The 144179-nt window shown below is 40.5% G+C and overlaps 1 protein-coding gene and 1 long non-coding RNA gene across 4 annotated transcripts; one reads left to right on the top strand and one right to left on the bottom strand.

Moving 5' to 3' along the window:
- Positions 1-50958: 50958 nt before the first annotated feature.
- Positions 50959-138033, bottom strand: LOC149317091 (uncharacterized). Of its 3 annotated transcripts, none has more exons than XR_016280734.1 (3): positions 137948-138033; positions 111859-111953; positions 50959-51263 (listed from the first exon to the last, which is right to left on the bottom strand). It is a non-coding gene; the product is annotated as an uncharacterized LOC149317091 (long non-coding RNA). The 3 variants fall into 3 exon arrangements; XR_016280733.1 differs by lacking the exons at positions 111859-111953; positions 137948-138033 and adding exons at positions 62022-62188; positions 67662-67836; XR_016280732.1 differs by lacking the exons at positions 111859-111953; positions 137948-138033 and adding exons at positions 62022-62188; positions 67312-67365.
- On the top strand, positions 60922-72245 carry PRL (prolactin). Its single transcript, XM_089518819.1, has 5 exons — positions 60922-60961; positions 62030-62211; positions 63592-63699; positions 67720-67899; positions 72054-72245. The coding sequence occupies exons 1-5, from the start codon at positions 60922-60924 to the stop codon at positions 72243-72245; spliced, it is 702 nt and encodes a 233-aa protein (XP_089374945.1).
- Positions 138034-144179: the final 6146 nt, after the last annotated feature.

Here is a 144179-nt window from a genome sequence, read left to right as displayed (position 1 = left end):
TACTTTGTTTGAAACCCAAGATCCTCTAATCAGAGCTGTAAATTATTTGAGTTTGGGGCAATCGAGTCAACAGCCTACTGCATCCCTAAAGGCATACACTATGGTCAAGATCCTGCCTCAGTAGATGAGCCATGTAGAATGTAGCTGCATATCTTTGCTACATCTCCCAATACTACCAAAAAACCCCCACCAAAAACCACCTCATGTTGTAAACAATGCAGCCCCTGCCACCAGCAAAGCCATTTCCATGTTGTCAGAGAGTGGGGCAGGGGATGAACAGGGATGCATACAACTATTTTCCTGTAGCTGTGGACAGGCTGCCACAGGCCTCTACAGAGACTCAGGGGGTTCTGACAAGTTCTCTCCAAAAGAAATCATCGAAATGCATCAAACTACAACAAAATAGCTGAACTTATCCCTGCTCATCTCTGTCTCTCAGACAATAGAGAAATGGCCATGTTTCTTGTATAGCATTAATAAAGTCTGTTTGATCAATATTATGTGATTTCCTGCCATTTTATTTTCTCTATGAACAAGTACAACGTCTTTAGATTCTGAAGCCATCTTGGGCTCCATGTGGGGAAAAGGTCAGGAAATAAACTGAATGAATGAATGAATGAATGAATGAATGAATGAAAGAATAAATCAGACTTCAATTTTTCCATATTCCTTCATGTTTTCTGAGCCATAGTCCTATGTACTTCTAACTAGGACATGAGTATTCTGTTTTCCAGAAGACCATTAAATCTCTTTACAAATCAAGCAATAATTAATTCATTGAAGTACAGATAAAATTCTCCTATAATACTATATAGGTTTGTTGATTCCTCTTCTGAATATTTTTAATTGCAACTTTCATCCCAGTTGTAGAAACCTCAGGTTCTAATTTTTACTTATAGCCTACAGTAAGATGAGATAGGTTTATGTTGTCTGAATGGCTACTTATATTGTTTTTAATCTACAGTAAGATGAGATAGGTCTACATTGTCTAAATGGCTACTTATATTGTTTTCTGAAAGAATTATGGATTTATACAAGTTCTCATAAAATGTATTAAGTTCCTTGTTCATTTTTCATTGTGTTGTTGTTGATGTTGTTGTAGTATGCCTTCAAGTCATTTATGACTTATGGGGAGCCTAAGGTGAACCTATCACAGGTTTTTTTAAGGCTGAGAGCGTGTGACTTGCCCAAGGTCACCCAGTCAGTTTCCATGACTAAGCAGTGAATCAAACCCTGATACCCTGAGTCATAATCCAGTGCTGAAAACACTACACCACGCTTATGTCTGCCCATTTTACTATGCTACTTTTTTAGTTTTTCAAAAGAAAGAAAACTATTTCTTGATTTTTTGCCAAACCCTGACTTCTTTTGTTTTGAATATATGAAGGGTTCAGTAACTGTGCGCATCTTTTAATCTTAAGTATTCTCTTGATCCTTCTCCATCTTACGTTTAATATTTTCTGCCATGGTTATGTTATGTTATATAGCAACTGTTAAGTTGTCTTTCAAGTTCAGTTGTTTATTTGAATATCATTTCACAATTCTTGTCACTTTCTTTGTTGCAGCATATTTCTACTACAGCGAGTACATCAACTAATCTTTAATTGTATCCAAGATATTTTTTAAAAGTAGATCATTTATCACAGTATCATACCACAAAAATTATAGAATGAAAGAGTTGGAATGGACCACAAAGACCCCATAGTCCAACACCTTGCCATGCAGGAATACACAGCTAAAGTATTTACAAAAGATGTGAAGTCACTCCTGCATTCCCAGGCTCACACAGTATATATAGACCCACTTTTCCAGGCAAACATTCTCTGAAGATGCCAGCCACAGATGCTGGTGAAACGTCAGGAAGAAAATCTTCTAGAACATGGCCACATAGCCCGAAAAACCCACAAAAAAACCTTTTTACAAAAGAATTCCTTATTTTCTCATCTTATCCTCTCCACTGAAGCTCTATCTTGTTTGGCAAAAGTATATCTAATTTCCACCTGAAATCATTTTGACTGAAGCATGCTCAACACAGAGCTTTGGCCCTGTTTGGTTTATTATTGTATTTGCTGTGTAAATTATATGAAAATATAATTTATTCTATAATAGGATTTATGTCTGTGATGACAAAATGTGTAATCTTTTTTTTTAAAAAAAAAAAATCATGGATTCTGAAGTGTCCATGCATCTACTAGTGACATAGTTTGGATTAAATCCAATATGCTCCTGGTAGAAGTTTTGGCATTTTTTTACCTGTCCTGTTCCACTTGCAACCTTCCATGCCTCCCACAAAAAGCAAACAAACAAAAAACCTTACTCTAGAGTGTTTCTTGGCCCTTCAGGGAAACTTTGGGGGAAACAGAGGAGAGCATATCACCCGCTCGTAGTTTCTCTGAATTCTGTTGTTTCATTAGCAAATATTCACCAATGGATCCTGCCCTCTAAACAATTTTGAAATATTCTCAGTATGTGTTGCTGGAATTTCTATATCTTGACTGAATATAACATTTAAATAATGATATTTTGAAATTAAGATTCCATAAAATTCTGTCTACCAGAGTTAGGACTGATGACATTTTTTGTGTGGCCCAAATAGTGGACACCTGGATGTATGGGAGACATCTGCAGTACTTGGTAGCCAACAGAGGCAGGGGCCAGATGAATAATCTTGAGAAGCCACAGCAAATTTTCAGTTTCCTACCCACACGCATGGGTTTCACCACTCTTAATCACCAAATCCCAGCCTTAACATATAAACTAAAATTGTAGATGAAACTAAATATTTGTGGGATTCTGCCTACATGGAAATTATTTTTTAATGGGATCAAAAAAATGGAACCCTGCCCAGAAGTCAAAATTAGTCAATAACATTTCAATGGGACATCTAATTAAAATGTATATTCTAAGCAAGGAAATGGTATTTTACAATCCATCTTTCAGAAAACTGATCATTCCCACAGTTATTTTTTTTTTACAGGAAATCAACCACAGCCTCAGGGATAACAGCCTTTTTGAAACAAAATTGTTCCTTGTAGGTGCTTCAGTGCCCATGAGAATTAATTAAATTGATTTAAGAAGGCCTTGCTTTATAATTTCCTGATTTTTATTAGTCTATATTCTAAAATTTAGCATTAAATCTATTTTTAGCATTGCAACATAAATTAATACACATACACCGTAAGACCTATTTTTAATGCATTTGCAACATGCATACATTCCTCACACCATAAGGTATTTCCATTTCACATTCATCAGTGCAGTATAATGCATCTGACAGGGAAAAAGTCATTCTTGACAAGTTAAGATTTTCTTAGACAAGATCCCCCTTTCCTAGAAACATGTTCTAGCTGATTTATGTCTCAGCATGTTTTGAAAAATGTACATCTCTGGGAAGCTTCTTAAATATGTTGCTGCAATACAGAATGTTATTCCAGATGGCTATACCGTTATACAAAGCTAGATTGAAGAGTGGCCCTATAGCCTTATACAAAGTTAGATTGGCCCTAAAGCTTGAAGTTTTCTACATACAGGACTCCAATCCGGAGATCCCATAGTCCTGTTCTATAGGCCATTGTACCAAATAAAGAGGTCACTTGGGCAATGGATTTCTTCATTTAGCTCATTCTTTTTCGTGAAATCTTCCTGAATACACACAATACATAATAACTTGTTTCTTTTGTTAGCTATGATACAATAGTTCCAATTTTCCCTGTAAATCAGAAGCAAGCAACTTCTGCAGATCCTGAAGCCAATTTTCCATTCCAGGACTCTCTACATGTCCTCCAACTGTCCCAATTTGGCAATGACAGTCCTGATTAATCCTCTGTTGTTCCACCTTTTAATCTGTTTTAAAATGTCCCAGTTTTTTCTCTTCTCCTCCCACTTTCCCCTTACTTCAATCCCTGCAAACCGGGTTCAAAGTGTGAAAGTTGTTTGCACTCAATTAACAATGGCAAGAAGGGAAAAGAGGGATTGAGTCTCTGTAACCTCAGGCAAAAGCAAACTGCTGCAGCTTCTCCTACCTTGTCTGCTCTTCCTCATTAATATTTGCCATCTTCACCACACTTTCATGTTATCTGGCCATATGTGGCCCAGTTGTCATCTGCGAAATATTGTAGGGTTTGTCTCCAGAGACTTCATAGCCTACCAAAAAAATGAAGAAACAAAACCAGCAGTGCCTCAAAGTCCACCTTTGGTACTGAAAAACAGATATTTTTTATTTCAAATAGGGAAAGGGAGTGCAGCCTATTTGAGGTGAATTGAGGTGAATTCCTGGAAGCTATCAGGAAAGGCCATTTTTTTCTTATTTTTAGCAGAAAAAGGACCTGCCAAAAAGTTAACAGAAATCATGGCTACAAATACAGCCCTGGGGTACAATTCCAGGACTACATCTTGCCATGACTCCTTGAGACCCAAAGGTGATGACCACATCATTGTATTGGGCAGTGTTCTGTTGGGTTATTATGATAGAGCAGACATGTGATTTCCAGATCCCATCTGAACTTGGAAACTAAGCAGGGTCAGTTTAGTTGGATAGGAGATGACCAATGAATACCAGGTGCTGTAGGCTATATTCCAGAGGAAGGAATTGGCAAAATCACCTCTGAGTATTCCTTGCCTATGAAATTCATGGGATTATCCTAAATCAACAGGTGACTTGAAGGTACAAACAGAGAGAGGGGTATTATTTATCATCTGGGAAGAATTGTTGCATAGCAACACACTATTTTGCTGAGACAACAGCAAACTCGTCGTCGTCGTCACCACCATCATCATCATCCATTTAAGGCATTTCTGTACTTAAGTAGGAACTATTTTTTCTTACAAAAACTCTGGGATGCTTAGGGTAAAAACTAAGAGTGATTTAATCAAATAATAAAACAATCCTCATCCCAGATTGTCTTCTAAGTCTAATGGTCTCACTGACCTTGAGAAGCAATCACTGCTGGCTGAAATCACTGTTTAAAATCTACATGTTGTAAAACTGCTGAAACTCAATACAGCTGGCATGAAGCATGTTGTCATAAATAAGCACTCTGCTGAAAATATCAGTAAAACACATGCCTTGTGTGGTACAACCTGCTCATTAAACAATCACAGTAGGGAGACCACTTTGGCATAGTGTATTAGCCAGTAATCAATATACAGTGGACCCTTGTTATACTTTGGAGTTTGGTTCCAAGATCCCCCGTGGATAACAAAATCTGTGTATGCTCAAGTCCCATTAAATATAATGACATAGCAAAATGGTGTCCCTTATAAAAAATGGAAACTCAAGGTAAATTTATACTTTTTTGGAACATTTTCAAACCGTGGATGCTTGAATCCGTGTATAAAAAATCTGTGTATAAGAAGGGCCAACTGTAATCCCGCCTTCCTGTAACTTAATCTGGCCAATTTATGTGTTTTTTTAACCCAACTTGTTGCTACTCTTCCTGACCCAATATTTTAAAATTTGTGCAACTTCTATATTGTTTAAAATTTCACATCGTCCATATCATATTTTTACTTTGCTATAAATATTCATTCTGACACATATATGGGGTATGAAATTAAAATACAATAAACATACAGCTGCTTAATGGTTATCCTCAAAAATATATGGACCCAAAAAGAGTATTTGCCACAGATAGTGTATCATTCCTGTCTAGGTAATGCAAATTGTACATATAACCACCACCACCACACACTGACAGGGTCATGTACTACATTGTGTAAGAAACATGTGTGTAATTGGAAAAGCCTAACAGAGATGGCTGACACAGATACTGGCAGCAGATATTCAGTCAGTTTCCAGCAAAAGGTTTACACCAGCAAACAGAGCTTCCAGGAGGGAATTTTGTCTCAGTGTTAACTCACCTGGTAGAGCTTCTATCTCAAGACAACAAAGCTTCTTGTTCTCAGATTGGCCCTGGTGCTGGCTTGTGAATCAATCTGTAAAAATAGAATATCATTAACTAGTCCTTGGAAAAATTACCTTTTTCCTACAACTCCCAAAATACTCCAACCAACAGAAGTTCTTCTCATGCTTGCATGGAGATTCTGGGATCTGTAGTCCCCAAAAAGAAAGCTTTCAGAATTCTGTTTTTTAGCAAGCACAACAAAAATCCAATGTTGCTATTAAAGAGAACAAATCTAGACTCTTGACCATTTATCTTTAGTGCCAATTTCCAGTCATAGCTATTCATGAGCTTCTAATCTATTTGTCATAGTTGGCCAATGAATTTGACCTTGATGCATCATTTTTAGATCAGCCATGGCACTACAGCCATGGTACAGATCTAAAAACTGCTTGATCCTCTGCATAAGAGTATTTCCAGTGCATTTGATCAGAGTAAATATACGTACTTACAACCAGAACATATTATTCTAGTGGTTTGAAGAACCTATGGAGGACATTGAAAATGCCCTTGGCTAATCAATAGTCATCCTCATAGCAATTCATTGTTCTAGGTCTATCCTGTGTTTCTCTCAAATAGGAACCTAAGGCAGCTCACAATATACACTGAAATGAAATACAGCATTGTGTAATAAGCCAGTGTGGTATAGTGGTTTAAGCATTGAACTACAACACTGGAGATCAGGCTTTGATTTCCCATTCGGTCATGGAAACCCATTGGTTGACCTTGGATGAGTCACATACTCTCAGCCCCAGAAAACTCCATGGTAGGTTCACTTTGGATTGCCATAAGTCAGAAATGGCTTGAAGGCACACAACAACAACAACAACAACAACAACAACAACAGCTAAAAGCCAATCATAATAACAAAAAAGGATTAAAAACCATTAAATAAACAATGCTGTTAAAAATAATGAAGTAGCATGATATCATAGAATTATAGAATTGGAAGAGGCCACAAGGGCCTGAGGGCCACACATCGCCTATGGGCTGCATTGTGTCCACCTCTGCTCAGCCTCATCCACTAGATCCCACATTCAATCACTTACTCCACAAGTGTTGTTTTTTACTCTCTCTTTTCAGTTGCCATGTGCTTGTTCTTTGGCCTTTCAGCATCCAGTGTACTCCAACATTCTATCAGAAATGCTCATTTATTCCCCCTTCCCTGCATTCACACATTACCTTATTTTCTCTAAAATGCCAACTTATAATACACTTTAACATAATCAAACCATAATACGAACCTGTAAAAGCACATAGAACAGTCAACCAGCAGGTAGAACTAAAGTTGGATACAGTATGGGTTTACTTGTGTTTGGTAAGATATTGGCTTTATCTTCATGGGCCAAAAGGCCCATTTTCTCTCTGTTCTGGAAGCATCTTATTTGGATAACACACAGCCCAAATCCTGGTTTTGATGTGAACAGTCCAGACAACATCTGGCACATTCAGTACCAGAACTGGAGTATAACAACCTTAACACTAAGTTTAAAAACTTTCCTCTTACGCCAGATCTTAAATAAATAAAATAAATAAAATCTTTATTTCTAGCCCGCCTTTCCAAAGATCAAGGCGGGTTACAATATACAAGATTGCAATTCAAACATACATAAAAACAGCAATAAAAATACATTAAAAGCTACAAATAACAATTTCCAAGCTAGCTCAAGGTGAAACTGCAGTGAAGGGGGAGTAGAAATTATGTCGGGGACATTAGGGGAATGCCTGCTGAAAAAGGTATGTTTTTAACCCCTTCTTAAATAGGTCGAGGGAGGTGGCCGAGCGGAGCTCGCCGGGAAGCAAGTTCCAGAGCTGTGGGGCCGAGGTGGAAAAGGCCTTCTGTGCTGTGGTGGAATATTTTGCATCTGGAACTCTCAGCAGATGCTTCCCGGCTGACCTGAGTGTGTGGGGCGGATTATATGGAGAGAGGCGGTCCTCCAAGTACCCTGGGCCCAAGCCATTTAGGGCTTTATAGGTGATAACCAACACCTTGTATTGTGTCCAGAGGCGAATGGGCAGCCAATGTAGATCTTTAAGCACAGGTGTTATGTGACTGGCCATGGAAGATCCAGTGACCAGTCTTGCTGCCATGTTCTGAACCAGTTGTAGTTTCCGAGTTTGGTACAAGGGTTGCCCCATGTAGAGCGCATTACAGAAATCCAACCGAGAGGTCACCAGAGCATGTACCACCGTTTCAAGGTCCCCCCAGCCCAGGTAGGGTTGCAGCTGGCGTATCAGCCGAAGCTGATAACAGATGCTCCTGACCGTCGCATCCACCTGAGATGTAAGGTGGAGCGACGAGTCCAGGAGCACCCCCAAGCTGAGAACAGAGTCCTTCAAGGGGAGCGTGACGCCGTTCAGGACAGGTGGACAAATATCCATCCCCGGGCCCGGGGAACCTATCACGAGCACTTCCGTTTTCTCTGGATTCAAACTGAGTCTGTTTTCCATCATCCAGCCCATTACTGACTCCAGACAGGCGTCTAGAGGAGAGATGCCATCCCTGGTCACTGCATCAGTCGGAGACACAGAGAAACATATTTGGGTGTCATCAGCGTACTGATAACACCGCGCCCCGTGTCTCTGGATGATCTCTCCCAGCGGTTTCATGTAAATGTTAAATAGCATGGGGGACAGAATGGCTCCTTGAGGGACACCAGATGTAAGTGCCCTCTTATCGGAGCACACGTCCCCCAGCTGCACCATCTGGAATCTACCCGAGAGGTAGGAACGGAACCACTGGAGCGCAGTGCCCCCGATTCCCAACTCCCTCAGGCGTTCCAGAAGGATACCATGGTCAATGGTATCGAAAGCTGCTGAGATGTCTAAGAGCACTAACAGAGACATGCTACCCCTGTCCATGCCCAGACGGAGATCATCTACCAGGGCGACCATGGCAGTCTCAACTCCATAGCCCGCCCAGAACCTGGTTTTTTCTTCTAGAAAAGTGCAGTACCCACAGAAAACCCAATTCCTTCCAACCCAAATAAGAATGTGATTGAGGATTTCCCCATTTGTCCAATTAATATAAATTATCCAGCCCTAGAAGAACTCTGATTTTAGATACAATGAATAGGTGTACACAATAAAACTTGTTTATTACTTTTGTTTTTTTAATAATTATACATTGCTTTATTAAAAACATGACATGGATTTCAAACAAGGGACTGCACTCTCATCTGAAAAACCATAGCTGCTTAGCCCAAATAAAAAATAATTTGAATAAGAGCTGACTGGAAGGATTTACATTTTACAGCTACCCAATGGCTTATATAAAGCTTGTATTAAACATTATGCATTTGAACATTTGACCTATTGCATGCCATCTATAAATAGAAATGAAAAAGATTTAAAGGTTTAATCCAATTAACCCTGTATTATCACCAAGAAGAAAAAATAGATATAACATGCAAGATAGCAAAGAAGATACTATTATTTCATGGTCAGTGGTGTACAACCTGAGTTATATTAATCCATTCTATGAGCAACAGGAAAATACATGTTGCCTATCTGATATATTTCTTTTTGATTAAAGCAAGTTCGGGTAACTTAACTATCTATTGCCCCCTAACAAATTGTTCTCATTCCAGTAGACAATGGTAACTTCACTGCCCTGGAAGGGATTAATGCTTACTTTTTTGAATCCCAGAAGTCAATAAGCTGTTCCTGCTATTTTCAGCTGAACAGCATAATAATATCTCATTTGTTTTTCTACATGTTTTATGTTCAATTGTCACTTCATTGATTGACTATTAATGCCTGGAAATGTTAACATGGAATAATGGCATTTTCCAACTTGATCAATAATGTGCATTTTAAAAGATTAACTTGAGTGTATTTTCCCCTTGTTGATCATTAATTGATCCAGGGACCCTGAGAGCTTAATGTCTAGGGTGCAGTTTCACCAATCTGCATTAACTCCCAATTGGCTCCATAAAACACAGACATTTCATTCCTCATGTTGAACACAAATGTGAAAAAAGATTGCTAAATACCAACTGTGGAAACTACCAAGCTGTCCCCCACGTGGTACCATCCATATACAATCAACCCCCATAGCCACAGATTCTTTATCCACAGATTCAACCATCTACAGTGTGAAAATATTTTTACAATATATAAATTCCAGAAAGCAACCCTTGATTTTGCCATTTTGCATAAGGGACACCATTTTGTTAGACCATCATATTTAATGAGACTTGAGTATCCACTGATTTTGGTATTCATGGTGGATCCTGGAACCAAACCCCACCAGATACCAACAGCCCAGTGTATGCTGGACTACAACATCAATCATTTCCAGCTGATTTTAATTAGGATTTTATTAATTTTCTTTCTTTACTTAATTGAAATCCTCCCTTTATCCCAACATGGGACCCAAAAGGACTTCAAACAAGATTAAAAGAAGATAAAGATAAAGCCCCAATGATTAAAAAAAAGTTAAAATACATGCTATCATATTAAAACAGCATTAATTTAAAACATGCTACTGTTTTAAATTAGCTACTGAAGGAGGTGGAAACATTAGTCTGCTGCAATCTTATAGACAAAATAACAGACTTGTATTGTTTGCAGTGGCTGCTGCCGAGTCAGACAGAATAGGGGTGGGAGTTGGGTCCATCTTGTTTGATCAGGTAGCAGCTGCTGTAAATGACACAGGACTGTTCTTTTGTCGATAAGGATGCAGCAGACTGATGTTTCCGCCCCCTCTCTCCAGTGATCTCTTGTTTGACAATCAAAAGCAGGATCCTTATTGCAATTCCTGTTCTCACCGCAGCTTGCTAGCAGGAAGCGGATAGATGCATCAGTAGGCTGTGCCCAGATCAACAGGAGAACAGACCTCTATTGCTTGCAACAGCTACTACCAAATAAAGCACTATTGGGAGGCATCTATTATCATGGCAATAGTACCACAACTGTGAATACACATGAACTATGAATAACAACAACATAACAAATTAGTTATGGATTTGTAACTCTTGCTGTTGTGTGCCTTCAGGTTGTTTATGACTTATGGTGACTCTACGGCAAGCCTATCAAAGGGGCCCAAAACAGACAGGCCCAAAGCGACAACTTCATGCTTCCAGGGGCATGGCATTCAGATGACACATGCTGCTGGATAGGGCCTAAGCTGTGCTATGACCGCCTAAGGCAGCCTAAACCCGGCTGCAAAATGAGTACAAAAAAGCACTCCTTGCCAGTGGTCCATTGCAGCAGCTGACCTCAGGTCCGCAGTGTGTAAATGCCATGGTCCTGTGCTGCTGAGGGCACACTCACAGCTGGAGCAACCAGAGGCCACTCCAAACCATCCGTATGCTTGAGACCAGGGTTTTCTTGGCAAGATCTGATCAGAGGGGGTTTTGCCAGTGCCTCCTTCTGAGGCTAAGAAAGTGTGCCTTATGTAAGGTCATAAAATCATAGAATCATAAAGTTGGAAGAGACCACAAGGGCCATCGAGTCCAACCCCCTGCCATGCAGGAACACACAATCAAAACACCTCCAACAGATGGCCATCCAGCCTCCGTTGAAAAACCTCTAAAGAAGGAGACTCCATCACACTCTAAGGGAGCATGTTCCACTGCCAAACAGCTCTTACTGTCTCTTTTACTGTAGTTTGAATCCATGGCTCTGGGTCCTATTTTCTGGAGCAGCAGAAAACAAGATCATCCAGTGAGTTTTTATGCTCAGGCAGGGATTCATGCTCTATTCTCCAGAGTCATAGTCCAATACTCAAACTACTGTACCACACTGGCTCTAATAATTCTAGTAAAGAAAGTCTAGTTACTCATCTGAAACTGTGATACAAAATCATTTGATTGCATTATAGCAAAGATTTTAAGAAACAAGATGGGAAGATCTTTGTAGGAAGCTCTTTGACGGCAAATGATGGCTACCTTAAGTACCGTATTATGCAGATGAGGAGCAGCCACAATATCATTGAAGCAAGGAAAAAGAGTTATTAAAAGCGGCAGCTAAGGAAGGCTAGATAAGCTGCCTAAGAGTTAATTAGCCAAAGATTTGAGTACACAGCAGGACTTCAAAGAAAACTGGATTTCTAAAAGGTTTCAATCAATTCGCATTGTCTAAAGCAAATAGTCTCTCACATAATGTGACAGAGGTCTGCTTCTAGATTACAAGACAAGACGTTTTTAAAGACATTGTTATGGGGTGTCCTTTTTATTTTCCATTCAGCTGATTGGTAGCTTCTCTGTGACACAGTCCTAGCAAAATGATTCAAAAACAGAGTAAACAAAGAATTTTTTACTGTCTTATTACATGATCTCAAGAAGAAAGAGTACTTGCCTGATGTTTTCTGCTGAACTGGTCTCTGTGCTATATACATTGACTTTTGTTGGCCAAGGTTTTACTGGCAAAACTCCTCTCTTCTCTACGCCAATGCAAATCATAAAATTCTGGCAGAGAGGCTTTTGCTCTTCAGATAAAAGAGAAGTTGGCCCTTTCTGTTACCTGCAGAAAGCAGGAAAAAATAAATACAGAAATATTAGCACACCAGCCAGATCTGAAACACATTTATTTTATTTCCTCCAACAGTGTGGTTCAAGAACCATTTAAAGGCTACAGCCTTGTCACGACAGATTAAACAAAGATAGGACAAGGTCATTTGGTATATGGGATTGTTCGATCTGTCCAGACCTATTTTTGTAATAATGAACAATATAGGTTTGTTAATAAAATCTTCAACTTGGGTGCACAATCCTATCTGAACAACAAAAAACAGCTGTTGCAATATCCTTTCCTAGGCAGACCAGATGTCCAAGACAGTCTGGGAATTGGGATATATTGCCCCATCTGCTCCATTATCTTAGAGTGCCCTGCATCTACAAAAGTATGTCCTGCATCTCACTCTCACTCTCACTCTTTCTTATACCTAGATGTTAAAAGCAGGAGGAAGACAGAATATACATACATACATACATACTGTACATACCTCACTCTTTCTCAAGCAGATGATTGGTGATAGCAAAATGGTTGTCAGGACTCCAGAGATGTGTGAATATACAGTGGACCCTTATAACATGCTGGGGTTTGGGTCCAAGATTCCCCCGTGTATAACAAAATCTGTGTATGCTCAAGTCCCATTAAATATGACATTGCAAAATGGTGTCCCTTATTTAAAAAATGGAAAATCAAGGTTTGAGATTTGAAATTTATACTCTTTTTGAACATTTTCAAACCGTGGATGCTTGAATCCTGATATCATGCTTACCTTTCCTCTTGAGATGCTTTAAAATTATATTTAATTCAAAAGTGGTTTGTTTTTGGGTGGGTTTTACTTGAAGCTTCAACAAACTTATCCGAGAAAGCTTCTTGGTGAAACTAATGCCTAGCCGAAGCTATGCTCTTTTCAATTATTCTTTCAAAATACCTTTCCAGAAATGTGAGATTTGATCAGAGATTTTGCCCATCTCAGCAAAGTCTCTCCCTACAAATCCAGATCTTGCATAAAGGCCTTAGCTTGTCCTCCTTTTATTTATTTATTTATTTATTTGCATTTTTCCAGCCAGGAGTATCAGCTCTCACTATCTTGATCAATCTTTCAGGAAGTACTCTCCCTGCACATTGCAATCCCCCAAAACGGTCCCCATTTCTCTGGTGTGCCCATATGAATTAGGGCAGTGGTACTCAATCTTTTTACCTTGGGGATCCCTCCCCTTTTACATCTACATGTAGACATCATGCCCTCCCACTCAACATAGTATATGGGGAAAAAATACTTTGTTTATTTAGTGTGCATATTTTTATTCACACATTCATGTATATTCACATTTTAACATTTATATGGAAATAATATCATTCAAATTAGAACAATTTAATTTAAGTAAATTCAGTATTTTACTCAACACATGTGTAATTTTTACACATTTAAAAGTTTGTGAGGAGAAGGAGGAGGAGGAATCAAAACCTCCAAGTCTCATAACCTCTCTGGGGGTCCCCTCCCACCATTTGAGAACCATTGGATTAGGGAAAATATTATATTCTTATCTATTTCTTTCTCTCATGCCTCTCTCCTCTTAGTAACATCTAAAGTTGCATATTGTTTAACTCCAAACACTCAGATTCTTTTGTACTAAAGCAATTTTACTCTGTTTATTTGTATTTTGCATGTACTGTCTTCCATTTCTGAAGCTTTGCCATAGTATTTGCTATTCCCCCATGCAATTATTGTGTATATTTTGATTTTGTGTGTGTTAGATAAATTCCCCTTTTAGAAGGATCTGTGTGAATGTAGTTATTGATTCCAATTTGCCTAAGACAGGCTATTGCCAAGATTATAAGATCACTTGCAGATATGAGTACCCAGAACAGTCCCTTGTAGCAGGAGGAAGGCAGAACATACATACATACATACATACTGTACATAAATAATCTGCTCTGAAACTATAACTGATAAGAAAACTTCAGGCTTCTGGACAGCAAGTTGAGTGTCCCTGTTCAACTTCATGTTCTCTGTCAAGTTCTCAAGAAGCTGGGCTTCACAAAAGGGAAGAGTTTTGTAGTTTTTGTCCACTTGTTACCATGTAACCATGCATGGGGTAAACAAGCTTTTATAGTGGGAATTTATTGTGAACTTTTGTTCACAACAAAAGTTGTGTGTGGGGGGGGGGACACCATGGCCCTCTGCAGCCATCTGAGACACCCTTCGCATTCCTGGAAGTCTTCCACAGCTATAGTTTTGCTGCTCTTTCTAGATCAAAATGTATTCTTGAGCTAAGGTGTCAGGGTGAGGCCAAAGTACAAAGTATGACTATGAAGATTATCACACAGAGGACGAAAGCATCCTTCTCTCATCATTAAACCTCCATTAAATCATGTTAATAGTGCGATCGGGGGGAAGATTATCACACCTCATGTGCTTATCCCATTCTTGTCTGTAAACAGTAAGGGCGGCATCATTTAGTATTAACGGGAGTTTCTGTCAATACCAAATGACACCTCCATTACTGTTTACAGATGGGACAAGAACGGGATAAGCTCGGGAGTGAGTGATCATCTTCCCCCGCATCGCACTATTAACATGATTTAATGGCAATTTAATGACGGAAGGAGGATGCTTGCCTCCCATGTGATAAAGTCCTATATGTGTGTCAGCTGTTGACTTATGGCGCCCCCATGAATTTCACAGGGGTTTCTAAGGCAAAGAATTTTCAGAGATGATTTTTCCAATTCCTTCCACTGAAATATAACCACAGTACAGACCGGCCCTTTGGGGCAGCCTGCACCCACCCCTTTTTGCTCCGCTTCATGCTCCCAGACACCCAGATAGCCAGAGCCATGGGAGAAAGGGGCTGGCCCCTTTCTCCTTGACATTGTTCCCATGGCCGTTTGGTTGCCATGGGAATGCTGCGCACGGTGAACAGCAGCTCAGTTTTGATGCTCCTTTTCGCACCGCTGATAAGGCACTGTAGGCGCCTCCAGAGGCACAATGATGTCTCTTCTGTGCCCTGGCATTTGGTTAGAGTGCACAAGTGATGTCATGGATGCATGCCCCATGTAGATGGGGCTGCGCGTTCATACTGCTTCCACCATGAACTAGGATTGCATGGCGTGCGGCTCCTCCACCACCACGCAACCCTAGTATGGCCCTAGGCCACCGCAAACCAGTGGTGTGTACCGGATCACAGCCTACAGCTATATTTCATCCAAGTATGAACCAGGGCTGACCTTACTTAGCTTCCAAAATCAGATGGGATCTGGTGCATTTAGGGTATTTATGCCCTATAAATTATATACTGTCCTAGGTCTCAAATGAAAGTCTTCTTTTGCAATAGTAAGTCATTCCTTTCCATTGCATTTTTATGGAGGGCTACAGAGAAGGTGATCCTTTGAACACATGAATTAATACTTTGTGCACATGCCAATGAAAGCAGAACTAATATTGTAGATTCTCCCAAGTATATTAACTTCTTGTAGTTAATTTTCCCTTTCCCCACCCACCTCCGAAAACCAAGGCATTCAAATAATCTGTTTACAGACATGAGGCTACCACCAAATTCCAACTGTTTCAAATGAGGATTAAAAGAGATTCTAGTGTTATTTAATAATTGCCAATGTTGATACTGTATGATCAATGGATGGCTACTGGACATATTTAAGTACTATATTAAGTCTTTTGGCATTAGGCTAGATCCCTAGGACTTGAGATGAAATATGTAAATACATGTATATATCAGGGTTTCTAGTGAGAGAAAGATCTATCCACTGAGGTCTGTTGTTGGCTAACAAGTCCTCTATTTTCACTAAAATCTGGTTTTTCACTGGGGGAAGGGGAAATAAAGTTGGACCAATATAATTAAGAACAAGAAAAAAAGTGAATTATAGCCCTCTTTAGTCATCAACATATTCAAGGTTTTCCAGCTGATCTGGGCTGTTACAACTGATCGGAGTAGACATTTTCCAAATTAAGTTGAAAGAGTCAGAGAGTGTTTTTCCATATGCCCCTGGATATTTGTCTATTGTTTCTGCATGGAAAAGAAAGGTCAGTAGGTGTAAATGAGATGGAAAACAGGGTTGGCTGTTATGAAGTACAACTCTTTGTATGATGTTATAACTAGCAACTGCACATTTTAATGGTATGCAGGAGTTTTATATTCTTAATATGCAGCCACTTCTATAATAAAAATTGTCTGTTTCTGTGTTGCTTGCTAGGTCATGACAGCAATTCCTACAGAACACTACAAGCACACTAAGGTTCATCCAGTATTGCAAACTGTTTCTTAAACAAATGGGCAGAAGGTCACCACCACTTACATGTTGGAGATTACCGCATATCGTTCTCAGAACGTTCTGCACGTAACGTGATGAGAACGTTCCTGGAACGGATATTACCGCATTGAGTAAACTGGAACGTGATCAAAATGTGATTGGAATGCATTTTACCGCACAGCGCTTCCTTTTTCTTGAAACTGTTCTCAGAACGGTTTGCTGTATTACGTTTTGTGGGCTGTGTTCTGATGACGTCGCCACTCAGTGGTTGGACGGCTCGGGAGAGGCGCTGCTCCCAGGAAAGAGGAAAAAGGGAGGCTTGGGCCATGGAGCTCGCCTCTCCTGAGTCCCTTGGCTTACTGAAATCCCTCACCTCCCTTCCCCATAGGAATCAATCCAAAAACAGAGTTTAAAAGGAGCAGCAAGCCCTATGGGTCTTCATCTGGGGAGGCAGAGGTTGCTTGGCTATGGGGATGTCCTGCCATCTCTCTCTCTCCCCTCTTTCCCCATAGAAATCAATCCAAAAACGGAGTTTTAAAGGAGCAGAGAGCCCTATGGGTCTTCATCTGGGGAGGCAGAGGTTGCTTGGCTATGGGGATGTCCTGCCATCTCTCTCTCTCCCCTCTTTCCCCATAGAAATCAATCCAAAAATGGAGTTTTAAAGGAGCAGAGAGCCCTATGGGTCTGCATTTGGGGAGGCAGAGGTTGCTTGGCTATGGGGATGTCCTGCCATCTCTCTCTCTCCCCTCTTTCCCCATAGAAATCAATCCAAAAACGGAGTTTAAAATCTCTCCCAGATGCAGACCCAAAGGGGAAGGGAGGTGGGGGATTTCAGTAAGCCTAGGGACTCTGGCCGCCCCCCCCCCCCAGCTTGTCTTCCCTCCGAAGGGAGTCCAAGGATTCTCTTGGGAGGGAAGGAAGGAAGGCAAGGGCCCCCCCAGCTTGTCTTCCCTCCGAAGGGAGTCCGAGGATTCTCTTGGGAGGGAAGGAAGGCAAGCCCCTATAAAACGTTGGGGCTTCATATGCTGGCATATGTTTGAAGAAAATAGGATAAAACCTATGTAACTTGATGGGCCAAGGGCAGAGTCCCCTCCTTGGCAGCCTGGGTTTTAAGGGAGCTCCACGGAGGTCCCTTCAAGCAGAGGGAAAGGGAGGGTACTGGACCAAGGGCAGAGCCCCGGCAGCCATTGCAGCTCTTTAAACCGGTTAGAAAAGAAGAGTCCTCTGCTGTCATCCCATTTCCCCTTTTTGGCAGCTTGACACCCTTTTGCTCCTGTGTGTGTGCATGTAATGTGTGCCTTCAGGTTGTGAGCTTCCCTCCCCGCTTTAACTCTTGTCTGGCTCTTTGCTATGGAATTCTGGGAGTTGTTTGCTTGCTTTTGTGTGGTGCTCCAAACAGAGGAGCTTTTGTGGGTTCCCTCCTGGAAGGAAGGAGGAGAAGGTCCTGGGCATCCCTGCCTCCTGCATTGTGACAGCACAGGAGCCCCACTGGACATGACACTAGAGGCCCCCCGCAGAAGCAGCCAGACCCTCTCCCTCTTGCTCTCTGCTCTGGTCTCTTCTTTCCCTCTCTCTTTCTCTCTCTTTCCCTGCTTTCCTCTTCTCTTCCTTGTCCCACCTTTCCTCCCTTTTTCCTTCCTCCCCTCCCTCCTTCTCCCCCCCTCTCTCTCTCGCGCTCTCTCTCTCTCTCTCTCACACACACACACACACACCTTCCCTCACTGCAGTCGCTAGCCTGCCTGCCTCCCTGTCTCCCTGCCTCCCTGCCTGTCATTCTTTCAGCCAATCAGGAGACGGAGGAATGAGAGAATGGATTTGAGAACGGATAAGAATACCGCACACACTTCTGTTGGAACGTTCTCATCACGTTTCAGCTCGCTGGGAACACATTCAATCTGTACCCTCCTGGAACACATTTGGAACACATTTAAACGTTCTGAGAACCCGATTGGAACACATACATGCGGTATACTCAAATGCGTTCCGTTCTCATCACGTGATGAGAACGTTCTCAGAACCCAGTGCGATAATCTTTGTTGTTGTTGCTTATTAATAGCATGAGCTTGGAAAAGTTATGTTTTTGAATGACAGCTCTTCCACTTACCATGCCAACTAAAGGATTTGGGGACTTAACTTTCCCAAACTCTGTCTCATTGTACATGACACTTTACAGAAAACAGTTGGAAAGGATTCCTGTCCTAAGGTGCTGATTATCTAAATCATAAAGCAAAACTGTAGAACAAAGAGAGGGGAGATAGGGATGAATGTGAACAAATTTGGCTACCTGAACCTAGTTTTAGTTTAGATTTGGAAGGAGGATTAAGATTATATTAGGAACTGTTCTATCAAAGTAACACTGAGTGGCCAGTAGTTTCACATGTGGAATTATAGCTGGTCATTCTCTCCACCCCAGAGTTACCATAGAGTCATTGCAGCCCCCCCCCCCCCCCCCGGTAGTCTCACAGACATTCTTTGCCAGTCAGAAAGCAAGGGGACATCAGAAAAGCATTTGGTTACATCCCGATAGCATGACAGGAAATTCACTAGCATTCACTCATCTCCTCTGGAGGTCTCAGCAAATTATGTAATCCTTTCGTATCTGGTTACACGGTCATAGCCACATGCTTCTGCAATTCTCCCCACTCTCCACCAGGCATGAAATGGCCATGGGGCGACTGTCGTGGCTTTGTGGTAAGTCTGGAGGAGGCTTTTGTTAGTACAGAGAGAGGAAGGGAATACCAGCCTCTGAAGCAATCAAAAAGAAACATATACAGACACTTACACCTATGCCACTCACAAGATGCCAGTCACAGTGTACCACATAACACTCACAATCATCTTTTCAGCTTTCCACATATTGCCATAGTTATGTGATAACACCATCCCACAACCATGTTGACTTAAATTAAAATGAGGTATGTGGGAACACATGTTCACCAGATGTCAATTAATCCATCTGTCACTTAATGAGGGTAGGCTTTCTGCTTTTCTGCATGTCCAGGTGGTCATCAACAATTTTGAGAGGTGTGTGAACCAGCCCTAACTATGCGCCCTGTGGGCCTGTACTTTTTGCTCTCAGCCATGCTCAAGTTTCTCCAGATTATTTCATTATACATAAATCCAGCAGAGTGCTAGAAAAGGTGTGGAAGTATTCATGCCTCTAGAGAAGTATGTTGCCTACTAATGAACATCTTTTGCTAAAGTAGTAAGAAGTGCTTGTATTAAACACATCGACCCTTTAATGTTATTTCAGATTCAAAGTCTCACAGCTTCCTTGCAGAAAGGAGGTGTTAGACACCAGCTGCCTTTACAGCTTTATATCAAGATTCATGTGCTCTGTGGAAGCTAAGACATGACCAGCTGCCTTCAAGACTTCATAAATGAGCCTGCTGTCTTAGAAGAGAGAGACAACCAATATATTTTAAGAGATCAAGCTCTTGCTCAGAAATACTATCATTTTTTAAAAAAAGACCATGGGGTTTTCTATTATCATGATTTCACCTTCGTGACCATAAATGCCATTGGACTTTTCTGAAATATGCTTGCCACTGCTGTTGCACAACACAAGAGGTCTCTATAAATAAACCTATGGCACCTCTAGCAACTAGATTATGTATTGGTTTATTAAGATTAATCAGGTTGTGTAATATGATTCAGTCATTCATTCATGTGATGCCATAGTCTGTTCCAGGCCCAAAGGATAAGCAATATACTTTACACTTAAAGGAAATCCCAAACATTTATATTTAGTCCTCAGAAAAGTGAGAATTGGATTACAGCATCATAAGTGATGCAGGAATTTTTGGCTAACATTGATGCCATCTTGTGTATAATTTTCAATTTACTTAAATAAAGCTACAGGTAAAGACATCCTTGTAAACATCAAATGGTCACATGCTAGAGCTGCCTTCCCCCAAACTGCCCCCTTCAGCTCTGTAGGACTACAACTTCCATCACTGATCAGAGTTTCAGTCATATACATCTGGAGGTTGCCAAGCAAGGAAAAGCTTTCCTTGAGAGCATCTGATGTACAACGGGTTGCTGTCACAAAACAGCTCAAGTTTGAGATTTAAAGAGCTGATTTCTTTGGATGGGCTTGGACAAGACTCACTATCTCAAGTCTCAGTTCCCCATTTTCTTAAATGAGAACAGTAATTGCTTATCTCATAGACTTCTCATGAATGTTAACATAAATAAGATATATAGTGTAAAGTGCTGAAGGAATGATATTCAATTGCCTGATACTTTCTCAGATAAATCTGACATTTTGCCAGTAAGACGAGCACAATTATGTAGTTGATCATTGCATCAGATTACAATCAGAAGGGAAAATAAGCATCTTTCCTGCCAGGATCATATTTGAATTGTTCTTCTGCAGTGCCAGGTAAGCAACTGTACTTGAACACATGCTCATGATTATTATACGTTTTTCACATCTCACATTTTCACATTTTAGGGATGAGGGATGAGAGAAGAACTACTTAGGTTCCATAATTGAGGCATACACTATGATGTGTGCATATAGTAAGACCAGTTACTAAACAAGAAAAAAAACATCTTATCTCACATAGCCAGCATACTGGGAAAATGATATGCACATAGAATTAGTTCAGTTATAATCAACAGCTCAAAACTTCAAAATAATTGCAAATCAACTCACCTTTTCTTTTTCTTTTAAACTCTTCTGGAGAAAGAGTTTAAAACATCACTAGTTGCTTGCTGGCATGTTTTCAACTTCATTGGACAGATCCAAAAATCTTTCTACCTAGAAAACCCTTATTTTTATGCCAACAATATAGCTTTACTTTACAGAATCTTACTTATTAAAATTTTGTTCTATAAATACAACATATTCTTTGGTTGGTCTAGACCAATAAAGACAGCATTCTTTTTGGAAATCACCAAAGACTCTTCTAATCTTAATACAGTAGTGTATCTGAGCAGTGGCTTTTTTGAGCACACCCATATACAATAAAATACTACTGTATAGCAGCAGAAGCAGGCCACATGACGTTTTAAGAACCTCTTCCCAGAGTTCTGTATTTACAATTACTGGCAGAAATGATAAAATCAACACAACATACAAGGGGGTGCTGAAATGTTCTCAGCCTGATCAACTTTCCAAAATCTGAGTGTAATTTTGTCTCTATAGCTTGAAAGAGTGTTCTTTTGAATTGTAGATCATCAGTTTGAGTTAAAAAAGAGACTGAGGCCCAGTACAGACCACTAGTTTGCGGCGGCCTGGGCCCAATTCTAGGGTTCTGGAGTGTGCAGCATCTGCACGCTCTGGAACCCTAGCACATATGGACGGTGCCATCTTTATGCAGCACCATACATACACCATGATGCAAGCGCAGTGTTACTTCTGCATCTCGGGCGCCGCACTTCCATCGTGGATGCATCACACTGCACCAATAGTGCGCTGATGACAGCATCCGCACACACCAAGAAGAACCCATTTTTTTCGGGTTCATTTTGGTCTGGAGGGATGCTGCATGGTTTAGTTGCTGCAGCGTCCCTCTGGAAGAAAACTGGGTGCCTCCAGCTCACCTTTTCAGGGCGGTATGTACCATGCCTGAGAAAGTTGATGTAGGTTTAGGGAGGAAGGAAGTCAGGTCTATATAAATTTGGATTGGTGAAAGGGTTGTTGTTTTGGGGTAGGAAGGAGGTGGGACCACAGGGTCGAATTGTTGTTTATTTGTTTTATTGTGTGCTTCTTAATGAGGAATAAAAAGAATTTTAAAAAAGAATTGTAGATCTTCAGTTTGCAAGATTATAGCTGAAATTTCTCGATTTTTGGAAATTATTGATAGAAACATGTCTACAAAAAATGTGGAATTTTCAAGTCAGGTCATCATGAAGTTCCTGTTCCTGAAGAAGAAGACTCCAAAGGAAATCCATGAATGTATGATTGAAAGATTGAGTGACAAGGTCCATCATATGCAACTGTGAAGAAGTGGTGTGCCAACTTTCAACATAAACATTTTGAGACTGAAGATGCAACAAGGTCTGGGAGACCTTCAGCAGTGTCAACTCCTGAAACTGTTGACCTGATTATGACCTGATTTTGGAAGATCTATTAGTTTTATAATTCATGAACAGTTGACTATGCAGAAACTGTCAGCCAAGTGAGTGCCAAAATTTTTGAATGCTAATTTATTTTTGCACTGAAAACTGCTGTGTTTTACTGGGTTTTTTAAAATCCTTTAATTATTAAAAAAAATACAAAGTTAACCACTTTTAAACCTTTTTGATGTTCTAACCAAATGTCCTAACCAAAAATATCTGAGCAAACAAATAATCCAACTATCCATAGGGAAGCTTTTGCATAGGCTACTGTAGATAACATTGTAAGAGTGCAGTGTACTATATGGGTCAAAAACTTGGGAAAATTCCTTTTTCAAATCCAACTCCAAGAATTGTTTAGAATTCTGCCACTGTTGGGAATTGCAGTCTATATGTAAATTATCTGAATTTTCATGATGTCAGTGGTGTAGTGATTTGAGTGTTGGACTATAACTCTAGAAATCAGGGTTAGAATCCCTACTCAGCCATGGAAATCCTTTGGATGATCCTGGGCAAGTCATCTTCAAAGGAAGGCAAAGGGAAATCAACCTGAACAAATCTCACCAAGAAAACCCTGTGACAGGCTCTCCTTAGGGTTGCTATTAGCCAGAAATGTCTTGAAGGCATGTAACAGCAACAATAATGGCTGGAATCCTACTAGTTAGTCCCAACTAGAGCAAACCCATTGCATCAATATTTTAATGGTGAGTCAAAATGTAGTTAAATCCTATTAATTCAATAGTTCTACTCTAGTCAGCACTGACAACAGTGTTTAGGCCAATATGTTTTCTTGTTTATTATACTGCCATGGCTATATTCTATGGGGTCCTGTAGTCTGGGAAGGCACTAGAGCTCTCTGGCTGAGAAATCTAAAGACCCCTCCTCCCCCCCCCCCAAAAAAAAAAAAACCCCAGCACATCCAGGATTTAATAGAATGAAACCAAAGTCCAAAAAGAGAAGTCATAATGCTATAATTGTATAGTGTGAAAGGGTCCCTGGATGAATGATCATGGCCAACCCTCCTACATGAATCTTGTTAGCATACCCATCCTTCCTTTTGGATTATCTTTTCAAGTGACAGTAAAACTTGGGACACTGTAATTGGGACCTTTTACAAAGGGAAAGAATGCCGAGGTTCAAACAGATTAAACAATGGTGATAAAGAATAGATTGCTTCACCATTTCCCCCACACTCTTTTCCTTTCCATGTTCTTGCAGTTAACAACGAAATGCCTGGAAATGAGTGAATGAGGAACACATGAGCTTCCTTTGTCCTGCCTTCAGCAGCAGCCCTGGTCTGATGGCTGTCTAATCATAACAGGAACTGCATTTGATGTGCATGTGCGTAAGATTAAAAATATTTCTCCTCTCCTGCCTCAGACTCTTGTGCCTAAAGGCCAGCTACCTTGGTGCATTCCATCTCCTTTAAGGGTAGCTCCCTCCTCCACCTTTTAACATGGTCACAGAATCTAAGCCCTACCAATGCTTAAAAATAGGCAAAGCAATAACAACCTCCTGAGACACTGTTTAATTAGTAGATAGTATGTTTTCCTTTGCATGGATAAGCCTGTGTGGGATGTCCCAATTTCTTTGAAGAATTTTAGGGAGGGAAAGGTAGATCAAAGAGCTATGAGTTCCCTTGGGAAGTTGAGAAAGGGTTGTCCTTTCCACTCGAGAAAAACATCCAAGTCTCCGCAGCAGCTACTAGTCAATTACCCAGAATGGGAACCTGGCCTGATAGGGCATAATGCTATGTCTCTAATCTATTAAATTTGTATTAACTTCATCTGAACTTAATTTCCTGGGTTACTGTAATCTATTAAGAGGCTGCACTTTGATGTTTCTCCCACAAACTCTCCCAGTTATGACCACACCTTCTTCCTCTCCAGTCCTCGCCCCAGGATCTCTCTCCACAGAGCAATGTCAGGCTGCCTGCCTTCCCAGTCACATTAAGTTGCCGGAGAGTATGAATCCAAAAGAAACAGCCAATAAAACCAGAAACAGCTGTAACAATTTTACACGGCATGGTTCTGATTTCCTTGATTTCTGGGTCTTCCCTTACACATGAGATAGACAAACCCCTCTCTCCCCTTTCCCTGCCATGTCCCCCATTCTGTCTTTAGAGAGCACAAATATTGTGGGTGGGGAGGAAATGAGTTGATTTCCACCTTGCCAGTTACCTTCTGATTTTAGAAACTGGCCCTAGCTTATCAGAGGTGGAGGCTGCGTGCCAAACAAAGAAGGAAAGGGAGACAAAAAGAAAAAGGAAACAAGAGAGGCAGTAAAAATAAAGGAAGGAAAAAGGTGATATTGGAGGGTGGGGAAAAGTTAGTTTAACTCATGTTCAGGTGCAGGATTTTATGTTTGACTAATAAGGGGCTCTGTTTTCCCAATGAGTTCAGGATTTTTTTTTCTTTTACTCTCAAATCATGTAAAGGATAGCTGGATTTTCATCTGTAAAAATAATGCAGTTTGAAACCACTTTAACTGCCATGGCTCCATCCTACAGAAACCTGGAATTTGTAGTTTTGTAATTTGCTTTGGTAGAGAAGGCTAAAGACCTTGTAAAACTACAAACACCAGTATCCCATAGGATAGAGCTGAAGCACTTAAAATGTTATCAAACTGAACTATTTCTACAGCACAGATGCAGCCTATGTTTGGTCACCACCAAAATTACCTGTTCCTAACAGATATGTGAGTGCCTTGCAGTTGGGAGCACCATTCTTGAAGTTCATCAGCCAAGATGGTCCTGTAATTGTATATTATTCAACGTCAGGCTGGCTAAGGGGGAACAGCATCAGTCAGTTACAGGAAAGAACAATAATGACTGCAAAATAAAGAACAGCTGTAGATTGCATAATCAACTCAGTTCAGTCAATTTTGACTAGGTTCACAGGTACAAAGCTGGTACTTTCTTTTTCAATGTCTAGTTAACAAATTGTATTTATAGGGAACAATCCCTATTAAATAGAGTGTACCCCAAGTAGACATACACTAACTTGTGCTGCATGTGATTTGCTCCTGAAAATGTGAGCTGACTCCACTGAAAAGCATTGTTTCAAAGATGATAGCTCTCCCTGCGGTGATGTTTGACCTCTTATAACACCCATGCAAGTAATTTTTGAGAGACGTTTTTCACTTTTGTAATATGAGAGGCCCTTTCCCAGACCATAGATGTGCAAGTCCCATCAAGCCATTCAATATGGTCTTGGAAAGATAACCTTGTACTCCAATTCATCTAGAGGGCACCAGGTTGGGGAAGCATGTTAAAGGGAAAGCAAATAACTGTTCCTATATCAGCTAGTGATCTAGTAATGGTCTGTGCTACAGGATCAAACAGGGATATTAGATTTAGTCAATGGCTGTTTTCTACTCTGTCACAACTTTGCCAGACCCCACATTTGATGTAAGACTTTGCACATGAACACAGTTTTTTCTTGAATGAGGAAGTCTAAGATGGCCAGCCAAAGCACTACCAAAAGCCCAATTACCATTAATATATTTCCCCATGCAAATAAAATCTTAGATGCAAAGTTTTCATTCAATAAAATTATTCTTGACAAGCATATAAATAAGGTTTACAGCAGTGGCTATAATTGTACGTGGACAAATTAAAGCAGATAATAATAATAATAATAATAATAATAATAATAATAATAAAGATTTATTTCTAGCCCGCCCGACCATGAAGATTCAGGGCGGCTTACAACAGTAAAATACATCAAATTACAATAGAGTTAAAAAAAATTCAAACCCTAGACCCCCCCCCGTTCCCAGTACTAAAACAGAATTAAACAGTAATAGTATAAAAACATTAAATACATTAAACAAAAAATAGGCAGAAAAATAGGCGGGGAAGAAATATCTCTTAACTAAGTTGGAAAGGCCTGCCGGAAGAGATCCATCTTAAGTGCTTTCTTAAAAGCTGTCAGAGTGGAAATATGACGGATCTCCTCCGGAAGGTCGTTCCATAGTTTTGGAGCAGTAATAGAAAAGGCCCTCTGGGAAACTGATGTTAGCCTAGATTTTTTTGGCTGTAGTAGATTTCTTCCAGAGGACCTTAGTGTGCGGGATGGACAATAGGGAAGAAGGTGTTCCCTCAAGTACTCTGGACCCAAGCCATGTAGGGCTTTAAAGGTAATCACCATCTCCATTGCAGCAGAACTATTTATTTTATGGGAGTGGATACATGTGCTACCTCAAATATTTCTTTGCACCCTTATCACAATTTCCTTCCCAATTACAAATTTTGGCCAATCCACAATCCTATTTTTTCTGTTTGATTTGGTTACACTGACAGTAATATGGCCACTGCTGACATAACACTGAAATAGGTAAGGAAGTATACTGAGATGTTCCTTAAATCTATCTTATATATTTTTAAAAATTCCTACTCAGAACATAAAAATCACCAGGGCCACTACTGGGTTAAAACAAATAGTACACTTAAACAAGTTGGCAAGCTCCAGTTGTGCATAAATATCTGATACCACATTCCATTCTGGAACAACTGCCCATAAATATAGCAAATTTCCTTTGTAGCTAAGAATCCATTATATAAACACTACATGTTCCTCTCCCCATAGTGTCCAAAGATAACTTTGTTCAGACCTTTAGCTCAGTAGAGCATGCTATATTTTTTTTAAGGTAGATTCTGGAACTTGGTGTTTAATAGTGAAATCTACTAAAGTCAAAGAGACCAGATGTTTACATGTAAAACAAGAATACTGTACAGATTATGAACAGCTAGGCCAGCCATATGACATGTAGGATCTGTATGTTCCAATTTCCTGTCAAGTATAAGATAAGATGTCCTAAATCCTGTTGTTAGTCCTGACTAGAGTAGACCTGTTGAATCAGTTGGATTTACCTATGCGTTTGTTATCATTCAACAATTCATTAAGTGGATCTACATTAACCGGGATTATCCAACACAATTCCAACCATAAATAAATAAAAAATAAAGTTAGAGTGAGGGAGGAATAGCATCCTATTCCTAGTAATCCTACCTACCTTTGTTCTATAACAGTAGCTACACCTTCTGGAGTTGTTGACATAAAAGTTGCATTTCAGACTGGGAAACAGAAACTGTGTAAAACTAATCTGGGACTCAGGGTGGGTCAAAATAAGATTAATTAATAATAGTTATTTTTCACAGGCCATGCAGCTTCTACCAAAAAATGCCCAAATAACCTCTTATCCCCCTCCTTCATTGAACTTCTTCCTTCCTCCCTTGTTAATATTCATGTCTTGGTGTCACAAAGTCCCACGTCTCCCTGTCCTAACCCAACAGCTTGTGGCAGCTGTTCAGCTGTCTGACACGTGTTTATTTATCTGTTTAAATTATCGCTCTTCTTTCTCCCAATATGGGATCTAAAAAATATGTTAAAACAAAATATAGCTAAAGAGATTATATATATATCACATTTTTAAACAAACAAGCAAACAGACAATCCAATAAAAACATTTAAAAGAATGAAAAACACATACAAGAATAGTAAAAATAAAAAAATACAGCATGCCACATTATAGGAATCTTCTGCCATCACCAGTGAAAAGCTGAAGGTCTGTTAACATTAAAAATGTTTTGCTAGTGAACAGAGAGCATAGGGAAAGCTAACCGAGGTTTTTTCTACACTGCAGAATGAATGCAGTTTGCTATAGAATTCTGGGATTTGCAGTTCTGTGACATATTTATCCTTCTCTGTTAGAGATCTTCGGTGCCATAACAAACTACAAATCCCAGAATTCCATAGTATGGCGCCATGACAGTTAAAGTGGTGTCAACATGCATTAATTCTGCAGTTTGGCAGCAACCCAAGACTCCTGTGGGAGAGAATACTACAGCACATAAAAGCTTCTGGACAGTGGAAGTGTGTTATTCCTCATTTTAGGAAGAAGAGATGAATGGTAAGGTTAGAAAAGACTTCTGAGTTCAACAAGAATAATTGGCTCTGGTATGATATCTCAACAGAGATTATTTTTATATATGAACAGTCATTTCTCATATAGCGGGTCTGTGGGAAACAAAAATGTGGGTATAATGCAAAAACCATCTCTAAAGTTGTAACAAACTGATGGATCTAGAGGCTTTACTATATTTCTGGCTTTTGATGCACAGCACAACGTTTTAAGAATCTATAGAACTGAGAAAAAGAGGAAAAATTGTTACACTACAGGTTTTATTTGGTTTTGTTTTTTATTTTTTTAACCAAAATTTGTCCAGGTCAGCTCTGAATTTGTATTCAGACACAATTTGTGATAGGACAGCTATAAATGGAAAAGCTTGCAATCCAGTTGATGCACCAAAAAGAAATCCTTAGCAGTTTGCCAAATGCACAAGTGTGGAAAATATGCATGGGGAAATTGTGTATGTTTCAAAAATTCTCACAAAAATGGTTTGGCCAACAGGAGCAAAATGTATTTAAAAATGCACACCCAGAGTGTGTTCATTTAGGGACGAAATGTGAAAATATGTAAAAGTTTCTCTGAAAAACCCTTCCACAGTCCAATATACAAGTGGGAGTTATGAGGTTCGTGGTAAAAACCAGAAAAGCCAAATGTCTTTCTCATTCACCTATTCTCCAGTTTATTCTGATGACAAGAAAAATAGAACTGAATGTCATGAACTTACAGATGCCATTCAACGTCCCATCTCCCCAAAAAACTTGAGTGTAGTCCTACATACATGACTCTACAGAGTTAAGCCTCACTGAGTTCAGTGGGGATGCAGCCTCAGGAAAATATACCTAGACTGTCACATTAAAGAATACTGTATGGAAATTATTCTCCAAACTGCTAAGGAAACAAAACAGCTTGAGATGGCCCAAGAGGCCCAGGAGGAAGTGGTTCATCCTCTCTGAACAGGGCTGTGGAATCTAAACATAGCTCCCTTGTCTATGCTATATAGACCCTGACAATGCCAAGTATGTGTGTCACCCACAGCAGTCTCTACAGCTATGACAGTGATGTCAGATTCCAACCACATCCTGAAAAACATCAGCTGCCTTATCCAAAGTTCCACTCATTTTCTGTGCCAGATTCCATAGGTGTTTTTTTTAATCAGCTGGGATTTTACTGTTTTCCATCCAGCACAAAATTCTCTAAACTATCCTCTCGCAAATTCTGCAGGATTTCCTTGCTCCACAATACAAAGCATTTCAAGATATATCGCTTACAAAGATATATGACTCTCTCCTTACTAGATCTGGTCAAGCGTGAGAGCACTGCAGTTGCACTAAGTTTTTCTGCAACCTTTGGCTTTGTACAAATAAATGCCTGGAGCTAAACTGAAACATTACAGAATAAACAGATCCAATCTCAGTCTCAGGTTTTATCTTTTCTATTCTTTGATGGCTAACAATAATAATCCAAATGGCTAACAGGAGAGAGGTTGCCAATCAACATTGCTTTCCACTGGTTTACTCTGGTTTATCTTCAGATCTTATAAACCTTTCCCTTTTTGCTTTTCAGAACTGTAATGTATCTTTCCTCCACCTTTTTCTTGTTTGTTAAATAATATATATTACTGCCAGGATATTTAACACAAACAGGCTAAAAAATATGTGTGTACACAACTTGCCTTGGTTGCTGACATGCTGCAGAATATACTTTGATACTGCTTTAACTGTCATCTTATGGAATAGAGCTATGGGATCTGTAGTTTGTTATGGCATCAGAGCTCTCTGACAGAGTAGATGTCTCTCATAAAATGACAACTCCCTTAGCATTGAGCCACGACAGTTTAAAGTGGTGCCAAAGTGCATTAATTGTGCAGTATGCATGCATAAAAGACTTTCCCTTTGCAATGGTGTAGCATGGATACCAGCATATGTACCAGTGATTTTTGAGCATTAGAGATGTTGATTTGAAAATAATGTACTTTCATGGACTGGCATACAGTATAAACCTGGTGGTGTCCCTGTGGAATGCTGCAGTGGATAAGCTATTTGGTAGCCTACATATGGTTTAGAGAAGTCATATATGGGGATCCTTCACCCGTAGCAGACTGCAGCCTCATTCCCACTACAAAATAAATCAGTTTTGGAGTCGAATTGCTGACACTATTTAGTGCTGAATAGATGCTTACATTATTTGAGCCGGTTGATTTACCTACCCGTTTCATTTTAATCCACTTCACTTTCACATTCATTGATGGACTGATTCAACATAGAGGTGACTGTACCATAGAGAACCGATTCCAATCCGTATCGCATTCACACTAGCACTGAATTGATTTAGCAAAAAAGTCACAGGGAATTGAGCAGATCTTCAAGAACCAGTTTAAATGGGTTGAGTGCTGGGGCCCCCTCAACAAACTTCACCGAGGATTCAACGCAAGTGCGAACAAGGGCCATTTAAACCAGTTCAAACCAGTTTGCAAACCAGTTTATTTTGTAGTGGGAATGAGGCCTGTTACTTATTATTTGAAAGAAAGTTCTCTCTGAAAACAGGACAAAAACACATCAAACCATTTAGCAATTAATCTACCTTAAGAGAGTTTAAAATCATATGTGTATGCCTTTTGGCCTCTGATGTAGGATCATGGCTTTGTGCTTGTAAAGATAAATCCAAATGTATTGCTGATGCGATACATTTAGTTTGATCTCTCAGATCAAACTGTGCCAGTGGCTAATCCTAATGTTTTGGTTCACTTTATCTATAGAAGAGGACTAGCACCTGCCAAGTATATTTTGCTGCCTGAGGCAGAAAATTAAATGCTATTCCTCTCCCCACCTGCCTCATAAAGTCAGTGTTCAGAGTCCAAAAAGCTAAGTTCAATATGTCCCTGAGTAGGGATGTGGAAATCTGACAGCTTTGATTTTGTTGCAGGTTTCCAAACTGCACCTGCATTAAATTCCCACCTTTGCTTTACATCAGGTTGTGAGACTGATTTTACTCTCTGCACAGACATCTGTGCATATTTTGATAATCACTTTGATATTGTTGTTCTTGCATGTCTTCAAGTCATTCCTGACTTTTGACAACCCTAAGGAAACCCTATCATGGATTTTTGTGTGGCTGAGAGAGTGTGATTCACTCAAGGTCACCCAGTGGGTTTCCATGGCTGAGTGGGGAATCGAACCCTGATTCCTTATCCAAGGCTCAAACCACTTCATTATGCTGGCTCTATGACATATAATTCAGAAAATAAAATCCAGAAATAAAAAACAAAGAATCTGACCTTAGCCATTTCTTCCTGGTAATGGGAAAGTAAGGTATGGCTACAATTAAACAGATCATGAATTGGATGCATCCATACAAAATCTGTTTTAAAATTTATGTTTAAATGTTTTTAGGGGAGTTTTTACTATAAATGCAAGAAGAGTAGAGAAGTGTTGATAAAAAGAAAATTGGAGTGCAAAGAGAAATAAAGAGAATATGATAATGGAATAGCTATTTATATATATTTTTATAAAATAAGCAAGTAAGCTCCCAATGGCCCTGTACACACGGGCCCTTTAGCACGTCATGGCGACGTGTTAGGGTTGCCTCGGGGCACCATTTCCAGATGCCCCACAACCGCAGGACATCACCAGGACGTCACAGCTGTGCAGCGCCGTATACACAGTGCGCACAGCTGTGACGTCACTGCCGCGTGCCTTCCAGAAGGGGGCATGCGCGGTAGCAATGTGCTTGCACTGCCGCAGGCAGTTTGTGGCAGCGCTAAAAGGAGCCACTTTTTAGTGGTCCTTTTGTTTCCACGTAGCAGTGCCACACAATTTGGTTGCTGCTGCGCAGTTATGTGGAAAAGAGAGGCAGCCGCTTTCTGGTGGTCTGTACCCCACCTAAGTAACTTTCTGGTGGTCTGTACCCCGCCTAAGTAACCCACCCAGGCCCAGCCTAACAGAAATGTCATTCACTCATGATCCAGTCAGTGACAAAATGGATCTCTTTCTTTCCATGCATCTGATGCCCAGTAAAGTAGGTTGGAGTGGGGATAGGACTGTGACTACTGTGTCAAAATTGTGACTAAGTAGCAATTGTGAATATAAAACCTAGGTTCAAAACACACAGCATAAATAATCTACTTTGAGAGCATTTTAACTGTCCTGCCTCAGTGCTAGGGAATTCTGGGAACTGTAGTTTTGTGAGACATTTAGCCTTCTGTGTTCGAGAGCTCTGGTGCCACAATAAACTGCAATTCCCAGGATTGCCTAGCACTGAGCCAGGGCAGTTAAAGCGGTCTCAAACTGGATTATTTCTGCAGTGTGTTTTGGACCCTAGATTTACTCATTCATAACTGTTTTATTACTTAGTCACAATTTTGATAATTTTAATTTAATTTAATAATAATTTGTTTTATTTATATACCGCTCTTCCAAAGATCATAGCGGTGAACAGCAAGTAAGCTAATTAGCAAGTAAGCTAATTTGCCCCCAACAGTCTGGGTACTCATTTTAGCGACCTCGGAAGGATACAAGCCTGAGTCGAGCTTGGGCCCTTTTGCTGGTCTTGAACTCAGAACCTTGTGGTTTCGAGTGAATGGCTGCAGTACAGGCATTTAACCACTGCGCCACCAGGGCTCCTGCTGTTGCCACAATGGTTATTCTCCCTCCAGCCTACTTTACCAGGCATCGGCTACATGGGGAGTAGGAGGTCCATTCTGCTACTAAGGTTACTTACTTCATCCATTTTTTGTGAGATATGTAGCCTTCTCTGTCACAGAGCTCTGGTGCCACAAAACTACAAATTCCAGAATTTCATAGTATTGTGCCATGGCAGTTAAAGCTATGTAAAACTGGATTATTTCTGCAGTGCAGATGCACCTTAGGATCCTATCGCATGGGGTTAAAACCCTGGATTACCTTTCCTAAATTCAGTCCTAATTCGGGAAGAAGCTGGGTGTTAACACAAAGAAATTGCCACTGAATCACCACCCAGGGCCATCCCTGGTGCAGTCCGGGTCCTGTAAACTGCTTCCATGGCCATTTTTAGAAGTCGGGAGGTTCCACCATCTAAAAATGGCTGCCAAAGCAGCTTGCAGGACCCAGGCTGCGTCCGGGATGGACTCAGGTGGAGATTTGGTGGTGATTTCTGTGTGATAGGATCCAGCTGCTTCCTGAATTAGCACTGAATTCGGGAAAGGTAAGTCGGGGTTTTAACCCCATGCAATAGGGCCCTTAGTTGAGTATACAGCCAAAAATCCATTGCCTAAGTATCTGCCTCACTCTGCCTAATTGTAGGAAGAGCCCTACAGAAAATATATTTTGGTGTCACAGCTTATCATTTCTTGTACCACCATGACCACTGAAAAAGCTATTACAAGCTTCAGCATCTGGTCAGTAATTTATCAGAAGTTGGAAGGGTTTGTCTTAAATTCTGAGCATTTCACTATCACCACCTGCGCACTACTGACTTTTGCAATTTGTCCACACAGTGAATTTTTACAAATTGCTTTTTTGTAGTTTATGCAAGGAAATGGGGGTGTCTGGCAAACATGTGAAAAGGTTTAAGATAGTAGCTATTCTTTTTCTCCTTCCTTTACCCACTGTGTTGTTTATACCACCATGAAGAAAATGGCTCATGTTTACAGAGCTCACTTCACAAAATCCAGTGAAATCAATGCCAAATCTCTTCAGTACATCTTGACTTCCACATATGCCTTGACTGTGTGCCCCTGCATACTAAATCACCAAGCAAAGACATTTACTTTATTCGATGCCAATTTTCACTGTTGGGGATTTAAAACAGAATCTAGAAATAACAGCACACCTATAATTTAGTACTTCAGCAAGTATGATGGTGGGTAATAATTCAAAAGCAACAAAATGATGGGCTACACCATTGCTTTTTCTACATAACAAGCAAGGTTCACATATTGTGTTAACACATCTCTAGGGGGGGGGGCAAAATGTTTTGTGGTTGTTTTGTCAAATTTTGAACATTTTTTTTACTATATCAGATTATTATTATTATTTTAAAAAAAGGAACAAATATGCAATGAAAAGCAGTGAGCAATGTGGCATGGATCTCAATCTTCCTTTAAAATGTAATGATAACAAGTTACATCTAAAATTTTATAACCGGTAATGGCAACAAGTTAGTGTTTAATAAATGCTATGAATAACATCGAGTCATTTTTAAAAGTAACCTTCCAATGTCATCATTATCTGCAATGACATTTTCCCATGTAATAATTCTTTTCGTATGAGCTATTCTGGAATTATTCCTGTGGTGTGACACATTCTGAAAATGCACACTGGACTCTGCTGTCCAAAGCCTTCTTAGTGGTGGCATCAGAATTGTGGAATACTTCTCCCATAGAGATCCAACAGTCCTTCTCTCTTCTGACATCAGTTCAGATTGTCCCACCTCTAGAATCTTGCTGCAGCCAAGAAAAGAAAAGGGGGAAGAACAGACAATGGAGGTGCCAGTAAAAAAAAGATTGAGGGGGAGTATTGCAGAATGTCAGACAGTGATTGAGAAGGGGGTGATGCAGCCTACTTTTGCATTTGGCCCTAGCCATTTCAGCCCTGGCCACCACCAATGGACACTTCTTTAACTGCCTGATTGCTATGTTTTATACAATGAGCCTTTAAATCATGGCCTTCTTCTTTTTATGTCATATAGTGTGCTTATTTATTAATATTAAAGGTACTTGTTTCTCACCTCTCAGGAGTCATCCAGATGTGATTCATCTCACTCATGCATTCCAGGTTTGTTATTCACATTATAGAACTTCATTGATGCAAGTTCGGTTGCTCACATGTGTAAGCATTCGAATAAAGATGGGGCCAACAATGTGAATGCATTCAGAATACGTTCAAGGCATGGAGTGTTTTTTTACTGGGTCTATTTGCATCGGTTATTGACACTACCCACAATACAGATTTTTATATATATATATATATATATATATTTCAAGTTTAAAATTTAGAGTCTTTAAAACGGATTAAGAGGGTGGTTTTTGTTTTGTTTTGTTTTGTTTTTGCAGACTCCCACCAAAATTATTCAGGTGCATTTGGGATGCATGTGAACAATGGAGATTCAACCCAGATTCATCCTGGATTATTTTTACAGTGTGAATAATTTCCCCAGTGTGCCAACACCCACAGGTTGTTCACAGCAGAAAAAATGAAAACAAATTTTAGAGGGGGAGTTAAAACATATATATACACAATTAACACATCCAAAAGCCAATGGTTGCTTTTAGAACCAAAGGTCAAGTGGAGTAATGCAGTCCTCGCTACCCACTGGACGTTCAGTAGGGATGGAGCCTGGGGACTTTTATTGTGATTGTGGCCTTGGTTGTGTCCTTTTATTTTATTTTATTTCCCTTGAGTATTTAACAGTGGTTGCAGGCTGTATTACTTATTTTTTATTTAAGTAAACAGCATATAAACAGCAAGTCAGCATAGTTTGAGTGTTGAACTATGTCCCTGGAGATTAGTGTTCAATTCCCAGCTTGAGCATAAAAACCTACTGGGCAAGTCATATTCTCTCAGCTTTGCAAGAGGCTGGGTAACCTTTTGGATCATTGGCACCTGTGTGCACCAGCAACGACTGAGAAGAACTCCAGGTCTAGGTGAATTAAGAGGGTTTTATTTAGAAAAATGCAGAGTGTCAACCCCCACCCCCACCCCACACACACACACCAACAATTCACAGAGACACACCATTCAGAGCTAACGAAATGGAAATAATAAAACCGAATAGCAGAGTTTGAGGGAGTTTTAAGGAGGGCAATATTTACCTTTCTGAAGAGTAGACCAAAGAAAGTGGGAGTGGCTCAGACTGAGGTCTGAGACTGATACATAACATACACAGAGGGCAGCCAGGGGAAACTTTATACATACTGTGTATTTGTGGAGACTAGGTCCTTGGAACCAATGTTTATACCTGAAAACTTGCCTCTGGAGATGTGCAATTTTGGAAGGTAACAAAACTTGATGTTTTTTCCCCAAGAATCAACACACCTTGCATACCCCGTGCTGATGGCTAGCTGATGGCTTTAACTTTAGAGTGACAAAAACAGTCATTGGATCAGGACAACCCAAGAGTGAATTGACAAGGAAGTTGGCTGGAAGCATGGCAGAGGGTAAGCAAAGAGTACTGGCTTACTACTTCAGTGCAATGAGATCTCCTTGGTCTCTTGGTGCAAGAGGAAATGCAGAGGACTTCAAGAAGGAAGGAGCCTTGATTTCATTGTTGTCCACATGCCTTGGATCTTTTTTCCTTTTTCCTGGGAACCTGACCTAGTGTTCCTAAAGGTCATTGTAAACTCTCAGGAACATGCTGGCTCCAGATATGAACTATGAAAATATGGGGACCTCAAATACAGTATGGAGTATGCAGGATGTGCTAACAAACAACCACACATACACACCCCTACTTTGCGGACCTGTATTTACATCAACATGGCCTAGAAATGTGCTTTGAAACAAAGAATAAAAGCTGAGATCCTCAGTACGTTGATTTCTGAGCCCAGTTTCAAATCCTTGGTTTGAGGAGAAATGCCCATTAAGAGGCCTAAGAGCACCCAATACTTGATTATGTTGAAAGGCAAAGTAAAATAAACCAGATCCATGCCAGGCTGAAACAGGAGGAGACCAAGGCTTTCAATGAACAGAAGAAACCTATAGTAGCCACCCTGAAATTTCTGAAGGAATATCGACAGGCAAGAAAGGAAAAGGGAATGGGTAGTGCACACAGCCAGGCCCATAACTTGCCCTCCCACCTCCGAGGAGATGATGTAGTTCGGGATGATTTTGCAAGAAGCCATCAGCTCTGCAGATAAAAGGTCAGCTCAATGGAGAAGATATTCATACCATCACATTTTGCACAGGTAGCTCTTCAAAGAAATTGCCCATGGTGGTTGAAATATCCTAGGCAACCAAATCCCCCTTCCCCCAGCCCCTTTTCAGAACACAGAAAACCAGATGGGGAAACTTAAGTGCAGTAAATAAGTTAAATGAACATAACAGCAAAGTGCTGAGTCCACTCATTTTCCCCAAGTGAACAAGAACAGCTCTGTGGCTTTATTGGTGCTTGTAATTAACACCTGGCTCAAACATGTTTATTGGCAAAACAGAAGAAAGATGGGGGGAACGGAGGGGAAATCAGCCTTGAAATTAATTGCCTGCCATTTCTATGGGCTTCTTTAACAATGGGCATTATTAAAATACAATCCCTCACAATAAAAAGAAGCTTGCAGCACTAGATCTCCGTGTTTCTATAGCAAACCACAATTTTGTTTTTATGTTAAAATAATGGTCTCAAGTATTATTCTAGTTTAAATGCTGTTCTGCTGTGGAATTATTAGTCAGGAAGGTTCTTTAAACATAACTTCTTGTGGTTCAAAGCTTTATTAAAGCATTTTTTTACATTATGTGCACCTTGATATTTTTTTTTTTTTTTTTGGTAAAATAATTGCATTTTTAAAATTTCTATCGATTTTAAGTCAACTTTAAATATCAAATGAAAGAGTGTTTTAATGCTCTCAATAGACTGAAGTTTCTCTCCTTCCTTTCCTATCCTAATGCTAACCGGGCTTCCTTTTATCCTGGCTTTGTTTATAGATTGATAACAGCTATTTCTAAACTGCAGAAATTAGTTTCATGTGTGTATATTTTTAAAGAGAAAGTGTTTTTTTTTAATTGCTATATTATTAAGATACTGACTCAAGAACAGAGCTATTGTGAGAGAATATTCTGAGAGAGAAAAAACAAAAAGAAAGAGAAAAGAGAGAAAAGAAAAGAATTGGCTTTTTTCTCTTTTTTAAAAATAAGGACTCTTATACAAACATTAACTCTTTGGTGTTGTTGTTTTTTTACTTCCACCATCTTGGACTGCATCTAAATAAGATGAGAAAAAAAATAATGTATTTCTAATTAGATCCTGAATGAGAACTGTATGGGGAGCATGAAATAGATTTCAATCCTTGACTATTTAGACCACTTGATGAACAATGGGTCTTCAAATGTGGTTGGATGTCCCATCAGCCCCAGCCAGTATAGCCAATGGTGAGAAAGGGGAACTGCAATCCATCAAGAGACAAAAGGCCATAAGTTGCCTAACCTTGCTTTCCTAGTTTATTAGTTCACTGCTACCATTACACATAGTAAAAATAATGTGCTATGGCAATAATAGTGCCTAAATCTCATACTTGTAAATAGAAGGAAAACTAAAAGAAGAAATCTTATGTGGGGGGGAGCACTCAAGCAGCACCTGTGGCCTGCCTTTCACCGTGTCAACAGTTTGTCCAGATTATCCCGGCCGTTCTAAGGGCATCCTGTTTGTTCCACACAGAGCATTGTTTTGTGGAATTTTAAGCACCTGCTCCATATCTGAATCCCCTTTGTCTGGCTGCCTTTTATTTTTATTTATAATCAGACATGTTCTCATCTTCTCTCCTTGGGCTGATTAAGTACGTGGAAGTGATGATGACCAAAATATTTCCAAGGAAAATAAACCCAAGAAAAAGAAACACATATAACTAGTCTCCTCCGCCAGCTTCCAGGCTGATAGTCTCTTCATCAAAATGACATCTTCCTTCGTTCTAAATTCTAAAAGTCCCACAGAAAGCAAAGGATGCTGTTTGAGCTACATTCTTAAGCGAATTAATCCCATGCATTTTATGTATTTATATTGTATATTTATATTTTATACATACAGTCAGCCCTCCTTATCCATGGCTTTTTTATCCACGGATTCAAGCACCCACGCCTTGAAAATATTTTAAAAATACAGAAATTCCAAAAAGCAAACCTTGATTTTACCACTTTATATAAGGGGTGCCATTTTACTCTGCCATTGTATTTAATGGGACTTGAGCATCCATGGATTTTGTTATCCACGGGGGGTCCTGGGACCAAACCCAAGCGGGGTTATATTTATATGTTATTTATTTATAGACATTCTCCTGAAATGGACTCAAGACAGCATACAGCGTAGCTAAAAACAAAGGACAACTAAAAACCTGATGATAAAAAATGTATTTTAAAAAAATCAGTTATGTTATTAGAAATTCACTAATTTAATCAGTATAAAACATCGGAAAAAAAAGTATAGCTTACATAGCCTATGAAAATCACCTGTATAACCAATTACTAGCCAAATGCATGTTCAAATAAAAAGGTCTTTACCAACCAGCGGAAGGAAAGCGTAGTAGAGGGCCAAACTGGGAGCAAACACAGAGAAGGCCCCCTCATGTATCCTTACCAGATGGGCCTGTGACAATTGTGGAATACAGCAAAACTCCTCCCTCAAAGGTCTTAAGACTCAGGCAAGCTGATAGACATTTGCATTCCCTAGACCAGTATGCTAACTGGAGTACAGTTATCTTGCACACTTCTCCAAATTTTGCAAACCACACAAACCATCATGCTATAACTAATCCATAAGGAAATGGTTGCAATTATAATTTCATTTGATTTTTTTAATTAAGGGATGTGGAATTGCAACTGGAGAGGAGGAAAAACATCAAAAATAATAATAATTAATATAATTAGATAGTGACATCTATGAATCAAACAGAACAGAAGAGGATAGTTCTTTGTCCCAAGGACCCAGGTTGACCAAGTGTCCTCCTTTTCCCAGACATGTCCTACATTTCAACCTCCTGTCCAGGAGGAATTCCCAAGTGTCTTCCATTTTGAACATGACAAAAAAGCAGGAATTTGCAGTTCTGCGCATGTTCTTAGCTTTTCTGTGGTAACAGACTACTTTTTTTCTTGAATGTACTCCATGTTGTGGTATCTTGTCCTTCTTTGTGGTGAGGATCATCTGCAAGGAGCTCACAGTCTAAAATTCAACAGAGCAGAGTTTAGAAGTAATGTGTTATAAGTGATGACACTGCCCTTTGGATAGTCCATTTGGAGGGAAGGGTTTAAAAACATTCCTTTTGCAAATTATGTAACAATTGGTTGGGGTCTTTCTGTTTTCTGTGTAATGAGAAGTGGTTACTCATTCCTTTTTCTTGTTACTAGGTGCTAATAATGCATTGGGCATTTTGAAACTATTCACCAAAAAGACTTCGGGCTATTTACATAAGTATTTATAGTTTTTTGTAGGTATTTCGGGCTATGTGGCCATGTTCTAGAAGAGCCACATAGCCCGAAAAACCCATAAAAAACTATGGATGCTGGCCATGAAAGCCTTCGACTTCACATTACATAAGTATTTGTTTTCACTTTTTAAAATAAGGAACTAAACGTAACAAACAATAGAACAAATTTTAAAAATCCACTGGCTATGATAACAAAGTAGGGTTTCTGAAGCATTTTTGTAATAACTTACAATTTTAAAATGTAAATTCTTGTCTTCTGGTGGGGTAAGCAGGGAAGAAAATCCAACTGTTTCACTAGCAACATTTTAGGCCTAGTAACAGGCTGTGTGGTGAGAGAGTGTGTGTGTGGTTCAATGGTTTGAGCATTGGGCTGACACTCTGGGAGACCAGGGTTTAAATCCCTGGTCAGCCATAGAGACTTACTGGCTGGCTTTTGACAGTCACACACTCTCAGCCTTAGAGAAATGCAATGACAAACCAGCTCTGAATAAACCTTGCCAAGAAAAGCCCTAGGATAGTATTTAAAAAATAGGGGATTGTGCTATGTCTAACTTGCTCAATAGAATACAACTTCCTTGACATAATTCAACTGAAAGAAAATAGTTTCATTACTGGGTACTATCAAGGTGCAACAAATATACCTGCATTCTTTGCACAATAACTAATTGATTGCCCCATGAGGTTTGTTGGGTGATAGCCTACTTTATCATATGCACGAAATGGACTATCTAAACCTTGAACACGCATCCATATCTGAGCAAGAATGGTTTGGGCAAGAATGACTGATTCTACAGTAGACATGGAACTGAAAGCATGTTCATTATATGAGTGACATTCACAAAACAAGTGAAAAGCCATTATTATATCTGCTGGATACAGAAAAAAACAGCAGGATATTTTTGATCCTTCTGTCCTCAGCAAAGAAACCAAGCATATGAATAATTTCCATCACCATCTTAATTTGGTTTCTGTATGCATCTTTACCAATAACTTTAAATTGATAACATATTTACAAATGGGGGAGGTACAGACAGAAGTAAGGGGAAGGGAATTGTGTTCCAAAGGTTTCAATTACTCAATGTAATGTGGCAGCATCTGCTGCTGCAATTTCAGCCAGGACAATAACTGAGGCTACATCTGAACTGCAGAAATAATGCAGTTTGACACTGCTTTAATGGCCACAACTCAGTGCTATGGAATCCTGGGATTTTTAATTTGTTGTGACATCAGAGCTCTGACAGAGAAGGCTAAATAATTCACAAAACTGAAGATCTCAGACTTCCATACCACTGAGTTATAGGAGTTAAAGCAGTGTTGACTGCATTAATTCTGCAGTGCAGTTGCAGCCTGAGGAAGCTATTTCCTGAACCGGGCTGAACCTTTATTTCAGTTTGCTTAGTATTGTTCTGAGGCATTTTGTTCATTGCCAGAAATCATATGTAGTGTGTCAATCAATTCCCTCTTTCTATTCCTTTAAACCCAATTAAAACAAACTGAGAAACACAAGAGAGGTATCTTGCTCTGCAGCTGCACATCTTCCTCTCATGTATATTCCACTCTAACTCTTCTGAAGACAATAGTGAGACTAGAGAGAAAAATCAAAATAAAGAATGTCTAGAAAGTTCTTCTCTGTGTTAATGAAAGCTATTTGTATCATGTAAATCAGCCAGAACAAAAGCAAGAGGGTTTTTAATGCACATCTGAGTGAGCTAGACCTAAACCACAAGGGCCAGCATTTCAATTGCTATTAGTTGTTAGCATGATTAAGGTTCGAAATAAGGGCAGCTTCAAAAATCTTGAAAAAAATGTGCAGCAAGTTAATATTTTGCACACCAAGCAAATTAAATGTCCAATTTTTACTGAGAAAAGCAAGACAATCTCCACCACCCCTGCCACTTTTATTTATGATGATGAAATATGGAAAAGCCAAGAGCTGTAGCTTATACCTGGTCTCTTAACTAATGTTTTAAATACTACTACAAAAAATCTATGAATTACCTGCATGTCCCTATGCAAATAGATTTAGCAGCACCTTTGAAACCAAATGAGCAAAAGACATTGTAGCACAAGTTTTTGTAGATCAGGTCTACTTTCTCAGATGCATGGAGTGTACTGGAGTGAATTAGGAAGGACTGATATACCAAGACTGTATGAAGAGCCATAGAAATGCAAAACCTGTGGGTATGGTGATGAGGTGACAAGTTCAGTTTTAACTATGGCCATTGAGGGACAGAGACAGGAGGAAAGATGTTGGCTAAGGCCAGGTTGGTGGATGATCAGATGACTGGTGGAAGGAGTTATGCAAGATGGTGTATGCATGCTGGGAAGCAGAAAAGAAATACAGTGGGTCTTTGGTATCTGCTGGGGTTTGGTTCCAAGACCTCCTGTGGATAATAAAATCTGTGGATGCTCAAGTCCCATTAAACACAATGATTTAGTAAAATGGTGCTCCTTATATAAAATGGCAAAATGAATGTTTGCTTTTTGGAATTTATACATTTTAAAAATATTTTCAAATTGTGGATACTTGAATCCATGGATAAAAATATCTGTGGATATGGAGGGTTGACCATATGATAAAACTGGCCAAGAGCATCCTCATGAGGACAGGGTGTTAACCAATGTTATAACATGTGTAGTTTGCCAGGAATTTCACAATCTGGGAGTGAACACCAAGGAGGCTATTGGTGGCCATATTCCATGTCCTCACCAAACAAGCCTATGTCAGGGATGGAACTGATCCTTGAGGATCTTAAAACTCAGACAAGGCATACATGGAGGCAGTCTTTCAGACAGTCTGGACCCAAGCTGTCCAGATGATGTCCTTGTGGCACATCCAACTACATCCTATCCACTATCCAACAATAGAGAAATGGCTGTGTTGGAGAGTTGCAATCTTTACAAGGTAAGTTTTGGAGGGGCTTTTAGTTGTGTGGTCAAAACAGAATTCTGATCTCTACAATGACCGGGGGGGGGGGGGAATAATAACTGCGTCTAAATCTGATTTAAGCTATCATATTTCATGAATAAGATGCCAGCCACATTGTACGAATGCACAGACTATTAAATCACATCTGTTCATCACACAAATACGATAAAGAACTTGAGCACACAGCTGCCACTTTTAGGTGTAAGAAAATTTGGGGTGACAGGAAATGATCGGGACACCATTGTTGCATGGTATGTTGTACATAATATGATCCTTAGCTATGTTTCATAACCTCGCTTTAGCTCTGGGTCCTCCTTATGTGACCAACCATTTCAGGAATAAAATAAATCAGCAAATAAGCCTTGGGTTTTATTTCACTGTAGTCTTCAAAATGACCCACATGGGACTGGTTTCCTTTGCAAAGCTCAGCTTGAAAGCCAAGGAGGCCTTCTCTGCCTGCAAGTGATCACTTGATAACTCCAGCAGCTGGGCCAGAACTGCTTCAGTGGCCAGCTTCCATTAGCCTTGCCACCTGGAGGAGATTGAATTGGAAAAGAGTTTCCTTGATACATATGGCGCAAAAAGGAGATGGATGAATATTCTGTTATTTTTAGTTCCTTTCACCCATCAGCAGAACTGACAGCAAATTACATATGGGGTTGTGTATGTATTTCCCCCCTCAAACCTCTGATCCCAGTCTCCTGTGCGAATTAAATAGGGTTATTACTTTTTAAAAACCTTGTACCCTGTACATTTCTGCATTTCTTCCTACAACTTTGAGGATTTTGATCTGTTAAGGATATTTTGATCTGAGATATTTTGCTGTATGCCGTAAAGGTCAAGGCACTCTCTCATGACCCATTATAGGCCCTGTAAAAACAGGCTATTAAGCATGTACTCAGTACGTGCTAGGGTTTCCTGGGAGTAGGGCTGCCATAATTGTCCACTTTTACCAGGGACAAAATGTAGGACAAATTCAAGACCAAACTGTAGGGCAACTGCAGGACAAAACTCAGCTCAAAATGTAGGACATTTAAGGTCCACCATTTTTCTTCAATGTCCTACATTTTGGGCTGAGTTTTGTCCTGCAGTTGTCCTACAGTTTGGTCTTGAATTTGTTCCACATTTTGTCCCTGGTAAAAGTGGACAATTATGGCAACCCTACCTGGGAGCATCCTTTTCAGACGCTCCTTAACCCTAGGACATACTTAGTACGTCAAAATGGTGGCGCCCTTTCAGCGGCACCGAAAGGAGCTCCTTAACGCAGCCGTGCCAGCAATACTGAAGGCCCCTTTCTCTGTCTCCCTGCCGCTGTCGGGGTGTCCCCCCTTTCTAGGCTGAAGGGAAGCGGCGTTTTGCCTCTTCCCCAAGGCCTGAAAAAGCGGCGGATCAGGGCCTCTGGGGCTGCCACTGTGGCAGATCAGGCCCCGATCCGTCGGGGAAAGGAGCAGGTGCAGGCCGCCCCAAAGTGGCATTCTGTATTCCGCCATAGATACTGACTGGACCTACAGTTGAAACCTTTAACACTTTTAAAGTGATAGCACCATCCCCTACACCTGAGGCAACAATCCAATTTACAGTTCTCAGAACCTGCCATCTGTGCAGGTCACATCTCTCTATATATAGTAAAACTATCCCTGGTCTCTGTTCCTCAGTGAGATTGTGCTCTCTTCCTGAAGCTTTTCAAGATCTCATTTCAATCTTTGAATAGACTAAGGTGGGGTACAGACCGCCCAAAAAGGGCAGCCTGCTGACACCTGGGTTTCCGCTGGAGAGAAGCCTCAGCCACTAAACCGTGAAGCTTCCTGCCGGTGGAAAAAGAAAATGGGTTCTTTTTGCATCGCGCTTGTGACGCCCAAGTGCGCTAATGGCACACTCATGATGTCACAAGCGCGGCGTGATGCGTGGATGCTATGCGTCCATCACGTTATAATGGCAGCACCCATGTAGACAGGGTGCCACCATTTTGCTGCCGCCAGTACGTACTAGGGTTAGGGAGCGTGCATGGTGTGCACTCCCTAACCCTACTGACGACGACGCCACACCACATTGTGCCCGTCTGTACCAGGCCCACGATCAATATAGATTTTAAGGTGGGTGTGTGTGTGACATGCAGTAGGTGGTCTACACTTTGGTGTAGCCACACTGCACTATTATAGCACTTTGATCCCACTTTAACTGCCATGGTTCCACCCTGTGAAATTCTGGAATTTCAAGTTTCCTGAGGTACTTTTAATTCTCTTCTGAATAGATCTAGTGGTTTAGTACAAGGGAGTGCACTAGATAATTCTAAGTATCTCATGAAACTGCAAATTCCCAGAATCCATGAAATAGAACCATCACAACTAAAGTGGAATCATACAACTTTAATTGTGCAATATGTGTACAATATGTGATTTAGTACAGTCCCACTTTCTAAAGTTATTAATGCATGGTGCTTCTACTCCTCCTGAGTCTACCAGGGGGTGACCCCTTCATGCATTGGCTCCCATCTTGTGGAAAACACATGCAGTTGGGCATGTGCCTAAATGTCTTTGGTTTTGATTTCTGAAGAAATCCCAGTCACTATTTTGAGTAACATGAGTAACTGTACCTTTTTGTATTGGTTTGCTCTAACTTGCTATACACTGTTCTGAAATTTGCAAAATTCAAGGAATACATTCAAATTCAGTCAATACATGACAAAAGAAATAACATAACAAAAATAATAAGTACACATGGTAGAAGGCCCTGCCTCTATTAATGCTTTTTTAAGGAAGCGAGACAGATCTTATTGTAAGACTTCAAGACAAACAAGAAGCAAATTAAATAGAAGCAAAACAACTCCAGTTACTTTTCCAGGCTGCCTGCCCTTGATGTGCTTGTTCTTTGCCTCCTTCTCTCATTAGAGAAGTGGCCCATTTGCATTCGAAAGGCAGGAAAGTGGGAAGCTGTTTGCACCTCCTACAACTTTGCCTTGTCTTTGGCAGAGTCAAATGGGCCAGCAATGAACAAACCTGTCCTCAAGACACGGCACAGCAGGCTCTCCTTCACTAGTGATAGAACATTCTAGAATTGAGCTGGGTTACAAATAGAATTAAGGAAGGAGAAACCATGCACCTCTTCCCTATCCCCCCCCCCCTTTTGCAGACCTCATTTTCTTTTGAAATTGAGCACATACATTGAAGTCACTTTGAAGTCAAAGTCACAGAGACTGCTTAAATGAGATATTATTGATTTCCATACAGCCCCCCTTTTCCCCCACTGCAATGCGGATGTACATTTTTCAAACATGTTTAAGAGAGGTCTTTGATCTGTCTTGTTCACCAGAGCAATATATAGATTTAAAGCAATCACTATGTCTGGGCTAGGACTGGTAGAAAAGGAGGGTTGGTTTGTTTCAAAAGGACCATGAACCAAGATACTTCTGAAAGCTCTTTTCAGCCTCTGTCAGCCTAAATGATTTTCTGGAACAAAGAAGTCAAAGGTCACCCAAGTGTCAAAACGTAACAAAAAATTAAACAGTTTGCAATGAATTAACAAAAATGATGGTCTTAAAAAGAAATTCTCTCAGAGGTGGAACCCCTGAACTGTCTAGCAAATACTAAAAGGCTAGGTATTTCTCTCCTCTCCATCATTTTAAAAAAAATCCTTACAAGATTCAGAATAACACAGAAAGATCAATGCATTTGCAAAATTCAAGATTAAAAAACTCCTCCAGATCCCTAACTCTCAAAAACCAAGCTGTACAAATGCCAGTTTTCCAGATAGTTTCATAAATCTAGAAATCCATACACCATCCTTTCATGGTTTACATTTTTAAGGAGAGATTTATTTATTTATTCCTTCTTTCATTTGTTTCATCTTTGGGTAGATGCCTTTCAAACCCTTAACTATCTCCTTTTTTTAGCTTGCAATATGTGTGCTTCTGCACACACTTCTGGAAACAACCCATCTAGTCACCAGCAAGCTCCAAGCATGACTTCATCCTTCAGAACAAATTGCTGTGAAAAGCGCTGCACAGGAAGGAGGACTGTAGGTCTATTTTTAAACACAGTGCCTGTCTCACAGCTCAAAACAGTGGTAAGAAAAGTTCAATCTTTCAAGGCCTCTCTGTGCATCCTCTCTCCCTTTTGGCTAGGCCTCCAGAATTCCTGTTAAAAGAAAGAAAAAGAAGCAGAAATAACAGGGAGGAGACAGACTCCATTTGTACTCACTGGCTATAATCCAACAGACTAAAGCAAGCCCAAATCCATTGATTTGGTTTGCATCTAATTCTGTCTTGGATTAGGCAGTGCAAACATGTAGGTGCTTACATCATACTGTTTACTCTCTAGGCCTTAGTCTTGGACAGGGGTGACTTCTCTGAATGTACCTTCATAGTCAGAGAGAAGTGAAAACCTTTGTTACATACAAAGTTTTTATCCTACATATAACCATAGAAATCTTTTCCAGCAAAGGATTACTCAGCTTTCATTTTTACAAAAGTCATTTAAAAAAACAGGCATAGTTTGCAAACGTCACATTTTCAGCATTTGCTTGGGGAAAGGTAACAGTCTGCCTGAAAGGATGATTTCAGCTGACGTCTGTGCAGGTGTTATGCTTTGGATCAAGAAACAATTCTTAAAATAAATGGCATAGTTTAAGGGTAAGGTTGTTTAGCAAAACCTGGTATCTGCTTAAGAATGGCTCAATTGTGGGAGTGTCCTGGTATACAAATCATACACTTATACATCTCCACCATGGCACACGTTCCCGGGTATGTGGAATTGTATCTTAATATTCCATTCTCCAAATCCTACAAGGCATTTGGATTATTTTGTAAAATTGTAACTCTGTTGTTGAGATAATCAGCTAATTAAAACAATGGTAGGCAAAGTGCAACCTTGGGACAGAATACACTCCTGTTGAGGCTGTTTCTGCTGCCCTTAAACCCCTCCATAATTCCTGGACCTTTTTTTCCCCACTAAAAAATAGAGGGAAGAGGTAGATGAAGTGACTATCCTGGAAACTTTCAAAGGCAGCAAACCCCTTGCACTGTTCAATATTTTTGAAAATCCCATTTTTTCAAAACTAGAATTGGGGTTCACAGTATCTTGTGATTGCTATGCTGTATTGTATTGCTATGCTGTATTGCTATGCTGTATTGGCACGTGTATGTAACCTGCCTTGATCACAGGAAAGGCGGGCTAGAAATAAATATATTATTATTATTATTATTATTGTTATTATTGTTATTATTGTTATTATTATTATTATCTTAAGAAGCATACCTATTTTTCTGTTACACAGGAGGAATGTTTCTTCTAGCATAATGCCTCCTACAAATGCAGAAGCACCAGATGAAAATAAAGGCTGCTTTCCCCACTTCTCTTATAATCAGCAGGATACAACAATGGCTTCTGCTGCCAGAAAGGCAGAATCCAGCTCAATCAAGATGGGGTAATCCTCCTCTCCAAAGCATCTCTACATGTAATTCTGTCATGGAAAGAATGGAAAAACCTCCAGAAGTAGCTTTCAAGTGATCCAGAGGGCTATGGTGGGTAGGTGCAACTGAGGAGAAGGTTCTCTTGTGACCACCACTGCATCATTGGAAATTGGCCATTCATTTCACAAGCAAATGAAACAATCCATTTATCAAACACATGAAAGTGGTAACAATTCATTGACCAAGGGAGAAACCCCATGCTTCATGGAAGCCTTGCTGAGGAATGCTCATTGGATGTGTTGGAACAGATCTGCCCACAGATGTCCTCTTTGGATGGACAACAACAGAAAAGTTCACTGGTGTGGCTGCCCCAACATCAGTGGGACAAAAAAGGCTATGGTGATGATGTGGTGGTGTGAGAATGACCAAGGATCTGTAGACCCAACCCCCATAACATATGCCAGTTTGAGAGCTGGCATAATAAATGCCCTTGCATTGGAAAAACCGAAGTCTCTTCCCCACTCCTGGGTCACAGAGATCTAGTAGGGCTCTGAATGTAGCAGATGTTCCACCATGGATCTCTCTCACCCTCACAGGCATAGGATTGTTTCTGTTTGGTCAGGACAATGTTTGTATAGAGACAGCCCTATTTATTAGCAGAAATGTTACTTTTTCCCATACAAAAACGTGGCCCTGCTGATTGAGCATGATGCTCTAAGAAGATAACTTTGTTTATTAAGAATAAGATCCAATGACTTGTGTTATTTCTGTGAGAATAACAAGTTCAGGGCTGAACTTTTGTTGTAGATGAAATTGTACATGGATTCACCATCACACAAAACTCAAAAATTGCAGTGTCCCAAAGGGCTGTTTAGACACAGGTGAGGAAGCTTGTTTTTACACACATTCAACGTTGTGTGAGCTTTGTGGAAGAAAAGACATTTCATACATGTATGATGGTACATCTGCTAACAGTGGGACAGAGATAAGGAAGGGGGATTAAACAGGGTTTTAAAAGTATAACACACTTAGTGGACTAAGACCCATTTGTGAGGGTCTGAAATGGTAAAGGATGATCCTTGGGGATATTGGAGGCTTGGAAAAAAATCAATTCCAGACAACCTCCTGATTCTTAAAGGAGATACCAAATGCAGACACTTAATGGTTGTTCTGCACCGATCCATCTTCTCCCACTCTTACCAGTAAGCCTAGTCCACAATTATGATAACGTTTATACTTTTTATTAGTAATAACACTGGCATTGTATTGCCTCTACAATACCATGTTGTTAACATTACAAACCTGTCCTTAACCAGTTCTCAGCAAAGGACATTCAGCCAATATTAAGAATATTGCAAAAGTAACAATCCCTGGTTTGATGAGATGCAAATACATTCATTAGTGCAGTGGCTGCAGAAGATGACATCCACTATTTAATGAATTTTTAAATTCAAAACTGTTAAGGAACAATCCCTTTAATGTAGTTGACCTTTAACAGAGCAGATAGCTATGGGATATGCTTTTGCTAAAAGGACATTGTTGATTCTATCATTTCTACCTTTTCTTAGGTGTGAATGTGGAAATGTTGCCATAGACAAGGGTCTGTGTCAGCCTCTCCCAAACCAGTACTACCTTTATGTGTGAAAAAAACAAGCCTCATTACCCATAGCTAGAATGAAAGACTCCATATAATGGAGGCTGTATTTGTATGGAGAGCATAGGTGCAGAGAATCATCCAGTTTTGAAGGCTTACCCTGTGGAACAGTGAAGTAGTTATTATTTGTTTTTAAAATCACATATTGATTTATTTAAAACAATTTCCTCTAGAGAGTTTAAGGTAAAGAAAAGACAAGGAAGAAATAATAAAACAGCAATTTAAAACTATATATATATATATATATATATATATATATATATATATAAAATCTCAAAACAAGTGCAATGAATGGGTAGCAGAAAACAGCATACTACATCTGTTAAACATACAGAAATCAGAGAAACATTAAATAAATTAATAGATAAATAAAAATGGGAAAACAGCAACATGCAGTCCAAATGGCTTCTTATAAAGAAAGGCTCTTGCCATATTTCCAAAAGCTATTTCAGAGGCTTCATTCAGAAAGGAGTTTCGAGATGTTGGTGCAGCTAGCCATGGAATCAGCAAAAGGAAAATAATATGGCTATTTCACTGGATGAGTACAACATTTTTATATCTGTCAGCTCCTGTGGGAGAAAGAGAGGGGGAAATTATTGTGGTATGAACTAGTTCCTACTTTCCACTGGACAATTAGACAAATGCAAAGTCAGGACTTCGCTTTCTAGAACCAATGAGGAAAAAAGAATATAGATACTAACATCTATAGTATAGTATAGTTATATAGATACTAACATCTTAGAGTACCATGCCCAAGGATTGCCATGTTCCAGCCTCTCACATCCTGTCATTTAATTTGCATTCAGCACATGAATAGCTGCCTTTTATTCTACCATTATGTTTCAATGTTGGTCCTAGTTTTTTATTAGTAACTGCTCTTCTGAGAAAACCGGTATACTGTACTGAGTCGGAAGAAATGGATTTGGAACAGAGAGGCCCACATTCAAATCTCTGCTTGGCCATGGAATTTACCATGCAATCTTGATCCATCACTGCCTTTCGGCAAATCTATCTTGTTATTAGAAGAAGGAATGGGAGGAGAAGAGGCATTTTGTCATGCACAGGAATTTATAATACTATTCTTATTCTTATAATGATATTTTTGCCATCATTTTTAATTGGTGTCAAAAAGATACAGATCCATAAAAATATCCCAGAAAGCCACTGAGAAGAACTGCCATCTGATTCACAGGAAAAAACACACTGGAAAGACAAGACAAGCTTACAGTTTACACCTCTTTTTTTGCAGTTTGTCTCACCTTGCACCTATTTGTCTTGCTTCTGATGCATGTCGTTTCCCTCCTTTCCTCTCTACTGTCTCCATCCCTTACTGCTGTACCTTCTACCCTCGATCACTTCCCCCTAGCCTCTTGCACCTTGCTCTTGTACTATGCTTCTCTGACTTGCAGCTGCACCCCATCACTTTCTTCTTTTTCCACTTGCTTCATTTCATGTTGCTGCTTCCGTATTTGCCTTTTGGGGGTTGTTCCCACTTAAGATTTGAAACGATTTAAAATACGTTTTTAATAAAATCGATTCAAAATAACACTGTTCTTATCCCGCTATCCGAATCGCTTTGTTCATTGTTCCCATCTGGTTATTTAAATCGAAGTTTTTACCTGCAAGCTTTCCTACTTGGCATGAAATCGGTGTTTAAATAAAGCGATTCTTCTCCTCCATACCTTATTTGGAGCTGTCAATCAATAGTACGTCAGAATGACGTAACGTTAATCCGGAATATTTGGAAGCGATTTATCTTTTGGCATCGTTTCCATTTCATTGACTGTTTGTGAATTTAGCGAATTTAGGAAAGCGAATTTAGGAAAACCAAGCTCTTTCCAGAGGAACTATGGGATAGGTTTTGCATGACAGCATCCCCTCTTCATGTCTCCCAAGACAGCCAGGGAGAATCCCTTCAGAGAGCCCAGAGATCAATGGGGGAGGCTTCTGGCAAAGCGAATTTAAGAAACCCAAGCTCTTTCCAGAGGAACTATGGGATAGGTTTTGGAGGGCAGCATCCTGTCTCCCAAGACAGCCAGGGAGAATCCCTTCAGAGAGCCCAGAGATCAATGGGGGAGGCTTCTGGCAAAGCGAATTTAAGAAACCCAAGCTCTTTCCAGAGGAACTATGGGATAGGTTTTGGAGGGCAGCATCCTGTCTCCCAAGACAGCCAGGGAGAATCCCTTCAGAGAGCCCAGAGATCAATGGGGGAGGCTTCTGGCAAAGCGAATTTAAGAAACCCAAGCTCTTTCCAGAGGAACTATGGGATAGGTTTTGGAGGGCAGCATCCTGTCTCCCAAGACAGCCAGGGAGAATCCCTTCAGAGAGCCCAGAGATCAATGAAGGAGGCTGCTGGAAAAGCAGGGAGGGAGCACTCTTCCCAAAGATTCTCTTTCCAGGGTTGGAGGAGAAGGCAGATTCCATTTGAGAAATGGAGGGAGAAAGGCTCTATCCCCCCCCCCCCCCAATTGATCAGAGCCCTTCCCTGCCTGGGCGAGATCAGATGCCTCCTCACGAGGAGCTTTCCCTTCCCTGCCTGGGTGAGATCAGTGCCCAAGCGGGCAGGGAATGCCTCTTTGAGAGGAGCCTTCCCTTCCTGCCTCTCCTCCGTTAGAAATGGGCTCTCCCCACCAGAGGGGAGGTTGCAATCCACCGGCAGATGCAGGCGCTTGAGCAGCCGGGACTTCAGGTGCTTAAAGCGCTGAAGAGATTAAGCGCCTGTAAACCATTAAAATAAAAAATAAAAATAATCCTTATCTCTTATTGAAAGACCACAGCGGACAAAGGGGTGAGGGAAGCAAAAATGGCGACAGCCAGACGGATGGGGGCAGAAAGGGCAACTCCCCCAAGGACAGCCCCATCGCACTCCGCTCCTCCCATTCATCTAACGCAATTTCAAATGCTGTCGTTCCTATTTAAATGCTCCGGTTCCTAAATCGAATCAATGGAAAAACGTAGGTCAGACCCTAGTGTTTTTTTAACACGCGTTAAATGAGGAAAACTCGAATCAAAATTTTATTCCGCTCTACAATTCGATTTGTAATGGAGACGATTGCGGGTTGCTCTAGAACCATTCTAGGTTTAAATCGGATCCTAATAGGAACGCCACTCCTTGGATTCGATTCAGAACGCGGGGTTTCACCTAGTGAGAACAACCCCATAGACAAGCAGTGCTCCAAGGCAAGAAACTGGGAAAGAAAGGGAGCTAAATCAAGATAGAGATAGGAGCAGTGGTGGCAGTGGGGAGAGGCAAGATGGGGCTGAGAAGTGGTGGCAACAATAGGGATACATGTTTTTGTCGCACATCAGGAAGTGGGAGAATCCTAATTGCCCCTCATACAATGGAACCTTTTTTTTTTGGGGGGGGGGGGACATCTAATAAAAACCCGTAATGGCAAGTCAAATAAGTTGTGAAAAATAACAGACTGGATGAAACCTAACTGTTATATTGCAAGAGAAGAGCATCTTGGAGAATAAGGAAGTTCCTTCTTTGTGGCTGCACATCCCTGAAGTAATGTTCAGATCACAAGCTGATCTGGGTCTCCAATCCATCAGGGTTCATAGCAAATACAGCAATAACAGTAAAATACTTCACTACCATAACATGAGTTTCCGCTTCTCATTTAGGAATGTGGAACTGCTCTTGGCTTGTACCAAATGCAAAGCTCTTGCATGCTGTAGAATTCCATGTATGTAAAACAGTTTCAAGGACAATTGTAAGGGAATGCTGGATCCTTGTGCCTGTCTCCAGTTTCCAAATTGTGTTCCAAAAGGACCAACAGACAAGAGAATTACTTTCAATGTTAATGTTATTTCTTGATTTTACTTTTCAACCTGCTGGTCTGTATTGTACCATGTGGCACACAGTTACATTTTCAATCTCACAATAATTTTCAATCAGAAAGAAAGAAAGAAAGAAAGAAAGAGAATACTACTCCACCCTCCTGTGCTTTTATCTGAGTTGTAACATTGGCCTGTGTGTAGAGCAACTAAGTATTTATTTATTCTCTATCTGTCCACTCTGTGACAATCATTTTGAAAAGACTTTTAAAATGTCAAGATCTTTTATAAAGAGAAGAGGAGAAAGAGCCACTTGCATTATTTACCAATAGACATACATGAAATCAAGCTATGGTTTTCTCCATTCATTTTTTATGAAAGTCCCAAATCTCAGAGATTATAGCGAGCAATTAGAATGAAAGAAGTAGACATGACACAGCTGGAGCTGCTTTAGATAAAAGCAGAACAAAACTCTATTATCTATTATATACCAGTTCAAATTCTACTTATATTTTTATAGTTTACATGCGGAATTTTTAAGACCAGATCCTGTTGTTCATTCAGTTCAAAATATTTTGTTTTTAAAACCAGGGGGAAGTTAGCTTTTTTGACACAGTAAGAATATCAAATAAAGAATTAATGTGATTAACAATCTCTTCTCCCATTATATATTTCTGGAATAATATGATCCTCCAAAAACATAAATGGTAAACGTTCAGAGCAAAGTTATAGTAACCAAGTTTTCAAGTGAAACACTGTCACACACACTCATAGCACCTGCTCTTAACCACTGTGCTATACCAACTCCCAAACATACAAGCATATTTCTACAAATCTCTGTCCTATCCCTACTAAAGCCTTCACTCAATATCTTTTTCATTTCTGAAGATTCCCTTCTCTCCTCCTGCCAGAACTGTCCACTACTACTTCTCTGAGGACTGAGTTAGATGTCACATAGATGTCTACTTATGAAATGTGGGTAGAACTTCCCTGGGCTCCTGTGAGCTACATGTATAGCAACTACACACTCTGGTTTAAATCTCTGAACTAAGCAGTAAACCACAGGATTATTATTATTATTATTATTATTATTCTGTAGATTTGAACAGCGCTGTACATAAAACAATAAATATGTAAGAGTAAACCTGCCTATGACATACAATCTAAGAAGTAATAGGATAATACATATAAAATACATAGGAATACAGGAAATGGTATGATAAAACAGGCAACAAAAGAACATCAAATAGCAAATGATAATCACGCAATGCCTGGGAACGCTTCTCTCCTTAAACAAGGAGAGAAAGTATGTATTTGTCTGGCCAGTAGTGGAAAAATGATCCCACACAAATAGGAGCTTTGGCCTGAGTAGCGGTGTCACTCGGGAGAGGTGTGAGGGGTGCAGATGGCACCAAGTGACACCCCTGCTCCCAAAACATCTGCCTTTTGGTAGAAACAGGTTGTGATGTTCACCTGAGTTCCTTTAAAACACTGAACAGATGGTGTAAGTGGGGTGAGGCTCAGTGGGTGGAAAAAGGAGAGGACTTAGTTTCTTTATTTTAAAGAAATGTGCTGGCCAAATGGCCGTAATAAAGTTATAATAATAATTTTAAAGAAATGTTTTTTTAATTCATTTTAAAAATTATTTTTAAATTTTCTTTAAAAATATCATAGCTTAGCAAATTTTCAGTTTAGCCACATGAAACTATGTGCATGTAAATACATTTAGGCTGTTTGCATGCTATTGTACTTTAAAGGTATAATTTTAATTTTGCTAGTTGTTTATATCACAATTATTACCATTACATTCATTGATATATAGGAATTAAGATTTCTGAGTAACATTAGTACAGAAAACAATACTAAGGATTCTGTATGGTGAGGTATGGGAAGAGGTCGATGGGAGAGTGACACCATGAGTTACTGTACTGCGTGATGCCAACTCTAGTGACACCACTGGGTCTGATGCAATTGGATTACATCTTGTTCCTTTAATTACCATTTTGTTTACTGAAGATTATTATCACTATTAATTTTATTATTAGTAACAGTAATAAGTAATATTCCAAAATCATTTCATTTATATAGAAATTAATAAATTGCTCTATTTGTTGTCCATATGCTTTTTAAATTTTTTAAAATTTTTATGCTTTTTGTTAAAACTCAATAAAAAATTTCCAGTTTAAAAAAACTTTAGTTCTTGTCTTTCATCTTTTACTCTGATGCAGTGAATTTAGACATGCCCTCCAAATAATATGTATACAGTGGGAACTGAGGAAGTTCCCCATTTTGCAGTATAACACATTCTCACCACTAATATATCCATCAGGGTGGGCAACACATGGCCCTTCTCTAACTGTTTTTGCATAACCGCCAGGGCCTCCTATCTTGACAAATGAATTTGCCATGGTGTTGATGTTATCACATTTTAGTACCTCTTCTCATGTAAGCCAGGCATTGTGTGGAAGGGTTATTCAGCCTGTTTGTAGTGGATCACATTCTCTAAAGCCTCCATGAATTGTGATCCTCCTTAAAAACAAGGCATATGCTTCAGTGTACCTTATTTGTTTTAAAAAAATGGATTTTTTTTGGCCACCAGTGCAAATTTGCTAGTGTCAGCAAAATCACTTTTAAAGCACCCATCTCTTATTGTTAAGATAGATTCTACTTCTTGGGGTTCTCTGGGTGAGTGATCCACCCCTGCTGGAAACTGTCCATCATGATTTGTATAGTAAGTCATTTCATTGTACAGCCAGCCCTCCAGATCCCCAGATTCCTTATCCATGGATTCAACCATCCACAGCTTGAAAATATTTTAAAAATATATACATTCAAAAACAAATCCATGATTTTTCCATTTTATATAAGACACACCATTTTGCTACGCCATTGTATTTAACAGGACCTGAACATCCACAGAGTTTGGCATCCACTAACCTGCAGTAGAAGGGCCCACTGTAGAAAAACAAAAGAGTTAAGGGGTCTATTTTGACTTTAATATTTTATTAGTTCATTACAGTTCTTATTTTTAGCCAACATACCCTTCTTTGTTCACAGTTCCATCTCAGATGAGGCTTCCATAATTTTCTTTTTCTAGCTTTTGCCCCATATATTCACTTTTTTGGCCTGTTCACCTTCAGTGCTTCAGTTGCACAAATAGTTATAGAATAATTAGCACAGGGTTCTATGCATATGTAAGTTCCAGTAGCAATATTCATTAGATTATCTGAAAAACCATTCATTAAAATGATTCCTTATTCATTTAATTTTCAAAGCTGTTCTGTAAGTACTAATGTCACATATTACGTATGCAGCAGGACTACTGCCCACCCCCCACAAAAGAATCTAAATACAAAAATTCTCAAATATTCAAAGAACAGGGAGTTTATTTCCTCTAGCCTACTGTAATATTCAGGACAATTCACTATTTGATGGCATATTTCAGGACAGTGTTTTAAGGACTTGCCAATGAAGCCATTCAAAAATGGTCAAATCTACCCTTATCTCTTTAACAATGGCTTGAAGTTTGTGTATTTTCTTGGGGGGGGGGGGAGATTTCACAACAAGGGAGTTATTACCTGAATAGCCCTTGCTGGCAAATGTGGCATAACACTGGCCTGATATTTCACGAGACTTTGTTTTCTAAAGTTAAATATTACTTTCATCAGGCAAATGCCAAGTCCAGAGGAAGTCCAGCCTGGTGCCTTCCAACTGTGTTTGAATTATCGTTCTTATTTGGCCACAGAATTGGGAATCACAGACTCTGGAGGTTGTGAAAAAAGGAACTTTCACAAGCTCTGGAGAATCCAGACACATCTGTAAGACACCAGGTTGTGGGAGGCTGGTCTTGAGTATTGCTTCCATCAATGGCAGATTTCAGTTTCTGAATCATGAGAGAAGATTAAAGTTTGAGCTATATTAGAAATAAATATATGCCTAAACTGCAGGGCTTGTGGTTATTGACAATATTTGCCTGTTCACTTCTTTGTGATCCCTAATATACAGACTTCTAGTTCTTTCCTGGTATGCAAGCTATCCTTTCCTTTCTTTTCTCACATTTCTCCCTTCACTTTTCTCCCAAAATTGGGAATGTGGCATAACAAGAATATGTCTTGTTATGACAAGATCAAAACAAACAGATACAAATGCAGATGAAAAAACAGATACAAAGTATATTAATCAAACTATAATATCTTTAAAATATATGGGGATCTCTCATTGGCATGTGTGTATCATAGCTCTCTGCTCCCAGTCTGCAAAATATCACTGGATAAAGAGTGTTCAATCCATCAAAAAAAGGCCAAAGCAAGTAACAATGAGGTAAGAGAGTCACAAGTTACTGATGCAACAGCTATTTTGGGCTGTATATTCTGTGGGGAAGGGAATAATAATATATGGGTGAGAGGAGATCTCAAAGTCATTATAAAAACAATGTTTCAGTGTTTCAAGGAAAGCATCATTGTATGTTTTTTCTTCTGGTATGAAAATATCTGAGGCAAATATTTCAATGCAAAAGTGTAGTCTGAGTTAATATAAATTAACTTTCCCCATCCCAATGGATTTCTATATCTTACAATATTCTTGCGAATTACTAAAGTCATTTCACAAATTAGTGAAATTCAACCCATTTTTGTAAGAGTTTTAGGATACGCTGAATTATTCAACAAAGCGAGTTCAGTTTGTGCAAATCCACTAGAGAACTCAAACAATATTGACTTCAGCCTGACAAAAAGGAAAAAAAGGTAGGAATCCATTCTAATTTCTACTGACATACATGATGGTATTTACACAGTGGTAATTCTGCAGAAGATTTATTTAGACTGCAAAGACATATGAAAGCCCAGACCATGGAAGACTTGTGTCCTGAATTCCTGATAACTTTGCCTTGTCCTATCAAGCGGTAGATTGACCTGCTGTGCACAGCTGCAGTTTTGCAATGGATGTCCATCATGACCTACTGGAGTTTGGTTATAGTAAAAGAGGTTAAAATTGAAAGGTACTGCATGTTGGTTTCAAGGAAAGATGAAAGACCCAACATAGGCATGATGGGAAATGTTCCACCCTTTCCTTAACCAGAACATCCTTAGGGATTACATACACATCCATCTCAAGATCATGAACTTCAGAGAACATAGAATGTAGAGACCCAAGACCAATGAAAGTTAACTCCATGCAGTCTTTCATTAAGAAGTCCTGAAAGACTTTTTAAAAACCAAATTTTCCATAGTGGGACCTTGGTATCCACTGGGATTTGGTTCCAGGAAACCCCTCCCCCCATGGATCCCAAAATCCGTGGCTGCTCAAATCTCATGAAATACAATGGTATAATGAAAAGATTTGCTTTTGGGATTTCTGTTATTTTTGAATATTTTCAAGCTGTGGATGGTTGAATTTGTGTGTGTGTGTGTGGAATCAATGGATACAAAGGGTGAACTATATTGAACTTTTTAAAAAAAACTTCATTTTGGATTCATCTTGACTTAGCTGACCCAGCTATGGCCAGAATCTTCATATGAAGGCAGATGGAGGTGGAAAGGTGCAAGAAACCCATAGCCTAACCTAGGTGCAGATGGACAACAAAATGACCCCTCCCTGGTTTTTCAGGTATCACAGCCAAATAATTACAGCCAGCCCTCTGAATTCATGGATTCCTTATCCATGGAGTCAACAATCCACAGCTTCAAAAATATTCAAAAATATGTACATTCCAAAAGGCAAACCGTGATTTTGCCATTTTATATAAAGGACACCATTTTACTGTGTCATTGTATTTAACTGGACTTGAGCATCCACGAATTTTACTATCCATAGGAAGGGGGAGGCTGGAACCAAACCCCAGCAGATTCCAAGGACCCACTGTACATTATTTTCTCTTAAATTTATTTTAAAAACACAGGTGAGATTCTTATGATGTGCAATAGTTAACCAACAAAGATCTAAAAATATCAAATTGATGTTCTTTTTTTATTTCCAGTTCTTTATTACAGCAGTAAGCCTTTAATAAACCATTTAAGTGCAAAATCTACTATTTCTTAAAGATGACAAATAAAATAACATAATTTGCTTATCTCCATCACCTTTGATAGACATTTCCATATTCATAATATCTAATTTTCTTCTCTAATCTTCTCTTCTAGTCACATTAAAAATAACAATGAGAAACAGTCAGATTGGCTATAATTTATATGATTTTTAAAGCTGAACTTTTGTAACCAACTTAATTAATCAGGATTATTCTTGGAGCCCACCAGCTCTTGCTGAATATGAATAAGGACCATTTGATGTTTGCAATTATGAACGTTAATAGGTGATGTGCAAAGTGACCAAAGCCTGTCCAAACCTGCTTCATTTATGCAAAATGGGCACCTAAGTGTATATAAAGATGGAGTCTAAAGGTGCTACGAATGAGAACTTCCATCTTCTGCTTGATAAAGCAAGTCAGCAGAGATGGTTTTCGCCATGACTGACAAAAAGACTTCATTGAAAGGTATGTGTCTTGCCACTCTCTCTACTTATTTAGATTAAGAGAATATAAAATTGAATAATCACTATATAGGTACCTAACAAGGAGTTTTTCTACATTTCAAGAAAAATACATTCTTGAAAAGAAAAACATAAGGAAAAAATCTTCTCCAAAGTTCAGACCATTAGAAGTGGTGATAACACAGATCAGAATGTTTCTCCCTTAAGTCAGTATTATCTGCTCAGATAGGTTATGGCTGTCCAGAAAGATCACAACGAAGAAAGTTACTCACCACCTTTCTTTGATCTTTCTAACTGGAGATGTCTGGGATTGAACCTGGAACCTGCTATATGCCAGGCATGTGCTTTATCCCTGGAACAAAGCTTCTCCCAATAATAAATCATCACTATTATTAAATTTAATTGAATCTATTCTTTATAAAAAGGCTTCCTTGAGCACAGTTCAAGCAAATATAGAATAAATACATCCAGCTGATAACTAATATATTTGACTAGTTTCTGTATTTTTCAAATATGACCAATTTACAGCCCATGTACAGAATTATCAAGTTCTAATCTTTAAAGATTATGTAATATAAATTATAAAGCTTGAGAGGATTTTGCAGCAGTGCACACTCAACACATTCAGAAGCCCCAATGAAGGAATCACAGCACACTTCTTCTTCTTCTTCTTCTTTTTAATGTAAGTACTTAAGACGTACATATGCAGAAGAGTTTAAAAAGCACAGCTGCGGAAAACCTGCAGACAGAATCCCAAGACAATCAAAATCTTGAGAGTGACCTAGCCACCCTCCCACAAATTTAATTTAAATGCCATATGTTTGTAGAGAAGCAAGCCACTCCTGGGAGAAGCCAGAGACGGAAAGGACTCAACCTATTTTTCCACACTCTTAACGTTTATGCAAATCTGATTATATATCTATATTTACTTAGTGCACAAATTGGTTTTCTCACATATGGTTGTTTAATGTAACCAAGCATTAAAGTAAGAATCAAAAAAGCACATAATACTGTTTCTCTTCTCTTAAATTGTTTGTTTTCTGTATACCTGCTACGTTTTTTACCTGAACAGGTGTGCTGTTGGCTATCCTGCTGATGACTAACACGTTCTTGTCAAGAAAGTGTGTAACTTCTTCACCTATTTGTCCCAATGGTTCTGACAGTTGCCAGGTGTCCCTGGGGGATCTTTTTGACCGTGCTGTCAAACTCTCACACTATATCCATTCTCTTTCTGCAGAAATATTCAATGAATTTGTAAGTATGCAAGCCTTTCACAGAATGTAACTTTTAACAGAATGTATTCCAAAGTAAAGCAAACAGGAAGACATGCCAGGCTGTATGGCATGAATAGGCAACCTGTAGCCATCTACATGGTGCTAGACTGCAATTCTCATTAGCTTCACCACCAATTCTCATTAGCATCATTAGCCACGTTGGCAAGGTCTGATGAGAACTGTAGTACAACAACATTTGGATGTTCACATATTGCTCGCTCCACACTATAGCAAATTTGGGCAACATTGGTAGCTATGGCAAAGAGGTAGCTAGTTTATCCTTTCTGCTTCAATTTCATTATAGGAAATATCACAAATAAAGTGCTAAGTTATTGATTTATTGTTTTTCTTGGGCTTTCGTATCACCCTTATTATTATAACGACATCAAAAGTTCAACTGCATAACATACCCTTGAATATATCTTTCTGTTCTACCAACACACACAGGTCAGCTTACTGAATATGATCTAAAAGATCTTACTCTATTTATGTACTCATTATCAAATACACTTTTTGTACTAAAACATAATAAACTTTAATTAACAATCTTTAATTTTTTCTAAAGCCATATTTAATATCATGAAGACAGTTACACTCTCTTCTAAGCAGATTACTAGAATGAATGTTCAACAAGATATTCTATTTTAGTTTGGGGATGAAAAGAAATGACCTTCAGAATACCAGATGAACTGAGCACACTTCTCAGCAGTGTTGAAAAAAAATCACACTTCATATCATAGTATAGAGACATTAAGTACATGATTCTTAAGACACAAGTTTAGGAAAGGAGAGAAGAGCAGATTGTTAGGTCTCATTAACAGTCCAAGAGTACTGAAGGGTTTGTCTCACAGAAGTCTCCCCTTAGGAGTCACAACAGAAACAGATGGAGTGGTGTGAAAGAAAACACAGAAGGAATATATAGAAGCCTTTTAAAGTAACAAGTAAAAAGGAGCAGAACCAAAAAGCAAAGAGCAATCTTAGCAGAATGCTTTGTAGGAAGAAAAATAGCTTAAAAAAAAAATCCATGCTGTTTTGTCACTTTGAAGTTTGGCAGAAGAAATTTTCTGTACCACACTATTTACTGGGGTCACAGACTGTGAAGCACTTCACAAAATAAGTCAGATCGTATTTATAAGGGGATTATGGAGAAATCTGATAGTCAAAAGTGATTTTCCCCCAGTACAGTTAAAGCAAATTACTGTTGACTCAGTCATAGGGGTGCATGTAATAAAGCTCTGATACAAAATTAATGGATAAATTTTGTTCAGGTAACAAATGAAAAGAAAAGGTGAAATACAGTGTTTCTTTTCTTTTATGAGAGTTACCTAGTGCATTAAAAGTAATCTTTGCCTATCTTCAGGATGAACGCTACACTCAGGGCCGGGGGTTTATTGCAAAGGCTGTTAACAGCTGTCATACTTCTTCCCTCATTACTCCTGAAGACAAAGAGCAAGCTCAACAGATTCATGTAAGTGTGCCCATTTTATTTATCCATATATATATCACATTCTATATAATTAAGAGCAAGCCAAGAGCAGGTTGCAGATAAAAACATCTACAGATTTCATTCTAAAAATGAAAAAGAAGAATGAGGGACACCTATAATGGTCGCAGGAAACCTAGGAAAACCTATAAAATTGAACGGGTGTAGAGTTACAGCATATAAAAGGTTCATAGCAAAGAGTTCTGCTGATAGTGCCCCACTTCTAATGGTGGAAAAAAGAAAAAATCAATGCAGTAGAAGGTAAAATGGAATTGGGAGAAGCCAATTCTGGCTTATATGAATAAGCTTCTAAGGAAATAATGAAAAGAAATTCATTTGCTAATTTAGAAACCTCAGAATCCAGCCATAGTGGCATAGTAAGGGTGTGCTTTAGAGTAACTAAAATACACAAGCCAAATAAAGCAGCTTCTGGCCACTTTGGGGGTCTGGCGTTTACATTATGAATGCCCCCGAAGTGGATGGAAGCCATGCTGAGGCCGTACTAAGCTGAGAAAAGCCAGCCTTTTTAGGAGGGTCATAGAATCATAGAGTTGGTAGAAACTACAAGGGCCATCCAGTCCAATCCCCTGCCATGCAGGAACTCCCAATCAAAGCATACCCATCAGATGGCCATCCAAACTCTGTTTAAAGAAAGAAGGTGTTTCCACCACACTCTGAGGGAATGTGTTCCACTGTCGAACAGCCCTTACTGTCGAAAGGCTATGTTTTGGGCTGAGAGCCTTAGGATGAAACTGAAGAAAATAGTTTAAGACCTATGCTTGTGTGAAAGGGTCGGTTTGGGACTGTGGCCACTCCTTCCAGACTGTGTGTTTCAGGCCTATGATTCTGAAACATATCAGACTTATTCAGAAAGATTTAGATATCCAAATCAAAACAAGACTCCTCAAAAACAGAATCAATCTGAACATAATTTTTAAGTCTTTAGGATTCAGGGGGAGGCACAGACTCCCCTGGAAACTGTTCCATTTCTCCCCAAGTTGGCTGTATAATCAAAATAAGATGGTAAAAAAGGTTGAAAGAAAAGAGAGGTATAGTTTTGTGACTGACAACTGCAATTTCTGATTACAGTAAATGGCTTTATTAGGCCTCTCTACTATAAAGGCTGGGGAAAGGATGTTGAGATAATGTACTGCAAGGCTGTTTCGTCTTTAGTGCTCTTTGCTATTTCTCTCTCCAAGGAGTGGTAACATTAGGAGAGCTTTTGTCCAGATTGTTAGACTGGGTTGTGTGTGTAGCACTGTGTATTTACATGGGAAATGAAATTTCAAATTCATCTACATCTGTTTCATATGTTCCACATCCATCACTAGTCCCCATCTTTTTACACAAGCAAAGGTCTTAAACGATTTCCCTCAGTTTCATCATAAGGCTCTCAGGCCGAAAACATAGCCTTTTGAAATTTTGCAGTTTTCTTATCTAGGCAAGTCTCTATGATATTCGTAGAGATCCATGTTCATACAAATTGCCAAAACAACAATAACAACGACAACACCCCATCTTCTATCCCCTCACAACAGAGGATAAAAGGAAGCAAATCATCCTGTACCCAAATTTGAAGGCTATTGTTCCATGATAACCACTCCGTGTGTCCTTCTGAAAGTTTTCAGAAGCTGATTTTTTTAAACTAGGGCCACCTCTGTGCTGTACTGTATACCATTTTCAAAATGACTGGATGAAATCCTACATCACTCGCGTTGGAGTGTAACCCAAGGGTTGGAGTGCCTGTGTGGGAGTTCCTAGCTAATGATTCCTGGGCACACAAGCCTACTTTAAAATCAACAGTGCACTCCTTTGGCCATTTAATGCAGAAGGAGAGTGTGGGTTACTTGGACAGCATCAGGTTGCACTTCTGTATCCAGGCACAAGCAGCATGTTTCTCTCCTGTATTTCCCATGATCTCTCTAGGAGACAAATGACTATTCTTGGATGCTGCCTGGGCTCCCCATGCTCTTCCCCAGCCATTAAATGTCCAGAAAAATGCTCACCTCCCTTTTGCAGCAGGCCTGTGGGGGAGGAGGCGGCAATGAATGTAAAAGGATGTGTTGTGTATACGTGTTTGCACCTTCAAGTCACCTGTTGACTTATGGTGACCCCATGAATTTTTCATAGGGTTTTCTTAGGCAAGGAATACTCAGAGGTGGGCTGCTAGTTTCTTCCTCTGAAACATATGTAACCAACAGGATTCCAGAGATTGTCTATAAAAATCATGAAAGAAATCTTTCTGAATCATTCCAAGCTGTACAGCAGGATTTGGAAATATGTATATATGGTTTGATGTCCATTGAGTGTAGGCAATTGGCTAACACATTATAAACCACTTAGAGAGTACCTAGCGGTACAGAAATGTAAGTGCTATGGCTATTGATATGATATATCCAGTGAATGTAGCCAACAGTCAGGCATGGTGTGACTTGGTTGTTCAACAAAATTGGAAGGAGAAAACCTACATAAGGTTATCTCCAATTAGCCATCTGAAATTTGTCAGGCTTAGTCTTATGAGGGACAGATATTTCTACAACTTGCAACCAATTTCTTCAATAAATGTTTCAAAATTTAACAGACTTTTTAGAACAAAAAATGATAAAATAAATAAATAAATAAATAAATAAATAAATAAATAAATAAATAAATAAACAAACAAACCATACTCATAAATTCAAGTACTCATAAATAAAATGAAACAGAAAGGTCTCCTTGGCTCATGCAATAGTAATTCATGTGCATATTAAAATAATATTTTCTTCCACAAAAATCAGGAAATGCTCATGCAGGACTTGTGAAATCATCACTATCTATCCTAGCGATAGAAGTGGAGGTAATATCTTTTTGGTAACAATCATGCTTCAGTTGGGGCTGAAGGAGATGGCACATCTGGCAAGGATGGGGAAGATGGTACTGTCTAAAGTGTATGTTGTGTCATATAACCCAATGTGCCAGCTTCTGACATGCTAAAAACATTATTGATATTTACCTTATACTACTGGCGTTGGGGGTGGGGGGTGGGGATGTCTAATTAATAGGTTTCTAGTCCCTATATTTGTAGAGGAAATTGGCACTGTTGGGAAACATTCTGAAAGTATTTAAAATATTCAAGAGCCATTTGACACCAAATTCTTATTGACTTCCAGGCAAAATAGATTTCATTTTGAGTGCTACTGCTCCATTGAATAAGCAGACTTTTCAGAAATCAAAACATGGGATGCAGACCTCTCTCTGTTTGTTTTGGCTAAAAGAGTGGTGTTTGAGCATTTGGACTCAGTAGCACTGAAGTTCTTCCAGTACAAGAAGCAGGGAAAGGTTGTGCCGCAGGGTAGGTGAATTTTGCCACAGTAAGCGAAGTGTAAAAGTGTTAGTGTCAACATTTGAGAGGTCTCAAGGGCAGAGAAATGGCTAGGAGGATCCCAGGAAAGCAAAAGGTCCTTTGATCTTCCCATTCACCCCAAGCAGTGGCAAAGTTTCAAAAGAAAAGAAATCTAGCCAGAAGCAAAACACTTCAAAGGCAAATCAGACCCATGCCTGGGCATGTTTGCTGTGCTATATGTAGACATTCAAAATGCTCTGGATGAAGTGGCCTACCACAGATTGCATCTTCCATTATGTGTTCAAATATTTTCCAGATCCCATATTTCTAAAATAAATAAATAAGTTTGATTAATGCTGAGGCTAATCATCAGATTAAGTTGCATTCTGTTCATCAGGGCAGGACAGAGTAGCTTCTTTCTTCGAATAAAACACCATCTACCATCTAATAATGCTGGAAAAATGAACTGATAATATGTATTTAGGTATGCTGTTATTTTAAAAGAATACTTGTCAAATCCTGGTTGATTAATTTCCTATCAGCCTCTTGCTCTATCTGGTAAATGGACACACTCAAGGCTCTAATATGATATTTACAACATTGCACTTCAGAATATGTTATGTACCTCTTGCACAAAGTTTGTGTGGCAGTATTTAACAACATTATTTTGTGTGAATGAGCAGCACGAAGACCTGCTAAATCTAGTGCTGAGTGTACTCCGCTCCTGGAATGACCCTCTACTCCATCTGGCCTCTGAGGTACAAAGAATCAGGGAAGCTCCTGATACCATTCTCTGGAAGGCCGTGGAGATTGAGGCACAGAACAAACGGCTTCTGGAGGGAATGGAGAGAATAGTTGGACGGGTGAGTAAAAAAGGTTCTGAAATTCTTTCTTCTTCCTAATCCATACAGTAAAACAAAGGGCTGAAACAGATGGCCCTGAAGGGGCAGCTTGAAGCCACCCCTTCCAAAGATGGATTGGGGCCACAACGAACACACACCATGGCCCCAATCTGCCTTGCAGCCAGCCAAAAAAGGAGTGGCAAAGAGCCACTCCTTTTGGGATGGAAAAATATTCAGCTTTTTCCAGCTGCCACATCAATGGGCAGCTTCAAGCCGCTTCACTGGTGTGCAGCATGTAAACACCATGCCATCGGAGCACCTGGAAGTTGGCCTCCATCTGAATGCTGCTGCGACTTCTGGGTGTCTTGGGGACATGTGGCTTCTGTATGCCATGGTCCCAAATTTGCTGGAAGCTGGCTTTCATGCCAGTCTGTCCCCCCCCCCCCCCCCAAAGTATACATTCAGTTAAAAGGAAAAAGTTTCAGAGAAATATTTCAGAAAGTTAAAGGCAAAGACAAAGAAACAGTAAATGCTGTCTAAGAAACCTCAGCAACACGTTTAGCATACAATTGCCCTGCAACATTCATAGAGTTTTATATGGAGTCTAGATGCTGCAGTCTTCCATTTATAACATGTCTATGTTTCTGACTCTTTGCTCTAGCTTACGTATCTCTTAGCACAGAAAATCCATTAAGGAGGGAAAGACCCAACAGGAATAGAATATCATTTGACTGAGAGTGCATCTACACTGCTGAAATAATGCACTTTGATACCACTGCCATGGCTCCATCCTACAGAATCCTGTGACTGGTAATTCAGCACTCTTTGTCAGAGAAGCCTGAAAACCTTGTACAACTTTGTAAAACTGCAAATACCAGAATTCCATAGGAAGGACCTACAGCACTTAAAGTGGTGTACATGTACTTTACTTCTACAGTGTAGATGCACCCTGATAGTGCTGGGCGGTCACACAATAAACATTTAATATTTTTCATGTTGCTTATGAAGGAAACCTTTTTATTCATATATAACCAGAGCTAATATACATCACAGACTTGCAGATCTGGAAAGTTTTTGGATTCCCAGTACATGTCATAGGCTACATCTGCACCATATAAATGATGCAGTTTGATACCAGTTTCACTGCCATGGCTCAATCCTATGGAATTCTGGAATTTGTAGTTTTGTGAGATATTTAGCCTTCTCTGTAAGTGAGCCCTGGTGCCACAAGAAACTACAAATTCCAGTATTTTATAGGATGGACCATAACAGTTAAAGAGGTGTCAAGCTGCAATATTTCTGCTGTGCACTTGCAGCCACAGAATCAGAAGACTTCTGCTAGTGCAAGAAGAAATGAAGCATGTTATAGATCTAGCGCACCTCTTATAAGAGAATTTATGCAACATTTTGCACTATTATTATCTTATGTTATTATCTGGACCCATTTCAAACTGGCTTCCGGGCGGGCTATGGGGTTGAGACTGCCATGGTCGCCTTAGTCAATGATCTCCGTCTGGGCATGGACAGGGGTAGCGTGTCCCTGTTAATGCTCTTGGACATCTCTGCGGCCTTCGATACCATTGACCATGGTATCCTTCTGGATCGCCTGGGGGAGTTGGGCATCGGGGGCACTGCTTTGCAGTGGTTCCGTTCCTACCTCTCGGGTAGATTCCAGATGGTGGAGCTGGGGGACTGTCGCTCCGACAAGAGGGCCCTCACATCTGGGGTCCCTCAGGGAGCGATTCTGTCCCCTATGCTATTTAACATGTACATGAAGCCGCTGGGAGAGATCAACCGGAGACACGGGGCGCGGTGTTATCAGTATGCTGATGACACCCAAATAGTCTTCTCTCCGGTCAGGTGGGAAACAGCTTTTGAAAGTCCCTGACACGAGATATGTGATGTCTGCACATAGGGCTTTTTCTGCTTCGGCCCCGCAGGCTTGGAACTCTCTCCCTGACAAGCTCCGCTCAGCCCCCTCCCTGGAGTCTTTTAGGAAAAACCTAAAGACTCACTTTTTCCGCCTTGCTTTTACCCATGTCCCTTAATTCCACTCTTCTCCTTTTATGCTTTTGTAATGTAATGGATGTCCTTGGTGTTATTGGTGTTATTGGTTTTAATGGTTTTAAAAGGTGATTGAATGATGGATATTTTTATCGCTTGTATTTTATCGTTTAATGTGGGGGGATTTCTTTTATTGGATTTTGCTGTTTTCGTATTTTAACTGATTGTAAACTGCTGTGATCATTGGAATAGCGGTATATAAATAAAGATTCATTCATTCATTCATATTCTTTAAAAGAATAGGGCATGATGACATCTGAAAATGAAGGAATGTAGATAGGACTAGCAGTCTGATTGTCATATGACTGTTAATTCAGAATTATATCCCACTAACACAATAGGGCTTATTCTGAGAGAAAGTACATAGAGGATTGAATCCTCTTTCTCTGACTTTCAATGCAGGATGCATTCCATAATAATTCATATTTACACTTCCTCTCTTTGATCATCTCTTGTTCTTTCTTTCTTTCTTTCTTTCTTTCTTACTTTTTGTATTTTATTAAGTTAAAATGTATATGTCACATTGCCTGTGGATACTTCTCTGATTAGCAATGATTAACTATTTCTACTCAGTATTAGAAGCACTCCATAACATGTACATTACAAGTAAAATAAATATGCATGTTAATATATTCTTCAAAATATGCATTTTGCAGACCTGAACCTGCTCTGTTCCCATTCCATTAATCTAATAATTTAGATTAGAGGTCTGACTAGAGCACTGTTATCTCAAAAGCCCTGCATGTGAATATCTCATAAATTGGCAATGCATCACCAGTTTACAGTCCAGTCTCTGGATCACTAATGTCCAAAATTTAGGCCTTCAATGTAGCCTGACCAGTTTTATCATTCACTCTGTTGGTGAAGCAGACAACAAAAAGCCAAACAACTTTCCTTCTCTACCCATGCCCTGAACAAATGGCAAAAACATCAGGTGGAGCTCTTTAGCAATAATCCTCTTTCCTTAGAATATGGCTGCTTCCCCTGCAGCCCAGCAAATCTAGAATGAATGCAGTTTTTCTAAATCTCTGTTTTGATGGTTTCTAAATAATCTGCCAGTGACTTCCAGTTTGGCTGACTTTGGAAACTGATAATAGGTTGAGGGTAGAATCTTAATCAGTTTTCCAGAAGCTGGTGCCTTCTAGAAGTATTAGACTGAAACACTCATCAAACCATCTATTGCTGTTCTTATATGATCCCACAGATAGAAGAAGGTTCTCAGCTCTTTCCCTATAGCAGATATTGACTACAACCCAACAAAGCTAAGTATGCTGGAGTCAACTGATTTTAGGTAATCTATACAGCATGGTGGAAGCCAGCATGATATAATGGTTTGAGGCCTGGAGTCTGATGCTGGAAATCAGGGTTCAAATCTCTGCTAAGCCTGGAAACCCACTGGGAAATCTTTGGCAACTCACACTCTCTCAGCCTCAGAGGAAAGTAAAGGCAAACTCCCTCTGAATATATCTTGCCAAGGGTCACTTTAGTGTCACTATAAGTTGGAAACGACTTGAAGGCACACAACAACAACAGCAGCAACAACAACCAACAACAACACACCTTGGTGTCAATAGAAGCTGCTAGCTATCGGGAGGGGGGAAAGCAATTGTAAAACAAACCAGTTATGTTTTGGAGAAGAGAGGATGAAAAAGTTTAAGTGCTGTACACATTTTGTATCAAAAATATCCACTCTGATATGTGAGCAGTCCCATCTCACCCAAGGGAGTTCTGTTTCATAATGTAATCTAATAGTAAGACATTCTCTTTCTATATATAAAAATAATTTGAAAGCACTTCGCTCATTAGAGATGCAATGTAATTGAGTAATAATCAGGGTGAAAATTAATTCAAGCTCTTGAAGTACAAGACTGTTCAACCTACTTTCTCTATCTGAATGCTTTTATTAAGAAGTGCAAATATGATGTTCTTCTCTTCAATTTGCATGTTCTTCTCAATTTGCGTGTTTTTTCTCAATTACTTTTTGGTGTTTTAAAAAAATACCCTCTAAGACAGGATTTTCTAATATTTCAAAATGAATCTTCAGTGCTAATAATAGAGATATCACAAGGATTGCTAAAGCTGCTAAAAAAATTTTTCCTGTTCTTCCACAGGTTCATCCAAGTGATTTGGGCAATGAAGTCTATTCTCAGTGGTCGGGACTCCCATCCCTCCAACTGGCTGATGAAGATTCTCGTCTATTCGCTTTCTACAACCTACTGCATTGTTTGCGTAGGGACTCCAACAAAATTGACAACTACCTGAAACTCTTGAAATGCCGTCTCATTCATGATAGCAACTGCTGAGTAGCTTTGGCCTCACTTTATTTAAATGACAGCATTTATACCAAATGATCTCCTTTTAGCTTTGTCGCTTGTCACTGTACAGGATACACTAAATGAAAAAGCTCATCCTGTGGTTCATGATTTATAGTCATATCATACTGTTTTTCCTTTGCTTTTGGATGCCAACAATCACTATAGTATCTATCATGTTTCTCTCTTACTTTACTGTCTTTGTTACTAGTGTCACAACAATATTCAAATTAAGCAATAAAAACTAAGAAAAATGTATTAATGTATTTGTGCAAAATTCAGATGAGTTTAGAATCTTCAGAATGCTTATTCTTTTGGTTACCAACCTCACAGGGCAAGTAACCAGAGCTTGGGGGAACCAATGCTCCCATATGGCACGTCCTTGGCTGTATGGACCATTAGTTGTATCCAGGAACCAGATAGTGATGCATTCAGGTCTTCACTCCACGTCTCACATCAAGTCTAAATCTCAAGTCATTGCAAGATACTTTCAAGTCAAGTCTTGAGTTGAGTCTCTAGTTTGAGAGCCAACTTCAGCAGAAGGATCCAATGTCCAGCAGGGACAGGCTACTGGGTAGACCTCAACTCCCACCTCAAGCCCATTACCTTTTGTTTGCTGTTCCCCTCTAAGAAATATGGCCCAAGCAAATTCCTATGTCCCTGTGAATATTAGAAAACCATTGGTTCCTACAGTGCTATATAAATAAAGCAGCATAATGATACTACTACTACTACTACTAATAATAATAATAATAATAATTGGCTGACAAGCACCGTCTTTAGAAGTCATTACACATATTCAAAATAGATTGGGCATCTGGTCTTACTGGGAAGGAAACTAATTCATTTTACATTACAGATCAGGTACAGACAGGGCAAATAACATTTTCCTGCTTTCATTCTCCATTTCTGCATGTCCATAGTAGGGGATTAACATCATTTTTCACCTTTCAAAAAAAGTGCAAAAAGTAGAAGCATGTCACTGTGACTGATTTTCATATTCAAGAAACTACAGGGTACTTGGGTGCATTTACTGGTTGATGGCTGGAACATTTTGCTCCACAAAGAATCTCTGCAGATCTGGCCAATACTAGTGCTACATCCAGTCTTTTAAAGACTTCAGTAAAGGAAGAAGGGCTGAACAGAAGATACGCTGTGTGTAATATAGGCTTCTAATTCTACCAATAAGGCAGTGGCATCTCGGGGCATGTGTAGGGTGTGTGGACCAAACTAGGTGACACCCCAGTGGGGCCCTCCATCACTGGCGTATGGGTGAACACACCCCTCATGGCTTTGTCACCAGCCTGGCTCCATCCCCAGGGAGGAAGTCAAGGCTGTGGTGAGGGTGGCAGCAGAAGGAGAGGATGAAGCAGGCTACCACCGCCTCACTCTCTTGGCAGCCCCTAGGACCAGGTGTCACCAAGTCTGGTGATGCCAATGCAATAAGGCTTCCTTGTATTTGGCCAACTATGCTGGTCTGCAACTGAAGGGAGGTGTGTACCATTTTATTGCAGAAATACATGCAAAGCAGCCTCAGTCATGTGCCAGAAACTTCTTATAAGCTGTTCAAATGGCTAAATTAAGGTCCTGCACTAAAGCAGCTTAAAGTATGCAAGCTCTCTAAATTATTCTTAAGGAGATCATTGAAAAGGCCTTTTGTCTGCACATAAATTACTGAGCTCTGATAAAGTTGAAACCTAGCCTAAATATTTGCCCAAAAGTTAATCTACATCCTCTCCTAAATTCCAGTTTGGCAGGCTTTCCATTTGTGCAAACTCTGCATATCCTCCTGGTCTCAAAAGTGCAAAGAGAACAATATAGACTAGGAGTGTGTGGTGCTTCTGCTATGGCCAAAAGCTGGATGTCCTGATATAGAGAGTGTCTCTGTTCTTGGGAAATCACTGGTCTATTTGTGCAGACAAAAGAACTTAAGGTAACTAGACCAAAAGTCTAGGTGCTTAATCATCCCACTTCCATTCTTTGAATGGTTTTGAAATGCATGCATCATTTCAAAGTGGCATATGCCATTATGCACCATGAAGGTTGCTTAATTAATTTGCCTGCCTATAGTACTTGTAGCAGAAACAGTGGGAGACAAGAGATTCTCATCCCCTGTGCCATGCCCATTGGCAACAGAGCATTGCAGTCTTTTTGAAAAGCAAATTCAGTAGCTTTTACATTTGGTGTGGCTGGTGACTTTGTTCTCTGCTGAATCAAAAGGATGAAACAGAATTTTATATAAGTGAAATTTAATTCTTTGTAATATTGAAATGGAGAATTTTATCCCTTCACCCCTCAAAAATATTTTTTTAAAAACTAACAAATGTGGATATATAGAATGTAAAGAGCATATAGAGTTTGCTGAGAAATTATTACTTTTTTAATGGATGGAATTAGAGAAAGCATATAGCAAATGTTTCACACTATTTATGTAGGTCTGAATTTCCTTTTCTTTTCATCCTAGTATTCTCCAAAGTCAAAGTATGCAGAAAAAAAGATGCAGGAAAAAAGTTCAAATACATTTTTAGTTGGTACTAGGTAACAATATGACACTCATTTCATTTCTAAGAAAGATAGAACTTGCCTTGACCTGGGTGTTTCACATATTTTGAAACTGCTTACTTAAAATCAGTCATGGTTTGTGGCACAACAAACAATGAAAGGGTCCCATGAAATTCAAAGCAATAAATTCAAAACATAACATGAAACTTCTTATTTCCTACAGATGAGGAACTCACCCAATTTGATGGATTATAAATTGGATTTGCACCCATACTGATTCCTGACACACAAACCGTCTCCCATGGTTAAGGTGATATTTCAGGTACTCCATTACACATGTTCTTTGGCTAACATGATCAAACTATAAGATGTATGCAAAGGAGAGAAGCGGCACACACAGTGGAGAATTGTTGGTGTACAAGACTTTGCACTGGACAGTACAGTGTGCCCTTGCTTTACGCGGGGATCCATTTCAACCCCCCTCCACATAGAGCAAATAGGGCGTATGCTCGAACCCCATTGAAAATAATAGGGCTCATGCATGTGGCGCAGTGCACCCACTACGGGTGTGTGTGCCATTCTATTTCTGTTGCGTGGCTTTTAGTATAAGCTGAAAGCTGCGTAAAAGGCGTACACATATGACGCGGGTGCACTGAGTTTCCCAAACGTAGTTTCTTGGCAGTAAAATCTTGTGAGCATGTAAAGTCTCCACACAGGGATGATGCAAGGATGTAGAGGCCTGAATAGCTGTACCCCAACTATATCTTCCAGTGATGGCCCAGATATGAAGGTTAGTCCACTCCATTTAATCTGTTTTTCAAGAGCTAGCTAATACCATGCATACTTCACTAAAGACATGCCAAAACACCACTACTAATGTTGGGTGTAACTTCAAAAAACCTAGCAGTAACTTGTGAAATCAAAAGCTTTCATGGCCGGCATTCATAGTTTTTTGCCCAAGTAATCCTGTTAATTAGCAAACTGTGCTGAGGAAATGCACTTCCTTATTTTAGCGGACTATGCTCCATGCAATAAAGCTTCAGGATTGAAATGTCCCAAATACCACCTTGCTGAAATTGTAACCATTAATTCCTTTTAGGGGGAAATGAAGTGCAATTAATTCTTCAATGCTCACTCATTTTATAAATATTATCACTTTCATGCATATTTGCACTGATTTTGCCACAAAATGGAGGCTTCTAGGTAAGACACCCAAGAACAAAACTTCTGTTTGAAAGATAGCTGCCTCTAGGATTTCTCCAGTATGACCAAGGTCCTCTCATCTATCCATCCATTTTATTCAAATATCGATCTCCCTTCCCTTATCCATCAAATCTCAGGGGGGCATATAAAGTAAATAATTCAAAACACTTTCCCATAAAAATTATAAATAATTAAAATGAATTAAAACATTTTAATGCAACATATTAGAAGTTAGAACAATTTAAAACCATATAGATGTACATTTCAAAGTAAATTAGTTGCCAAAGTCTTTAGTCCCCAAAGTCATATTTTGGCTTGGCCCTGGAAAGAAACCAAAGTTGGCCCTAGTTGGATCTCCAAGGAGGAGGGCATTTCTCAATGGGGTGCCACAACTGAGAAGGTCCTCTCCCATGTCCTCCCAGTTGGTGTTGCTCCCAATGGTAGAAAACCAGGCCTTCACACCATCTACCACAATCAATCCTGTCCAATACACCTTTCTTTTGCCGTGAAAACAAAATTCCATAAATGACTACTGTAAACTCTAGAAACCATGTGTAGCATAATTAATTGGTCCCCCAAAGAAATTGACTTTTTACCACTTATTCAGTATACAGAGTTACTTTGTGTTCTTGGCTCTCAGCATGGAAAAGATCTACTACCCTACAGCCTTATTCCCCTCTTCATGCATACAGTTTACATGTGAGGAGATCATTTGAATAAAGCTGCAGTCATTTTCTTTACTTCTTCCTTCCTCAATGGCACCATTTTGATTAGGAAAGTAAATACTGAGCTGAGGCAGGAATCCTCACTTATTTTTAATGTCTGCTTGGCAAGTTGCTTAACAAGATGCAGCACCATAACACAAGCTTGCTTCATCAAATATTCTTAACTCTATATTTATTAATACAACTGTTCCCCATAGCTCAAAGCAGAATGGTACAGTACAAGAGATCTGAAATGAATGTGCACATCCCTGATTCAGAATGAGCATGCAAAAATTGTATTTACTTCATTTGTTGTATATCTCACCTATCTCACAGCACAGAATCCAGAGTGGCAACATTAAGTTATACTTAAGGGTGTCACTTAGCAAGGTATAGGTTAAAGGAAACCAGGAAAGGTGAATGACTCAGTGGTAACATCACTACTGAATATTGTGTTTTATGTTCTTTTACTATATGTAACATGCTAAATGGCTTAAAGTAAACTTGTGCTCCCATCACACTCTTTCAAATCAATTCAACGTTTTATTTAGACAGTCTAAAAACATATCTAAATAAAAGGGTCTTTGCCAGCCTGTGGAAAGAGAGCAGAGAGGGTACTAGCCTAGTTTATGAGAGGGAGTTCTACAGTCTGGGAGCAGCCACAAACAAGTCCCTCTTTACAGTTCTTCTAATCTACACTACCTTCTGCTGGCAAGATCCACAAGGGAAGAAATATCTGAGCACAAGAATACTGGTGCACTCAGCTACTGAAAACCAAGGTATTTTGACAGTTGCTAAAGCACAGACAAAGATGGAAATTCTTGCACAAACTGATATTATAACACTTAAAGTGCTACTTGCTTGTACATGAACCTGCCAATGCCCTGCATAGTGCACTTGGTTTCAGTTCAAATACCTGTAGCACTAGAATGCACTCCCTAGGGAGATCTATCAGCTTTTGTCTTTTTCTAGATTCAGGAAAGCACTGAAACCCCACTTTTAGAAAGGCTTTCAGTAATTCATGATCTGTTGTTTAAAGGAATATTTTTAATGTTCCTGCTTTATATTTTTTTTGGTATCAAAAATGTGCACTTTGTTATGTTTCCATTAGTTATTGACATCTGCTGTCTTTATTTTTGTAAAGCTGTTTGATGTCTTACAACATTCAACAGTCAAACTTGGGGTATTCTGTAGTCAAAACTAGTTCCTGAATCCACAAATATAGAATAAAAGGCAAATCAAAGTGAATCTATTGACAAGACTTCATTTACTTCTATTATGTCTTCCTTGCACATTGTAAACAAATAAAATGTTACAAAAACAACCGAAGTCTCACTTCTTTTTCCAAAGGAAACTAAAACTGCAATCCTATATGCATTTATCTGGAAATAAACCTTTTCAATTTAATGGAAATTGCTTTTGAGTACACATATAAAGAATTATACAGTAAATCCTGTAGTGATTGGTGCATACAGAGAGAGAGGTGCAGTGCTAAAGTGACAACCATGCTATGAAAAAGTAATCTTTAATCTTTAATCCAAATGTTTTTTGTACTGCAGGTATAAAAGCTCTGATATATTTTTCTGTTGATTCTAACTGCACATATGAGCAAAATTCACAGCACTTTTGTCTTTAAATGGAAGTGTTATGATGACAATGGCCTGTTACAGACTGCCAAAATAAAGCTGCTTCGGGTCTCTTTGGAGGTATGCTATTTAAATGATCATGGGTCCTAAGTGTTCGGAGGTTGCACCAAAGCCACACTCCATTCCTAAGCACTGGAGTGCAGCTTTGGTGCAGCTTCCAGATTCTTAGGATGCATGCAAAGTGAGGCCTCCAGAGAAACACTTTTTGGGGTGGCCTGTTCATACTTATGGTTTTAGGATTAAGACTAATCTCGTAAATGCTGTCCAGAAATCAACTGTCGTATCATTATGGTTGTTTGAACTGTCACATTATGCAAATAATACATCCTTATTAGGATTCTCGGACGGAAAATTAGTGAGGGTTCACATAACTTTAGTGGCTGTGTAGAAGAGGGAATTTCAAAGGTGTTGTTTGTCATGCAGTATACAACACCTGCAGAAATTCCCTCTGGCAACATTAAATCTTACATCAACTGATGTGCTCTTTTCTTTTTACTGTAGGATATTATGAAAGACACAGCATTGTTGCTGTCTCTCCCACTGCCTTGGCATTCCAGTAAGATGGAAGAGAGGTCAATATTATGTTTTCTTGTCATTTACATGTAAAGTGTAAGTGTGTGTATCTGTGGATGTGTGCTTGATGTTCAGCCCTTTGCCCCATATGCATTTAGATTTTTCAGAAATGGTACCCCACATTTTAGGACCCTTGTGTGAATGGCTTCAACCTTCCTTAAATACCAAGTTCTCTTGTCTTTCATGGTGGGGTCATTGTAGGAGAAGAAACCAGCGGTATTAAGTACTCCCAACAAAACCCCCAATAGCTCACAGCAATTACAGTGTTGGATTTTTAGTTAATAGCATCTTTAAAATGGAGCCCATTAAGAGCAGAATCTTAGCCATTACAATTCTGCTAGGGATATTTTGTGCTGGCAAGTCCCAAAATCTACAAATCATCTTCCAATTAGACTGATTCTACTCCACACCTACTTTCACAGTAAATCATGTCTTGGTCATACGTGAAAGATATCCTCTGCAAATAAATAAATACATAAATCAACCCCACTCCCTTTTTTAAAAAGTGGTGTTTGGTATAATTAACTGAAAGACTTAAATGTTTATGTTAAAACCCAATCCTAAATGGCTTCTTGGAGAATGTTAAAAAAAAAGTAATAGACAACTTTGCTGTATTTATTACTCTGAGAGCCCAAGAGTTGTGTGTCAGTAGCAACCACTGTTCTTCAGAGGGAAATATTTTTATGCAACTGTCAGAATATGCCATGATAAGGGTAAGAAGATGCACTTATATACCTTCCTGAGTTCCTCGTTCTTCAAACATTTAACAACTGCCCTAATATTAGATGCTTTAGGGACACATTCTGAGCAGACTTTCCTACAAGTTACTTGGTAAAGATGGAAATACAGCATTTAAAAGTCTGGTTAAAGATTAACACAAAGAGCTATAAGGAGATTCTTAGGAAAGAATCAGGACAGCTGCAGCTGTATCTCTGCTACCTGCTGAGGGTTGCTAGGCAACTCAGGCCTACTACTGCCCCAAGGGCCTTTTATTTTACAATTAGGATATTTGAGGGTTTTTAAAGGGATTTTTACTCAGACTATTGAGATTTGAATATATATTTCTTTTTTTAAAAAATCTAGAAGGATAAAGTGGGACCATCTAGGATTTGCTAATGCCAAACCTTTGCTGTGTATGGGACTTTCTTACCAACCTGACACAATCAGGGAACAATGTACACTTTTAAATTGTGACATTTTGACTCTGTGGGAGGAATTATTTGCTATTTGTTTTGAACACAACCTTAGTTCATGTCAGAGACGAACCTCAAGACAATCATTAGTTTAAACTGGCTGCTATGTGTTCAAAATTTTCAGTCAATTTAAAACTGATCTGAATTGCAAATGTAATGGTAATAAGCCATTAGGGAGCAAGCAATGCATCTCTTTTCTCACACTTGCAACTATCTTCTTTAAGGGGTCTGTGGTGCATTGAAATACAAAAGTGCCAGCTCAACCAAGCATATTGGCAACAAACATGGAAATGTGTGTGCAGGGGCGGGGGATCCTTGGCAAATGGATCAACTACTCCACTTGGATGAAAGCAAACTGGAGATGCCATATGAGAAAAATACTGTGTGCCTCCATTCCCCAAATAATCAGACATGCTTATAATAAAAATCAACAGCCGTATCTAGAATCTTCTTGTACTCTTCTCACCTTATTGTAGTTTTTTTAAAAAAGCTGCACTACAACACAGTTGTAGAGGTTTGAACCCACTTTAGCTGCCATGGCAACATCTTGCAGAATCCAGATGTTTATTGTTTGGTGTGGTACTTGGAATTCTCTACTGTGGTTCAGTGGAGGGCATTAGAAATCTCTGGCAGAAAGTGACCTTACACACCCCAGGATTTGATAGAATAGAGCCATTACAATTCAAGTGATGTCAGCCTTCTGTATCTATATGGTGTAGATGCACTCTTGAGAGAGAGAAAGTATTTTCTGAGAACCACATATCTGAATATCTTTCTGTTGAAATTAAGTATTCTATCTCAGAGTTTTCAGTCAGTTTTTTATTTTTAAAAATTGTAAAAGCAAGATGGCTTCTTTTTATTTTGTTTAACATAGGAAAATCACATGAAGAGAACAAGTTGTCCTTTGAGTTAATTCACAACAGGGCTACCATACTGAGAAGACCCTGTTTTGTGTCCTATGTCCTCCTAAAGTGTATTAACTTCATTGGGGAGGCACACACACTGCTGCAGGTATATATATATAGGGAGAGATGTTGTCCTTTGGAGGACACACTAACATAAAGAGAGCAATACACTTTAACTTTTAGTAATTCTAGGATGTATCGGGAGTGATCTTCTCTGAGAGGATTCAAAGGGGCTCTCCAGACCGCCTGCAAGAGATGGGCTGGAAGTGCCCAGTTTCCCTCCGGAGGGAAGCAGGAGCAGCCAAACTATGTGGCGTCCCTCCAGACCAAAAAGAACCCAGAAAAAACGAGTTCTTTTTGGTATGTGGGGACGACGTCATTGGGGTGCCATTGGCGCACTATGATGTGTCCATGATGTAAGTGCAGCACCCAGAGGTGCAGACACAGCATCATGCATACACCCCCCGTATGGACAGCGCCATATAAAGATGGTGCCGTCAATATGTGTTAGGGTTCTGGAGTGTGTGGATGCTGTGCTCCAGAACCCTAAAATTGGCCCCAGGCCGCCGCACACCAGAGGTCTGTACTGGGCCAAAGTCTCCACAGCAAGATGGCACAGAGGAACAGAGAACCTCTGATGTGGAACCCTCCAGGAGACAGTCAGAGAATCCCCTTCTGAAAGAAGCAGGGAGGCCTCCTATGCCAAATGCAAAGTCTCACTGAAGCCTAAGATAACAAGAGATGGTGGAACGATGAGCAAGCCTGGAGACAACCCAACACAGCATCAATCCTCTGCATTATCTGAAGATGCCAGCCACAGAATCTGGCAAAACATCAGGAATAAACTAGTCTAGAACATGGCCACTAGCCCAAAAAACCCACAAAAAACTATAGAGCATCCATCCATTTGCAAGGAAGTCCTTTTCAAAGGTAGGAGGTTCCAACAGGACCTTTCTCTCCTTCAAAAGGGATGGGAACTGTACAGGCTTCCAGAGGCTCATGAACTGCCACTGCCAGAATGGCTTACATTTGACTATGCTGGCTAGAGCTACTGGGAATTGTAGCAATACTCCTAATGACATATCTGTAGCCAGGACATGTATTGGGCCAGGACCACCTAAAGCTATAGAAGCAACAGTTTCCAGGCTACAGAAGCTGCTGGAAATAAAGTCTGTATCCAGCTCGCATATACTTACCCTTGACTCCTTCTACAATTTCATCTAAAATTTTGACTAAATTGGTCTTGCTCTTAGACAAGCCCTGCATCCCTGGCATGACACTTATGGTTTGAAAATTATGGCTTTTGGATTTGCTTTTGGACTAGTTTAAAAGTAATTTAAGGCTTTTGGCCTTGCTTTTTTTTAATTTGCCTTTGTTTGAATACCTGTTGCCTATTCAAATACCAACTAGACCCTTGACTGTCTTGACTTTGCACTCAGAGGCAATTCAGGCTGAAACTCTTTTTTCAACAAGATTCTACAGTCTATAGGAATCCTGCCTTTTTAAAAAACCTGTTTATCCTGAATATGATGTGAAAGATTATGTCATTAATACAAAGGTGGGCAACTGTTGGAGATCCTAGAGGCTCACTTCCATTATTGCACTACTCTGCAAAAATATTTTTTTTAAAAAAAATTGTTCCCAAAATTGTTTCCAAAGAGAAATTTTGCCCAGCTATTTTATACCCAGAAATCAACACCAAGGTCACATTCTGTTAGAAAACAGCTTTTCCTGGGCCTAAAATGGTCCAGGGTAACAAAAACATGGCAAAATCCTTCTCTCTCTCTCTCTCTCTCTCTCTTTCTCTGTCAGGCATTTGGGGACAAAAAGAAAGAAAGAAAGAGAAAGAAAGAAAGAAAAAAAGAAAGGCCCTTGGGGAGTCACTGCACTCTCTCTACTAGTGGGTACTTTGAAATTAAAACTGTTAGGAGAGATGCACCTTAAAAGACTGGAAAGCCATTCCAGGAAAAGATATCAAGAACCTAGGAATGCAATGACTGACACAATGATTAAATTTACTACCTGAAGATACATGATAACTCAAAGAGAAATAACCAGAATGTTACCATCTCAAGGATTAACTTCATAATTATTATTTTTTTGGCACATACACATGTGGTTATGCTATTCAGCCAGCTGATGTAGCATGTTCATGATAATACCTAAATACACAAGCTGCCTTATTATTCATACTGTGGCTTCCATTATTACAATTAGACTTTTCATCAATAAGACCAGCTATGCTTTATTGAAGCTCATGATCATACATATTTACCCTTTTATCAGATTTCTATTAAAGATTAGCTTTGCACATCACAAAAGAGCAGAATAATGAGAAATGTAGCAAATCTGTTCTTCTAGCCTTATTCTTTCCTTAAGGGGAAAAAAGAATACTGTGAGATTAACTCAAATGACAACTTGCTCCCTTCATGTGTTTTTTCCACGTTTTAAAAAAAAAAACCATCCTGCTTTTACAAGGTTTTAAAATACTGACTGAAAAATCTGAGGTGGAATAGATTATTAGCTGACTTGATTATGCAAATCCCATTTTAGATGTACAAGTTATATTTTACTAAAGAGGCAAGTTCTGATAGGAATTTCAAATGTATTCTTAAATTTCCTTAAATCTTGTCAAAATTATAATTGCACTTAGACACCAAGATTAGCTGGTAATAAAGTAATAAATATAAAAGTGCTTACCCTATGAAAACAGACACCATGTATTCAAATTAAGGAAATACAAGACCCCAAAGAGAAGAGTTTATGATTTTTACCCAGCGTATGATTTCATTTAATACTACAAATGACGAGAAGAAAAGGGATACTGTCTGTATTTATACAGAAAGGAACCCCAAGTTGAGTTGAACTGATTCTTCCTCACCTTGTGTGCCATGATCCAGGACTTCCAGTCCTTGTTTAACACCAGCTCACACATTTTCCTCAAGGGTGAAAGAGCCAAACTATGGCTTACCTGCAAACCAGGATATAAAAACAGGCATTGAATGCAGTTGGGAAAAACTGTGCTCCTGGATTGCAATATGGTATGTGTGGATGCAACAACTTTAAAGGCCAAATCCTATTATCACATGAGTATGACTGCCATCAAAAAACATTCCTTGTAAACTCACTCTGAATTCCAACCCAACCCAAAAGTGCATGTCAAAATAGTCATATAATTGCACAAAAGCATAGTGGCATATGGAATTTCTAAGATAGAAAGCTACAAAGGTAGGCATTTTGATTTGCATCATGGAAGACAATGTGCATGAAGCTTAACAATGGTAATCAGTGGTCAGATAAAAGTCACATGCTTGCCATGGTCTGTATATATGTATGTATGTGAAGCTCCCTATGACTGTTTGCAGCCAAGGGCTCTCACAATGGTCCCATCACTATAGTGCCAGTGAAATACAATAATGCTGGCATAAGAGGAAAGGAGAGCATTTCAGAGTTTTAATAGCAAGAAAGTCAGAACTTCATGGCTCTGTTTCACTCATCTTGAGATGGGATGGTTAACTTCTAGAGCCTAAAGGTAGCTGTTAAAGTAAGATGAGACTGTACAACATTCTTTGGTATTTATCATTAATATCACCATGTTGGAATGTATGTTTATCATGATTTGGATTACTGAATTAATTACTAAATTGTTAGATGCCAGGTCTTCATTATTTGGAGAATTCTTAACATATGAATATGTTCATGTGTATTTTTGGAATAATTTTCTTTATCACAATGAAAAGTTTGCTATGTTCCAGGGAAATATGCCAATGTAATTTATCAGCATTTGACAGTGATTTCATTCTGAAACTTGTTGAAACTTTTTCTGTTGTAGATTAAAAAACAAAACAAAACAGGGAACAAACTGTCATTAAGTCTGTCAAAAATAATTTTAGAATGTGGAACTAGACACCAATCCTGCCTCGTATATAACTGTACACCTGGCATTATCACAAGAAATATCACCTTGAAGAGCCAGAATTTTATCTAAAGATTCACTAAAGGGCATTTCCCCAAAGCAAACTGAAATCTTCCAGTTAAGTGTTAGATTTCCAACCCCATTTTCCTTTGCTTTTCTCTGTTAGGGGAAAAAATACAGCTGGCTATGAAAGGAACAGCATTTTCCAATTATACAGGCATGTTGAAAAGGAAAGTGTGTGCTATGACAGCCATGTCAAGAAACCACAAAATGCCAAGCGTTGCAAAAGAAAACCAGCTAGCATATTAAGATTTTTCTGAGTAGAAGCACTACCCCTTACCTAGACTAATCATGTGGTTAGAGGAAAACAAGTATATCTGCACCAGGATGCATGAAGTTATGTTTCTACATTTATCTCTAAGATCTACTTCAAATATGTTCAGAGAATTTACCTTTAGTTGTTGTAAAACATTAAAGATAATACCTCCCTTAGTTGTGCCTATAGTGAAGATACTGTACTTCTTTAATAGCCGAAGGGAAAGACGTTTGTATTTGACTAACAGACATGATCTTGGTCCTTATCACGCTAGGCCAGGGGTAGGCAACCTTTTTGAGCCGAGGGCCAGGTTGGTGTCCCTCAGGCGACTGGGGGGCCGAAGCCGGGGGTGGAGCTTCAACCCTCTGGGGCGGGGCCACATGCGGGGGGTGGAGCTTCCACCGTACGGGGCAGGGCCGCGTGCCGGGGGCGGAGCTTCCACCCTCTGGGGGCCAGGCCTCCCCATCTTTGCTGGCCCCTGACGGGGCCCCAGGCCCCGTCAGAGACCGGCAAAAAAGATGGTGGGGGCCGCCAGCACTGGAGGGCCCCCTGGAGGGCCCCAGCGATGGCACCGGGCCTCCCAGAGGCCCCCTGCCGCCGTCGGAGCCCTCCTGGAGGGCCCCAGGGATGGCAAAGGGCCCCCAGAGTCCCCCTGCCGTCCCTCGGAGCCCTCCTGGAAGGCCCCAGGGATGGCAAAGGGCCCCCCAGAGGCCCCCTGCCGCCCTCAGAGCCCTACTGGAGGGCCCCAGGGATGGCAGCAGGCCCCCCAGAGGCCCCCTGCCGCCCTCGGAGCCCTCCTGGAGGGCCCCAGGGATGGCAGCGGGCCCCCCAGAGGCCCCCTGCCGCCCTCGGAGCCCTCCTGGAGGGCCCCAGGGACGGCAGCGGGCCCCCCAGAGGCCCCCTGCCACTCTCGGAGCCCTCCTGGAGGGCCCCAGGGACGGCAGCGGGGGCCCCTGCCACACTCGGAGCCCTCCTGGAGGGCCCCAGGGACGGCAAAGGGTCCCCCAGAGGCCCCCTGCCGCTCTTGGAGCCCTCCTGGAAGGCCCCAGGGACGGCAGCGGGCCCCCCAGAGGCCCCCTGCCACCCTCGGAGCCCTCCTGAAGGGCCCCAGGGACGGCAGCGGGCCCCCAGAGGCCCCCTGCCGCCCTCGGAGCCCTCCTGGAGGGCCCCAGGGACTGCAAAGGGTCCCCCAGAGGCCCCTGATGCCCTCGGAGCCCTCCTGGAGGGCCCCAGGGATGGCAGCGGGGCCCCCAGAGGCCCCCTGCCACCCTCGGAGCCCTGCTGGAGGGCCCCAGGGACAGCAGCGGGCCCCCCAGAGGCCCCCTGCCACCCTCGGAGCCCTCCTGGAGGGCCCCAGGGACTGCAGCGGGCCTCCTAGAGGCCCCCTGCCACCCTCGGAGCCCTGCTGGAGGGCCCCAGGGACGGCAGCGGGCCTCCTAAAGGCCCGCCGCCGCTGCCGCCGCAGCTGCCCATCGCGGCTTTTCGCCACTCTGGGCGCCGCCATTTTGGGCGGCAAAATGGCGGCGAGGTCGCGCGAGATTTCGCCATCATTTTGGGCGAAAAAATGGCGGCGCCCATAGCGGCGAAAAGCTGTGAAAGGCGGCTGCCGCCGCGGCGGTAGTGGTGGCAACAGCAGCCAGGGGCCAGGCGGCAGGCCTCCGCGGGCTGCATCCGGCCCGCGGGCCGGAGGTTGCCGACCCCTGCGCTAGGCTCTTCTCCTGCTACAATAGCATGTTTTGGAAAATGCTGTTCAAGTGAGATTACCCTCTTTCCTCACAAACCATCAGAGGGGTTACAATGTCAATTTGTCCTAAAATCTTATCATACATAGCATTTAGGACTACACATCCCCTACCTCCTCCATGACATTATCTCCACCCCTTTTTCTAGTTCAGCACACACACATACACAGAGATTCTCCCACGCAGAAATATATAAATATAAATGAAAAAGGCCTTTTTCTCCTTGTGTGTATGTGTGTGGGGGTATCCTAATCAGACTTCTAGTCTGATTCTAGTTAACTTCAGATGTAACTAATCAACAGTCACTGGCAGAGTCATATTATTACCTTAGATCCGTGATGGCGAGCCTATGGCACCCACGGCACGCAACGCCATTTCACCAGGCATGGGGCGACAGAGAAGGCAGAATGGGCACACGTGTGCCCGTTCCGCCTCCTCCCTGCCATTTTCAGGCCTCCCACTGTCTGTCTGAGAGAGCGGGAAGCCAGGAAATGGTGCCTGGGAGGAGGAGACAGAGGTGCGTGCACGTGCATCTCCTCCTCCCAGCTGTCTTCCCATTCCTCCGCGCAAAAGGGCTCTTCCTTCTCAGAGACAGCTGGAGGCCAGGAAAGGGCGTGGGGAAAGCCACGCCTCTGGAGGGTGGAAGCCCCGCCCTCGGAGGGTGGAAGCCCCACCCTCGGAGGGTGGAAGCCCCGCCTCTGGCACAGGCCCCCACCCCCAGAGGGCGGAATCTCCACCCTTGGCACGGCGACCTAAAAAGGTTCACCATCACTGCCTTAGATGCTTTCAAGAAAGTTGTTAAGACGGATCTCTTCCAGTGGGCCTTCCCATCTGACTCTGTAAAAAGCTCTTCCATCTCTATACTCCAACCACTGACTATGTTAAGTTAGGATTTTAACTTTTAATTTGCTTATTGTACTATGAGGGTTAATTTTGGGTGAAATATTATTGTGCATAGTATTTATATTGTATTGTATGGCTAATTGCATTTTATCTTGTTGTAATCCCACCACGATCCATAGGGAGAGGCGAGAAATATAAAAAATATTTATTATTATTATTATTATTATTATTATTATTAAGCCAGCAGTTACTGATCTGTTTGTTTGATCTATCCTGATGCTTGCTATTATCTCCCAATATTAGTAAATTTGTTATTAAGAAGAAACAAAAAGAAAGAAAGAAAATCATTTTAAACTGTGTTGTTGTTGTTATTTATATAGGCCCATCCATGTACATGATATTTACAACAGAATATAACATTTAGAACTACTTCAATAATATAAAACACTAAAATACAATATTACAATACAATACAATACTAAAACTGTAAGGCCTGGAAAACAAGATTGAGCCGCTTTTTCCTAGGCAAAAAAAAAGTGGTTCAATCTTGCTTTATCCCAGAGCAGGTCGGAACCTCACTGCCCACTCCCAAGGCAGGTTGAATGTGCATGGCCCAACTGCATGGCACAGCATCACAGCTGCACTGCTGGTTTTTTGTTGTTGTTGCCTCCCTACCATAAGTGCACACCATCACATGAATACACCACCAGTGACCCCCAAGTACCTCCCATGTTTGAGCTGATGTAATCCCTTTGAATGGCCACACAGTCGCACATGCAACGTTCTACCCTTACATTGGTGTCCAAATGATACATTGGCAAAGCACAATCATGGTGCCTCCCTCCCATAAATGTCGCCTTCAGCCCCTTTCACCTCATGCTCCCCGTTGGACTGTCTGGTTTGGGTATGTTATAATTAAATCCATTTGAGATGTCACACTTTGATTTCCTTGCTTTGCTGCAACCTCACACTTGTGTCAGGGCATTTATATACAGTAGCATTTCCCGCCTTGAATTGGTCTATCCCAGGTTCTGTTTGCTCCAGTTTTTAGCCCCAGTGTGAGACTTCAGTCTGGTTTCCACCCGCTTTGGAGGCATGTGTCATCTAGATGCCCCACCTTCAAAGCAGCTGGAAATCACTTTATTTTGTCCATCTGTTCCACCCCTGAGACTCTGGCCCAGAACAGTTCAAACTATGCATGCCTCCAATGTGGCCCAAACCTATGCCAAAGCCACATTCTGGTCCTTTGGAATGGAACAAAAAGGAGCCAGGATAATCTGTCTCCTGGTGGCGTGGGTTGGGTGCTGCAGCCAACTTTGGGAGTGGACCATGCGGTTAGCGTGGTCCCAACACACTTGCAGCTGGAGCAGACTCGGGCCGCTCTTTCACACCTATCTGCTCTGGTCCTCTTTTCATCTTGCATTTCTTTGTGTGTGGGGGGGGGGGTGAAGGGGGGAGGAACTCTGTAATAGGGCTGGAAGAAGATGTGAGGGGGGAAGTGAGCCACCTAAAGCACATCCACGGATTACCATAACCATAAAACCAAAACCATCACCATCACCATAAACCCAACTGAACTTTCACATGAGAAAACAAAATGGGAAAGGAGTGGGAAAGGAGGTCATTAGTGAATTTTTTTTGTATTAATAAAAAGTAATGTTTTCAAAACAATCTCCCACAGGAGAACAACAGAAGAACAACGGCATCATGCGACAGAGCTCCAAGTCTTCATCTACTCTTAGATGTTCAACTTGTAGATGTTTGAAAGGGTCTCCCACACATAGCCTGCACAAATACATGTTTACTGTGGTGAAACTGAAACATCAGTTCACCAAGTGACCTCCTCCCTAAGTAATTTCTTTCTAGGAGAAGCTAATAAATAGCAACATTTAGGGGTTTTTTTCCTACTGCAAAGCTACACTAGTATTTAGGAAGATACCTGATGACATGGCTTGATGATTTAGGAGCGTTGTTCTTTCTATACCTAGCTCTGTTGGAGGAATGACAAACACAAACAGCATTGTCTACTTTATGAAGTAAAGTACCTGTGTGTGGAAGATCCTGCTGAGGTTCAATAGATCCCTGCTGTCTCTACCTTTTCCCAGGTGTAGCATCAAGATGCAATCACAGGAATCACAATTCCTTATCTCACTCAGATGAAAATCTCAAGATGGAAAGATCAATGAGGGCAAAAAAGTGAGAGGGCAACAAAATTTGGTTAAATCCAGTTCTGATCTTTCCTCATTTTAAAAGCAAATTTTTGTTCAATAATTCAGCCTCAATTGAACAGTGGAGCTGGCTAGTTAGGAAGTCTGGAAAGCCAAATATAATAGTTCAAAATGTAAGTCATCTGCATTTGAAATATATCTGTGCATGTTGGAGCTAGTGTGGTTTAGTGGTCTGAGTGTTGGACTGCAACTTTGGAGACCAAAGTTCAATTCTCTGCTTGGCCATGAAACCCACAAGGTGACTGTGGGCAAGTCACCTTTTCTCAACCTCAGAGGATGGCAATGAAAAACCTCCTTTGAACAAATATTGCCAAGAAAAACTCACGATAGGGTCAGAAATTACTTGAAGGCACACAGCAACAGCAACAGACTCATAAGTGCTAAATGAGTGCTAAAATGACCACCTAGAGGCAAAACAAAAAAAATCAAAAGACATTTTCTCTGTAGCATTAAGATCCATTAAAAGAAACCCAGCTAATTTTGACATTCGTAGTTTTAGCTTGTCTTATCCTTTGGTGGTCATAGCTGGCAGGTTGCTTCAATAGGACTAGATACAGTATTATATATATACTAGTCTGCACTGCACTGTTTACATACTTTACTCAGAGTTTGATTGACATGTATCACATACAATCAGGCTGCACTGGCTGAGGGAATAAATACAATGCTACACAGACACTTAGAAATTAAAATTATTTCCCAGCCCTAGTGGGAAGTATACAACAAGAGCATTTCACTGTCATTTCCAAGGAAATCTATTACAATAGAGTGAATACCTTTTCTTCATTCTAAAGTCAATGCACAACACATGTGGGCAGGAAAATAACATGACTTTTAGACAGAAGGATCCTACATTGGTAATGTTAAGTATAAAGCATGGTTTAAGAATGTATAACCAAAAAGGTGGAGATGAATACAATAGCAGTCTTTCTCTGAGTTTAGAACAAGCACCATTAGTAGCAGCTATGGGATTTGACAAATAAGTGTGTGAGATGTAAATGTGCAGGTATTTGTCTTGAACAGGAGAGCTGACCCTGAACAATTAAATGTGCTGTGTGTGCACATAAATTTACTGAACGTCTCATGAGGATTCCATCACTCATACATAATCCCTTTTTAATCTTTAGCATAAAGATTGGCATGCTTTTGAACCAACAGTTCACAAAACAAGTACATTAAAAAGTTATGGGAAATGATTTTTTACTCAAAGTGGGAAAATTAAAAAATAAACATATTCAGTGTAGTAAATTAGTTCCGTGAACCCTCTGAAACCAGGGTTCAAATCCCCTCTCAGCCATGGAAACCCATTGGGTAACCATGGGCAAGTCAGACATTCTCTCAGCCTCAGTGATGAGCAAAGGCAAATCTCCTCTAAACAAATCTTGCCAAGAAAACGTCCATAATAGGTTCACTCCAAGGTCACCAGAACTTGGAAATGATTTGAAGGTACACAACAACAACAACAATTACAGTTCAGTGTCATAAATAAGCAGGGGCCTTCTGCTTCTCCAAGTCCAGAAATATTTTGATATAATAAATAAATAAATATATATATATATATATATATATATATATATATATATATATATATTATTGGATCAACTATTTTTCAGAATGTTGCCAGCGTTCAACTCATTTGTTCTTTGTGAAATTTTAACTTTAATAAGAAATGAACAAAAAGAGATATATGGGCAGATGGACTGCTCTGTAGCTTGATCTGGCACAAAGAAAAGGGACAGCAGACTATGAGTCTGTTTACATGAGCTATTTGCATTGGTCTACCCTTGCTCTCGTGTTCATGGAGGGCCAAAGGCCTTATTCGACTGTAGGATGTCTTCACATCCTTTAAAAAATTCACCTTTTGCTCACAGAAAATACAGAGCTCATCCAAGCAATGCTGGGCAGCTGTTTACATACTGTAGCATCCCACTGTGCCACTGTGATAGAGGCTTGGCACCTCATTTCAGCCTCAGAGGGAGCAACTCACAGCATCAGGGGAAGGCAGCACAATGGGGCAGACATTGAGACAGTCGCCTAGAATTGCTCCAGAGTGTCCAGGCAATGCAGGGTGAAGGGAATTCAGGGAAACTTTGGGGCCACAATACTCCAGGAGCAACCTGGAGTATTCTGGACAATGTAGACCTGCCCTTTCAGAAAAAGTAAGGCTGCCCTTAACCCAAGCTGCACCTCTTCTCCATCACAGTTTTGGTTTTCAGTACCACAGAAAAGAAAGGTCTTACAAGGAGCACTATAAGGTAGTGGAAGGGGAAACACTTATGAATACACACAACTTGGATATATTTTAATTAGACTTGAGGTCATTCATTTTAAAGAAATTCTGATCACGTTTTTTTTTGTGGGTTTTTCGGACTATGTGGCCATGTTCTAGAAAGTTTTCTTCCTGACGTTTTGCCAGCATCTGTGGCTGGCATCTCTGACATGGCCACATAGCCCAAAAAAACCCAAAAAAACCATGAATGCCGGCCATGAAAGCCTTCGACTACACAATACTGATCACAATTCATCCAGGTTTAAGAACTCTGAACACTTCAGCAAAACATTATAGCATTCCTTATAACCATCTCCATTATTCCAGATTGGAGAATCAAAAGGCAGAATTATTCTCCCTTGTCCATTAAAGCAGATATGTTGATCTGTTACAGTCTAATCCTACCCAAATAGTTGAACTTATGTTATCTTTGAACAAGCTGAAACTCTGCTGTGTAGTAGAGAATAATTTATTCAAGTAAGAGATTCCGATATTTCAGGCTCCAGGACAGTCCTTTGAATTAGCCTTGGAAACTTTTAAAGACTGACATTCAGCTTAATTCGAAACAGTTTTGCCTCAACACATCCTTCATTGTTCAATACTTTAGAGAGAGCAGAGGGAGGGGAGAGAAAGAGAGAGAAAGAGAGAGACTGCTTTGATGGTCCTAATGCAATGAATATAAGCACAACTTTCTAAACATTAAAACTGGAAACATTTAAACACAGAATGGGCTTTCTCCCACTGGAATTGTGCCAAGTAAAAAGTGGGTCTCTGTGTTTTCCTTGTTCCTGCTGGAGAACGTCATATCTAGACTTGTTTTTGAACAGCCTACAGTTCTTAACAGGAAGAAAAGAAAACGTTAGAAGAATATACAGTATAAATAATAGCAGAACAGATGAGTTAAAGAGCACCTGTCATCCAGGCTCCCCATCCATTTCTTTATTGAAACTGAGTGAGGAGTTAGGGTGAACAAAAGGTCAGCAAAAAGGTCCACAAAATTTCAGTGCTGAGATGGGTTTTGGTAGGATGTGAGGGGTACATCCAAGCACTATCTCTGTCCAACTCCTTTTTCATTCCACGTCATTTCTCTCCATTCCCCTTCTACTCTGTTTTATTTTCACATCTCCTCCCCTCCTGGCAGCCAGGCTATAATCCATAAGCCTACTAATCAAAGTGCCACTTTTAACTTTTAAAGCCTCGTATTGCTTATATGGAGAACTACCAGTGCCCTCGTGCCACTGTGACGTTTATCACAACCTACTTGCTGTCATGCAGTTAAGACAGGGTTTCCTAACCTGAAGTGCCCAGACCCCTTTGGGGTGCAAAATGGAATTTCAGGGGGTGGGACAAAGAGTGGCTTGTGTCCTTGCATGACAACTCATGAGTCAACACTCAATTTTTTCTGAATAAATTAGGATCTACTTGCTCAATTTAGATTTGCATTTCATACTCTGAGTTAAAAGTTTATTTTTTTTAAAGTTACATTTGTTCACCAGCAGTATTATATGTGGTTAAAAAATTAGAAATTAGACTTCTTCATCTTCAACAGTGACATAACATTTGAGAAATGGTGTGGTGTAGTGGTTTGAGTGTCGGACTATGATTGTGGAGACCAGGGTTTACTTCCCACTTAAGCCATAAAACCTACTGGGTGACCGTGGGCAAGTCTCATTCTCTCAGCCTCAGAGGATGGCAATGGCAAGGCCCCTCTAAAGAAACTTGCCAAGAAAACCCCATGGTAGCATTGCCATAAGTCTGAAATGACTTGAAGACACACAATAACAGGGGGTGTGAGCATTAATCTTATGGTTGTGGGTCATGGATAATGTTGGAAACCACCGTAAGACTTAAGATCATTGGTGCCTCCTGCTCTGTGGAACTCCCTCCCAAAATATATACTCCTGACTCTGTTTGCTGCTGTTTCTAGGAAACTTTTAAAAGTGAATTTGTTTGATTTTCTTCCAGTTAAAGGTTCATTTTATATATGCTGTTATTAGCTACTAGTTTATATTAAAGCTGTTTTAAAATTAATTTACACTTTTATGTTTTTGCAGTTGATGCATACTTGTACAGTACATAATGTAAACTACCTTAGGAGAGCCTTAGTCCTGAAAGGTGGCTAAGAAAGTAATGAAATACTGCTGCCACTTATTTCCTTGGGCACAAGAACATTAGAGATGGCTTTGCATGCCTAAACACACAGTCTGTTTCCTTTAGAGTATGCTACTCTAAAAGAAACAAAGCCAGTATTCGAGGAATTGAAAACTATTGCCAGTATGCTTGTCCAGCTGAGGGAGATAGCTGGCAGTCTCTGTGGTAGCACATAGTTATGAAAGCTGTAGCAAAATAAGCATAGTATAGATCTGAGTGAAAGTTTTCTTCTTTTTTAAAATGACAACTTTTTCAGTTCAGTTTGTTCTTGATCCAAGCTGAGTCTCAGCTCACTTATACATAAAAGCATTTTATCTGTACATTTGCACAGACAAATGTCTAAATGGGAAACCCCCTTGAATGGAATTCCTTTTATGTGAGGCCCTAGAATACAGAAGCTTTACTATAATTCAATTATTTTTTATTTTATCATCATTGCTACTATCACCTTTTCTAAAATACCACTCCATCTAGGTGACCTTTAATATCAATGGCCCTTTGTCACTCATTTATGTGCTTTAGCAGAAAAATGTAGGTGACTGATTTAAATCTTACCTTTTGTCATCCAGAACTCTCACTGTATGTACCCTTTGATTCCCAGCAGGCCTTTTCCTGCTTCTGCATTACTGGCTTTCCTTAAAGATATAACTGCTTTTTAACAAATCCTTCTTTGCTGCTCAGTAGCTCTGAAAGGACATTTCCCATCCTGTAACTAAAGGTGTATCAGTAAACGTACCTACACCGCTCTTCCATTATGTTGGATTACAACTGTCACCATCCCACCTGAATGGAAATTATGGGGGTTGTAAATCTGCAAGAGATCAAAAGACTGGAGAAGGTCAATCTAGACCTTCACAATTCTGTTTATTTTGTTGCCATTTATTTCCCATATGTTTCCCAACTTCATCTCACAATAATGTGTAGCTACCAAAACATGAGCATATATATACCCATGTTTCATCCTTCATAGCACTTCCTTCTTTAATACACACTGGATTCTTATAGCATAAGTAAGCATTGTGTCTTGGTAGTGCAGGAAACATTATTATTAATTTCCAGCTCTTATTCCTCACATCTCCTGGATATTTAAAATGAATGTATCTTTATCCGTTTGAGTCTTTTGGATGTGCTAACAAAAAATGAAACCACACATAAACACCGTACATTACTGTCAAACAATTTAACTAAGTGTATCTAGGTGCATTAACCACTATGCAAGTATTCAAAGGCCCTTTAGTTTACAGTTGAAATTCCCTCTGTACAGATGACAGCTGCTGCTTAGTCTGCTAGCTACTCCTATCAAATGTTTGCTATTTTGTTTTCCCACACCGGCAGTATTCACAGCCATCACTGGGTCCACAAAAATACCCTGCATTTCAGTACACATGAATTCCATACACAGCACCTGCAGAACATCTTTGTTTTCCTAAGTTTATACTATAGTCTGGCTTTTCTAGAACATGGTGAACTGCACACTATTATTCAAATACATACAGATATTTACAGTCAGTGGGTAACAACAGTAATCAAATATCACATATATTTGCTTCAGGAAATTGTATGTACATGTCAAACAATGATGTGAAATCCTTAGCCTGCTGATATCTAGACTTGAACAACATATTCATCTGTTTCTAAAAAGTGCTTAGTTTCTGGTCTTGTGGATCTCTAGTTAGATGTAATGGGGAACCACCACTCTGTGATACCTTGTATCATAGAAACAAAAAAAGCTATGAGGATCAGAGCAGTGGTCTATCTAATCCAGTAACTTAATACCACAATGTCCAATCTGATGCCTGTGGAGAGTGCAGATGTAAATACAACATCATCACTCCATTTATGTTCCTCAAACACAGAGATTCAGAGATATACTATGACTAGTAGAAACAGAGTTAGACTGCTCTAATCCCCTCTCAAAGCTATGAAATAGATGGCCACAACTACATTCTGTGGATGCTTTATCCATAGTTTAATTATACACTGCTGAAAAAGTACTTCCTTTTGTCAGCTAATGGTTAGAGGTTAACAACAACAATGATTGTCTTAGCATTTACTCCTTGTTTTGGTTTCCGTTTAAGATCCTTGAAAATCTGATGCATTTAAGAAAACAACACCTGGTATTTCTTCAAGAAAAGCCCCTATAAAATACCCTATATTTATTGGTTTGAATGAAAAAGACAAATCATGGTGCAAATAGGGAGTGAGAAGGGGAGCTGGACAGCATTTATCATTTTTTTAAAAAGCTACAGCAACATTTTACTTGACTGTTTCTTGTTTTTTTTAAAAAACAAATTATGTACACTGAGTGTTGAAAGGGTTTGGTTTTTCAGTTTACACTTTGCTTCAGCATATGTGTTTCCAATAAGGGAACAGAGGTTTCCTCCTCTCATGAAACTGCTGCATGATTAGTATTACGAACATTTAAATCTACTTCACAGGCTACAGAATAAGCATCACAATTCCAATGTAAAGTTCAAGCTCACCCATAAATTCACCCTTATTATTCAACTAGAGCGGAGGAGATGAAGAAAATCCCACATGCATCCAGTTCTCATTGTATCCATTGTAAAAATGTGCAAGAGCTATATGTTATAGCTGAATCAGCAAGGGCCAAATAAAATCCATAAAAATTACACTGAGTGTATGTTCTTTTGCTTAAAAATATGGGAGGCAAAAAGAAATCCCTTAGTATTCATCATTCTTCCCCTCCTTTTGCTATCTGATGTGATTTGCAGCACTGCAAGTAAGTTATGGCACCAACACTATGGCATAACTAAGTTTATTGGCTGCTATTATTACATACTCTGGAGTACAACAGAAGTTTTATTGTGGCTTTCTAGACTTCAGTTCCTGATGTTTGTTTCATGATTAGCTACCCCAGGGACATTAAAAGGCCATTAAGGACAGCATACCTTTTTGCTCTAGAAACAGGAACCGACCGCTACTTCCCTGTCTCACAAACCTCCCTGGCCCCTTAAACAGCTCCACAGTTGCTCCTATACTGCTTCCACACCCTCCAAATCCATTCAGTACACTTAAGCCTAGGGGATGAATCACTGGCCACTTGCATCATGTTTCTCCCACTCAAGTCAACAAGAGTGTTCCAGGAAGGCTAGCTACCAAATTCTCAATAAAAGGGCTGAGAGAGGTGGAATCACTCTGGCTGCCTCACAAACATTATCTGGATAAAAGCCTCAAGCAGTACAGATTCTTGTGTCAGTCTACCACAACCCTGCCATGTCTACCACATCATCCTGCCCACTGACCTTAGGCAAATTTCATTACAATTTGCTACAGCTTATTCAATGTCTGCAAATATGACTGGGGGGAAAGCTGGACACGGAATGTCTAAAAGATCTCAACTGAGCAATTAGAGCAAACAAAGCTGTGCTCACATGTTGTGACTCCTCACCTTCCATGGGGTCAGGAACAAATGTTTACCCCCAAAGGTCAGAGTGACTAGTGATTTGGGTTTTTTTGTTTCTGTTCGGTGGCAGTGGGGACATCTGGTCTGTACTTCCTTTTTAATGTCTTACCTGATTAAATAAGTGTAGCTTTCTCTGTTAACTTTCTCATTTTCACACACTACAGCTACAAAGTTATAAAGGGTAGTGGCATGAATAGCCTTCCTTATATGGGACTATTGCCATGCGCCTTCAGAAATCCTGGCTGGTTCAAAATGCTGCAGCCATATATCTTGCCAGCGAGTGCTTTACAGAAATATTTCACTGGTCCTATGTCCATTACAATATGTTTCTGGGACTAAGTCATGGGACTGATTTTTATGTGTTTCTGTGTTTTGTGCCTTCAAGTCATTTCAGACATATGGCAACCCTAGGGCAAACCTATAATGGGGTTTTCTTGGCAAGATTTGTTCAAAAGAGGTTTGCCATTGCCTTCCCCTGAAGCTGAGAGAATGTGACTTGCCCATGATCACCCACTGAGTTTCATGGCCAAGCTGAGAATCGAACCTTGGTCTCCAGAATTGTAGGTTTGCCCTAGGGTTGCCATATGTCTGAAATGACTCAAGCCATTATGCCACACTGGCTGCTCCAGCTATAAATAGCTTGTGGCCAGCATGTTTGAAAGACTATCTCTGCCTGTATGATCCTGCCCACTTTGCAATCTTCCTTGAAAGTTCTGTTAGTTTGGGTTGGTGGGAATGTGGGTGCAGGGTCTTTTCTATGGAATTCCCTTCCTAGGAATTCAGAATATCCCTATCATTGTTTTGCTTGTGACAGGCAATAAAGATATTTCTGTTTTGCTAAGCATTTGTCTGTTTTTAAATGTTGCCAGCCAGCTTTGTTCTTCTGAGGTTTGTTAAATACTTTGGGTATTTGGAGATCCAGGTTAAACCACAATGGTTCCCACTTAATTCGAATCCCTGAAGCGATTCGGAATGGGGGGGGCATGGTTTTTACCCATTTTTACCCATTTATCCCACGTCAAAAAGATGCTGGTAAAATGGGGTGTTTTTTGGACTGAATCTATTTATTTGGAAATACAGTGGACTCTTGTTATATGCTGGGGTTTGGTTCCAAGATCCCCCATGTATAAAAAATCTGTGTATAAGAAGGGCCACTAGAAATCGATTCAGCCCAATAGATTCAAATCTGTCTTGATTCCCACTGGCAGCAGCTTTCCCAACCATACTTCCATGTTCTGTCCTCCTGGTCTGCCTCTTGTTTTCTGCCCTGGCCTGCCTCAGTCCTCCCAGTCTCTCCTCCGCTCCCGGTATGGCCAGGAAGGATGGAGGGAGACACGGTGGGGAAGCCGCAGCTGTCACTTCCTGCACTGATTCTTGAAACCGGTGCAAACATAGTGGGAACCACACTGTTTGCTGAACCAGTTTCAGGAACTGGTACAGGAAGCGAATCAAGAGGTAAGTGGAAACGAGGCATTTATTTAGCTTTTCTTGTGGTTAATTTGTTTTAATATTTGTTCTGAATGCTGTCTTGAAGGCCTTATGGCCAAAACTCTATCTAGAAATATTATAAATTATAACCTATGAGAGTCTGGTATATGGATAGCCATATCTTTATAGCAGATTATTCAATCAGATAATTTCTTGTATCTTCCAACCCAGGAGGAGGGCATAGTGAATTAGTATGGATAATGTGTGCCTATTGTTGTTGTTTATTTAGATAGTGCCATTGATTAGAAATGCATGTTGGAGCTATCTTGGCATAAAAATGGCACATTAATGATGTTGCTCAGAGAAAAATACAGGCCCCATAGTCCCCAATTCATCACATGTGTCTCATCCAGCAGTATCAGTACCATAACACTCTCATAGTCCCCAGACACTTTTCTATGGCTCCCTTTCCTTGCCTTCTGTAAACTGGACACATTGGGAAGTGAGGGAAGGAACAATTTCAAATTACAATAGTTTCCTGTTTGTTGGTTTCAATAAATGTTTTTGTTGGTTTCCATATACTACATAATCTGCCATGTAATCCCAGCATTGGGATCTAGAGCCAAATTTGTAAAATGTACAAGTACTCAATCCGATAGTAAAGTCTTTCCACATATATCTGTGTAAGATTAATTTTTCATTTTTCCTATTAATAACTAATCTGTATATGATGATGGAATATGTTAAACATTTATTATTGCTAATGATACGAGGCATGAAGAATAATGGCATGAAATTGGTAAATGAGATAAGGAGTAAAGCAGTCAAAGATGACAACAGTTTTCAGAATTCCTCATATGCCACATGTAGAGAAGGGTGAATCACATCCATATAAACTTTCATTACATTACATCAAATCACACATTTGGCTAATTAAAAAGTTTGGCTTTTGACATGTTTTTCCATGTGGCTGTTCTTTCTGCTTACAGAATTTCCATTCCTTTCTAAGTGATCTCATTGCTGTTATCATGAAAATGATAAAAAAATTGCATCCTCCAGTTAAAAGCAATGGAGAAATATGAGTTTAACATATCCTTCCTTAAGGAGCAGTGACCACTAACAAAGGTAAGATTTGTGATTACATCCAAACTATCTTGACAGAGTGGTATTTTGTTTACCCTTACAGAGAATTTAGGATTATCATTAAAAAATCAGCATTCAGGGGAGGCGGAGAGGGAAACACACAGAGATATACCCACAGAAGTGCACATGTTTCCTCCTTTTAGTTAGCATTTATATATTTCTTTAAATCCAGGAGCATGGAAAATCTTTGTTTAGAAGCTGCAGAGGCAATATCTTTGATACCGATGTGCTTGCAGTAAGCAGTTCCCCCTACCATCTCAGATCTATATCACAGCAATCCACTTATGTATCTTTACACCTTTTTCGAATGAAGCAAGCAACACCAAACCCCCTCCCGATTTGTATCGTGTAATAGAAGTTGGCAGGCATAGCTTTGTTCAAACCTCAACATCCCATCCATTTCTGTCTGTCTTTTAAAAACATACCCCTAGTAGCTGTGTAGATACAGAGAGAGGGAGGGGGTTGTTTGCTTCCTTTTAAAGCAAGCGAGATGAGGGGAAAATGCCCTTCTCAAAACAGAAGAAAGCTGCTGCCTTGCACAAAACATTCTGTGATATTCTTTCCGTAACGTCATCTGATGAACCAAAACAGTCCAAGATCTGCCTTCCCTCTGGACAGAAAAAGAAATAGGTCAAAGAAGAAGGGGTCTTTTGCTCTTGCTCTTTTTCCCCCTTCTTCGTGTGTTTGCAGAAAGAAAAATAAAGGCGATAAATCTACATAATGCTGAACCGAATCTCTTTAATTCCAGTCAGCTTTTATCATTCAATCAGAGCAACCGCATGTGGAAAAATTCATGCTAATTCCCCCTAGCAACAACAGCAGCCTATCAGGAGGCTCCATGCACCATGCAGCTGCCAGTCAGCCAGCAAGACTCACTCTAAGTAGGTCAGGCCTGTATTTCTAAAAATGCCACGGTCTAGTAACCCCACTGTCCCGTCTGTCAGCCCGGCCCCATAATAACCTCAATTGCTTGGCGACACAATGACATACTGCCCTGTTAGAGCACCATCAAATCAGGCTGCATTATTCTGCTGCAAGCATGGCTGCTGGGCGGAGGACTCTTCCAGGGGCAGCATTCATCAGGCAGCCCTTGGCGGCCGCTAAGGTTTCGCTCTGGAGACAGGCCCTGCATTAATGACCAGCTGTCGGAAGTTACACCCACAAACCAAATGAAATCCTTCCCTCCTGATGGACGCCCAGAACAACATCATCCAAGCATATTACGCACATTGCCCAAGTCCCCAAATGTAGGGGCGAGGGTGGGGGGATGCCAGCTTTTGTGACCTTTGAGTAATTAAAGGATGTTTAAAAATGGCAGGGCATGCAACACAAAGAAACGGCTGGTTTCATGTCGCGCACAGCCCTCCCCCTCCCAAACCAGCGCTTATTTTCCCAGACCAAAATATACACGTTTGCACAATGCAGTCTATTTTAGGCATATTATTAAGGAGAGCTAAATAAACAAGAGCTGAACTGAGGCTGACTTCTGTGGGGAATCTGGGAAAACAGACGAGGCTCTCAGCAATTTGGGCAGCACAGAACACAAGGGGAGAAACACAAACCGCACGTTGCAAAGCCTTGCAGATAAAAGCCAGGAAAGCACTGCATCAAAAACGTCTGGAAAAGGCCAATCACAGATTAGGTGCCTCCCACGTCCTCCTCATGGCTTGCATGCAGCAAGACTACTAATGGAGATCTAAAACAGAGCATATCCCTTTAAGGCAGAGCTCATACCCTCTCAGAAAAGCTTTGCTGGATTTGCTTTGGATTTAGAAATACCGTACAAAATTCTACCAATCTGACACACCTACCCCATCTCCACAGGGCACTCAAAAGAGCCATTTATGAGCTCTAGTCACATTACTGATACACTGTAAAACAAAACAATTCATATCTATAAAGCAGTAAGAAATCAGTAAGAAAGTCATGTCTTTGCATTTCCCTCGCTATGGAAACCTATTCACACTTGCTGTGCTCCCCTTTTTTGCATTTGTGATGTGTCCAGAACATTAACAATCTAAAATATGCAGATGACACCAAACTACTAACAGAAAGCATCACAGGCTAGGAACAATTACTAAGGAAGGTCAAAAAAAAAAAATGCAAAGGTAGGCTTAACGCTGAACATAAAGAAAACAAATATAATGACCATGGAGGAACTATATAAATTCAGCCTAGACAATAAGAATCAAAATAGTTAAAGATTTTCCATACCTTGGATCAAACATTGATCAGAAAAGAGACTGCAGCCAAGAAACTAGAAGAAGACTAGGAATGGGAAGGGCAGCTAAGAAAGAACTAGATAAGATTGTAAGAATAAAGATATACAAATGAATTCTAAAGTTAGAATTATCCAAGCAATTGCATTCCCATCACCATGTACTGATGCGAGAGTGAAGAAAGCAGATTTGAACAGAATCAACTCATTTGAGATGTGGTGTTGGAAAAGAGTGCTGAGGATACCATGGACAGCCAAAAAGACAAACAAATGGTTCCTTAGGCCTGATCTCTCCATGGAGGCCAAGATGACCAAACTGAGGCTGTCATACTTTGACCACATCGTGGGACAGCACAAGTCACTAGAAAAAACAGTAATGCTGGGAAAAGTGAAGGGAAGTAGAAAGAGAGGAAGACCACATGCTAGATGGATAGACTCAATTAGGGAGGTTACAGATATGAATTTACAGGACTCGAGCAGAACAGTGGAGGACAGGGGGGCTTGGAGATGTCCCATCAACAGGGCCACCATCAGTTGAGGTTGCCTTCAGGGCAGTTAACAACAACAAATGTCAGCCACCTAGACATGAAGCCTGTAGTTAGAAGTTTTTAACAGTGATAGGTATTTGCTAGCAGCAACTGATCCTCAATTTTTTTTCACTTTTACTTTTTGCTTTGCAGATCTCTCCTCCCTCCAATGTCACCTCCCCACACCTTCCAACTTGTTAATTCAGCCCTCAACTATGCAGAACTCAACAAACCCCATAACATATCATCTGCCCCTCTTTGATTTATGAACGCAGCACATTCATTAATCCATTTGCCCTTGTTTGAACCAGGCTTGATAACTAGGTTGTGACTATCTTCCTCACTTTGTGGCACGCATCACAGTTATTCTTGGAGAGATATGGTCACTGACGTAACCATGGACTGCTAATTACAAGCTGCTGACATTTTGCTGGTCTGTGCAGCTTTGTATGAGTTACAAGGCACTCTCTTTTTCCCCTTTCCCACTCCCACTGCTCTTGCTTTAAAATGTCTGAGGATGATGAGGATGATCTGGAACCACAATATCTGAGGAAGAGGTTTAATTCCCTTGCAGAACAAAATGGCTTTTTCTAATTCCATTCTTCCCCCACCCTCACCTCATAAGGCAAAGAGAAAACACCATTTCTCCAACAGCTGGATAAAATATAATCTAACAAACAACAGTCTCTTTGGTATTGTATTGTTTCAAGAGAACTCACTGTGACCACTGAGAATTTCCCCTTGGATACACATTAAGAAGAATCTATGCTCTCTATATTTTAAAACACACGTGTGCACACACACACACTCCAGACAAACAGCTGCTGAAAATGCTGCCAGGCTTCCCTGTTTGTCTGCAGCATGTTTCTTTTCACTTGATTTGGCCCATTACACAGATATGACCACCCTGGGTGACCATTTTAAGTATGTCTTCTGTATTTTAAAATGTTCAGCTGTTCTTTAAAGAGAAAGAGAGAGAGAAAGAGATGAAAGAAAATGAGAGAACTGCCTCCACTGCCGCTCATACAGCACCAGGAAAAGACAGACACTACTGAGGATTTAAGAGCAATCCTTTACCAAAATTAAACACTTTATATTTTTCACTGGAGCTCTGATCTCCCCTTTTTAAAATTTAAAAAGGCTGACTTTGAAATAGATTAAAAACATAAATACATTACTGATTTCATCTTAGTTGAACACTCAGCCATCTGAAAATGCAGAGTTGCCAGCTGGGCTACAAAAGTCATCTGGGATAATTTATTTTGATTAGACTGACCACACTTTTATTTACAATATAGAATATTTTTTCTCCTTGCTAGACTAAGTACAGCTGTGTTTATAAAGATTTTAAAGATGAAGGGCAGGAGAAGTTCCTCCCTGGATCATACAAAAGATCCAATGCTGTGAAGCATTAAGAGAGAGAGAGAGAGAGGGGGGGGGCTTCCTAGGATCTTTCCTGAAAATGTTTGAAATGTCAGTTTCAAACAAGGTAACTGCCCCTTCTGGGAGAATGAATATAGAGGTAGCTGAAAATATACACCATAAGCAAGCCTAATGCAACAGAGTGAAAGATTCCCTGCACATTCTATCTCAGTGCACACATGTACAAACACAGACATACATATATACAGTACACTTCTTTTTTCTCCCACAAGGTGTTTGTGTCTTTTTAGCCACATGCACCTTTTGTTTCCCCTGCAGCCCCATCAGGGGGTGTTCAGATTACAATTCAGAGTCCCTCCATCCAAGCACAGTTTCATAAATTATGCCATCATCATTGCTGGCATGAACAGACACAGAATCGGACAATTAAACGGCATGCAGCCTTTCTTCTTCCTTGTCCTTTCCACTCTTTTCCTCCCATGGCTATGTTCTGTCAGGCACACATATCAAACGCTTTCTTTATCCATCTCCAGCACAGCTTTCTCTGAGGTGAAATTCTGCAAGACCATGGCTTTCCCATAATAATCCCTTCGAGCAGCAGTGGTTGGATTCTTCCTGTTGATGCCCTCTCCATGCATAAGTGCTGTCGGTGTCCTTGCTATATACAAAAGGATTACCTGAAATCATACTTCTTTAAGCCTTTGCTTCCTCAAACCTTTAACTTGCATTTTGTCACCCTTTGGGAGGGGGAGAAAATAAACCTTGCATCACACATGTCTTCTTTTCCAGCAGCACTGCACTGCCCAGATTTCATCGTGCCTTTTAATTCGCATGCTGACAAGTGATTCTCCCATAGTCCGAACCAGGCTGAAATCCAGACAGGCAAGAGCAACCCCAACAGCAGCAACAGCAGCAGCCACCTAGGTAAATGGGGGAAGCAGGATATGCCAAAAGTGGTGCAGCGTCATCGCTCTGAGGGAAGACGAAATCGCTCCTTCCAAACAGCATGGCTGAAATCCTGCAGGAAGTAGTGAGCAGGAGTGCCCCTCATGCCACCCCACCCAAAAATGGAGAGTTAAAAATGAAATCATCATACAGTAAGCCATTAGTAACGCAACTTTATTTCTGTCATTTTGGATTTGGATTGTTGTGCTGCTGAGGGTTAGTGTCCAGGAGTGCAGAGTCACGAAAGCTCTCTTGCCCGAATCGCAACAAACTGAGCATTGCATGAGAAACCACATGATGCACTGGCAGCCAGATGAAGACGCGGTCAACTATTTCACAGAAAGCACGGCATCACCCACAAATAATAATCTTGAATCAACAAATGCCCTTCTCTGAAAGCTACGGAGAGACTCATTTTAAAAAGAGCATTATATGTACGTTCGCTTCTGCACACAATGTCATATCTGTGCCTATGCGCGTGTATGCTACTGCTAACATGGAGAGATACCGAGGATGCTGTTCCACAGACACTAGCTGGATGGCAGCAATATTACTTCTTGGCTGCATTATTCAAAGCTGATTCCACTTAAGTGAATTCCTGAAAAGCATGCTCCATGTCACTGTAGCCTGAGCAGGCGGTGGGGGTGGGGAATCCCCAATGCCATTATCGCTCCCTGCAATCTCTGTCTGAAACTGCATTCTGAATAATTTATTTCTGACAAATAAGACGTTCGCCTAGGCTGTTCTTTTCCCATGCTGCCATCATCTGCTGGATTCATTATCTAGGTATGACTTGTCCTGTTGCAATCATGAAACTGAAGGTGCATTCATCATTTCTCCCAGAACTGGGTTTACCTGAGATAGTGCACACTACACAAATAATCAGGGCAAGAGCCTTCTGTTTTACCATGCACAAAGTAGCTTTTCCTTACATGTGATCATAAACAGCACTGATATTATCTGACTCTGTGTGTGTCTGCGCGTGTGTGTGTGTGTGAAAGAGAGAGGGATTAGAAAACAAGAAGAAAGAGAGAGAGATCTGTGAATTTTCAACATAAAATGAGAAGAAAATCTCTCTTACCAGTTATGTTCCTGCAAGACACAGTAGCATGGGACTCTTTCCCCTGCATTAACACTGTATGTTCCTTAATTTGCCAGCTAAAATCTTGAAGCCTTTCCCTATGGTTTCATCTCAGGATTTTAACAGTTTAACCTCCCCCTCTCTGTGCGTCACTTTGCTTACAAGAGTTCTTGGTACCAATTAAGTAATTAGGTAGTAAACAATAACAACAAAAAAACCAAGCCTGCTGGCATCAACTCTGTTGTCAGACAATCAGGTAACCATTCTAAGGCTTGTTTTGCACCCATAAGGCTTATTTTGCATCATATATGTGCAAAGTGACAGAAGAGGTGGCACTGCATCTTCCACTCCTATTGTTTCCAAACCCATGAGACCAAATCTGCAATGCCACCACCTATTTTCCCTTGTAACATATCTGGAAGTTGTGTTAAAATGATAGAGCAATTTCTAGGGTTGCTTCCTGCAGCATCCTGATGCAAACAATGGATTTTATTCATGGCAGCACTCTAATACAAATTGCTGCAGAAGTCATGGACACATGTGTATCATTTGGGATGAAAAAAAGGAGAAAAACAGAAAATTGTTCAGATAAAAGCAGTCAAAAAGGGGCTGTTGGAAGCACCTAATGTAACAAATGCTTGTTTTTAAAGGTTCTCCAGTTTAAAGGGAAGCTAATTCGTCTAATTCTATGAGGGACAAGGGCTCACTTCCCAGGTGCAGCATCAACTAAACACAGAACTACTTTGCACATAAGGTAAGAACTTCATATGGAGTCAAAACAAAAAGAAAACTAGTACACCAAAATATGCTGTGCTACCTAACTGGTACCTACTGGTTAAAAACTATTTGCAAGTTGCAACTAGAGTAGACCCACTGAACCAGTGGAATTTCTGTAATGGTAGACTTACTAAGTTTTCACATATTCAGTGATCTTTCCTAGCTGAGACTAACAACTGGATTTAAACCATTACCTTTTGCTAGTATAATTCACACACTTAAACATAGATAAATACATGGATATTGAATAATGCATCAACAGAGGTGTGCACTTTCCAATCAAGAGATCATGGCTGAGAAAAGACTTGGCCTGCTGAGTTTTAAACCTGTGGTTCACATGTTAGGTATTACACTATACCACCACCTTTCCTTCTACGAAATTAGTGTTATATAATAAAAACGATACTTCATTAAAAAGTATCAACCTTTCATAGAAACTATACTGAATTTCATTCATCAGCAAATTTACTTGAAATGTGCTTGATGAACCCATTAAAAAGCAAATTATTAAGGAAATTTTGCATCTCTGCTCAGTAAATCTCGACTGAGTTCCAGATGACTGTGCATGGGATTGCAGTCAAAATTATGACATCTATAAATTATTTGTCATTCTGTGCCATTACATAATCTCCAACCTACAGTAATCGTATCCTAGGACTTTTTTATTTAGAGGGTTGCCATTGCCTTCCACAAAGGCTGAGAGAGTATGACTTGCACAAGATCTAATATTTTTTGTTGGTTGTTTGGGCTATGTGGCCATGTTCTGGAAGAGTTTATTCCTGATGTGCATCATCTGTGCCAGGCATCTTCAGAGAATGCTGGCATGGGAGTGACCTTTGGTTCAGAGGAAGTGATTTACAGGTTAATCTGTGGTCTGTTGTTGAATGGCAAGGCCTCTATTTAATTAATAATCATTGTCTGCTGGGAAAACCCTTGACCCTGGGTGGTTTTGATTTGCACATGCTGGGTCTTGAATTTGGTGTTTTTCAGGACTGTTGAAGTTGTCTAGGTGTTTGTGATTTCAATAGCTTCCCTGTGCATTCTGACCTGATAGTTGCCGACAAGGTCCAACACGAGAGACATTACAGACTGCCAGCCAGAAAAATCAGCAGTAGCAGAACACATTATTAGCCATCCTGGGCATAAAATACTATTTGAAAACACTGAAATTCTGGACCTTTCCACCAACTTATGGGTTAATAAACAAATTTATTATGTTTATTATGTGTTAATAATTTAAAAAGAAGAAGAACAAATACATCTTCAGTGAAACAATCATCACTCAAATCAGAGAAATGCAACCAAACAAGAAAGAGGAAGAGGTAAATGAAGGCAGTAGTCCTTAGCCATTGGCCCTGTCAGAGAGGTGTTATGGAATGCTTATAAATATTCCAGATGCTCAGAAGTTTTCAAACGAGCACACAAGACCTAGAGACAGTCAGGAGAAAATACATGGGGTGGGAATGAGTTCAGCAGAAAAGAATACAAGCAGCATTATCCAAGTATGGGTCAACTGTTCAGACTGTATGTGAGAAAAATAACTCTCTCAGTGGAATTACAGGAACTGTGTGGGAATATATATATATATATATATATATATATAGAGAGAGAGAGAGAGAGAGAGAGAGAGAGAGAGAGAGAGAGGCTGTGAACTTTGAGATACATGTTCTCAGAAAGATGAATTCCTACTACGCCAAGTGTCACAAACCACACCAAGTGTTGCTACTCAACCATTGCTCCCCATAAAAGTTCACAAAGCTCAGCAGATCTAGCCCTTTCCAGTGAAGCTTGTCCTTTCTCTTTAGACTCTAGAGAGAAGACTGTGGTTACTTGAGGTTTTAACCCCAAACCAGACAGATCTCTTTATTTTTCACTCAACATGAAACCTCAAAGTGAAATCTAGGGGTGCAAAGCCTGTGGACTGAAACCAAAACAAACATTTGTCAACTCCTACATAAACAGAAACCCAAGAGTTAGACATAACTCCTGTAATGACTCTAGTTGGATGCTGGCCAATAAAGCAAAATAAATATCCCTACCTTTGGTGTAAATTGCCAAGGGCTATTTAGTGGCTTCAGGCCTCTGGAAGCCAAGCTTTAGTTATATATCTCTCTTTGCTTACATATTTTCCTCTCTGATTCCTCATCAATACACAGAGAAATACATTTGCATCAGCAAAGCCACATAGATGCAAATCTGCTCAAGGCTGGATTCTGGAAATGCACACAACATCAAAAATGCAAGGTCAGGATAGAACACTTTACGTCTCTAATCCCATAATTCTCTACAACAGGGCTGGCAATGGTGTGGTCCTCCAGATGCTGCTGAATTGGAAGGCCCCACATTATTCATCCCTGGCTATGGTGTCTAGGGCATATGGGAGTTGTGGGTCGGCAAGATCTGGAGGGTCACGTTTTGCTCATCCTTGCTTTAGCACTACCTGAACATTTGTGTCATAACCAAATCTGGTTCTTACAATCAATAAACCTGTTTGAATGATTCAGATTACAGGTGGAAATTCTGCAATCTGCTTGTTCCTCCACAAAAATACAAGTCATTGCACACAGAATTCTCCTAAAACTTCTAATAAAAAGTTATTACATACATGACATCCCACTCACATGCACTAAGGATGCAAATCCTTGATTATTTTGCCATACAAGGACGCTTTCTAACAAAAAATCCTTTCTATGTAAAAAGGAGGAGGAGGAGGAGACAGCCATGTGATTCTCTGTGACGTTATATAGCTAAAAACAAGATTTTTTTTAAAAAAAACCCACATAATTAAATAAGCTATCCTATTAAAACACCACTAATTTAATATATTATGAATTTTTAAAAAAAAAATAATAAAAGTACAGCGTACAGTAACAGAGATCAGCATTTGCACATGAAAAAAAGTGTGGTGTCTTTTGCAAGCATTAGGAAATATGGATTGTGGTGATGATGGATGATATAGATACTCCCAATTTGTCATGGGAGGGATGTACATTTAAAAATGACTGGCAAATCTTTGGATCTAAGGATCCCTTAAGGATTTTAGCATCTAAGGAACTGGGCTTGAATTTATGGTTTAGGTCTGAATAAGTATATGGTTTTAAATTATTTAAACTGTTTTAGACAGTATTAAATTACTCTGAACTGTTCTAAATTTTTCATTTGCCTCTGTGTCTTCCTGAGATTTTTATAGTATGGAGGGAGAGTACTACATATTTAAACAAACAACAACACTTGAGCATAACAAAAAAGATTACTGGATATCTGAAGGACTGTATCTCTCTATATGGAACTTTTCACACAGGCAAAAGTGACGGGAGCATAGCACAATTACACGGATTATCAGACAATGTCACGTGACATCATGATAATCGCGTCATTATCCCATGAATAAAGAGGAATTCTCCCATCGCTTTTTATTCATGGGACTTTCCAGGGAATAAAAAAGTGATGCTAGAATTCCTCTTTATTCACAGAATAATGATGCAATTATCGTGACGTCATCTGATAATCTTCACACGATTTCACAATAATGACAGGGACATCCCAATATGCTCTCATCACTTTTGTTCATGTGAAAATCTCCTATGACTCTGCCTATGCTTTGAGATTTTCTGGAGGTCCTTTTCTCTATTCCACAGGCCTCAGAGGTACATCTGGAAGGAACATGGGAGAGGGGTTTTTCAGGGGCTGCTCCCAGTCAGTGGAACTTCCTTCCCAACTTCTTCACTTTATTTATTTCGATGCCTTCCTTCCCAACGAATTAGACTGGCATCCTTCTTGCTCTTCCTTTGTTTTGTTTTGGTAATTTTATGTGCTACATTGTTTATATCTGTTGTTCTTTTTGAATGGTTTGATTGTAACTTTATTTAATTACTACTTTATTTATATTTTTACTTCTGTATGATGTAACATTGTTTAGCTGCATCTGTTTTAACTTTTGCAAGTTGTCTTGAGTCCCAGTATGCGGACACTAATACTAACACTAATACTAATAATACTGGGTATATACTCCAGGTTCATTTCCTGGTTGCCACAGTATAAGTTCTAATGGTGCAGATAATGGCAAATAATCTTGAATAACAGCCATTTTTTAACACCAGGAAAAGGAATTATTGGTCTTCCAGATGTTATTGGATTATAACTCCCACTAGCTCTAGACAGCCTAGTCATTCTGAATGCTAGGAGATGTAGTCCAATGACACCAAGTAGGCTGCATGCAGAATGACCAGATATCCCAATCAGAAAGGAGGACAAGGCACTACAAAATGTAGAACATTCAAGAAAAATGTAGGACATTACAAAATAAAAGCTAAAAACACTAATATAAATATTAATTCATGCCCAAAATGGAGGGCATTTTGAAATTCCTCCTTGACAGAAGGTTGAAATGTAGGAAATGTCTTGGAAAAGGAGAACATCCAGTCACCTTGGCTGTGTGTCTTTCTCACTTTAAATACATATGCATAAAATTGCATTTTACATACCTACAAAAGGATGTTATGATGTTTCACGGGAATACAGGCATGGGGTTTACTGTGAGGCCCACAGCTTCTGCATGTTTGTTGAACTTCAGCTGCTTCTGCAGAGAAATATACAAGCAAATATTAAAATAAGCAAATGACTTGTTTTAGGAGGCACTGACTTTGCAGCCTAAGAGAGCCATAGCCTAATGAAGTGTTAATATATTAACTTGGGCAAAAGCCCAGTTTCCTTTTGTTAGTTTAGGACTGGCGCATTAAGTGGAACACACTGAACAGGTTCAAATGGAATAGCTTTGTTTTTTTCACATCTCCCAAATGCTTCACCTTAGACTTTGGGAGTACAGTCAGGATGTAAGCTGTTCCATGCTTATTACTGTAAACAAACAGTACATGGCAAGTATCCAAGTGATACAAGTGCTGTTCTATAACAAACAAGTGTCACATCCAGAAAAAGATTCAGATGACCAACAGCCCAAAAATTCTAATCACCTTGCTTGGAACAAGGCCAATGCAATAAAAGCTGTGTGTGTTTCTCTGTGTGGAAAGGCATGCATTATATTTATAGTACAGTGTTGTATCTAAAGCTCTCTATAGATTCTAGGCCATATTTACAGTGAGGCTTATAGATGTGAACATTATGAACATTTCAGAATATTCTTTGAAAAGTAACCAATGGATGGTTTGGGAACAGAGAGGCTAATATTAATACTTAGGTTAAGCAAGTATAGACTTAGGCCTAAAGACAGTTGCTTGTTTCAATTCAGTAATCTTGGGGAACATTCAGACTACCTTTTACCCTGAATCAGGAACCAAATCTTGCACATGAAGTTCATATTCACCCCGAATCTCTCATAAGCAAGATTGAGGCTTTCACATCCGTTCAGGGGCAAATGCCCCTTAGCGTGGGTCTTTTCAAAGCTGAGTAAAAGCTGTATCTTTTTAAAAAACCCAGGTTCGGCAAATATGAACTTGTCCCTGATCATGATCAGGTCAAGTTCATGGGAGGGATTTAGGTCAGAGGGAGGGCAGAGGGCAGAGCATTCCCTCCCCTTCATTGGAGAAGGAGGAGCCAAAGGGTGCCAAGAGAATCGGGGACCGAGGAGGATCAGGAGGAGGAGGAGGAGGATGAAGGATCTGGGGGAGAGAAGGGGGCCTTGGAGGGCAATCGGGGTAATGGAGCAGGAGGAGGTTCAGGGCAGGTCAGAGGGAGGGCACCGAATGGAGCAAGCCTCTGCTGTCGCACCAGGGAGCTTTTTTAAAATTATTTTTAAAATTATTTTTGACAAACTATGTGCATGGTTTTTGCTACAGATAGAGAGATAGATAGATAGAATGTTGCTGCCTGCCTGTTCACTTTCCCTTTTATTTCCGCTTCCAGCAGCAAGGCACTTTTCAAAAGTCTTTTTTTCTACATGAAGGCTACAATGCGAATGTTACAGACGTTTCTCTTTCCAATTTGACAAATTGATACAGAATGCTTTTGCTACTGTCTGTAAGGAATTCAGGGGTAGCTGAGGGAAAGCAATGGATGCATGGCATTTCTGGCATTCCAAGGTGAGGAATTTATTATTATTATTATTATTATTATTATTATTATTATTATTAGGCATTCTGGCAAGGAGGGAGGATGCAGGATGCAGAGATGGCATTAGATTGCACTTTGGGGTTGAAAATGGGGCCAAGGGAAGATCCGTAACCTGCAGTGACCCAAATCCCCACAACACACAGAGGAGGTTTTTAAATTTGACAGCATCTGAGCATTCTGGAACCTGTTTTGTTTGTTTTTTAAAGGAGGGGGGGAAGCACAGTTCCAGTTGCCCAATGGCTGCAGGAAATGTTACGTCCATGAATGCGGGAATAAATTTGATTGACAGTAAAAAAGCCTTTCTTTAAAACCGCTTCGGGAAATGTGAACAAAAAACTATGGCTGCCGGCTATGAAAGCCTTCGACTTCACATTCATAGCATCATCACCAAATACTTACAATTCCCGCCATTACAGTGTCCTGGTGGCTTGAATCTGGAGCAAACATATGCCCCCAAACAACAAGTGGACTCACATTGTTAATGTAATTATATAACTCTGTATAACTTTATTATTTTCCTGCCTTCTGTCCACAACCTAACAGCTTTTTTGCCTGCTGGCTGGCAAATAAACATATAAAATAACAGTAGCTGTTGCTAAAATACTTCAAAATGGCAATGAAAATAGGTTTCTACAATCCTTCTGAACATTTCATCAATTCAAAATTAACACAGACACATCTGCTTACTCAAAGCAAATCTATTAACTATCTTGGTGAGATTGTATCACTTTTTTAATTTTAAATACTGACAATAAATGATTGAGCAAGTTTTAAAATCCCAACAAGACCTAAGGACACGATTTAAAGATATATATGTCAATAACTTAATTATTAACAAAAAAATGATTGCAGACAAGAGGTTAGTTCAAACAATTAGTTTCTAATTTTATGCACACAAACACCACTGGTAACTATGAATATTGTATAGGTTCCAGAGGATATACAAGACTGCCAATATGTACATTCTTAAGGTTTGTATGCTTTCTTAGCTATTTACCTGGGGGAATGTTACTGGAGATTGTCATGTATTGCAATAGTACCTTATATGTGACCTGGCTTTTCACTTCATTTTGGTTGCTAGACTCTCCTCTGGGACTGGAGAGCAACAAAATAGTCTGAGTATGAGATGAAGGGTCAGGTAAATATGGCACTGATAAAAGAGGTCCCTGGTCGATACCAAAAAGCAAGTTCTCACATTACACTTTTAATTGGAAGCCTAATATGGCATTTTTATTCCTTGTGGGGGAAAGCTACAATATTGTTGTAATCATTTTTAAGCTAGTCCTCTCACTTCTGTAGACTGGGTTTTCTATTTGCCAAAATAATCTCATGTTTTAGCAGGTAAAATAAATCTTCCTTTAAAGTCAAAATGATTTCAGTAGTTGATGAGATTCAAACAGCTTTGCCTATTTTTTTTTTAAAAAACTTACAAAATGGTGTTTATTTATTAAAAATATATATCCTAGCCTTCTAGCAAAATGCCTGTTTAAGGTAGGTTAAAATATCCTACGGCATCAGTGAACAATCGTTTTGCTTGCAAGTGGTTTTGGGCTGCCATTTGTAGCCCAATACCTTTCTGTTTCATCTGGATTACATTTCAGAATATATGGGTCTTTGTTGTACAATAGGTTCTGGTTGTGTCATTTCACTTTACATTCATGGAATCACAGAATTATACAGTTGGAAGAGACCCCAAGGGCCATCCAGTCCAATCCCCTGCCATGCAGGAACACACAATTAAAGCACCCCTGAGAGTTGGCCATCCAGCCTCTGTTTAAAGACCTCCAAAGAAGGAGACTCCACCACACTCTGAGTATTTTTGTTTGCATTGGGATGGGATTTGTACAAAATTAACTGCTATAGTTCTGAGCAAAAAAAATTAATTGTGTTCTTGCTACTAGTTAAAATGATAACATTATCTTATTTAGTAGTATGCTGCAAGAATGCTTTAGAAAGCGTTAAAAGCATAACTTGCATTCTTAAATAGATGCCTTTGGGTTTTTACATTAAAAACACATTCTTCTCATGTATTCTCATGTATTATATTGTCATCAAACACAAACAAAAACAAAACCCAGAAAATAATCAGATATCAAAGCAGCACAATCTAATTGCTAAAACAACAAAGAAACAAAGGCGGGATACAAACCGCCATATAGTACGTCTTCTATACGTACTAGGGTTAGGAAGGGGCGGTGCTTCCGCACCCCCCTAACCCTAGTACGTATAGAATACGTACAACATGGCGGCACCCCTTCCACATGGGGGCCGCCATGTTTACGTACTGGACGCATAGTGTCCAGACATGTCGCGGCGCCTATGATGTCGCGAATGCGCCAGCGGCGCCTCGCGACATCATAAAGGCGCCGCAAAAAGAAGCTCCGAAATGGAGCTTCTTTTTTGCTCCGTGAGGGAGCCGCGCGGTTTGGCTGCTGCGGCTCCCTCGCGGAGCAAATGGTGCCCGCGGGAGACTGCCGCAAAGCGGCGGTCTATATCCCGCCAAAATGTCTAAATTCAGCTTTTAAAAAAGGAGTGACTGAGTGGGAGAACTGAAAGTGAGGTGAAGATACGTATGTGTGTAGGTATGGTCTCCGACACTGGCCACAAAGCTCGAGTACCAATTTATTCGATTGCCTGTTAAGATACAGGTGATGAATTGGTGGTATAGATAACAGAACACATGTCAGCTTCAAATCCCAGCAGCATGGATCAAACTGTGATATCCTATGGGGAACTTAGTGGGTACAAGCTCAGTTCACATCACCAGACATCAGGTTCACAGTCTCCTTTGTCCACTCCTGTTGCTGCTGTGTGCCTTCAAGCAGTTTCTGACTTAAGGTGACCCTAAGGCAAGACTATCATGAGGTTTTCTTTGCAAGTTTTGTTTAGAGGGGGTTTGTCTTTGCATTCTCATGAGGCTAAGAGAGTGTGACTTATCCAAGGTTACACAATGGGTTTCATGGTCAAGCGGGGAATCAAACTCTTGTCTCCTGAGTCATACTCCAACACTCAGACTACTTACACTACAATAGGCTGCATGTCAATTGGTGCAAGTCATTGTTTGCTTTTAGAGCTAAAATAATCAGTTCCTCATTTCCAACTATGCTAGAAAGTTATACAGACCAAGGCCTGATTTATGAGTCCACAGCCAATTTCTGAACCCCACTATGGGGTTGCACCCCTACTGGTGGCAATACAGAGAAACTGAAACTGGGGCAAAATCCCACTTGCAGTTTCCACAAAGCATTTTCTTAGTAAAAGAAGTTATGTAATTAAATGTGTTATTGGCTTTGGAACAGTTTATGCTTTCTGATGGCTTCCAAGGCTTTTATTCTACTCTAAAACGAGGCGATTTTTTTTGTTCCATGTGACCTTTTGTGAACCTTAAGGTGTCAGAGGTTTTTCTTCTGCTAGCCACATGTCTCATATATGGTGTCGCCAGTTCTTTATGCAATGGTCTTCTGTATTCCAGTTTTAGACAATTTCCAATATAATGGCTGCCATGAAGAAGCCAATTAAGTTTGTGTTTTAGATCTTTGTTGTTGTTTAGAAAAACTGAAAATAATAGGTGCCCTGGACAGAATTTTTGATTAGTGATGTCCGAATATCTGTTGAGCCAAAATTGATTTACTTTAATAAAGTCCACCCACATGTGTTAATATGTTCCCTTGGAATCACAGCCTCCAACTTCTCCATCACTTCCTGCTTTTGAGGTGTGTGATTCTTGTTGCATAAAAGGTACCATTTATGAAAAAGGTTCAAGGTACCTTCTTTTATAAGCATAGATTATTATTTAAATCAGGGGTAGGCAACCTGAGGCCCGCGGGCCGGATGCGGCCCGGCAAGGCCTTGGGACCGGCCCCAGCCCAGTCCTGTCGCCGATTGCCGCCGGAGCCTTTGGCCTCTCGCATGAGGGCATGGGGCCTTTGGCCTATCAGGAGGAGGCAGGCAAGGGGAGGCAAGCGGTGGGCAAGGGGGGCAAGCGGCGGGCAAGGGGGGCAATTGTCTATAGAAGCCTCAGAAACATGCATTTATATTAACACTTTTTAAAAAATCAGCAAATTTTTTGCGCGTCCTCCATTTTTAAAAAAAAGTGTCCTCCATTTGAAAATTTTGTCCTACATTTGTCCAGGTTTATTTATTTATTTAATTTTTTTAATTATTTAATTATTTATTTTTTGGCTTCGGACCCCCAGTTGTCTGAGGGACAGCAATCCGGCCCCCAGCTCAAAAAGGTTGCCTACCCCTGATTTAAATGGACAAGAATTCCAAATTTTCAACCAGGCAGGTTTTGAAATTCTACATTTAATTCCAGTCCCCGTCCCTTGATTAAGCCTCTGCTTTCCCACAGTTTAATTTGGTCAAATTTGTTGGGATTTTGAAAGTATAGGTGTACCAGCAAATAAGGCCTAATCTTGAAAAGGACAGAAGCAAATAAGATCCACCATTTTCTCCAAATTGACAGAGTAGTTTGTAAGGAAGGGATTTTCAACATTTTTAAATGCTGTTTTAGGTGAGATATGTGAGAATATTAAATTTAGTTCAGCATCTGTTTCTATCTTCAGATGTACCCAACTGTTCTGAATATCTTTCTTTATTATTTGAATAAGTTGGGATAACTGAAAGGCTCCAAAGTAGCATTCTATATTTTGAAAGGCCAGTCCTCCATTATCAGAGCTGAAATATTTAGTATGTTTCAAGAAACTGGATCTCTATCTGTTGAAAATAAAGTTATAGATTATTGATTGCCAGTTTTTAAAATATGAGTCAGAGGGCATTGGTGGAATTGAATGAAACAGGAACAGTAGTTTCAGAAGAAGGAACATTTTAAAGAGAGCAATCCTTCCCAGCAAGAATAATTAAGATTTTCCATTTTTCTGTTTTTACACTCATCCACTTAGTGAGTGACTTGTAACTGTGTGGTAAAGTTTGGGAGACATCTTTTGTTATGAGCACCCCAAGATAATTAAAACCTGAAGGCTCTTTTCTAAATTGGTAATTTCTTACCATTTCTTGTGCTGGCCCAAGGGGATGTTAAGGCCTAGCATTTTTTATTTCTGAAAATGTATATGAAAGCCAGCAAACCTTCAAAATTGTTTTATTTTTATTTTTTGTGGTTTGGGAATGAATCTTCTGGATTGTCTAGGAAAATTAAAGTATCATTTGTATGTAAGCTGATTTTCAGCTCTTGTTTATTGAATATGATGACTTTTATTTTTAAATTCAAATGTTTAAATTGTCTCTAATATTATTTGCTAGTGCTTTCACAACAAGACGAGAGAGCGGTTTGGTTCCTCTTTGAAGTTTAATCTGAGCAGAGTCCCTCCTGTTGACGTATATAATGGCTTCTGAGCTTTTGTAAACATTTTTTAAAATAAGATTAGTGAAGGTGTTTCCAAAATTAATTCTATTATGGTAATAAATACTTCCATTCTATTTTGTCAAAAGCCTTTAAAGCATCCAGTGAAATTAATGTGATTGGAGAGTTGGGACAAGAGACAAACCACATTACAGTAATCCAAGCTGGATGTAACTAAGGAAGTGCCTCCATGGCCAAATTGGACAACTCGAGACCTAGTGCAGTATAGTGGTCAGTGTGTGCAACAGGGCACTTAAAAATGAAAATCATTTCATTTGCCTTTGGATAATTATTCTTTTTTAACCTGACCTATCTTACAATGGCTAGGAGGAGAGCCATGTTCACTGCTTTGAGATGCTTGAAAGAAAGTGAGATACAAAATTAACAAAGGCCCGTTACAGACGGGCCTATAGTACGGACTGGGTCCGTACTAGGGTTAGAAAGGGGCGTCACTTCCTGATGCCCCTAACCCTAGTACAGACCGAGTCCGTACAAAATGGCAGCGCCCGTTCCACACGGGGGCCGCCATTTTGACGTCACGGGTGCATAGCATCTGGCCATTGTGCGGTGGGAGTGACGCTGTGAGTGTGCGACTAGCGCCTCGTGGCGCCACTTCTGGGGCGCAGAAAGAAGCGCCATTTCGGCTGCGTCCGGTAACCGCGCAGTTTGGCTGCTGCGGTTCACAGACGCAGCAACCAGCGGCAGCAGAGCGCCCTTTTTGGGCACTCTGTAATGTGCCAAGGTTGCTAGAATTTTAACTGGTGAAATCAGATGATTAAATATTATTTCAAATCTGAATGAACTATATTGATTCCCTCATAGCTTTGGAGCCCAATTGACATTGCTGGTACTTTTCTGTCAAACCTGAATGCTTGTTGGAGAAAACATTCCCCATACAAGCCTGCCCATTCCTGAGGATTTTTAGTCTGAGATCCTTCTTCATGTGCAGAAGTGTGTTGTATATTCATTTAAGGCAGCCTTTCACAACCAAGAAATTGCTAATACACATGCAGGTAAGGAGAAAGAGGACTGCATTAGTTTGTAAGTTAGCTTCAGAGAGGATCCTTTCTACAATGGCTTCCCAACTCCACAATGAGCTCCTCAAGGAGACATGGCTGGTGCCAAAGCTATAATTCTTTTAGTTTCAGGTTAAGAATTCCATTTTCCCTGACATTTTAAAAAGTTGTGTCATTTTAGTTTGTATGTACCTCTTAAAGTCTTTTGCTATTAGTTTGTCTGTAACTGTTAAAAGGGGTATTGCTTTGTTGTATTTAGATTTTTAAAATAGTTTTTTTTGTCTGCCTGGTAAATCCATTGGATGTATGACAAGACAAATGAGGGAGGGGGTGAAGGAGAGAGGAAAATAAAGGTTGTTAGGTAGGTACCAATGAAAAATGCTAGGTCTGCATAGAATATATATTTCATCACTGCAAACACAGCATTATTTCTTACTAGAGACAAGCAGCTTTTACAGAACAAACATCTGTTTTCAGCTGCTTTTAGAGAGCAAACTGCTATATTCCCTGGTTGAGGCAAGTTAATCCTATTTGGGAGGACAGTGGAGTGTAACTAAGGTTTAAACTGTTTATAGTATGGGCCATTTCATATATTAGGATTCATAACACAGTATGTTATATCTTGCATGCTTAGTAATTTATATGGATGGTTATTCTTATGAGCAACATAATGCCAGAAGAAAGCATTCCGGAAAAAATATACAACTACTTCTGTAAACAAAGTAGTGAAGGCCACCAACTTAGACAGCTTTAAAGGAGGGTTAGTGAAATTCATGGAAGATAAGGCTATCAATCATTGCAAGTCTAGATAGCTATAGATACACAGTAAGGATCAGAGTGGGGAACATAAGGGGGAAATATTATTGGGCTCATATACTTTTTGGAGGCTTCCCACACAGTAGATAGATATTTGATTTGCTGTAGCCAGAGTCTTCCTGTGATCATAGGGTGTGCAGAAATAAGGAAATCCCCTCTCAGAAAGATCAGCACAGTCCTCTGAGCATGCTTCTCCGTGCTCATGGAAGAAGGCTGCTACAAATACAACGTAGAATCAATTCAAAATACAGGAAACAGCACTATAAAAACGTTCACTATGCCTCTGAACAAAACATTCAGACCTTTATATTAACTGATGCTAACCAAGGGGGGGAAAGTGTTTTGTTATATATAGTTAAAGAAATACAAGCTGAAAGTAAATTATGAATGTTATATATCACTGCAAACACAGTATGTTAATGCAAACAATAAACATGGGAGAAGGCTTAAAGAGAAAATACCATAATAGCCTTATGTGCTTTTCCTCTTTTATAAGTGTTCACAGAATGAGTGTCTATTCCTTTGAGGAAGAAGAATTATTAGCACAGAGAAATGATAGAACAGACAAACATTACAGTGTTCCCTGATCAATATTCAGACATTAAAAATAAACTGCAAGAACAGGAGGATTGCACAAATATATGTAGACAAATGCTGTACGTTCCTTAAACCCACACTTCAGGTTTTCAAAACTAATAATCTGAATCCATTTTGATCCTGGGCCTGTCAAGATAATCCACAGAATGGAGCTTTGAAAATGAACCTAGGAAACTCAATTTCAAATCCTAGCTCAGCAATGGACTCACTGGGTGGCTTTGGGCAAGTCGCTATCTCTCAGACTCAGCTCCCCATCTGTAAAAACAGGAATAATAATGATCTTCACAAGGCTGCTGTGGGGAAGAAGCAGATAAGGATTGCAAATCACTTGGCGTTGTAAGAAAGTGCTTCACAAATTACTAATAATAGCAATGTAATCCTATGTAAATATCATGACTGCTTATCTAAATGTTTGGTTATCTGAATGTTTTGGAAGTCTTGGAAACTGCTGGACAGTACATATTAATTTTTTGAGGCTGTGTGTGTAAAATAAACTTCTTTTTATGTTGGAATACATGCTGACTTGCTATGAAATTTGGCAGCAACTAGAAATGGTGGACTCTGTGATGACATCCACAAGGAACGGATGCTTAAGTTTCTTGTTTTAGCCGTCAAACTACTTGTTTCTTAAGAATCAAAGAATAGGCCTCAGATGAAAGAAACAACACTTTGGAAAAGAAACTCGCTTACAGTTGCCTTTCAACTGTGAATTTCTTCCTCCAACAGTCTCAAGGCTTCAGCCCACAATGATTTGTGAAAGATGTCAAGCAAAGGTTTATGTGCCAGCACTGAGCTCTGTCTCACAAAAGGAAAGACAGGAAGACTTGCTGTACCAGCCAGGAAAGCCTGCGTACTTCAGAATGCTATAGATGATGCCCTTTGACTCCTATAAAACTTTCCACATCTGACCTGCATAGCCAAAGTAGGAGACCTGTTCTAGCTAAGGTCAGGATCATCCAAGGTTATGAGATTTCCTGGCCAATACCTATTCTTTAAACAGCAACCATAATTGCTCACAGTTTGTCACTCAAGCACACATACAGGCAGACAGAACATATTTTCCTGGTTGGAAATTGTGCATTTGGTAACTGATTTAAATTAGCCTTTGCAAAGTATTGCAGGCTGTACAGTTAGCTAAAACCTGACCAGAGATTTGTATGGAGCCTTATCTACCACCTGGAGCTGATTCCATGAAAAATTGAGAATTTGAACCCCCACCTGTCACCCAGAGGTGATGTGCCAAAGCTTAGGGACTCTGTATGGTGTCCTGAGATCTGGCAATCCTAGTTCTAGCCAGGTTCAATGTCACTACATCACTTCTCTCCCATTTTTCCCCCTCCACCCTCAACTTTCCAGGAGCCAGGTACAGAAACAGTGGCAGTCAGCAGATACTGCTTGTAAGAACATAAGCGGAGGCTTGCAGGATCAGACCAAAGCTCATCAACAGTATCCAGTTTGCAGCAGTGGTCAGTCAGATGTTCGTGTGAAGCAATTTGTACTCAGAGGTATACTGCTTCTGAATCCAGAAGTTCTGATTAACTTTCAGAATGAACAACCTTTGGCAAACAGGTACTCCATGACCGGTCCTCATTTGTGAAATATCCTTTCGTATCATCTAAGCCACTGCAAATTCCATGACTGAGTATTATGCAAGGAAGAACCAAGTGGATTATTAGAAGGGGGAGGACTTTCCATTTTTAACTCCTTATTCCAAACTGTGCTTTGTTTTCATGCCTCCCTCACTAAACTAAACTAATAGCATCTACATAAATTAAACTAAGACATTTCTAGCAAACATAAAATAAAATAAATGCATCTACATAGTTTAGCTACCCCTTGAAGGGCAGGGGATCCAATTCCCTAATTTATTTTATTTACATTTTTTTGTTTGGTCACACGACTGTGATATCTTGATAAAATAAGATGTAGGCAACTCATCAACTTTCCACCTGTCAAGTATGAACTTGACACCTGGGTTCCATCATACCTCTGTCCTTGTGATATATTGAAGAAGGAAGATCTCACTTATCACACATAATGCCCAAATCAAAAGTGCTTGCAAAGAACATTTGCTCCTGACATCAGTGTATGTGCAAAATATCAGAAACCATCTCTGTATTTTTTCTTCCAATGCATTTCTCCTATGAAAAGCTGCACAAGTAAATGGAGAAGAATTACATATTAGCCCAGTAACCAAACCTCCCTGCCAAAGTGTAAGAATGTACTTTTCAGGCAAAATGCTTATTTTGCAAGAAGCTCTCTCTGTTCAGCCAAACGAGACTAAGACTAAATTTTCCCAACATTTTACTCATTTATTTTCAGACAAACCATGTGGATCCCATAGATTTTACTGTACTTTCAACAGTGACTTGACCTATTCAAGAACAGCTATTTCAGTTTACAGTATTATTGTGAAAGAATGATCCCAAATGAAAATAATCTGTTATCTGCAAGTGCCTGTCTAATGTTTCTGCTTATTCTAATGCAACAGAAGCACAATCAAGATAACCTCTGACAGGAGGCAGTCTTCATCTGGCCCTTATAAATCCATTACTAGGCTCACTACAGAAGTCACAGACTTTTTTGAGAAGAGATAATGAAGGTTATTGGGATTCTACCACTGGACACAGAATCATTAAAAAAAGATAGTCCACAATTTATGACCTAGTCTGTGGACAGCAGAGCATTACTTTAATGGTAAAATTGCAATCTGTGAGGGAAGTGGCCAAACTGAAGGAGCCACATAAAGCCTGATAATTAGTATCAATCACCGTGACACTACTGTAGACATCTTTATTGCTTTAAACACACTAATCAAATACTTCTCCATTCAGACAGAAAGATTGATAGGCAGATCGACACTGAGAACATCCCCAAAGAGAGCAATTTAAAATTATCTGTTGAAAAAGGTATCACAGGAGACGAAATATGTTTAAATGGTGATGCAATGCAATGGCTGAAAGCATTATAAAATCAGGCTAGTCTGTACTAGAAGTATAGGCGTACCTTTTTACAATAATCTGTAACTTTTTTACAAAGCAGAATATTCAGCTGAGCTGTTTCAGAATGTCTGCCAATTTACATTAGTTTAAACCCAATGTGTAGCTGGTTTCAGAGAATAGAAACCCAGGTTCAAATCTTCATTTACACTGGTTGAGTCTGAGGCATTTATTATAACCTGTCAGTTTCTGAGAATTCTGGAGAGGATAAACTGAGTAGGCACATTTATATTACCCTGACCTTCTAGATTAAGAACAGATTCTAAGTACAGTATGACCATAGCAGAAGTGTTACCCTCCTTCCAAACACCCCTTTTACTACCTGCCTTTCAACCTTCCTGGGCTAAATGGAAAGTTCTAAAAGTGTTTACTCATCCAGATCCAGAGGTCATAATCCAAGACTGTTCTCTAGATGTCTTTGGCCCATGAAGAGATGGATGGCTGCAGGTGAAAGGGCTTTTTTTAAAAGAAAAAGTGATAGCACCCCATCTGTGGAATGCCATTCCCAAAGTGAGTCACCATATATTGTTGGGATTTTTTTTCAGGAATGAAGTCATCATGTGTTGCTTTATTTTCTTTGTTTTATTGCTACCTTATATCTGATGTTTTAAATTAACGGGCAAAGTGTTTTAAAGAGCCCAAAAGTATTTCTTTTAATCCAGCCAGTTAGCTCTTTTAAAAAGGTTTCTTAATTTAGGGAATCTTGGACTCATAGAGTTGGAAGAGACCACAAGGACCATCCAATCCAATCCCCTGCCATGCAGGAATACACAATCAAAGCACCCCCGGCAGATGGCCATCGAGCCTCTCTTTAAAAACCTCCAAAGAAGGACACTCCACCACACTCCAGGGCAGTGTATTTCACTGTTCAACAGCTCTGACCATCAGGAAGTTCTAATATTTATGTGGAATCTCTTTTCTTATAGTTTGAATCCTTTGCCCCATGCCCTAGGACAGTACTGCACTACATTGTTATAGCACTATTATTCTATTTTTACTACTACAGCTGCCTCCTGTGGAGCCCTGGGACTAGCAGTTTAGGGAAGAGCATTTAGAATTCTCAGCCAGAGAACCCTTAGGCCTCACTAAACCACAATCCAAGAATGCCACAGGATGCAGCCATAGCAGTTAAAGTAGAATAACAGTGCCTGAATAACAGAATAACTCCCTCTCTTTCCTGCCTCCTTCTCCTTCCTCCTCCTCTTCTGTGCTCTTCCTCTTCTCATCTTCCTCCTCTTACCTGCCTCCTCCTCCTCCTTCCTCCTCCTCTTCTTTGCTCTTCCTCCTCCTTTTCCGTCCTCCTTCTCCTTTTCCACACATCCACCTTTCTCCTTTTCCTCCTCTTCTCTTCTCTGCTCTCTCTCATCCTCCTCCTCTTCCTTATCCCTGTCTCCTCCTCCTACCGCCTCCTCTGCTGTCCCCTCATGGACTTGCCATCTGCAGATGCTCAAATCCGTGGATGGCAAGTCCGCAGATGCTCAAATCTGTGATGGCAAATCCATGGATATGGAGGGCAAACTGTACAGTGCAGCTTTTAATCTCTGGAGCAACAGATAGCAAGTTTGCTCCATCCTCAATATAACACCCCTTCAAATACAATCAGCCCTCTACCTCTGCAGGTTTAACTTTCACGGATTTGATTATTTGTGTGGAAAGGGCACATGTGTGCTCCTCCTTCTCCCTCCCAGGCTTTCCCCCTCAGGGGAAAAAGCCCAGGAGGGAGGGACCAGCCAGGAAGGGCAGATGCAGGGATGGCGTGTGCACATGTAGAAGGGGAAGAGGAGTGTGTGTGCATGTCCCTCCCACCTTCCCCACATATTTGTGGTTTTTCCACTTTTGCCGGGGTCTTGCACCCCTAATCTTGGTCAATGTGGAGTGCAGACTTATTTTAACATGGCTATCATATCACCTCTTAAACTCCTCGTCTCCAGGCTAAACATTCCCTGCTCCCTAAGTCGCTCCTCATAAGGCATGGCTTCCAGACCTTTCATGATTTTGGTCAACCTCCTCTGGACATGTTCCAGCTTGTTAGTATCCCTCTTGAACTGTGATGCCCAGAACTGGACATAATATTACAGGTGAAGTCTAACTATAGCAGAATAGAGTAGTATTATTACTTCCCTCTCTCTAGACATTATCCTCCTATTGATGCAGCCTGGTATCATATTGGCTTTTTAGCTGTTGCATCACACTGAGGGCTCATGTTTAGCTTGTAGGTATTAAGATTCCTAGATCCCTTCCACAGGTACTCTTGTCAAGGCAGGTGTCACCCATCCTATATCTGTGCATTTGACTTTTTTTTCATTCATTTTGTTAGTGCCAGTCCAGCTCTCTAATCTGTTAAAGTCAATTTAACTTCTGATCCTGTCATCTGCTGTATTGGCTACCTCTTCTAATTTGTTATCATTCACAAATTTGATAAGCATGGCCTATATCCCACCATCCAAGTCATTGATAAAGATGAATAGCACTAGGACCAGGACTGAACACAGTCAGACTCCACTAGTCACTTCACATTAGGATGAAGAGGAGCCATTGGTGAGCATCCTTGGGTTTGGTCAGTCAACCAACTATAAATCCACCTACAGATCCATTGTCTAGCCCACATTTTACTTCCATTTTATGTGTTCATCCAGTTACCATCATGACTTGCCACAGTAACAACAGCACTCCGTTTCAATTTCATACTGCACAGACAGTGCTGAAGTATCTTTGCTGCTATTAATGCTTGTATAAATATCTTAGCATTAGTGATTAAGGAATTCTTTAGCAATTTCAACCACGCTTTAGGTAATGTTCTTGAAAAGCTTTTGAGGAAGGTTTCCCATAGCTCTTCATAGAACACTCACAGTCAAAGAATGGTTTTCTCAGTAAGTGCTCATAATCACATGGTTGCATCCACAAATATCAATGTGAAAACATCTTCTGAATGACAAGTGAATCTGAATGACAATGCTAATTAAAATAGGAAGTGGTGGAGATATTAGGGTTCCCAGTTTTCAAATATGAGCTGGGCCCTTCAATTAAGCAGCCTACAATTTTCGTCTGAGAGCCAGTGTGGTGTAATCGTTTGAGCACTGGACTAGAACTCTGGAGACCAATGCTCAAAACTTGGTGATGGAAGCCCACTGGATCGCTTTGGGAAAGTCACTCTTTCTAAGCCCCAGAGGAAGGGAAAGGCAAATTCCCTTTGAATAAATCTAGCAAAATAAAACCAAACAAAGATGAATTCTGCAATAGATTCATCTCAGAGTTGCTATAAGCCAGAAATGACTTGAAGGCACAAAACATCAAATCATCATCATCATCATCATCATCATCATCATCATCATCATCATCACCATCCTCATCCTCATCACCATCATCATCCTATATCCCATCTTTTTCTCAGTATAGGGACTCAAGGTGGCGAATCTCTTCCTCTTACACAAGCTATGGACTTTATCACATGGGGGAAATTGGGGGTTTAAAGTGTCATTCCATGAAAATCATGCGATTGCAGTGAAGATTTTCACACACATCGCAATTACAGAGGACTTATCCTGGAAATAACCAGATAATAACCAGCAACAAATCATTCACAGGGAAATCCCATGAATAATTTGTTGCTGGTTATTACCTGGTTATTGCTGGGATAAGTCCTCTTTAATCACAACATCGTGTGAACATCTTCACCACGATCGCACAACTTTCATGGGATAATGACAGTTTAAACCCCCGATAAAAAGATAGTGCCAAACCAACACATATTGAATTATATATTAATGTATTTTGATATGTATAGGGGGGGCAGAGAGGGAGAGAAAGTATGCATCTCAAAATTTATGGAATGATGATCCACCCATTTTAAATTGTGTTACTATTTATAGTCCCAAAAACACTTGCCCAAAAGAACAGTTCCTGCATTAATCACAGAAGGCCCTCAGGTTCAAAGTTCAGCCGAACTCCAAAAGCAAACTGGAGACTACACATGTATTTGCCTTGTTTTTTGAGACCATGAAAGGACTTTCCAGATTTCAGTAGTCATGAATACTAGATTTTTGATTTCCAAAACACAAAGAGAACCTGTTGGTCTGACACTACATCCAGACTACAGAAACAAGAATGATTGGCACCACTTTAACTGCGATGGCTCAATGCTATGGAAGTCTAGGAACTGTAGTTTTGTGAAACATTAGCCTTCCGTATTACAGAGCTCTGGTGCCACACCAAACTACAATTCCCAGAATTCCACAACTCTCAGTCATGTCAGTTAAAGTGGTGTCAACCTTGATTGTTTCTGAAGTGTGGACACAGCCTGAGGATCAGAAAATATTTTTTGTTGCTGTGTGCCTTCAAAGTAATTTCTGACTTATGGCGACCCTAAAAAGGACCTATCACAGGGTTTTCTTGGCAAGCTTTATTAAGAGAGGGTTTGCCTTTGCCTTTTTCTGAAATTGAGAGAGTGTAACTCACCCTGGGAGATTTCATGGCAGTGTGGGGATTCAAACCCTGGTCTCCAGAGTCATAATCCAATGCTCAAACCACTATACCATGCTGACTCTCTCAGATAATAGTAGCATGGTCTAAACTGGGCAAGAGAGTATGGGGCAAAAGCAGTTCATGGTCAGAGAGAGCAACTAAAAAGCAATACAAGAGTAGATGGGCCAGGCAAGGCTCACAATCTAAAGACATTGCTGTTTAGGCAGGGCATTGACCTATCTGTTTGAACTTTAATAATCTGTTAAGTATACAGTACAGCCTTTTTAATGTGATTATTGCTGCTGATGATGTTATTTTTTATACTGCTTAAATTATTTAAAATTGTTGCAATTGTCATATTTTAAATTCCTTTAAATGATGTTACCCACTGTGGCTACTTTGTTATTAACTGGGAAGGTGTGGTACTTGTAATGTCCTGCCAGGACTATTTGAATCTCCCCCTGCATTTTCTTTCATGTTGGTTCAGGCCATAGAATATTTTAGTGTAGGAAAATTCATTGTATTAGTTGTGGGAGGAGCTGTAGGATCCCCTGCATTTTTCCAGGTTTGGTTTGCCCTTTCCCAGTATGCTCTGCTTTAGCTAGAGGCTTTTTAGTTTGGAACAGTTTTTGCTGTGAGCAGGCAGAGAGCTGTCTTTTGGTGGCAAACAGGCCCAGACACTGGAAAGGGCATTTCTTACACGTTAGCCAAATCAGTTACCAAGAACATTAGCCATTCAGTTACCAGAAATTAGTTACCTACTTCAAGACAAAGAATTCAGGAGCTGAAAGACCCTGCACCAGCTCCACTGAGTGAGGAGATCAAACCCAGAGAGATGACATCCTGAAGATTGCTGAAACTCAAACTGTAAAGTATCCTTTATCTAGAGCTGGGGAGGAGAAAACTCTTTATTTTTGTTCTTTAAATTAAACTTCCCCCTTTTTTGAACTTTACATTCAGCTTCAGAGCCTTTTTGGGTAGAAGAGTTTGATCTCACCAGGGTACCGGCGTTGCACACCCAAACCTGCCACCACCTTTAGTTGGGTGTGTCTTCACAGTACTAGTACCCAAATTCATGAAATAAAGAGTCAACTTCATTGTCAGCTACTTATATTAAATCAAGGAACCGCAACAAATTGATAGAATGGTTTAGCAATGACAGTCCACCCTTGCCTTATGTGGGGGATCCATTCCAGACTCCCCCTCCCGCGTAAGGCAAAAAGTGTGTATGCTCAAGCCCCGTTAGATATAATGGGGCTCGTGCTTGTCGCGAGGTCATGTGTACATGCCATCTGCATTCTCCTGGCAGCTTCTGCGTAAGCTGGAAGCCACCTATAACAAGCTCACGTATGGTGCAGGCTCACTGTACTTGGCTTTGCAATTAGTTGCTTGACCAATCTATCGATTTTTCGATTTATTCTTTAAAAAAAAAAACCAAGAAGGCAGCACTCTGTGTGTGTGTGACATCTCTGGGGAGGGATGGTACACACCCCTCTGCCATTTGTCTCTCTCCTCTGAAAGAATAAATTCCGATCTGGTGTTCCCAGTCATGGGACACACATCTGAATCGATTCTTTGGGGGGAAACCTCAAAAAAAGTACTACCAAAAATCTCCAAGAGCTTTTGGACACAATTAATAATAATAATAATAATAATAATAATAAATTTTATTTGTATACCGTTTTTCCCTAGATCAAAACAGTTTACAGACTATAAAACTATTAAAAACATCTCATAAAAATAGATAAAAACAAGTAATACAATTATACAATCATTCGTAGGGTAAGGCAGAGAATCGATGGCATCAAGAGTGCTCAACTTCATTCCTCGGGGGGAAGGCTTGGCAAAAAAGAAAGGTTTTAAGCCTCTTTTTAAATGTTTCTAGGGAGTCATGAGACAGAGCTCCTCGGGGAGACTGTTCCAAATCCGCGGGGTCACCATTGAAAAGGCCGTCTGGGATGTGGAGACATATTGGGAAGATGGAATCTCCAACATATTCTTCCCAGATGTTCTGAGTGTGCGGGGCGGATTGTGTGGGGAGATGCGATCCCTCAAGTAACTCGGGCCCAAGCCATGTAGGGCTTTATAGGTAATAACCAACACCTTGTATTGCGCTAGGAAGCGAATGGGCAGCCAGTGAAGATTTTTCAGAAAATGTGTTATGTGGTCAAACCTGGATGCGCCGGTGACCAGTCTGGCTGCCTTGTTTTGTACTAACTGAAGCTTCCAGGCTTGGTACAAGGGTAGCCCCATGTAGAGCGCATTACAGAAATCTAAGCGAGAGGTTACCAGAGAATGTACCACAGTTTCAAGGTCCCTTTGGCCCAGGTAGGGTCACAGCTGGCATATCAACCGAAGCTGATAGCAAGCACTTCTGACCGTCGCATTTACTTGGGATGTCAACTGCAGGGACGAGTCCAGAAGTATTCCTAAGCTGCGAACTTGGTCCTTCAGGGGAAGTGTGACCCCATTCAGGACAGGTGGATAAATTTCCTTCCCCGGGCCTGGGGAACCTATCACCAGTACTTCCATTTTCTCTGGATTCAGGCTGAGTTTGTTTTCCCTCATCCAGCCCATTATCGCTCCCAAGCGTCCTTTCAGGCCTGCTTCCAAAAAACAACCCTGGTATACGGAAGTCCTCAGGGTGAGGAAGCGGGCTCTGCAACTACTAGAGCGCGACTGGCGAAAACACCAGCGCTTATCCGACAAGACACTTCTAGAGTCTCAGTTGAAGGCCTACGGAATGGCAATAAGTGCAGCAAAGTGTTCCTTCTTTGCTGCACCTATTGCGTCCGCGGAGTCCCATCCAGCAGAGCTGTTCAGGGTAGTGAGGGAGCTTACCCAACTGCCCTCCTCCCTGAACCCTATTTTGGAACCAACTAAGGCCTGCTGTGACGAGTTTAATAACTTCTTCGCAGTTAAAATCTCTCGGATAAGGGCTGATCTTGACATCAGTATTAGTTCAGAATCTAGAGTAGAGGTATCCAGAGCTTCCGTGGACATGGTTAAACTGGATCACTTTGAGTCTGTCTGTACCGAGGATATGGACAAGATTCTTTGAAGTGTTAGAAGGACGACTTGCTCCCTCGATCCCTGCCCCTCATGGCTGACAGCTCAAGGGGGAGCGGTTGTAACTAATATATTGCACCGTATTATTAATACATCCTTCAGGGATGGGCAGTTTCCATCTACATTGAAGACGGCCATAGTAAAACCTTTGTTGAAAAAGCCCTCCCTTGACCCCCTAATTCGGAACAATTATCGGTCTGTATCGCTGCTGCCATTTTTAGGGAAGGTGATCGAGAGGGCAGTTGCCTTTCAGCTTCAGGGGATCTTGGATGAAACGGATTATCTGGACCCATTTCAAATCGGCTTCCGGGCGGGCTATGGAGTTGAGACTGCTATGGTCGCCTTAGTTGATGATCTCCGTCTGGGCATGGACAGGGGGAGCATGTCCCTGTTAGTGCTTTTGGACATCTCAGCGGCCTTCGATACCATCGACCATGGTATCCTTCTGGAACGCCTGAGGGAGTTGGGTATCGGGGGCTCTGCTCTGCAGTGGTTCCATTCCTACCTCTCGGGTAGATTTCAGATGGTGGAGCTGGGGGACTGTCGCTCCGATAAGAGGGCCCTTACATCTAGGGTCCCTCAAGGAGCGATTTTGTCCCCCACGCTATTCAACATTTACATGAAGCCGCTGGGAGAGATCATCCGGAGACACGGGGCGCGGTGTTATCAGTATGCTGATGACACCCAAATAGTCTTCTCTGTGTCTCCGACTGATGCGGTGACTAGGGATGGCATCTCTCCTCTTAATGCCTGCTTGGAGTCGGTAATGGGCTGGATGAGGGAAAACAGACTCAGCCTGAATCCAGAGAAAACGGAAGTACTGGTGATAGGCTCTCCTGGCCCGGGTAAGGAAATTTTTCCACCTGTCCTGAATGGGGTCACGCTCCCTATGATGGACTCTGTTCTCAGTTTGGGGGTGCTCCTGGACTCATCGCTTCACCTTACTGCTCAGGTGGATGCAACTGTTAGGAGCACCTGTTATCAGCTTCGGCTGATACGCCAACTGCGTCCCTTCCTGGGCCGGGGGGACCTTGAAACTGTGGTACACGCTCTGGTAACCTCTCGATTAGATTTCTGTAATGCGCTTTACATGGGGCAACCCTTGTACCAAACCCGGAAGCTTCTATTAGTGCAGAATATGGCTGCTAGGCTGGTTACTGGATGTTCCAGGGCCAGCCATATAACACCAGTCCTAAAAGATCTTCATTGGCTGCCTATTCGCTTCTGGGCCGAATACAAGGTGTTGGTTATTACCTATAAAGCTCTAAATGGCTTGGGCCCAGGGTACTTGGAGGACCGCCTCTCCCCATACCATCCGCCCCGCACTCTCAGGTCAGGTGAGAGACATCTTTTAAGAGTTCCAGATGCTCGTTATGTATCATCTCGGAGGGCTTTTTCTGTTTCAGCCCCACAGCTCTGGAACTCTCTCCCCAATGAGCTCCGTACTACCACCTCCCTTGATGCTTTCAAGAGGAATTTGAAGACCTACTTATTCTGCCAGGCTTTTTCCCCATGAGCCTTGTTGTTTTCTTTTCCCCTTGGCAATGTTTGATGTACTCTATCGCCTCAGCCATTTGTATGGGGTGTTGTTGTTATTTTTTATTATGTTTTGTATTGTAATATTGTGGGGGGGGTGTTGGGGGTTTATGATGTTTTTAACTGTTTTATCAACTGTTGTACACCGCTGTGATCTATGGAATAGCGGTATATAAATAATTTTAATATTATTATTATTATTATTATTATTATTATTACTGACTTGGCATGCATTCAGAGGAGAGGCGCCATCCTTAGACACTGCAGCAGTCGGAGGCACAGAGAAGCATATTTGGGTGTCATCAGCGTACTGATAACACTGCGCCCCATGCCTCCAGATAATAATAATAATAATATGTTTTATTTATATACCGCTATTCCAAAGATCATAGCGGTGAACAGCAAGTAAGCTAATTAGCAAGTAAGCTAATTTGCCCCCAACAGTCTGGGTACTCATTTTAGCGACCTCGGAAGGATGCAAGCCTGAGTCGAGCTTGGGCCCTTTTGCTGGTCTTGAACTCGCAACCTTCTGGTTGCGAGTGAATGGCTGCAGTACAGGCATTTAACCACTGCGCCACTAGGGCTCAGATGATCTCTCCCAGCGGTTTCATGTAAATCTTAAACAAAGTGGGGGACAAAATAGCTCCCTGAGGGACCCCAGATCTTAGTTCTCTCTTAGAGGAGCAAGTGTCTCCCAACTGCACCATCTGGAATCTTCCCAAGAGGTAGGATTGGAACCACTGGAGCACAGTGCCCTCAATGCCCAACTCCTTCAGGCGTTCCAGAACGATACCATGGACAATGGTATCGAAAGCCGCTGAGATGTCCAAAAGCACCAACAAGATCACACTTCCCCTGTCGATGTCCAGATGGAGATCATCGACTAAGGCGACCATGGCAGTCTCAACTCCATATCCCGATCTGAAGCCTGCTTGAAATGGGTCCAGATAATCAGCTTCATCCAAGACGGCTTGGAGTTGGAAGGCAACCACCCTTTCGATCACCTTACCTAAAAATGGCAATAATGAGACTGGTCTATAGTTATTTCTCACCAGTTGATCCCTGAATGGAGAATCTAATTGGTTTAAACAATAACTTTAGGGAGTACTGGAATCATGAAATTGTTCTAATTGCTTTTGTTTGACTTTCCAGTTTTACTGTTTCCCTATATCTTGTCAGGGATGATGGGAGTTGTAGCTCTTCACCTCTGGCTCGAACTCACCACCTTGTTACGCACCGGCGCTGACCAGTTTTGGCCAGTGGTTAAAGCTTTGCTCTAAAGCAGCAGAGTTACAGAGAATAGGCTGAAGACCCTGACAAACTCTCCAAGCCTTCTCACTCTTGCTTCCACAGAAGTCTTCCCACTTCTTCAGGATCCAGCTGGCTCTTGTATCTTCACTCAAGACACCAGACAACTCAGTAGTCTTATATAAAAGATCTACTTTATTCTACTATATACAGCTCCAAAACTATCCAACACAACTCCACACTACTCCAATACTACTATCCACTACTACCCACAAAATACATTAGGATTCATAGCCATTATTATAGTCATTGGATCATACCACCCACTCTTGTCAGTATCCACCCAGTGGGTGTGTACATCCACTCTCATTGGTTCTCTTGTTTCAACCCACAATTAATGATTTCATCATCTCAGCCTTGACCACTTAACAATTCTCAGGTGTGTTCAATTATCCACTTTGCATTTCTGTCCTTGGCATTCAGGACTTGTTAATTATATTACCTATTATACCTGTGTGGCTCCTATTTGCTTCTGCTGAGTCACCCTGACTCTCACATACATGTTTTATTTCATTCACTGTATATCCCATGTTGCTTTTTCCTTAACATATCTTAATAGCTGTAGGTTATAATGTTACGGTTTATTTGTTCTATTATTTTGAACTAAATGCTTTGTAGATCTATTTTGGTCAAAAGACAAAATGAAAAGTCTGACTTCTCAGACCAGATTTATTTTAAAAAAGTTACAGTGGGGTCATTCCCACTACAAAAAGCTCTGAATCCTGATTCGAGCTATATGCCCCTAGTTCCCACTGGAAATCGATCCCGATCCTCATTTGATAGATTCCAGTGGAAAAAATGCAGAGCAAATACAAAAAGTCTGGGGGGGTATGGTTGTACTTTTTTGAGGTTTTCCCCCGAAAATCGATTCAGACGCATGTCCCATGAGTGGGAATGCCAGATCGGAATCGATTCTTTTAGAGGGGAAGGACAAATGGCAGAGGGGTGTGTACCATCCCTCCCCAGAGATGTCGCACACACACACACACACACACAGAGTGCTGCCTTATTGGGTTTTTTTAAAAGAATAAATCGAAGATGGATAGATTGGTCAAGGAACTACTTACAAAGACAAGTAGTTGCGAAACCATTCTATCAATTTTGCAATTAATTTTTTTTTTTTAAAAAAAGTGTGTACCCCTCCTCCTCCTCTCCACTCCTGCCCCCGGCCCCAGTTTTCTTGCCCCTCTTCCATCTCCTTCAGGGTCCTCTGTTTGCCTTCCCCCCAGAGCCTTCTTGCTCCTGTTTCTTCTTCTGCAGGTTCTTCCATTTGTTCCCCCCCCCCAAGCCTTCCTCCGCGTCCCCCTCTTCCTTCTCCTGCAGGGTCCCTGACCCTTCCTCCTTCTTCCTCCTCCCCCTCCTCCTGCCTCCTTCTTCCTCTTCCTCCCCCTCACACTCTCTCAGCCTCAGGTCACACTCGTTCAGCCTCCAACCCCCAACCCCACCCCCCCACCCCAATTTCCAAGCTGGGCTGCCTCTTATGTCAGATGATTGACAGGAGATTCTGAAGTGGAGCTGCCAGTGAGAACAGCAATTGTGGCAAAAAAAAAAAAAAACCCCGATCACACTGGGGTAAGGGAAAAATCTTTTCAATAGTGGGAACTAGGAACCTTTTTGAATCACTTTCTAAAACGGAGCAAAGGCAAATCAGGAAGTGATCCAAACTGCCAGTGGGAATGACTCCAGTAATTCAAACAATGGTTTCCCCCCCCCAAGCCTTCCTCCCCGTCCCCCTCTTCCTTCTCCTGCAGGGTCCCTGACCCTTCCTCCTTCTTCCTCCTCCCCCTCCTCCTGCCTCCTTCTTCCTCTTCCTCCCCCTCACACTCTCTCAGCCTCAGGTCACACTCATTGAGCCTCCAACCCCCAACCCCACCCCCCCCCCCCCCCCAATTTCCAAGCTGGGCTGCCTCTTATGTCAGATGATTGACAGGAGATTCTGAAGTGGAGCTGCCAGTGAGAACAGCAATTGTGGCAAAAAAAAAAAAAAAAAACCCGATCACACTGGGGTAAGGAAAAAAAACTTTTCATAGTGGGAACTAGGAACCTTTTTGAATCACTTTCTAAAACGGAGCAAAGGCAAATCAGGAAGCGATCCAAACTGCCAGTGGGAATGACTCCAGTAATTCAAACAATGGTATTTTCCTGCAATAAAATAGGTACATCTCTGATATGTTAGAAATTTCTCTTATATGTCTGAAAATGAATTAAGTTAGACTTAAATGGTGTGAAGGGGAAGTCACTGCAAAGTCTCTTAATCCAGGTGTGCTCAAACTTGGTCCTCCAGGTGTTGTCGACTTTAGCTCCCAAAAGCCCCAGCCAGCTTGGCCAGTTGTCAGGGTTTCTGGGAACTGGAGTCTAAAACATCTGGAAAACCAAAGATTGGGAACCATTGCCCTAACTCCTCCTTTTATACCATGACATAACAAATGTGCTTATTTTTAAACTAAGTACACACACTCAACCTGCCCACTGTTCAGATTTGTTTATCTCTCACATAAAATCTATGGTACAACAGTGGTCAAGAACGCTGTATCCCAGAGCTACACGTCTGTCTTCAGACATCTTAAGCGTTACTTTGTCATCATTCTTTCCTCACTGAAGTCAGTAAAGGGAACACGCTGTACAGGAGCCAGCTTAAAGAGAATTGTGAAAGCTCCCACAAAATGCTTACTTCACTGACCTTATCATTTTTTCAAAACAAAACAAAAATGCCAACAGACAGCCACAGCAACTTTACTACATATGAGTCAGAGATGGGCTCAGCAGAATCAAAGACGTTCTGTGTCTGACAAAAACAAATTGACAGTAAGTACAACTTGCACAAATGGGGAAAAGGCATGCATCAGAAGAAAGCCACTTCCTGGCCTGAACATTCCCGGCCTTTGAAAAACCACAATCTATCCTTCAACCCTCCTCAACCATCCAATTTGTTGTTATTGTGTGCCTTCAAGTCATTTTCATCTTATGGTGACCCCAAGATGAACTTATCACTGAGTTTTCTTGGCAAGATTTGTTCCACAAATACAACAACATAAAAGTAATGGTTGGTCTTCTGTACCTAATGAACATTCTTTATGACAAACATGGGATATGACTCCTCAGTGACACTGCATTTCTCACTAGCTGTGTCCAGCCAAAATTCACACAGAGACTATATCAGAAAAACACTCTCCATAAGAAATGGTATTGTAGCATTGTATGAGTGTCATTCATATATTGTATCGTAGTTATAACTCATAATTCTCCTGACACTCAAGTCGGATTACAAGTAGTTTAAAACAAAATACAGTTTAAAGTCCTGAAGACACTTAGTAATCAAAGGTGTATAGATATAAAAAGGCCTTACCTGTCAGCACAAATGGGACAATCAAATCTCTCATGAGTGGGAGTTCCACAATGTGGGAGCAGCCACCAAGAAGGCTCTGCACTGTGTCTTTCTGTGAAAATTATAAAGAGTTAAGCATTAATTTCCATTCTGTTTTAGTGGGTGGTAGATTTTAAGACTAAGGGACTATGGAAAAAAGCAGTTCAGTGATAGAAACAGTTGGACACAGAGGCCTTTGTTAAGGGAAAGATACATAGCAGTCTCATTCATTTGCAGTGCTGCTGTGAACTGTGCTGCATTCCCCTTACAGCAACTGTATCTAAGGCCACTGTAAACAACACTGTAAATTTATAACCAACTTGTCCTTTTAAGAGTAAACAATAATAAATAATAACAATGGTGTGTCCCCACACCAGTATTGCTGCACCAAGATGGGACATCAAATCTTACAGAAGCACAACCATTTTATTATCTCCATAAAACTGCCAAGACCAAGACAATTTCTACACAGGCCAAATGAACCAGTTTCCCCATACCCTCATTGCCCTGTCCACTTGATGCAGGGACAAAGTTCCAATTCGAATGTGACCTGTCTTCACCTTATTTTATTATTATTATGGTATTTATACCCCACTATTCAGCCCTAAAGGCTTTCAGAGCAGTTTACAATTATTAATTTTTAAATACACAGTCCCCTGCCCTCAGGCTTACAGATTAGAAAGACACAAAACAAAAGGAGGAGGGAAGGCCGGGTCTGTACCGCATCTGGGCTATCCCTCCCTAAAATCAGATTTTAACAACTTATTCTGGAGCGATGCCAGGCATTGTGCCAACCAGTGCTGGTGCCGCTGCTGTGAGTCACTCCTGCTAAGGTCACAACATGGCACCCAGCCATGTGACTGATGCTGGGCACCTCATTTTTTACCTCAGAGGAAGTGACTCACACCCGTGGTGCCAGTGCGGTGTGGCACAGTGGGACACATGTGTAGATAGCTGCCTGATGTTACAAAGATAATGGGGGGAATCTGGAGCAGCTCTGGGGACAGAATTCTTTGGGACCAACCCAGAGTATTGTGGTTGGTGTAGACTTGCCCCAAGAGCAACAGAAAGGAAACAACAGAGAATGATGGGACACTCTTCCACATTCTAAATGGATTGCATTAGTGACAGAAGACAAGCCAAGTGTGGCACAATTCATGCAACTGGCCATTAGCTGAATGTCCAGTGAGGCTACATGCTAGGGAAGCTAATGAGCTCCCTAGAGTATCTACTCACAGCACAACCCTATACATGCTTACTCAGAAGTAACCAGACTCTCTTCAGTGCACCTTACTCCCAGGTAAGTATGTTTAGGATTGCAGTTTTGGAAAAGCTCAAAACAAAACAAAAACAAAAACCTTGCCCTTTAGTACAGAACCTACTGCTACTGAGAATTAGATCTGATTCATATCTAGGACCATAAACCACATAGATAGTATGTAAATAATACATGATTATGATTCATTTCATAGAACAGATTCTCAGAGTCAGCAAAGGGACTGATGATCAAAATGAGCAAGCTTCTTTTCCTGAATGCCTCAATTTTTCTTTCGCCTCCTCAGCTGCAAACCAGTCCCCATCTATGTACCATATTATAATGCATGCTATTGCCATTAGAGATGTGCAAAATTTATGTGACTGGAGCAAAGGCCATTTGCAATCGTCTGAGCCACAGAATTAATCATCAGCCAAGACTTAAAAATCACAGCTAGGAGACAGCAATCACAACCACCATGCATCATAATGACAAAATATGCAGATTGTCTCAGGCAAGGGAAAGCACATCTTCCAGGTTTGGCACAGCAGGAAGCATGTTAATAAACATGCTCATCTCAATCAGTGTGTGTTTTTATTACATTTCAGTACAGTACAAACTTTAAAGGCGGCAATGTCAAAAACTACATGGTGTACTATGCAAAATCTATTGAAAAGGAAAACAAGAAGCAGAATTCCTTTTAAAAGAAGGAAAAAACCTGGGGAGTAACAAGAGTTTTCCCTACCCTGTAAAGCAAAAAACAAATACAGAATCAACAGGAAGTAAAGGTGGTATAAATGGCAACACAACACAGAGCACATAACAATGTCCCATTTTCCAGCTTTTAGAGGTTGGCTTTGTGTGTACATGTATAATAAAAATATCTTGATTTGCACAGGAAACATCTCAGTATAGCTTCTCTTTACAGCTTCAGCTTAAAAATGAAAAAAAGGCATATTTTCTGAATGAAGACTCACTCCTACCTGAACATATAGTTTCTTGGGGCCATTGTAACTTATTTTAAAAACAAAATTATATTATACCTATAAACTAAGGTGAATTCTCCAAAGTGGCTTACATTGGAACATCCAAAATTACTAAGTAGACAGATATAAAAAACCCAAACTAATGTATTTTGTGTAGAGAAATGTGTGGAAAGAACTGTAAAGTATTAGATACAGACAAAGATAACAAAGATATTCACATTACCTGTCTTGATAACATCATTTTGGAATTACTACATATCAAGGGATGTAGAGTTTGCTTCCCATTTCTGTTATCTTTAGGCTCCCCTTTGTTTACTTAGTATGCAATGTGCTCATCCCTCTGAGATCCATGATAGGCTGTAATAATTTGTCCCATTTCAGTATCACAAAATACTGGGAGAAAAAACTGGTGAAACAAACACACAAAGGAACCAGTTCAATAGCAGCTTTCCGCAGGAGTGTTTTGTCCTCTTCCATCAAGACCCCAGAGGGATGTGTGGACCAGAACACACCTGCTGGAGTTAGGCTGCATCTGTACTGCAGAAATAATCCAGGCTGCCATGGCTGAATGCTATCGAATTCTGGGAACTGTAGTTTTGTGAGACATTTAGCCTTTTCTGTCAGAGAGCACTGGTGCCATACCAAACTACAATACCAAGAATCTCATAGCTTTGAGCCATGGCAGTTAAAGTGGTGTCAAACTGGATTATTTCTGCAGTGTGGATGCAGCCTAAGCTGAGCAAACTCTAACACACAACTTATACAAATGATGGAAAGCACCCAAGAATCCCAGCAAATGTAGTGCCATGTTTCAAGATGATGAGTCAGACAAGGTGTATGATGGTCTTGAAGATGGCAACACAGGACCTTATCACATTTAGGTCCTTTGTTCTTCCATCCCAAAAATGGTTAAAGTGGTGGCATCCCAGAAAAGCAATCCCATTTGCTATTGGTTATCACACAGAGAGCTCAACAAGGGGTTAAAAGCACAATAAAGTGGGCCCAATGCAAATTAGGCTATCAAAAGGAGACAAACAAATTCTCATTGCCTGCTTATAAATATCTTTCCAGAGCATACTCAAAACTGTCATTTCTACAAGTGCACACACACACACACATGGGGAGGGGAGGGGAGGGGATACGGGGGGGGGGATCCTCTTTGCCACAGAAGCCCCAAAAGGTATTTCAGAGAAAGGTAGAATGAGGTCGCACTTTGCAAACTCCTAAAACCACACACAAAGACACACATGAGAGAGAGAGAGAGAGAGAGAGAAAGGAGGAGGCTGGGTCCATAATTATTATTATTATACTATTATTATTATAAGCCTGCCTGATTCCATGCCCTCCTTTTCCAAGGCATGTCCTCCATTTTTCCCTCCTGTCCAGGAGGACTTCCAAAATGCCCTCTCTCTCCCTTTGCAAAGTCCAAAACCACACACACATTCATAAGCCTGCCTGATTCCATGTCCTCTTTTTCTAAGGCATGTCTTCCACTTCCCCTCCACACAGAGTCCATAAGCCAGGCTGCAAAGAGGAGGAGAGAGGCTGGGCCAGGGAAGTGTGTGTGTATCCCTTTAAGAAGTCTCTCCCAGGGACAGCAAGGCAGCTTGCGAAATCAGGAGACCGGATGCATTTGGAGCCTTGGTTTTTTGCACAGCAGCCATTATGTGAGAAGAGTCAATTCGCAAGCAAAATGGAAACGTAAATCCGGTAGTTTTGCTAATTTACTTATTTCCTGATTGACCTCACATTCACCCCATATTCTCTTCTGATTGCACATAGTGTCACGTGGAAAGGAGCGGCAAATTTGTCCCTAAACCCCAGGAAGAAAAAGGGGGACTTCTGAGGAGTCATATATTATTCTATGATTCTATGTTATTAAATGACAATGAGTTATTTACAAATGAAGACAGACAATGGCAAGGTGGAGAAATGACATTGTGTAAAAGAAGACTGAGAAGACTGACAGGACTGATGAAAAGCAGATTTGGAAAACAAATACGAAGACTTCATCCCAAATGATTTCTGCTGCTGAAATGGATGAAATTGTTGACTGAAGCCCATCTTCCTAGCCGTGGTGTGAGCCTTAAATAATGTGTTTTCAGTTATCAGTTTTCACATTAAAGAGGCTTCTTCATCAAGGTCCTCAATTCTGGCCCTGACATCCTCCATTGGGCCAGCAGATCTCAACCATGTGTATTCACACAGTGCCACCTGTGCAGACATTGCCTTACTTACTGAATCAGCTCTGTCACAAGCTGTCTTAATTTATTGAGTTGCTAATGTATTGGCCTCTTGCTGAAACAACATGGCAACATTCTTCTCATCTTCTTGCAGGTATGGGACAAACAATGGCATCTTTTTCCAGAGGAAGCAGTGGTAGCCTGCTATCAAACTTGATACTTGGCAAATCATTCACTAAGTAGAATCTCTTACCAAGCAAGTCCAAGTGTAGAATCTCCTACCAAGCAAGTCCACTTTCTCTGGTGATGTGGAGCGTGCCTTTCTAGTGGTTCTTGACTAAGAACTTTACCGCACCCATTTTTTTCACCATTACGGGTATGGAAAGAGGAAGCTCATGCTGAGGCGCATGAAATGTTCTGGTCAGAAATCTTCCGACCAAGGTGCCTGTCAGCACTGAACGGGAATGGCTTGGCGCCAGGGGATGGAACGGGTCCTTTTGGAGGACGTTTTGGTGTGCAATAAAATCTGGTTTTGGCCGGTCGCGCGCACGCACACACGAGCATCCTCTTTCCATAACCGTAATGGTGAAAAAAAGGGTGTGGTAAAGTTCTAAGATACCTAAACTATGATGGTGCATAAAACTACAAAGTGTATAAAGCGGAAACTTGTCCCTCTTGCTAAACTTTATACAGGTTCTCTAGCCTTCTAGTAGTTGGTGGAATAGAAGACACCTTCAACCAGGATTACTTGACCAAGTGTATAGTTTATGGAGAAGAGATATCATGACTGGATGAAACTCTTGACATTCATCTCTGAAACACTGTGTTCAATAGGAGAGCTGGTTGTATTTTATTCTCCAACTCAGCTCACCATACGTAGGAAAGGGCTATATACACAGTTCTGTATAGAGCTCCAAGTCCTCTTTGGGGGAAATAGGCCTAATATCAGCGACATCCTCAGAAAGAGAAAAGTTAAGTGGTGATGGAGACTGAGGTTGTAACAAATTGGTGTCAGATAAGTCCGAGTGAGCCAATGTAAGTCCCTGCATTGAACCTGTTTGTAGGCTTTCCCCAAAATGATGTTGTGGTAATGGAGGAGCTTGTGCAGAGAGCGGGGGGGAGCTCTATGAAAGGGGCTTGCTACCAAACTACCACCTACAGCAGCTGCTCTGTTGATGGTTGGTTGGTACCAGCAGATGCCACTAAGAGCATTCTCATCATGACAGTTCCTCAGCATAATAATAATAATAATAATAATAATAATAATAATAATAATAAACATTTTATTTGTATACCGCCCTTCCGTAAGATCAGGGCGGTTCACAACAGTTAAAATACACAATATACAAGTTAAAACCATAGCAAAAATTACATAAATCACACGATAGACAAAAAACCAGAACAGAACAAAACAAAAGCAGAAACAAAAACAAAAGCCCCCGGGTTAGCCAATCCGTTGCCTGTGCGGCCTGTGCGGCGGGGGGGCCTATAAGGACTAATCGGGGAATGCTATTTGAAACAGGTAGGTTTTCAAATCCCGTTTGAATTGGGCCAGGGAGGTAACTGAGCGGAGCTCTATGGGCAGCGTATTCCAAAGGGCCGGGGCGGCGATGGAAAAGGATCTCCTAGAGGTGGAGGATAGTCTCGCCGCGGGAACCCTAAGTAGTTGCTGCCCAGATGTTCTGAGGGTGCGAGGCGGAATGTACGGGGAGAGGCGGTCCTTCAGGTATCCTGGGCCCAAGCCATTTAGGACTTTATAGGTCATCACCAACACCTTATATTGCGCCCGG

Source organism: Sceloporus occidentalis, unplaced genomic scaffold, assembly GCF_023333645.1.
Source record: "Sceloporus occidentalis isolate IW3139 unplaced genomic scaffold, rSceOcc1.0.p SCAF_3, whole genome shotgun sequence".
NCBI lineage: Eukaryota > Metazoa > Chordata > Lepidosauria > Squamata > Phrynosomatidae > Sceloporus > Sceloporus occidentalis.
This window is presented reverse-complemented; position numbering and strand designations above follow the sequence as displayed.

Bases quoted from the DNA above. Each gene is read 5' to 3' on its own strand.
- PRL (XM_089518819.1), top strand. From the start codon at position 60,922: ATGGTTTTCGCCATGACTGACAAAAAGACTTCATTGAAAG. The intron at 60,962-62,029 runs GTATGTGTCTTG...TTACCTGAACAG, and splicing joins CAAAAAGACTTCATTGAAAG to GTGTGCTGTTGGCTATCCTG. The intron at 63,700-67,719 runs GTAAGTGTGCCC...GTGAATGAGCAG, and splicing joins AGCAAGCTCAACAGATTCAT to CACGAAGACCTGCTAAATCT.